Source organism: Mustela erminea, chromosome 7 (genome assembly GCF_009829155.1).
Source record: "Mustela erminea isolate mMusErm1 chromosome 7, mMusErm1.Pri, whole genome shotgun sequence".
NCBI classification, from domain to species: domain Eukaryota; kingdom Metazoa; phylum Chordata; class Mammalia; order Carnivora; family Mustelidae; genus Mustela; species Mustela erminea.
The window spans coordinates 22829991-22932070 of NC_045620.1; the positions used below are offsets into that span (position 1 = coordinate 22829991).

The 102080-nt window shown below is 40.5% G+C and overlaps 4 protein-coding genes across 22 annotated transcripts; 3 read left to right on the forward strand and 1 right to left on the reverse strand.

Annotated features, from left to right (window-relative positions):
• Positions 1–662: 662 nt before the first annotated feature.
• Positions 663–33037, forward strand: RBM39 (RNA binding motif protein 39). 6 transcript variants are annotated; one of them, XM_032350805.1, is made up of 19 exons: positions 663–987; positions 1624–1687; positions 1912–1984; positions 2502–2560; positions 3449–3498; positions 7930–8124; positions 10430–10495; positions 10592–10645; positions 13113–13230; positions 13702–13854; positions 17329–17466; positions 20081–20146; positions 22030–22234; positions 22840–22917; positions 26784–26834; positions 28869–28950; positions 31270–31375; positions 31888–31966; positions 32056–33037. In XM_032350805.1, the coding sequence occupies exons 4-19, from the start codon at positions 2522–2524 to the stop codon at positions 32154–32156; spliced, it is 1581 nt and encodes a 526-aa protein (XP_032206696.1). In that variant the 5' UTR covers positions 663–987; positions 1624–1687; positions 1912–1984; positions 2502–2521; the 3' UTR covers positions 32157–33037. The 6 variants fall into 6 exon arrangements, with proteins under 6 accessions (XP_032206696.1, XP_032206695.1, XP_032206694.1 ...); XM_032350804.1 differs by having other exon boundaries at positions 1912–2560; XM_032350803.1 differs by lacking the exons at positions 1912–1984; positions 2502–2560.
• A 2134-nt stretch (positions 33038–35171) lies between these two features.
• Positions 35172–36813, reverse strand: ROMO1 (reactive oxygen species modulator 1). The gene is made up of 3 exons (XM_032350810.1): positions 36727–36813; positions 36407–36537; positions 35172–35364 (listed from the first exon to the last, which is right to left on the reverse strand). Exons 2-3 carry the CDS (start codon positions 36535–36537, stop codon positions 35256–35258), a joined length of 240 nt encoding a protein of 79 aa, XP_032206701.1. The 5' UTR covers positions 36727–36813; the 3' UTR covers positions 35172–35255.
• A 52-nt stretch (positions 36814–36865) lies between these two features.
• NFS1 (NFS1 cysteine desulfurase) lies at positions 36866–60744 on the forward strand. Its single transcript, XM_032350809.1, has 13 exons — positions 36866–36986; positions 37612–37721; positions 38435–38551; positions 40694–40777; positions 47241–47393; positions 50735–50828; positions 51553–51687; positions 54449–54606; positions 55032–55137; positions 55216–55297; positions 55948–56031; positions 56648–56737; positions 60071–60744. The coding sequence occupies exons 1-13, from the start codon at positions 36890–36892 to the stop codon at positions 60132–60134; spliced, it is 1374 nt and encodes a 457-aa protein (XP_032206700.1). The 5' UTR covers positions 36866–36889; the 3' UTR covers positions 60135–60744.
• Positions 60745–64341: 3597 nt separating this feature from the next.
• LOC116595020 (RNA-binding protein 12) lies at positions 64342–99296 on the forward strand. 14 transcript variants are annotated; one of them, XM_032350820.1, is made up of 17 exons: positions 64382–64544; positions 70428–70512; positions 93612–93740; positions 93839–94018; positions 94166–94240; positions 94322–94393; positions 94550–94630; positions 94800–94889; positions 94985–95071; positions 95213–95299; positions 95393–95452; positions 95532–95665; positions 95751–95805; positions 96055–96106; positions 98243–98376; positions 98526–98762; positions 98962–99296. In XM_032350820.1, exons 3-17 carry the CDS (start codon positions 93612–93614, stop codon positions 99100–99102), a joined length of 1614 nt encoding a protein of 537 aa, XP_032206711.1. In that variant the 5' UTR covers positions 64382–64544; positions 70428–70512; the 3' UTR covers positions 99103–99296. The 14 variants fall into 14 exon arrangements, with proteins under 14 accessions (XP_032206717.1, XP_032206704.1, XP_032206706.1 ...); XM_032350821.1 differs by having other exon boundaries at positions 70460–70512; XM_032350827.1 differs by having other exon boundaries at positions 64392–64426.
• Positions 99297–102080: the final 2784 nt, after the last annotated feature.

Sequence of the window (102080 nt, forward strand, 5' to 3'; positions counted from 1 at the left end):
CCATTGCCGAGGGAAGCAGTTTGTTTTTTCACCTTCTCTTTGCCTTTCTTCACCATTTCCAAGGGTGTTTAGTTAGCGGTGTCTAGCCCACTGGCTCAAGAGGCCGGAATATCTAATTTTTATTCGACAGCACAGCCCCCTATGGTCTCTTCTTGCCTTCTCTTTTGCATGCTTTTTCACTTCCTCACTCGTGGTAGATAATCTCTACATACATGACGGTTTTCACTGTCGTCTATCGCCATATGGACTAGGTTGCCTTATGGCGACCTTGACAGACACCAGGGTGGGAGGCCCGGGGGAGGGGAGAGGCGGTCAGCTCTGTAAGAGAAACCTTCAGACCGCTGTGAGGAGGCGCTACAAGGAGGAGGAGACCACCAAGGTCCACTCAGCGTTCAGTTTTTAAAAAGATTGACGGGATGTGTACCAACTGTCTTAGCTCTAGCTTCTTGCGCGGTCTCGCGAGATACGAACGTCTATGTGGAGGGGGGTGTCAAAGGCTCCTCTCTGAGTGGGGGATGGGAATATCTGTGGCGCAATCATTGCGCGAGATTGGGCCATGGTCGCCGGGGCTATGCTTATATCTCGCGATATTTCAGTTGCTCTGGTTTAGAACTGGAGGCAGATTCTCGCGAGAGCCCGTGCTGAGAGCTCCGTGAGGCCCCGTGTGTTTGTGTGTGTGTATGTGTGTTGGTGGATGTGAGTACGGGGAAGCAGCGGCCGCCATTTCAGAGAGCTTGCCGAAGCTGTCGCAGGGGTGGATCCTGAGCTGCCGAAGCCGCCATCCTGAACTTCCGCGCGGGCTCCTCTAATCCCATTGTTTCTTTTAGATTCGCTCGGGCCTATCCGCCCTCGGAGCCCGAAATTCGGGCTGGGCGGTACCGCGGCCTGGGCCTAGCGGCTTAACAGTAGCAACAGCGGCAGCAGCAGCAGCAGCCCCCCCCCCCCTTTCCGAATACGAGCACCCTAGGGGCCCGAAAGCCCGCACAGGTAAGGAGATGTCGCGGGCCTGTGTATTGTCAGAGCTTTTCAGAGGTTTGGGTTTTGTCTGGTTTGACGGGCACTCTTTCGGCGGTCTTTAAACACTGCGGGGGGGGGGTTGGCTCGAGAAGAGAAATCGGCTGCATTTCGGCGACCGCGCCCTTATTTTCCGGTCGCTTCGATTTTGGGGTTTTTGGGTGGCAGGGACCCCAGAGAGGCTTCGGGCGGATGGCGACCGGTCCCTTCGAGGCCTGGCCGGCCGCGACCTCCCAACATGGCGCCAGCCGAACGCTACCACGGCATACAACCCCTCCCAACCGAGGGAGTTTCCCTTTGCCCCTAAAATGGCAGCGCGGGTTTTGCGCGGAAAGAGGCGGTCTGAACTCGCTGCGCGCGGGTTCTGTTTTTAGAGTTAATTGTGGGCCTTTTTTTTTTTTTTTTAATCGTACATTTAATGTATTTCCGTGTGTTTAGTCTTGGAGACATTTCAGATTTAATTATCAAGCCTGGCTAAATGCATCGTGCCACTTGACTCATTCGAGGGCTTTTTGAAGGTTTTTCTGAAGTTTTGGAGTTTGTCGGGTAAGGAGATTGAGCGCCGTTGAAAAATGTTTACTCACCTGAATTACCTTTCTTATTTTTTAGACGATTAGAGAAAATGGCAGACGATATTGATATTGAAGCAATGCTTGAGGCTCCTTACAAGAAGGTGAGAAAAACATGTCGGTGAGGTTTATATATTTCTTAATTTAGCATTATCACGAAACTACTGCTGAAATGTAAACTAACATCCCCGGAGCCCTCTTGATTTATCTTATCAGAGATGCATTACGTGTAACTTACAAAAGTAAATATATGCTATTGATGTAATAATATTGTGCAGTAGTTTCACTTCAGCGTGATGAATAAATGCCCATCTATCTCTCTTTGTAGACTTGCCTAACGATATCTCACCTCTACTCCCATGAATTCACCTTTGATTCCAGTGTGAACTGTCAATCATAAGGTAGTAATTGAGTGACTTATCGCTGTACCGTGGTCCCCTAGGTAAAATGACTCAACTAAGAATTACCAGCTCCAGTTTGGTATAGCAAAAAGGTGAATGTAGTGGTTTGGGAAAATAGCAGGGGTCCAAGAATAACAAAGCATAACCAGTCTATGGCAAGCAAATCTTTAAGTTTTACAAGAAGAAATGGGTGAGATTTAAATTTTTTTTCTATATATATATGACTGGTGATAGTAAATACCGAAACAGGCAGGTGATGATCTGCTCAGTTAAAAATTACTGAAATTCTTGGATCCCTGAATAGAAAAAAAATTTTTCTAAAGCAAAGGAGGCAGTATCACAACTTAAGAGTCACTTGATGACTGTTTTACTGTGCTCCGAATTGTTTTATTTTTACTTAGTCCCTGCCATAATATTTCACACTAAAAGCTACAAAGGAATTATTTTGGCTAGTAGTATAGTCTGACCCATTTCAGTATCACAGTAAAAGTAAAGTGTCTTTTCATTCTTTCACCAGTTGGTGGTGAATATAGCAGTATGCATGCATTATCACTGGTGTCGCAAACTGTAAGCTTTGTAAGTTAGCACTTATACTTCTATAACTGATGTGATCAAACTTTAAAAAACAAACATTGCGCTAAACCTTTTAAAATAATACATCTGTTTTGGAGTGTATAGCACGACCATGTGGTACCAGTTTGGATGAATTCTTTTTAGCTTTAAATACTGTATGTAGTTTTGTAATGCTTAGACTCTTGAAGAACTACTTCTGTTTTAATGTTAAGATTCTTGTGTCTTAGTTTAACATGGATGTAATTCCATGTAAACAGGTATGGAAGTAGGAAATGTTTAGGTTGGACTGGTGGATTATTAATTGACTTTCTTGGGTTCTTGGGAGTCAACATTACTAAAGCAGTGTGAATCCCTGTTTGCTTCAGGGCGAGATGTGTGACAGAGGTGGCATCAAGCTCTTACAGTCCCAACCCTCCAACGGAAATGGGCGAAGATCTCAGGAATGGCATCGGTCACAGGAAATCGATAGTGGCTGGCTGCTAGCATGGCCACTTGGGGCTTAGGCAGAAATAGAGCCATGGTACTGACCAAAGGGACCATAGCACATGGAATAAAACTCAAAACAGGACTTCATTCATGTTTTTAGAAATTCTATTTAACCACTTCAACAACTGTAAATGTGGATAACTTAATATCTAACTATATAAGAAAGTAAAATTTAACATGTTAATATGCATTTTTATTTTTGTATCTTGATGACTTAATTGTAAGCAACAAAGTGGTTAAACACGTTCCCATCTAAATTTTTTTATAGCCTTCCATGTTAAACTATAAACAAGTAATTAGTTTTAAAATTGTTTTGTATTTTCTTATTCCTATTCCCTTTACCCTTTGACAACTTGAAATGTTACCACTTCGTCCTCATGATGTTCTTCTATCAACCCTGCTTAGGATGAGAACAAGTTGAGCAGTGCTAACGGCCATGAAGAACGTAGCAAAAAGTAAGTTATAAGAAGGGACCTGGGGTGGGGGGACCTTTATATGATTGAGATCTTAAGTTGTGCTCCTGTGGCTGTAGCATCAAAGTTTTCTTCAGAAGCTTTTTCTTGTCTCTCTTAGAGAAGTCGTTCTTTACCTTCTGAAGGGATGAGAAACTATTTGAGGACATGAAACTATGAATTCTTTCCCTAGATCTCAGGATAGAGTTTCAGGGATCTTTTGGACACCTTCCCCTCCAAGTCTGTCCACGACAATCTGGATAAGAGTTCCTGTATTAGAGTTTGTCTTTGTCTTAAATTTATAAACTGGGCTTAATATTTTGGTGGTGTATCCATAAAACTTCCATATCCACTGCAGATGGGTTAGGAAGAAGAAAAGGTAACAACAGGCCTGTGGAAAACATTGTTTTAAAGGAGTCAGAGCTGTGAATTATTTATGCATCTTGCTGCTTAAAGGACCTTTTTTGTAGCAACATTATAGCATACTTAAAGTACTTTTTAGGTGCCCTTTACATGGCTTTTGTTACTTAAACTTTTAAAACTTTATTACTTGAAGAGTGGAAATGGAGTTTTTAAAAAAAAAATTGTGCATATTAATGCAATTTACTATGTTAAATGAGTAATCTGTAATAGTAACTAAGTGCTATCGACTAGAATACAGTATTTGATGTTTCAATGACAGCATAAACCAGAATCACTTTATAAAGTTGGATCCTATTTTTAGAGTATTCTTCCTGCTCTAAAAATTAGTGACTCTTAACATCACGTGATCATGTTATAAGCTTCAAGTTGTTTCAGTAGCCTATTTTGTGATGTCATTAATTTGTAATGTACGTGACTCCATCTAATGGAAAACGAAAACAAAATGATAACATAGTCCCTTATTTGATTTTCTGGCTCTTTTCCTAATAAGAGCTCAAAATGCTTCATAATACACTACCTTAAATTTCTCACAACTTTTATTAGGTAGGTGGATAGAATTTCACAAAAGAGATGAGAAAATTCTTAAATTGGATTATGTGGGCTTTGTTATGCTGATTATTTTATTCTTAACAATTCCCATAAAAAAGGTAATGGATTTAAAATGATGCAGTTTGCAGAAAATGTCGGGTTTTGTTTTGTTTTTTTTTGTTTTTGGTTCAAAGTTGGGTAGAGGGTCTGTTACAGTCACAACAGATTGTGGGAATTAATCACATAGGGTTTAGTCTTGAATTGTTACGATTTAAGGCAGTCAGCCAATTATTGCATTGTTTAATGTTACCTGGTTTTAGACGTTTTCCCAAAGTAAGAGTTTCCTAATTAGTAGTTTTAATTCCCAGTTTGTAATGAAAACTTAGAGAGGACTATCCACATAAATTGAAATTATCCAGTCTAGGTATCAGGGTATTGGGTAGGTAAAGATCTTACCCTAAGTGCCAAAAGGATGAGGACATGCACTTTGGTCACAGAGTTTTCTTTGTTTGACCACTCTCAGATGTCACTCCTTGCTACTAACTTGATCTCGGGCTTGTATTTGTTTTCATTGTGCATCTAAGCTCATTAAGGCTACCAAGCTTTTACAGGAAATTCAGCATCAAGGTCTCCATGACTGATGCTTTGTGGCCTTTATTTAATGTAGAGTCTTGTGATAATGAATAGAAGAATGGATAATTTTCTTTGATTGGCTGTAGGGTAGCCAATATAAGGGAATGTCCTTTTGAAATATCCCAACTACCACCTAGTATCGTTTTAAATGTACAAATTGTTTGTCATATTTCTCACTCTCTTTTAAAGCTGCTTAAATAAATGGCTTTTTAGTTCAATCAGGAACTTCTCACCCATTTCTCTAAAGGGATTTGAGCTTTCAAATTTATTTTAAAGTTATGTAGAAATTTTCATATTTAAGTTTAGGTAAAATGTAAAATGACAGTGTTCTGCATGAATTCTCCAAAAGGAAAGTGCCATGTTGCATTTTTCATCCTAAAACTTCATTGTCTTAAAAACAATTGAGCGTTGGGATATAGTTCTAAGAAAAAATGTACAACCTGAGGAATTTAAAGTTGACCAACTAGTAAATGTTTCCTTTGAAAAAAATAGTTCTGATTTTCAGTACCTACACTCAGTTGTATTCTGGTAGTAGTAGAAGGAACTAAGTTTAAATTGGTTATCAGTTAGCCTGCTTTCTGAGAGCTATACCCCTGAGTTTGGCAAGAACTCAGAGTATATCTTTTAAGTATCTGAGCTTGCCTTCATGGGAATATTATTTGTTAGTGTAACCATTTTCAGAAAGTCTAAAGTAGCATCCATTCAGTTAAGCTCTTTAGGAATTACTCAAAAGGATAACAATAAAATGACACAGTTGAAATATATTGGCTACTGTGTGTGGATTATCTATAAATTTTGGAATAAATGACTTTTCTATTTTTTTTCTTATTTTCCAGAGTACTTTGCATTTAAATTTTAGATCTTCTTACATGGAAGAGGTCAAATCCAGTTATAGCAAAACACCTTTACAGCAGAGGCCATATAACCAAAAAGTCCAAAGGCCCAGCCCAGTGGACCATTTACTTCAATGATGTTCAGTACAAAATTCCACTGCCACTAAAGACTTTGGAAAGTCCCTTTTAAGTTGTAACAGGATTTGACTATTAGTGTGGATTTTGATAACCCTTCTTTAGTTAACTTAATGTTCTTTCAAGCTGCAATTTGTTAATAGAGAAGTATATTGCTTTCTTAATTTTTTGTCTGGGCTTTTATGAAGAGGATCATGCTTCTGAATGTCTTAGTATGTTGCTGTCTTTTTACCTGTCTGGGGTTGCCTTCAGATGTGGGTGGGGACTCACTTGTAAAAAGTTCAGGAAGACTTTTAGTTGAAGTTAGCTCCAATTTTCTAGTCCTTTCCTTTGGCAGAATAAGTTTTGGGCCTAAAAAGACATAGATTGGGAGGTTGGCTGCCTCTCTGCTGTGGACCGTCTATGAGCAGAGCAATACTTGACTTGTCTGTCCTTTTTGTGGGGGATGGAGTTACTTTTTACTTTGTCCCCTGATTGATTATATGTAGGACTTTTGATGATAGCTATCTCACAGAATTCTTAGGCTAAGACAGTGTCAGGTTTTGCAGGCAACAAAGTTGGAATGTAATCTGTTGCCCTTTTGGGCATTGCTTTGATGACTTCTATATAAATAATGAGTGTAGCCTAATTTTCTGTCATGTGCTACCTAGCATATACATTTCTGACAGTCAGGTGGATTATCTTGAAATTTTAGACAAAGTTTCTGCCTCCTTGGAAAGCTCTACATCTCCTTGTGATTGGAGTGTGGGTTTCAAGATTCCAGAAGGTGGGTGTCTTCATTTTCTATTTTCAATGCACTCTAAGATGACCTGCTTACAGGTTCTCTGAGGCAGACTTCAATTGCTCTTATGCTAACTTTGCTTTGATAAGGACTAAACAGTTTAATTAAATTTTCCAAATGATGTAGAGTTGTCAAAATGTTTAATTATCTTTTTAGCCACTACAAATTGACATTTTAGCAGAATAAGTTTATTTTTAAATGTCTTTGAATTTATACTGAAATATCTGAAGGCACCTCTGAAATTTGGGTGATGACAAAGAGGTACAGATGGTAAGATTTAATTACAAAATGAACGGGTGGTATACTATGAAGAATACAGAAATGAACAGAAAGATATGACTGACTGGCTTTTTTACCTTTCAGAGTTTGAGATTTTATAAAGATTGATTAAAGGTGCTGATCCTTGTTTTTGATTGTACCCCACAGGCTTGTATAAACTGGCATGCTCCATTTTCTGGTGTATTCATTATAGCTTTAAATAGAACACATCCAAAAAGGTCACAAAAGTCTAGGTGTGTCAGAATGCATTTTATTGCATTAGTTGCATTGTTCTTTGTCAATACTTCTAAGTTTGCCCATGAAAACCAAAGTATTGATGCTTGTATGGCCCTTTCAAGTAGAAAATACTCCTATGTGTAAGTAGGGTCAAAATTGGCTCACGTAAAGGAAGTTAAAGTGTTTTCAGTAATTTTTATGTATGACCCATTGTTACTTAATACTTACTGTAACTTTGATTTTATTACTGTATCTAGTGGATTACAGTAATACTCATTGGCCAGTTACATGTTGGTCAAAGTTTATTTAAAAGTTCAGGTTTCAACAAATGATTTCCTTGTTAAAGCTGTACCTGACTCTCAGGAGCAATCATTAGAGTTCCTGCTCTCAACTGATTGTCAACTGACTTCTGATTTTCAGTAGTAGAAGACAAATTTTGCATTACCTAGGAATTATTTTTTCCATAAGTATGATTATGTATCATTGTATAATAGTAAAAATAGCAAGATAAATTTACAGAAAGATTAAGATTTCTGACCATAAGAGGAAGTATATTTGGGCACTTTTTCAAACCAGCAAGATAATGGTAATTTTTTTTCTTCTCAGGAGGAAAAAAAGCAAGAGCAGAAGTCGTAGTCATGAACGGAAAAGAAGCAAAAGTAAGGAACGGAAACGAAGTAGAGATAGAGAAAGGAAAAAGAGCAAAAGCCGTGAAAGGAAGCGAAGTAGGAGCAAAGAAAGGAGGCGGAGCCGCTCAAGAAGTCGAGATCGCAGATTCAGAGGCCGCTACAGAAGTCCTTAGTATGTAACTATAATTTGATGATTTTGATTTGAGAGTCATTCTCTAGGTATCCAGAAAAGAGTAATGTACATTATAAAATTTTTGGTTTTCAATATGTCTAGTTAAGAAGCATTAAATAAGGATATTGGCGTTGAAAAGACCTAGAAAAACAGCACATGGACCAATACGTAACTTCTGTTTTACTAGGCATACAGATTATTTTCTGTTATTCAAAATATTTTAACTGTATGCCAATCCAAACTAGACCAAAGCACTAGAATGCTTAAAAGACTTGATACTGTAGTGCCAGAATTTGAAAGCTTAAAGGTATGTGAGCTATTTCAAATACTCTTTGCTGAACATAAATTTATTTAAGATTTTAAAGCTCAAATAGATAAATTACTAATACATATGATCAGTCAAATATGTAATTTATGAATCTTTTCTGGCTGTTAACAGCTGAAATGACAGATCCTTTGTGAATCTGGTGCATGCTCCTTGATAATGATGAATTTGGGGGCTCATCACATTGTATTTGAGGTTTTTAAAATGAGTAAAACACTCAAAGTGCTTTGAAATCCCTGTGGAAATTTGATTGTAGTTTAACAAGTTGGAAACATGGTTTATTATAGTCATTTAAAAAACTATGTTAATAAGTTTGGAAGGAATCTACCTACAACTCTTAACACAAGGATTGAATCTAGCAGTCCTTAACCCTTTACCTTTATTCTTTTGTCTTAATGAATATACTACTGTAAACTGGGAGGGGTGGTGTATTAAAATAAGCACTCCTAAGTTGAATGGGTGGAGATGGAATTGAAAGACAAAGACGTGCATAAGAGTTTGACTCTCTGACTTGGACAAGTTAACGCTCTAAGCATTAGTTTTCTCATTCTTAAGAAAGGTAACAACTGACAGGTGAACTTCAATGAGTATTGAATTGACAAGAGAATGAAAATAAAGGATGCACAATACTTAACTGCTATTCATGAAATGTTTGGGTATTATTTGAAGCCATTAAAGTTAGTAACATTTTGGGTTCTGATTCTGGCTCTTTAACCTTTAAAATAAAAAGGATTGAACTCCTTGTTCTCGAGTTCTTCCTAGCTGTTAATTTCACAAACATTTAAGAGCTGAAAGAGTACCACAATGTTTTAATTCCGAATGATTATTTCTCGGTTGAATTTATTGAGATTTACCATATTTGTTTTTATCAGAATTAAATAGGGGGGAAAGGGACTACCTTAATAAATTCTGTGTATTATGTATCTATTTTAGTAATGAATATTTGAAGTCGGCCTATAATCCTGGTCTGACTCAAAAAATGATTTAGTTCTTATGTCTGGTTTCATGTGATCTTTAATTTAGTCAGTAAATTTATATTCATAACTGTGATTGTTAGTTTGAATTGTGAAGGACCCATTTAATATAAAATTTTATTTGGAGCTGCTTGGGTGTTTCAGGTATGCCTAGAGTCCATGAAAACAAGTCCAAATGTGGATAACATACCACTAGGTACTTTGATTTTGCTACCCTTCTTGAAAAGGAGAGTAGGATGAGCACTAAGGGACATATGACTTGTCCCATTAAGTTAATTTGGTCTTTCAAAATTAAAAAAGGCCCTAAAACTGTAAGGCCTTTTTAGGATTCAGAATAAAACTGGATCTTAGAATAATTATATGATCTCTTTTGAAAACATTCCTTTATTATGTCAAGTTCACAAAATTTTTTTTGAAATCCTAATGAACTTTACATCTTTACTATGGAATATTTTGTCACAAAGAAGTGAAGTATGACACAGACTGCTTTCATGCAGTCTCAGATTTATTGTTAAATGGAAAAGTTGGAGTTTAGTCCCTCTCTTATAATTTCTCAAGAAACATTTATGAATTTTGTGTGTATATACATATAAATACATAAATTCCTGGGAATGGATCTGCAAAGATTCATACAAAATTGTTAACTATAGTTACTCCTTGTAAATAAGATTTATTTTCATTTAAAATAAACCAAACCTCAGGAATGTATTCATAAATGTGTAATTAAGAAAAAACGGTAGACTGAAAATGATAGAATTTTCAGAATCTGAAAAATACTGAGGCTGTAACCTTTGGTCTTGGCACCTCTCAGTGGTCCAGGATGGATAACTATAAGAGCAGTTGCCTGGGATAAAGTTAAGAAAAAAAAGTCTCTTATTTCCTCTTCATAATTGAGGTGGAAAAAAAAATCAGCCTAAACAATGTTAAACTTGCTGGAGAGCGCATGAACGCGATCTTAGCAAGACCCTAACCCTGTAACTAGTGTAATTTTGTGTTTCCTTTTTAGCTCCGGACCAAAATTTAACAGTGCCATCCGAGGAAAGATTGGGTTGCCTCATAGCATCAAATTAAGGTTTTTAAACATACTTCTGAATTGTTTAAATTGTTTTTCAAGGAACTAATGTGGTGTACCTGTTTGGGTAATTTCTGAAACTTTTTAACTTTGCAGCAGACGACGTTCCCGAAGCAAAAGTCCATTCAGAAAAGACAAGAGCCCTGTGAGGTAGCTGTTGTCCCTATTTTTTTTTTCTTTTGGCACTTTCAGCTTTTATAAAGCTTCTGCAACTTATGCTGCTATTAAATTTATTAACATTTAATAATTTGGACTGTGTTAAATCAGTGTGGTTGTGTAAGTTTTCATTTTAGTTTTCTTTAAGAATGGAGTAGTAACTACAGTGTTAAGATACAAGGTGATATTACATGTGCTCTTAAATCCCTTTTAAATAAAAGTTAATGGTAACTATAGAAACTTGAAATAGACTTGCCTCTGCTTATCTTTCAAATTAATAAATTTTGAGTTACTAAAATTGCATCATGGGAAATTGATTGTAACAGACATGAGTTTCACTAATCTGACTCTATTAATTTCCAAAGTCTTAACCAAGTTGACTTGTTTCTGAGTAGTAGTAATCTTATGTTTGTGAGTTATTTTCTTCTTAAATGAAATGAGACTGACTTGTTAAGTCTATCATTTATGTTCATTCAAGGAAAGTTTTGATAAATGGCAGCACTGAACTCTTTCTGGCTTCCCTTAAAGGGCACCTTTTAACTTAGAGTTCATTATCTGTTATATTTGTTACTTGGTATATTCTAATTCTAGGATTTGATGAAAACCTTAATGATTTTAAAAGCTCTTTTTGTACCTACTGAGCTTTTTTTTTTTTTTTTTTTTTTTTTTAAACTCTTTAATACTTACTCTTATAAGAAAATCCCCTTTTGGGGCGCCTGGGTGGCTCAGTGGGTTAAAGCCTCTGCCTTAGGCTCAGCATGATCTCACGGTCCTGGGATGGAGCCCCGCATTGGGCTCTCTGCTCAGCAGGGAGCCTGCTGCTTCCTCTCTCTCTGCCTGCTTCTCTGTCTAATTGTGATCTCTCTCTGCCAAATAAATAAATAAAATCGTAAAAGAAAATCCCCTTTCCTCGTTTTCTGGATGTAGTCTAGCTTTGTAGCTCCGTTTTATAGTTTAAAATTACTTGTTAATTTACCAAAGAAATGCACCAGAATTTTGTAGGTGGAAAAAGCACCTTCTTGAAAATGTCCAGAATGTGGATAAGAGCATGTTTGTGCTTTTATCTTTAGCTATTCACTTAGAACCTTAACCTTTAGTGATGTTTTATAAGAAGTAACGTTAATAGGCACTTCATACAATTTGATCTCTTGTGCTCTTTTACTTGGGCACTTTAATTTCCTCCATATAGTCAGAAGTGCTCTTGATTGTCAAGGCTATCTAAAAATGAATAATTGAATTCCACTACTTGTATTTATTTAATTTCCTGCTTTTCATACTTGATTTGTAGATAGGTATGGTTTCTGTATTTTACAACCATCAAGAAACATTGCTTTGACTGTGCCTGGGTGGTTCAGTGGGTTCAGCCTCTGCCTTTGGCTCAGGTCATGATCTCAGGGTTCTGGGATCAAGCCCCGCATCTGGCTCTCTGCTCATCAGGGAACCTGCTTCCCCTTCTTTCTCTGCTTGCTTCTCTGCCTGCTTGTGATCTGTCAAATAAATAAAATCTTTAAAAAAAAAGAAAAAGAAACATTCGTTTGTATACTGGGCTTATAGAGTCTTAGAAGACTGATTCGAATAGGGGCACCTGGGTGACTCAGTTGTTAAGCTTCTGCCTTCGGCTCAGGTCATGATCCCAGGGTGCTGGGATCAAGCCCCTCCTTGGGCTCCCTGCTCTGAGGGAAGCCTGCTTCTCCCTCTCCCAGTACCTCTGCTTGTGTTCTCTTGCAGTGTCTCTCTCTCTCTCAAATAAATTAATAAAATCTTAAAAAAAAAAAAAAAAGACTGATAGAATAAGCAACCAGGTCATGATTCTATATATCTGTCTCAATTTGTTAAAAATTCAGGGGAAAAATGAGAATAAAATAGTTCTTATCATCTCAGGTTAGTCGTTTATGAGTGTCAAACTTTATTTCACTTCATGCTTTTATGGTTTTGGGCCATTCTGACATTGTAGCTAGTAAGTGGTTAAAGACTATTCTTAAACTCTAAGGCTCCAGATTGGTCTTTTACTAATCTGGAGAAATTACCATTTGTAAGACTTGAGATGCCAATGGACTTTTGTTCTGATGTCATGTAAGATGCTAGCGGAAGAAACAGTAGTAGTTATCTTGTTGAAGGAATTGAGTCACATTGAATAATTTTATGGATATTTTGTATAAATATTAGTGAAAATGGGTTTGCAAGGGACACCTGGGTGCCTCAGGCAGTTGTTTCTCCCTCTCAGGTAGTGATCTCACCTCCTCAGCAGGTGGTGGGGAGTCTGTTCCCTCCCTCTGCCTCTTAACTTGCTTGTGCATGCTCTCTCTCTCTTCCTCACTCTCAAATAAATAAAATCTTGAAAGAAGAAAATGGGTTTGGGAATAATGATAAACTACTTGCAAAGTTTATTCTGTTCTCTGAAAATCATAAGGTTATTTTTAGAATAATTTATAAAAGTGCATTGTTTTGTACTTCCTGTTAGGGAACCTATTGATAATCTAACTCCTGAAGAAAGAGATGCAAGGACAGTTTTCTGCATGCAGCTGGCAGCAAGAATTAGGCCAAGGGATTTGGAAGAGTTTTTCTCTACAGTAGGAAAGGTAAGTTTTTTAGTCTGTTTAGGGAGGTTGAATGAATGGGAATTGTGAACAAAATGTAATTGTCAGTGTGTTAGGTTAAATTAGAGAATATTTAAACACTGAATCTTTTAATTTAGTAGAATTGAGTTAGGGAAACTTTTGGGGAACATTTCTATTTTGCTGTTTTGCCTCCATTGGAATTTAATAGTGTTGGAATTAATAACTGTTAACCACACATTGATCAAAAGTAGAAAAAAAAAGAAGTGGACTGACATGTTCCCTTAGTTAAAACATTGAGGGGCACCTGGCTAGTTCATTTGGAACATGGAACTCTTAACTCTGGTCACAAGTTCATGCCCCACTATGGGTGTAGAGATTACTTAAAAGTAAATTTAAACCATGTGATCTGTTAAAAAAAATTTTTTTTTTAATGGTTTACAGTGGATGGTTGCATAAACAGAAGCTTATGTTACGTGTGTGTTTTGTTTTTAGGTTCGAGATGTGAGAATGATTTCTGATAGAAATTCAAGACGTTCCAAAGGAATTGCATATGTGGAGTTTGTTGATGTTAGCTCAGTGCCTCTAGCAATAGGATTAACTGGCCAACGTGTTTTAGGAGTGCCAATCATAGTACAAGCATCACAGGTAATCATTTGCTTGGTTAGGAATTTGATTAACAATTGTGTTAAGAAACCTGTTGCTTAGTATTACGTTATAGTGTCTTGCATAATCATTAATTATTTGAGTTAGATGTTTTCAGAACAGCTTTTTTTTCCTTAAACTTTCTTTTGGTTACTTTGATAATCGTATATTCTCAACAATATCCTGTTTTAATACAAGGTTTAAATACCTGTTTCATGAAAAAGATATGAGAACATGGTGTAGATATTTTTTTGATTTGTGATAATTTATTAATTGGGGATAGAAAAACATTTAAAAACACATTTACTCTTTCAAATGGAATGATTTTGACATTTTTAATAAATTTAGTATTTTCAGTGTTTTTTAATACACCTGTGTAGGATTTTGTAAAGCGTTAAGAGTAGTTTGAGCAGCTTTTATTTCTACCATTTTTTAAAGGTAAAATGTTTTGAACTAATTTTGTGAATGTTTTCTGTTTAAAATTTCTTCTGTTTAATTCCTCTTTGCTGGTACTTTATAGTAATCCTATACTGCCTTTGGGAAATGAAATTAGCGTTAGTAACATTAGTGTGTTTAAATGTGGAAAAACTGAGATGTATTGTTTTATTACAAGAAAGCTTTTTTTTTTTTTTTTTTTTAAAGATTTTATTTATTTATTTGACAGAGAGAGATCACAAGTAGGCAGAGAGAGAAGGAAGCAGGCTCCCTGCCGAGCAGAGAGCCGGATGCGGGACTCGATCCCAGGACCCTGAGATCATGCCCTGAGTTGAAGGTAGCGGCTCAACGCACTGAGCCACCCAGGCACCCTACAAGAAAGCTTTTTTAGGATACCATTATTGATAATTTGTCACTGCTTGCTAGCTCAGGTGTTTTTTAAATGGTGATTATAGGATTTAAAGAATATTTTCGAGCAACACATAATAAAATAGTCACTTTGATAGCTTTACAAACCACTGAAATAAGTAACTAACTCTTAAAATAATCTGGTTACTTCATCAAATTTTTTATATTCTAAAGTTATGTGCAAGCCTTGGAACCAGATCTGACTTAAATTCCAGTTTTACTCACTGTTAATGAGCTGTATGTAACATTGGTCAAGTTTGTAGCTTTTGCCATATCTAAAAGATAATAGGTTGTTTAGTGTTTTCTAAAACACTTAATATTATTTATTATAACAGTGGGAAAATAATTGTTAGGAAATGGGAAAAATTACTTCCTTGAATCCTTGAGTCATTTCCTGCAAAGGAGGACAAATTTATTTCTATTTATTTATTTATTTATTTTAAATTTTTTTATTTATCTATTTGACACAGAGAGACGCAGGGGGTGGGGCACAAGCAGGAGGCGTGGGAGAGGGAGAAGAGACTTCCCTCTGAGCAGGGAGCCTGATATGCAGCTTGATCCCAGGACCCTGAGATCATGACCTGAGCCAAAGGCAGATGTTTAACAACTGAGCCACCCAGGTGCCCTGGAGAATGAATTAAATGGTGCATAGATTGTCATGAAGAGGGCTAGAGTCTTCAGATGAAAATGAGGGTTTTTGTTTTTTTTTTTTTAAAGATTTTATTTATTTGACAGAGGTCACAAGTAGGCAGAGAGGAGGAAGCAGGCTCCCTGCTGAGGGGAGATACCCCCCCCCCCAATGTGGGGCTTGATCCCAGGACCCCGGGATCATGACCTGATCCAAAGAGAGAGGCTTGAACCCGCTGAGCCACCCAGGTGCCCCTAAAATGAGGTGTTTTTTTTTTTTAAGATTTTATTTATTTATTTGTCAGAGAGAGAGAGAGAACGCGAGCACAGGCAGAGTGGAAGGCAGAGGCAGAGGGAGAAGCAGGCTCCCTGCGGAGCAAGGAGCCCAATGTAGGACTCGATCCCAGGACGCTGGGATCATGACCTGAGCCGAAGGCAGCTGCTTAACCAGCTGAGCCACCCAGGCGTCCCTAAAATGAGGTTTTGAGTTGATTTAACTTTAACCTCTTTTGGACATTGATACTCAAAATTCCTCAATCTGTTAATATGAAAAGGAACTTTTGGTAGAATATGAATTGATAACCATTACCTTTGAGAAAGACTTCCTTTCGAAAAAAATGACGGCTAAATTGAATGCTTTGCTTGATGTGATTTTATATTGACAAAAAAAGCCCCTTTATGGCAGCCAGCCAGTTGGTGTGTACTGTACTTTGAGTAACCGTGATTTTGAGCATACGTTAATTTTGAATGAACAACGAATTCTGTGAGACAGTCTTATTTTCCGCATTTAGTATGTCTGATATCAGGATGCATCTCATTTAGATGGCATAGTGTACTTTCAGGATTGATTTCATTTTACATATGAAATGGAGTGTATGATTGCTTTATATATGATTTAACGCTTGTAAAACTTCAAAGTTTTTTATTGTGGCAAAATATTTTTTTTTTTTTTTAAAGATTTTATTTATTTATTTGACAGAGAGAAATCACAAGTAGTCGGAGAGGCAGGCAGAGAGAGAGAGAGGGAAGCAGGCTCCTCGCTGAGCAGAGAGCCGGATGCGGGACTCAATCCCAGGACCCGGAGATCATGACCTGAGCCGAAGGCAGCGGCTTAACCCACTGAGCCACCCAGGCGCCCCGCAAAATATCTATCTTAAGCTGGATAAGATACTGAAGTTTTTTTTTTAGAAAATTGGCATTTGAACCATTTTCTTAAAATTTTAATTTAGTGCCCTTAATCAATCACATGTAAATGGGAGTATTTGTCCTGTTATGACTTAGTAAATTTAGTAATTTCATTACTAGCCTTTGATATTACTTGTCATTAAGCAAACCTAAAATGAATAGGATTTTACTATGATTAGAATGATTTGGATTAGGGGGCCTGGGTGGTTCAGTCGTTAAGCATCTGCCTTCAGCTTGGGTCATGATCCCAGGGCCCTGGGATCAGGCCCTGCATCCAGGTTCCCTGATCCCTGGGAAGCCTGCTTCTCCCTCTCCCGCTCCCTCTGCTTGTGTCCCCTCTTGCTGTGTTTCTCTTGGTCAAATAAACAAAATCTTCAAAAAAAAAAGGGGGGGGTGCCTGGGTGGCTCAGTGGGTTAAGCCTCTGCTTTCAGCTTAGGTCATGCTCCCAGGGCCCTGGGATTGAGCCCCAAATCCTGCTCTCTGCTCAGCAGGGGGCCTGCTTCCCCCTCACCCTCTGCCTGCTTCTCTGTCTACTTGTGATCTGTCAAAAAAATAAATAAAATCTTAAAAAAAAAAAAAAAAAGATTTGAGGGGTGCCTGGGTGGCTCAGTTGTTAAGCATCTGCCTTGGGCTCAGGTCATTATCCCAGCATCCTGGGATTAAGCCCCTCATCGGGCTCCCGGCTCAGTGGGAAGCCTGCTTCTCCCTCTCCCTTTCCCTGCTTGTATTCCCTCTTTTTCTGTCAAATAAATAAATAAAATCTCTAAAAAAATGATTTGAATTAGTGCTCTGTGATGTGCATTTTTTCTTAAAACTTGCAGGCAGAAAAAAACAGAGCTGCAGCAATGGCGAACAATCTACAGAAGGGAAGTGCTGGACCTATGAGGCTTTATGTGGGCTCGTTACACTTTAACATAACTGAAGATATGCTTCGGGGAATCTTTGAGCCTTTTGGAAGGGTAAGTCCCATTATTTTCAATGATCCTTGATAGGTTCTTCTTACAATATAACTGCATAATAATTCTGTGTTTCTACTTTGTCATGTTTCAATGAGGTTTAATAGTAAGATGGGAAAGAGTGGTTCTGAGAGGGTTTTGTGGCATCTTAGATTAAGGTAGTATCTCTGAAAGAAGGATAACATTTGAAGATAAGAATCTTAGTGTTGTCATTCATAATGCTGCAGTGAAACGCATAGAGTATTAGAAGCAATCACTTTTTTCCAAGTCAATATGAATGATGAGAGTTTCCGGTGCATTTGGAATGATGAGAGTTTCCGGTGCATTTGGAATGAGAGATTTTGTTTTCCTTGGTTGGGTCTTTGGGGGAAGGGGGGTTATTTATCTATCTATCTATCTATCTATTTATTTATTTATTTTTAAAGATTTATTTGTTTATTTATTTATTTGACAGAGATCTCAAGTAGGCAGAGAAGCAGGCAGAGAGAGGAAGGGAAGCAGGCTCCCTGCTGAGCAGAGAGCCCCATGTGGAGCTCGTGGAGCTCGATCCCAGGACCTTGGGATCACAACTTGAGCTGAAGGCAGAGGCTTTAACCTACTGAGCCACCCAGGCACCCGGGTTTTTTTTTTTTTTAAAGTGTAATCTATCTCAACAATGTGGGTGCCCAAACTCATGGCCCCAAGATCAAGAGTTGCTTGATGTTCTGACTGAGCAAGCTAGGCCCCCCCTGTTGATGTTCTTTGGATGCTTGTTTTTGGCCTTTCGGAACATTAAGGTATATGTACAGAACCTTTTCTCTATCTACTCAGTTAAGTAGTTAGACTTCGTGTTCACTTGGTCCTCATTTTATCATGACATTTTATTTTAGAATAAATGTTAATAATAGTGGGTTGTACTGTAGTTTAAAATATTCATTATGTGGCTGTGGATAAAAATGTTGGTAACTGTTAATACTGCATCTACTACTAATTTTCATTTCCCTTGGATATACTTTTTCACTATTTCCATTCAGCCCCTTTGTTGAACTGTTTAAAGAGTGCATAATGGTAAAAGTTGGGTGTTGACTGTGGGCTTTTTATTAAATTAAATTAGAAATGAGCACACACTTCGCATACAAATCTTTTTGTTTTTGGTCAGTGACTACAAAGTTAGTGCATTCCTGAAATTACCGGACATGAAGAAATAGAGTACATCCATGCTGTATTTTAATTTTTTATGCTCTGTGTATTAACAGCTGTATTGAAATACTGGGGTGTAGTACACAAACCATAAAGTTCACCTGCTTCAAGTGAACAATTCATTGCCTTTGAAATATCTATCCAGAGTTGTGCAGTGATCATCTGCATTCAGGGTTGATTTTATTCTTAAGATTTTTTAGAAGATTGATTTATTTGGGAGAAGCAGGGTTGGGGACAGAGGAGATAGTTTCAAGCAGATTGAGTGTGGAGTATGACGGAGGGCTTGATCTCTATCTAAATCATGAAATCATGAGCTGAGCTGAAACCAGGAGTCAGGCACGTAACTGCTACCCAGGTGTCCCTGTTTGTAAGATTTTTATTTATTTTTTATTTTGTCTCTCTTGAATTTTTTTTTTTTTTAAAGATTTTATTTTATTTATTTGACAGAGATCACAAGTAGGCAGAGATGCAGAGAGAGAGAGAGAGAGAGAGGAGGAAGCAGGCTCCCTGCTGAGCAGAGAGCCCGATGCGGGACTCGATCCCAGGACCCCGAGATCATGACCTGAGCCGAAGGCAGTGGCTTAACCCACTGAGCCACCCAGGCAAATTTTTTTTTGTCAGAGAGTATGCATGCACACAAGCTGGGGGAATACAGTCTGAGGGAGAATCATGCTCCCCCTGAGCAAGGATTCTGTGGGACTCCATCCCAGGACTTCGGGGTGGGATCATGACCTGAGCCAAAGGCAGATGCTTAACAGATTGAGTCACCCATGTGTCCCAAGATTTTTAAATAATGTTTACACCCACTATTTGACTTGAACTCAAAACCATGAGACCACGAATTGCATGGGCTATTGACTGAGCCAGCCAGGTGCCCTTGTTTTTAGTTATTCCAGCATCTTGGACAATTTGTCATGTCTGATATAATTGGGAATTTTGTGTTTTTAGCATAATGGAAAGAAAACAAAATGTTAATTTCTAGCACCTGATTGTAGTTTACAAAGGATCTCTGGTTTTTAGTGTTGTGGGTTTTTTTGTTTTGTTTTGTTTTTCTTTTTATTTTTTATTTTTGATTTAACAGATAGGTATCACAAGTAGGCAGAAAGGTAGGCAGAGAGAGAGAGAGGAGGAAGCGGGTTCCCTGCTGAGCACAGAGCCCCATGTGGGGCTCCGTCCTCAGCTGAAGGCAGAGGCTTTAACCCACTGAGCCACCAGGCGCCCCTAGTGGTTTGTTTTTGAGGCAGAAAATTGTACTTTTTATTCTACAGTGCATAACTTCTTGTTTGAGAAGCATCTAGGCTTTCAGAAGTACTTTTGGAGATGGGTTGAGATGATTTGTTTTTGTTTTTAGGTGGGGAGACTTTAAATCATGTTTCAAGGAATAAAATGCTTTTGCTTCCTCCTTTGCAGTTACATAATAATTGTTTTTATTTTTTAGATTGAAAGTATCCAGCTCATGATGGATAGTGAAACAGGTCGATCTAAGGGATATGGATTTATTACGGTAAGCAGTTACTATTGTTAACATTATGATATAAATTTTGATTGATTGAATGACTTAAGGTTTTAGACCAAAGTAATATAGTAATACTTTAGTTATTGATAGTGGGAAAAGGTGCTTGGTTCTTTTTTCAAATGGTTTAAAAGTTTGTCTTCAGTAGGCATTTATACCAAATGTTGGTGCTTGCTTAGCCAGTTTTCTCTTACCGTGAATATAGTTAATTTATATAGCTAGTATCCACAAGATTGAAATTTATGACCCCATTATGAGGTTTTTTTGGTCTGTAATACTTTTTGTGATGTTTCTGGCAGTTGAATGCAAGTGTCTTGATACTCTTTTTTTTTTTTTCATAAATGGGTTTTATTTTATTTTTAAAGATTTTATTTATTTATTTGACAGAGAGATCACAAGTAGACAGAGAGGCAGGCAGAGAGAGAGGAGGAAGCAGGCTCCCTGCTGAGCAGAGAGCCGGATGTGGGGCTCAATCCCAGGACCCTGAGACCATGACCTGAGCGGAAAGCAGAGGCTTTAACCCACTGAGCCACCCAGGCGCCCCTGCTAGTAACTTTTTTTAAAAAAAAGATCTTTTTTGAGAGACAGAGAAGAGGAGCAGGGGGAAGGAAGGGGGAGGGAAAAGGCGACTCCCTTATTAAGCAGGGAGCTCAATTTGGGACTCATTCATTCCCAAGAGTCCAGGATCATGACCTGCCCCTATTAAAAATATCTTTAATAAATGATACAAGGTGGGATAGGGAGGGAGACAAACCATAAGAGACTCTTATTCTCACAAAACAAACTGAGGGTTGTTGGGGAGAGGCGGGTAGGGAGAGGGTGGTTGGGTTTTGGACTTTGGGGAGGGTATGTGCTGTGGTGAGTGCTGTGAAGTGTGTAAACCTGGGGATTCACAGACCTGTACCCCTGGGGCTAATAATTCATTATATGTTAATAAGAAAAAACAAATCTCTTTAATACCAACTATGTGTGAACTGTTTGCTATGATTTAGTTATCTATGTACAAAGCTTAGATTATTTTAATTTACATGGTTCTGCTGTGTGTTCATAAATGTTTTGTTAAGTGTCTAATCTTTTTTTTCTCAGTAGAAAATGTTTTGAGTCATACTGATGAGATACTAAGCTGTGGGATTGCTGGGAGGTTGTTGTCATCATTGTGTCGTGTGTGTGTATGTGTGTGTGTGTGTGTGTCCCCCGTTAAAAATGAGAATTAATGTGCAACTAAGTTTGTGTTTGCATCCTGGGCATTAAGAATTTCCATGATTTAAAGAAAAAATATTTTTATGATTTTATTGGCAATAAAATGACCCACAATTTTGTATTAATAACAGCTGAGTGAACTTTTAATTTTTCTGTTTAAAGATTTTGTTTAGTTATTTGACAGCAGAAGCAAAGGAAGCAGCCAGTAGAGGGAGAGGCAGGCTCCCCGCTGAGCATGGAGTCTGTTGTGGGACTCGATCCTAGGAATCTGGGATCATGACCTGAGGCTGAAGGCAGTGTACTTAATTAACTGAACCACCCAAGCACACCAATAGCTCTTTTTTTATGATAGGAAATAAAGCACCGTTTTAGTTTATCTGAGCACATTAAAAAGTTTTGATTTTGGGAAAATTACTTCATTCATATGCTCTCTTACTAAGATTCCTTATTTCTGAATTTTGGTGTCATTTCGTAATACCTTGCTGTTTAAACCATCATATTAACAAAACGAATTTGAATGAGTTTGTGATCTGGTTATATTACTTAAAGCTAGAAATTCTACTTTGCCATCCACCCACTTGTATAATTATTGAATAGACTAGACTTAATAAGTAAGCTTACCTCAGTGTATACATGAACTCACATACTGGACTTCACCTTTACCTCAATTACAGTTTTCTGATTCAGAATGTGCCAAGAAGGCTTTGGAACAGCTTAATGGATTTGAGTTAGCAGGAAGACCAATGAAAGTTGGTCATGTTACTGAACGTACTGATGCTTCCAGTGCTAGCTCATTCTTGGACAGTGATGAACTGGAAAGGACTGGAATTGACTTGGGAACAACTGGTCGTCTCCAATTAATGGCAAGACTTGCAGAAGGTAAGTTTTCACATGTGTTGTGAATGATTTATTGTGGATATGGTAATGAGTAAGGTAACTGACACAGACTCAAAAAATATTTTTTTTTACTTTGTGGTTGACCTTATTATTCTTTTTTTTTTTTTTTAAGATTTTATTTATTTACTTATTTGACAGAGAGACAGATTACAAGTATGCAGAGAGGCAGGCAGAGAGAGAGAGAGGAGGAAGCAGGCTCCCTGCTGAGCAGAGAGCCGGACGTGGGGCTGGATCCCAGGACCCTGGGATCATGATCCGAGCCGAAGGCAGAGGCTTTAAACCACTGAGCCACCCAGGCGCCCCGACCTTATTATTCTTGGGTGGTAAATGCAATTTCATAGATGAGGCTACTTTTAAAAAGTTCTAATGGAATCTACTTTGTGGTGGTGCCTTTTAAGTGCCATAGCATACATTACAGGATTCCTTTTGCTTTCTTAATGATATTTATATCCTCAGTTGCCCAGATTACAAGTCTTGCTTGTAAATACTTATAGTGAAGTAACTTTGGTAGTAGTAAGCACCCAGAAAATTGGGGTTTTCTACTCTTAACATAGTAAGGACTGTAAAATCTGTTTTCTTTTACACAGGTACAGGTTTGCAGATTCCACCAGCAGCACAGCAGGCTCTACAAATGAGTGGCTCTTTGGCATTTGGTGCTGTGGCAGGTAGGAATTGAATCTTTTCTAATTTGAAATCGTTGTTTTTCACCTAATTCGAAAATTTGCCAAATTTTTGCATTTAAAAGGACTTACTGAGAATTCAATTCATCAAGTACTTTCTAGCTTGTAAATTTAAAGGAAATGGAAATACAGAATAGAATTATTCACTAATAATAATAGGCTATCAGGGCATTTTCTTGAACCCTACGTACCATTTTTAGTTGGAATTACCTGTTAGACCTTTGTAAATCCATAACTTTCCTTAAATACTAAAATGTATATTGTTTTCAAGAAATGTTTCTTTGTAATGTTTGAGTTGAGAAAACTATTAGGGACCTTTAAATCAAGCTTTATGTAAAATAATTACAATACCAAGAGTGCTTTCATCTAAACAGTACATGGTATTTTGAGATTTTCAGTTAGGGGAATGGGAACTCATGAACAGGGCCGGAAAATAGAGAAGCAATGGTCTATTGTAGTTGTGTAACAGGGGCTTTGGTTTATGATAAACACTGTTTTCGTTTGGCTTAAGTTCCTCAAATTTCCTTTTATAAACCTTGATGCTAATCAAAACCTGTCAGCCAGCATAGCATTTAATTTTGAAATGTTGAAGAATTTGCTTTTAGAACATGTAAGAAGAACCATTTGTATTTTGGACCTTGGAAAACAGAAAATCTATATCCCATGAAAGTATGGCACTTTGTATTATGAATACTATCTACAAAGTGAGACTCTGTAAATGACAGTTTGTAAGTTTAAGACCACAGTACTGCATCTGAATATACATAAATGTCCATGATTGATTCATGGACCTCTTTATGTAGTTAAGTGATTTATAATTTCCATTTAAATCAAAAGCTTATTAATTAAAGGACAGAATCATTTATGATTGATTCATGATTTCCATTTAAATCAAAAGCTTATTAATTAAAGGAGAGAATCTTTCTGCTTTTTATTTTGTTATTAAGAGAGAAGGGCCTTTTCATTGTTTCCTTTTTAGTGGATGTCCCCACGTTTGTAACTTGAGAAAATCTGCCTTTTCTGTTTTTGTGTTTCTCCTGTCAGATTCTATTATTTATTTTGAAATCTGATAGGTATTTATAAAACTTTTGACAGAACCAGGGTGCCTGGGTGGCTAGTGGGTTAAGCATTGGTCTCTTGATTTCAGTCAGGTCATGATCTCAGGGTCGTGACATCATCCCCACATCATAGATTCTGCATAGGGCAATGGAGTCTGCTTGAGATGCTTTCCCCTTCTCCCTCTGCTGGTAGCACTTACACTGTCTCTCCCTCTCTTTCTCTCAAATAAGTGAATCTTTTTTTTGATAAAACCATACTTGCTTGTCTTTATGGGGAAAAATCATAACCATTAATGGACTTCTGTGTTTTGAGTCGCTGGAAAACTCCCCCAATTATCACTGAATTGTTTTGACTCTATAAACAAGTATTAGACATTTAATTGCTTGAGTCACCAAATAGCCAAAGAATGTCAGTTGGTTTAATCAAGGACATTAAGGAACCCATCCCTTCCAGAAATGTAACTCAGTCTATGCTTTTAAACTTGCTATTCAGGGGCACCTGGGTGGCTTACTTGTTAAGCATCTGTCTTTGGCTCAGGTCCTAATCTGGGCATCCAGGGATGGAGCCCCATAATGGACATCCTGCTCAGCAGGGAGCCTGCTTCTGCCTCTCCAGCTGCCCCATGCTTGTGTTCTCCTTTGCTTTCTCTGTCTATAATAAATAAAGTCTTTACGTCAATAAATAGACTTGCTGTTTAATCTGAAAACTAACCTTATATTGCTTCCCATTGTTCAGATCATTCCTTTAATAATTTTAGAAAATGCTGACTTTATCATATTCTAGTTATTTCACTAGAGGGTAGTGAATATTTGCTGTCTTTGGGGATTTGGTATAGTAACATAGGATTTGTTTCTCAACAATCTTATGTTATATCCTGGGTGCGGTATCAAATATGTTGATTTGATGTTCTTCATAAACAGTATCTTCACCTAATTGAAGATTTTTGAAAATTAGACATTATAACTATCCTTAGCCATTATTTCTCAATGCATAATGTATGGCTACACCTTCTTGGGCACATTTACTGTGCAGTTCGTAGTTAAGGTGGGCTGATTGTGATCAACTAGAATTCTGTAAAGGTGCATGTGGATTGGCTGAGTAGCCAGTTATCTGTGTTTGTTATATTCACCCTTACTAGTGTTTATTGAGATGATTATAAAGTTTGATTCTTTCTTCTTACGATTTCCATAGATTGTTATCGCTACTGAATTAATAATCTCTCAATTTTTAGGTAAATATTTACATTAACCTTGGTATCTTTCTCCCGATAGTCATCATTTAAAATCTTACCTCTTGTTGAAATGCTATAAATTGCTTTTCAGTGTGTCCAAAGCCCTTTCTCCTAAGTTCTTTAAAGCTGTTTTTTTAAAACCAAGGGTGAGTCTTTACTCTATCCACTTTATTTTAGAAATTTAAGAAGTTGTTCCTAAAGTAGAGTCCTTATCTTTATGAATCCTGTACTTTGTTTCCTAACTTGTTACAAATGACCTTTAAAATCATTTTTGGAATCTTGATAGGGATTTACATACCCTTAAAATAGTGTGGGTTTTTTGTTTTTTTTTTTTAAGTTTTCATTTATTCAAGTAAATTCTACATCCAGTGTGGGGCTTGAACTCAAAACCCTGAGATCAAGAGTCCTGTGCTCTTCTGACTGAGGCAGCCAGGCATCCCTTATGGTAGATTTTTTTCCCTATTATATGGAAAGAAAAGACAAATTGTGTTATAAAGTTTGACAGTGTTTCTATGGTCATATCTTCACGTTCCTTCAGTATATACCAGTTACATTTCTTGAACTCCCTCAGATACCAGTTTTGAGCCCCTAGGACCCAAGTATATTTTATCTCAGCATAACTTGGGGTGCTGATTCCTTTCCGTTATTGCCCCACCTTTTGAGATTTCTATTTTTAAGCAATGTCTGCGTCCATTGAGGGGATTGAACTCATAACCCTGAGTTGGAGTTGCACTGTCCACTGTGCAAGCAGGTGTCATTTTTGCCCATTTAAATTTTTTTTTTTCTGTACTCAGGAAGACACCTAGATGATGATGATGATAACGTGTTACAGTTAAATCACATGTTAATAAAAATTAGTTACTGGATCTAAATAATTTTTATGTTATGTATTTTCATAGTTTTTAACTTCAAGATAGCACAGTGACTTTTTTTTTTTTTTTAACATTTGCTGCGGTTTTCAGTGCTAAGCAGCTTTCTGTTAACTTCACTTCCCCTGGAGAATTTAATGATTATATGGGGAAATACACTGGTAAACATCCCCCTTATTCTTATTTTTGATAGTGACTAGATGATTGAATTCTTCTTGTATTTCATAGATTATAGTAATCTTGGTTAAAATTTATTTCTGCTTCATTAAATTTCCATACTATGCCAGGAAACCAGATCTGATTAAACTGTCATCTTCTCGCTAGAGTTGAATATCCCAAGTACTTGGAATTGAATTCTCAAGATCAGGGTTTTCATGGATTTTCTGACCGGTGTGCTTCCCTTTCCCCATTTCCCATTATTCCCATGTGAAGAGTAGTATGTGGAATACATAGGAGATGTGGTAGAGTACTAGGAGTAGGAGGACAGAGGCATAAGAAGTTTTCTAGGATAGGAGGAAAGACACAAAGGCCCCAAAGCCTTGTCAATGAGGAATGGGGAAGGAGGTTTGGCTGCCAGGTTTTACTAGAAGTTTATTTTGATAAACCCTGCTATGTAGTCCTCTTTTATTAATGCTTTCCTGACATTTACCCTGTTAGTTGAGGCTCTTCATTGTTCCTGCACTGAGCTGTAGAATTCTCTTTTGTTATAGATTTGCAAACAAGACTTTCTCAACAGACTGAAGGTGAGTTGAGCTTTTTATTTGTCTTTGAAATAGATGTCAATGTAGCAAGACATAGTTATTATATCACTTGTTACATTTTGGATTTTTTTAAAGAATGACATATGGTGTATATACATTAAGCCATCAATTAATGTACATTTCAGTTGGCTTAATCCAAACCATAACAGTTCCAAGGAACAAAATTAAAATGTCTGTGCATGTGCATTTGTTGCTTAGTTTGGCATTATCTTTAGTTTTGTATGTTTATCTTTGTGTTCTGATTGTTTTGTGTAGAAGTCAGAAAATGGAATTTGTTGTTTCAGCACATAAATCTTTCAGGAGTCTGAACTTAATTAACGTAAGGTTAAGGACTCTAACTTCAGTGACTGTATTAACACTACCAAGCAATGAGGCAGTTAGCCAGAACTAAATTGCATGCATATTTCAAAGATTGAAATAATTATTTCTAAAGTAGGCTATTTTATCTTGTTTTGATTGCCAAATCTCTGCCATTTGTTTATAGTATTTTGCTGTTGAGCTAATTCAGTATCCCATCTTTCATAGGTTGTACTTAAAAGTTGTTTAGGAGAATGATTCTATATGAAAATGTCTACCATGTTCCGTGATAGGAATTAATTGTGTATTTTAATTTTTTTCCAGTAAGTGAGACAGTTAACAATTCTTTTTGCAATAGATTGTAAAAAGTTTAAGTAGTGGATTTTTCTATTCGCTATATTTCTGTGCTGAATTCATTGTGTTCTGCATTCATCTAGGTGGAGCTGGAATGTTCCTATCACATATTTTCTAAATTTTTGTCCTATTCATTTAAGAAAATGAAAAAAAAATAAAGTAGTTCTCAGTTTTATAATAAGCTAGTGTTTATTTTCAAGAATATTTCCATTTGTTTATGATAAAGTACACGATGGGTCTCATTTTTATATTCATTATAACATAAGCATGGTTACATCTTCACCCTTTCTGAATGGAATAGGACATGTTAGCTTTATTAAGCATTTATATTTTCATGCAAAGCTTCATGCAAGAATAAACTTGTTTATTGAAGTAATAAAGTAATAAAGGGGCAAAAAGCACTTTTGTAATTATAACAAGTAATCATTTTTTATGATGCATTTCATGCATGGCCCTAATTTTTATTCAGTGGAATAATATCTGATATTTCCTCAGGTGATTGTTAATTTTAATTACCATAATTTCTAATGCACTGTTTTATCCTTAGCTTTGTTTGTTGTTATATATTGGAATGAAATTTGGTCAAATATATTGATTACGGTGAGTTCTGTAACAGCTACTGGTAATGTTTTGTGAATCCCATACAAAAGCAATGGGGCAGCTGTTTTGGACAGTGCTCTCATTTCAATCCTAAAACCAGTATGGGTTTTAAATGTTCCTCCTGGATATTAGTGTCTTAGTAGTATAATAACATATATGGTATTTTTAGTGTTTCTTGTGCTGTGACCTAGTCATTTAAAAAATACTCATTTGATTTTGAAATAGGGTTTATATTCCTGGATATTAAATTTTAAATGGATGGTTTTCTGCATCTTCTCTGTTAAACAGTCCTTTTATAATGTTTATTTAAAAGAAAATATGTAACTATATTCATGGGCAAAAACAGAAGACGGTATTTTCATCGTTCCCTGCTTCTTAGGGTATAAACTCAAGCAGTTCTATAAAATCAATCTTCTATTTTATCCTTTGCCTTTCTGGATTGATTTTTAAATTTGTCTAATTGAAAGAGTTTTGATTACACCTAAAGGTTAATTTTCCATTTAAAAATAAAATTTCCAACTGAAGATTGGCTATTTCAAATGTTCGGTTGTTTCAGTTTTCTGGCAACTCCAGTTGGGTACCATTAGACACTTTGATAGCATTATTACGCAAATTAGGGAAGTGACCTGACTATCCTAGTTTCCCAGTTGGGATTTAGAGGGGTTTTTGGTTTTATTACATTCATCAGGGCTATTCTGATGCATTTTCCATGAAGCTAATTTCTCTCTCTCTCTCTCTTTTTTTTTTTTTTTTCTGTTTTTTTAGCTTCAGCTTTAGCTGCAGCTGCCTCTGTTCAGCCTCTTGCAACACAGTGTTTCCAACTTTCTAACATGTTTAACCCTCAAACGTAAGTAATATACTTTGGTCAAGTTGAAAATGGGGTATATAGGGGTGCCTGGGTGGCTCATTGGGTTAAATCTTCTGCCTTTGGCTCAGATCATGATCCCAGCGTCCGGAGATTGAGCCCTGCATCGGGCTCTCTGCTCAGCAGGGAGCCTGCTTCCCACTCTCTCTCTGCTTGCCTCTTTGCCTTCTTATGATCTCTATCTGATAAATAAATAAAAACTTCAAAAGATAAAGAAAAGGGGGTATATGTACCATTGACACTTGAACAGTGTGAAGATTACAGGTGCAGATCCCTGCTTGCACAGTCAAAAATCTGTGTAAATTTTTACTTCCTCTAAAAGTTAACTGCTGGCAGCCTACTGTTGACTGAAATCCTTATAGTAACATAAACAGTTGATAAACATATATCTTATATGTTAAATATCTTCTGTACTGCATTCTTACATTAAGCTAAAGAATAGAAAATCTTAAAAAAAAAAAAAGAATAGAAAACCTTAAAGAGTAACTACATTTATAGTACTGTATAGGTGGACTTTTGCAATTGAAAGCCATGTTGTACTGTGAAAGTATTAATATTCAGCTTTTCTAAGTTAACATTCCAGAGGCTTCAATGTATTTTACATTTCAAATAGTAAGCAACAGTTTTCATCCTTTCTTAGGGTATTTTAACAACCTTATTGCTAAATTTGGGTGTGTTTGTAAGATTGGAATCGATGTAAAAGGTATACAGATGTTGTTTACCAGTTATATCTAAGTATTTTTCTCAGAAGTTTTCTATCAGTGTTTATCACTTGTAATTTTACATACAATGTGTTGTATTAGTATCAGGCTCATAATAGTTGTTAAACACTACACCTTATGCTATGCTCACTGTAGCTTACCATTACTGTATTGATATTCCCTATCCTGTACTCTTCATCATTGTGGACGTACTGTGTTCATAACTGAAAGCTTGTATGTCCCATTCCGCTTCACCTATTTTACCCATCCCTACAACCTCCTCCCCTCCGGCAGTTACCGTTTTGTTCTCTATGGGTGTGCTTTTGCTTGTTTCGTTTGTTCATTTGTATTTGTGTTTATTTCTATTGCCACTTTATTCTGCTAGCAGTTCTTGGCTTGGAGATTTTCATATTATTTTAATTTTATATAGCAGAAGAGGACCTTTGGAAAATATTCCTAGATTAATGCAGTCCAGGAATTAGAAATTTCTTTTTCCTAATGCTTAGGCACAGTGATTAGAATGCCATTTATTTATCAGTCCAAACTCTTCTCTTTTGTTTAATGAATCGTATTTGTAATACATTCTGAGGTAAATGAAGATAACCTCTTCAGTTGATTTGATAAATGAACCATTACATGTTATGAAACGTTGTTTTATATACAGTAGTTTGTCACATGCTCTTCGCATTGTTTATAGTCATGGTTTACCATAGAGAGCGAGCTTTGGATTCTTGTGTTCTTTTGGTAACACCAGATTCTTTTTTTTTTTTTTTTTTTAAGGATTTTATTTATTGTCAGAGAGGGAGAGTGGGAGAGTATGAGCACAAGCAGGGGGGAGTGGCAGGCAAGAAGCAGATTCCACTTAGCAGTGAGTCTGCTTCTCCCTTCCCCTCTGTAATCTCTCTCACTTTTAGTCTCTCTCAAATAAAATCTTAAAAAAAAAAAAAAAAAATCAAAGAAGGAAGCAGTCTCCTCAACTGAGCAAGGAGCCAGCCTGATGTTGAACTCGATCCTAGGACCCTGGGATGGTGACCTGAGCTGAAGGCAGACGCTTAACTGATAAAGCCTCCCAGGTGTCCAGATAATATCAAAATCTTTTTTTTTTTTTTTTTTTTTTTTAAAGCTTTGTCTGGCTAATGTTAAACTGTTGGTGTACATACATATTATTTGCTGTATGTCCATAACTACTTTAAATGTTAATTTAGAGTTAAGAAATTCATAATCTAGGATGTTTGGGTGGCTCAGTTGGTAATTATCTGACTTGGCTAAGGTCATGGTCTCAGGTTCCTGGGATCAAGCCTGGTATGTTGGACTCCTGGGATAAGTGGGAAGTCTGCTTCTCTTTCTCCCTCTGCCCCTCCCTATGCTTGTGTGCACACCTGGGCACCAGCTCTCTCAAAGTCTTTTTAAAAAATTCATTAAGCTTTGTTCTAAACAGTGCCTTAAACCCCGTTTATTTTCTCCAATGCACTACACTGCTAACATCAATTTTTAAATTAGTTAAGTGAATTCATACTTGACCTATTTTTATACAGATGAATATGTAACTTTTAAAAGTTTGAATGGTGTCTAATAGACCTTAATACTTGTCTCTTAACAGAGAAGAAGAAGTTGGATGGGATACAGAGATTAAGGATGATGTGATTGAAGAATGTAATAAACATGGAGGAGTTATTCATATTTATGTTGACAAAAATTCAGCTCAGGTATTTTTTTTCCCCTCTAAAGCCAGAAAAGTTTAATCTGCCCTTTATGCACCTCATCTCAGGTGGTCGATATTAATAAAGATAGGATGTTTTACTCTTATGACTTAGCCTTCATACATGTACTTGGGACATACCACCGCTGTCCCAGGAAGTTTTTGTTTTGTTTTTTAATTCTGATAAATTTTAACATAGTGACTAAATATATATTCCCCAACATAAGGACACTCCTCTAATAATAAGATTAGATCAGACCATAGTGTGGCAATGTTGTTGGTAGTGTTGAAAGTTTGCCATGAAATTCTGGCATCTTCATTCTTTAGCTGCTTTCAAGTCATAGAAAAAAAAGAACACAAGTTCAGGGAGGGTAAATTAATTTCATTAAATTTCTAGGTGTACATACTAGCTAATGCGAAAGTATTTGATTATAGAGCTCTGAGGTGTTTTTTTTTTTATTTACAGGAAATTTGGAAAAATTGTATACATCCCTTATCTTTTTATTAATTGTATTTCAGGGCAACGTGTATGTGAAGTGCCCATCAATTGCTGCAGCCATTGCTGCTGTCAATGCATTGCATGGCAGGTGGTTTGCTGGTGAGTTTCATCTGTTTTTCTGCGTGATTATTATGAAGGATGTAATTTAAGTGAAAATGCTAAACCCTCGTATCTGCTTCTTTCAACAGGTAAAATGATAACAGCAGCATATGTACCTCTTCCAACTTACCACAACCTCTTCCCTGATTCTATGACAGCAACACAACTACTGGTTCCAAGTAGACGATGAAGGAAGATATAGTCCCTTATGTACATAGCTTTTTTTCTTTCTTGAGAATTCATCTTGAGTTATCTTTTATTTAGATAAAAATAAAGAGGCAAGGGTCTACTGTCATTTGTATACAATTCCTGTTACCTTGAAAAAATAAAAATGTTAACAGGAATGCAGTGTGCTCATTATCCCTAACTAGCAAATCCCACTGTATACAAAGCTGTTCTCTTGTTCTGCCTTTTAAATGTACATGTAGAAATTTACATTAAGGATCTATAGGAATAGCTCTAGGGGGGGAACAGATGTGCTTAATGTAAAAAGGCAGACAGGGATGTAATTATGTTTTTAATGTTTCAGAAGCCTAACTTTTTACACAGCAGTTACATAACACGTTTCACTAATGTTGATACTTGGCTAATGGTTTAGCAGAGGTTTCTGGAGTACACATTTAGTGTATGGAAATTCAAGACAGCTAAAGGGCTGTTTGATTAACATCTCATCTTGCATCGTGATCAATTGGCAAGAAAAGGAGTTTTCAAGATTACATTTCTGGATGCTATCTTTTCAATTAATGTATCTGTAAAAGTTTCTTTGTAAATATTATGTGTTCTGATGTGTCTAAGATTCCAAACAAAATGATCCCTGCATTTCCTCAAGATGTTTAGTGACAGTCTGGTAAGCAGAGCAGTCTGAGCAAGAAATAGGAAATGCAGAAATAGGTTTTGTCTGGTTGCATATAATCTTTGCTCTTTTTAAGCTCTGTGAGCTCTGAAATATATTTTTGGGTTACTTAGTGTGTTTGACAAGACAGCTTGATATTTCTATCAAACAAATGACTTTCATATTGCAACAACCTTTGTAAGAACCACTCAAATAAAATTCTCTTAAAAAGGCCACAAGAAATCTTCATTTTTGAAATGTTTTGAAGTCATAGAAACTTGAAAGTAGAATATTAGTTTCTTTGACTTTTAGTAGTTATTCAAGACTTCCTTCTTGGGGAAAATGCGTAGTGTGCAGAGAGTTTGGGAAGATTGTTGCCCAAACAAAAAAGTTGTTTTGTACATTTCTCCATTTCACCATATTTTAGCACTGTACTATTTAGGGTAATGAATCAAAACCTTAGGGATTTTCCAACAAGAAAATGAAATTTATTTAGCCCTTAAACCTGGGTATTCTTAAGTCTCTACTATGTTAGGTCATCTCTGTGAAAAAATGTTTCACTATTTAAATACCAAAATGGTTAAAAGTTGAAACATTTAACTGATTTTCCCAAACTGATTGAGCTGCATGTTATTTTATTAAGGAATTGAGCTTTAAGTGTATTAGGCAACAAGCCATTTATATTCTGAACTCTGCTTCGAGGTTTTGTATCTACCTTGAACCTTTGAATAGGCCATGTTGCTCCTGATGGAATGATTAACTTCCAGTATTGATTTCCTCACCTGCTGCTTTCTACTCTATTGATTTATTAGTGGTAAGGCACAAATTTTATAGGTTTATTCATTTGTGAAAATAATCAGTTGAATCTGGAGGCATCACGATTTTATACCAACCAATCCTTTCTGATGGATACTGAAAATTACATAATTGCTTCAGTTACTGAACCTAAAGGAAATTTTCAAGATGCAAGTTTATTTTTCAACAATAGGCAGCAGTGTTTTGGGGGGCAGACTTACTACTTTAACAGTTTTTTCTTTCCCAAAGTATCTTCATAATTAAATTTTTTATTCTTGATTGATACTCTATCTGCTTTGTTCTGTCATTACTTCCCGGGGAGCTGGGGCAGCAAACTTAATTATAATCTCATGTTAAAAAGAGGTGGTGTTAAAACATTTCCCTACTGCCACAGAATGAAATTTGGGTTGTAAATGATACTAAAGCAAATGTGGTACAAGTAATCTGAGTAGTGTGACAAAGTAATTTATGTGAATTCGAAGTGAATGTTAGAAGTAATCATTCCTGAGACAGCATCCCACACTGGAAAAGCTAGCTGCTGTAGCTATTTTGGTAGTGTCCTTATGACCCCCCAAATAATGCCAGTGTAGTTTTTTGGTTTTTTTTTTTTTTTTTTTTTAAAGAATTTGACAGACACACAGAGGGAACAAAAGCAGTGGGAGAGGGTGAAGCCGGCTTCCTGCTGAGCAGGAGCCTCATGTGGGGATAGTGGGGCTATATCCCCGGACCCTGGGATCATAACCCAAGCTGAAGGCAGAGGCTTTAACCCACTGAGCCACCCAGGCGCCCCTGCCAGTGTAGTTTCTTATGTCCATCATCATGTTACCATTTTCCTTGAGGGGCAATTCAGTTCAAAGCAGTCTGTCAAGGGCTGTGTGGCTGGAGTAGGGGAGAGGTGCTTGGCCTTATTACAAAGAACCGATTTTATGAGCCCAATTAACTGAATGTGTGTATATAGAAGTGGGTCATTTTATAAAATAGACCTACTCCTGTATAGTTGGTTAGAAAATTGGGAGGTTTATGACATTAAGTTACATTGTGTCAGTTTGTTGAATTTGATTTCCAGTGGATTATTTGTTTTTCTGAAGTCTGCACAAAATCTGAAGGATAATTTTTGGATGAGCATAACTTTGGAAATTAGACTTGGGTTAACACTACCTTGTGCAGTGCAACCTTGAGGAAATCTAGACTTAGTTTTTCACCTTCAAAATTGTGAGAACAGGGGCACCTGGATGGCTTAGTGGGTTAAAGCCTCTGCCTTCGGCTCAGGTCCTGATCCCAGGGTCTTGGGATAGAACCCCACATTGCTCTCTGCTCATCGGGGAGCCTGTCCCCCCATCCCTGCCTGCCTCTCTACCTCCTTGTGATCGGTCAAATAAATAAATCTTTAAAATGGTGAGAACAGCATCAACCTTATGGGGTTGAAGAGTAGTTTATTAGAATCCACAGTAAGTTCCAGGCATGGATTTTGGATTAACAGGATTTAAGAAACAGACCACAAACCTACTCATTGGCCTGCCTTTCTCTAAGATGGGTTATAGGTGGAAAGTGAAGAAAAAAATGCCTTTAACACACTCCGACTACTCAAAGACTTGTTTTATTATAGTACATGAGCTGGGACTGATGAGAAGGGGTAGCTGTACTGGGCAACCATTGCTCTGATTAGCATCGGATGCCCATCCCGATGGCCATGAATGTGCCAAATGTGCCGCCACTCTGCATCATGGTTTTCCCGATTCCGCCCATCAGCTCCCGACCCCGCATTCCGATCCTAAAAGAGGAGGAAACGAAGATGGGGCCAACTGGGAACAAAAATACAAGAAATGGCATTAACTGCCCCTTTCCAATTTGTTTTCCTAGTAAATTACTCTTGAAGCCTAGACATTATCTTCCCACCTGAGGTGGGTAATAACTAAGAAAACAATGCATCAGGGTCTCTAAGGGTATTCTGATGAATATCCTATGACCTGCCTTCAGTTTGTGGGAGGCAACTGATGCAAAGTAGATTGAGACACTAGTTTTTTGTTTTGCTTTTACCTCCAGGATATAATCTATGTATAAAACATCCATACGCTCCAATAAAGACATTTGTCTTTCTGATGGTTTCCCGGTTTATAGCAATGATTGTGACGATCTGTGTTCATGCCTCAGCTCTGCAATTTACAGGCTGTGCTAACTCTGAAATGGGGATCATAACCACGGGATTGTTGTGAGAACACATGCAGCATTTAGACCAGTGATTCACACTGGGTAAGTGCTCAGTAAATGGTAACTTACACTGTGGAAAAGGAATAATTACTACACGTGAAAATGACATTTAGGGTGTAGATTTAGAGTTTATCTGCTTCGTATCTATATCTTGTTTGCCGGACAGTAAAATCGCTCAACTTAGTTTCACGATGCGCAATTAGAAATAAAAATAGCACGACAGTAGCAACAACCATTTATTGAGCACTTAATATATGCCACATTCTTTGGTACGTGTGCTCTGATTAGATCCTTACAACTCTATGAGGTAGATGTTACTGACCTCTTTCCACACTTAAGGAAACCCAGACTCCAACGTGCTTAAGGTTACAGAAGGAGTAGAGTCAGAATTTCTGACTTTCAGTTTGAGTCAGAACTCGTATTCTCAAGCGCCGAGGCTTCCAACCTTTCCTTGCAGACTGAAGGTGAGTAGGAAATCTGTCTCGCTCGTTAAAGGACAGCAAGGTAACTGAAACGAAGTAGGCTCTATCCAGGCTGCCGGCCAAGAGGCGCGGGACGGGCAGGTCCGGTAGTCCCGCCCAGAGATCACCGCCCGCGCCCCTCACCTGAGACAGGAAAACGTGCCGAAGAGCGCCCCGGCCGCCATGCCCACTGCGCAGCCCATCACAAAGCCCATCTTCACGCGGTCGAAGCAGCTCGGCTGGGACTGCCCGTAGGGCCCCACGGCCACCGGCATCTGCGGGGTTCGAAGGTTAGGGGAGTGTGGGCCTAGCCGCCGGCCCCGAATAGGGCGGGGGCCGGAGGAGGAGGGGTGGGGAGCGGATCCAAGGGTTCGGGGACGTCCAGGGAGGAAAATAAGCGTGTAACCCGACTCCATCACCCTCTTAGTGTTCGGGTCCCCGCGCCGCGGTGTCCCCCACCTCACCTCGTTCGCGGGTTCGGTCGCTCAGCTCTACGTCTCACACAGAACGCGAGGCGGAGCGCGCCCGCGACCGGAGGAACTGTTTCCGGGGCGCGGAGCAGAACTTCCGGGAGCCCGTAGCAGAGGACTGTCGCCGCCTCGGGCGGGGGGCTCTTCCTGCGGGACCATGCTGCTGCGAACCGCTTGGAGGCGAGCGGCCGCGGCTGTGCCGGTCGCTCCGGGGCCCAACTCCACGGCGCCCACTCGGGGGCTGCGCCTGCGCGGTACGCTCCGGGCCCTGCTCGCCGCCACCGTCCTTGCAGGCGCGGACCTTCCCCCTTGGCGTGGCGACGCACCTGAATATTACACAGCCTCGCTCTTCCGTCAGTTACCCAGACCCCTGACCCTGCCTTCTGGCTGCACCCCTCAGACTTCCTCAGGCTCGCCCTCAGATGGGTTGACTTCGCCGTGTCGCCCTTCAGATCCTACCCCACAGGCCCTCGGATCCTTGGAAGCTTGATCGGTCTTCAGACCTCTCCTGGCCAACTTTAAGAGATGCTAGTTGTCCAGCCAGTAATTTTTGAGGGAGATCTTAACCTACTCTGTCTCCTCGGTCCTTGTAAATGGCTTTGCCTTTTCGGATCCCTCCCTGCTCCCAACGAAGCAATTCGAATATTGTCCCCCCCCCCCCCCACCAAGACCACGGTCTCCCTCTTCCTTTTAAAGTTCGCTTAAGTTCTCTGATGTTTTGTTTTCTTTTCCATTAAGCTTCAACCCCAGCATCCTTTCAACTTATCTCACCTCCATCCAGCTTTCACCATCTGCTATCTTGGATACCTTGTGTCCATAGGTTTTCTCAGCTTGGCCACTCCATACCTCTTTTTTTTTTTTTTTTTTCCCCTTGGTCAGTTGTAGACCATGCTACCCAGTCTGATGTTCCCTCAGCTACAGCCACTCCTCCACAGGCCGATTCAGAGCTGCGACCTCTGTATATGGATGTGCAAGCTACAACTCCTCTGGTAAGGATGGAGGGACAGCTCTCCCCAAGGCTGTTAATAACAATTATATTGCAGAAGTGACAATGCACAGAAATGACTGGATCCTCCAGAAGTGATAGCCATTGTGAAGTATGTGTTGGGAAAAGCAATGAGCCAGAAGTCAGGAGGTTTAAGCTGTAATAAACTAGAAATGGCTCTACTAATTGTTAGCTATTGACCTTGGTCAAATCACTTCAGTATAGGCACTATAGTAGGAATAAAAGCATCAGCTTTGGAATTAACTGGATTGCTACTTACTGTGTGAATTTGGGCAAATATTAAATGGGTTAAAAGACATAAAGCAGCCCTTTAAACAGAACCTGGCACATGATAAGCACTTCGATATTAGTAGATTTCATCAACATGTGGTCTCTTGTCATATGCTGGCCCTTGTAGATCACATCACCTGGCAGGATGCAGAAACAGCTGCAAGGACAAGGCAATGATTGTAGATTACCTGAGGAGATGGTAGAATAATCATCTGGTAGAATGATTTAAGGTGGGTTGAGAGTGGGCATATATTAGGCTGATATTTGTTTAGTACCTAAGGGGATGGAAGAATGTTTGAGGTTCAATCTAGGTAGTGTCTGAAGGGCTCGGAGTGTGTTGAGGCAGGTTGGACAGTTCTGAGGGGATGGAGTGGGGCCTGAGTGATCTATGGACTCAAGGGGACTGATCTGTTCTGTTGTGCTCAGGATCCTCGGGTGCTTGATGCCATGATCCCTTACCTAGTCAACTACTATGGGAACCCACACTCCCGGACACATGCTTATGGCTGGGAGAGTGAGGCAGCCATGGAACATGCTCGCCAGGTGAGTATAGAAGACCTAGGAGGTTCTGATGTCAGAGGTTTAGTGGACTGTGGGAGGCATTTACTTGATAGCACTGGATGGAGGTGGAAATGTTTTGGGGCTCTTTCAGGAAGAGATTTAAAGAGCAGGCCTTGGAGTCTCTCTGATGGGATTTTATTAGGTTTTACATTTCCTAGCTAAATGACCTCTGGAATGTTACCTAATTTCTCTAAGTCTCAATTTCCATACATTGAAAATGGAGATTGTAATAGTTCCTATTCTTTAGAGTTTTTGTGTGGATTCAGTGAGAAACTGCTGATGATGTATTTATTAACACAATGCTTATACATACTAAGCTCAGTAAGTGCCTTTTATTTTATTCTTTTATTTTTTAAACTAGATTAAGTAGATTTCATGCCCAATGTGGAGCCTGATGCAGGCTTGAACTCATGACCCTGAGATCAAGACCTGAGCTGAGATCAGGACTCAGTTCCTTGGGTAGCTCAGTTGGTTAACTGTCTGCCTTCAGCTCAGGTCATGATCCCAGGCTCCTGGGATCAAGACCCTCATCGGGTTCTCTGCTCTGTGGGAGCCTGCTTCTTCCTCTCCCTGCCGCTCCCCCTGCTTGCACTCTCTCTCTGTCATATAAATTAAAAAAAAACTTTAAAAATTATTTTTATTTATTTATTTATTTATTTATTTTCATTTATTCATTTGACAGACCGAGATCACAAGTAGGCAGAGAAGCAGGCAGAGAGAGGAGGAAGCAGGCTCCCTGCTGAGCGGAGAGCCCTATGTGGGGCTCGATCCCAGGACCCTGGGATCATGACCTGAGCCAAAGGCAGAGGCTTTAACCCACTGAGCCACCCAGGCGCCCCTAAAAATTTTTTTTAAAAAAGCCAGTATTTTGGGATGCCTGAGTGTCTCGGTTGAACATCTGATTCATGATTCCAACTCTGGTCAGGATCTCAGGGTCTTGAAATGGAGACCCATGTTGGGTTCCACACTCAGCCACACTCAGTGAAGAGTCCCCTTGAGATTTTCTCTCCCTCTTCCTCTGCCCCTCCTCCCTGCTGGGCTCACTTGCTTGCACATGCTCTCTCTCAAATAAATAAATAGATCATAAATAAATAAATACATAAATAATTAAAAAGCCAATATAGGGGCACCTGACTGGCTTAGTCAGTAGAGCATGTGACTCTTGATGTGAGGGTTGTGAGTCCTGCATGGGTGTAGAGATTACTTAAAAATAAAATCTTTGGGGAGCCTGGGTGGTTTCAGTTAGTGAAGCTTCTGCCTTCGGCTCAGGTCATGATCCCAGTGTCCTCCTTAGTGGGGATTCTGCTCCTCCCTCTCCCTCTGCCCCTATCCCTGCTCATTTTCTTTCTCTCTCTCTCTCTCTCTCAAATAAATAAAATCTGTAAAAAAAAGAAATAAATAAAATCTTTTAAAAATTTACAAATAGATTGGGAGGGAGACAAAACATAAGAGACTCTTAATCTCACAAAACAGACTGAGGGGGGTGCCTGGGTGGCTCAGTGGGTTAAAGCCTCTGCCTTCAGCTCAGGTCATGATCCCAGAGTCCTGGGATGGAGCCCCACATAGGGCTCTCTGCTCAGCAGGGAGCCTGCTTCTTCCCTTCTCTCTCTCTACCTGCCTCTCTGCCTACTTGTGATCTGTCAAATAAATAAATAAAATCTTAAAAAAAAAAATTAAGAAAAAATGCAAAAACAGACTGAGGGTTGTTGGGGGCGGGGGGAAGGGAGAGGGTGGTTGGGTTATGGACATTGGGGAGGGTATGTGATATGGTGAGTGCTGTGAAATGTGTAAGCCTGACGATTCACAGACCTATACCCCTGAGGCAAATAATACATTATATGTTAATAAAAATAATTAATAAAAATTTTTAAAAATTAAAAAAAATAAGAATTATTATTATTATTGTTATTGTTATTGTTATTTTATATGAGGCAGGAAAGAGCCTCAAATCTGGGATGGAATTGAATCTACTCACTGTCTGACTGTGGTGGGTCCAGAGCTTCTTGGGTAGTTGATAGGATGCAGTGGAGCTCCTCTTGAACCAGAGCTCTGTCCTAGCTATGTCTGCAGTTACACTCCTGCCTGGGAAACTGATGTTACTTACCTCTGTTTCTTGGTTTTCAGCAAGTAGCATCTCTGATTGGGGCTGATCCTCGTGAGATTATTTTCACTAGTGGCGCTACTGAATCTAACAACATAGCAATTAAGGTAAGAGAACCAGAGGGCATATCTGGGCTTTCCTGACATGGGAGATGGTGTCCCTCCATCATTTGCCCTCATACATGTATTTCCCAGCTACTTACTCCTACCCCGTTTAAAAATAAAGACACAGGGGCGCCTGGGTGGCTCAGTGGGTTAAAGCCTCTGCCTTCGGCTCAGGTCATAATCCCAGGGTCCTGGGATTGAGCCCTGCATGGCATCGGGCTCTCTGCTCAGTGGGGAGCCTGCTTCCTCCTCTCTCTCTGCCTGCCTCTCTGTCTACTTGTGATCTCTCTATCAAATCAATAGATAAAATCTTTAAAAATAAATAAATAAATAAATAAAAGACATACATTCTTTCTGATCTGTTGCTTCCTTCAACCCTCTGTGATCTACTCTATCTTAAATCTTTGTTCTTGTTGAACTAAGTTCAGTGAGGTAGTTGGACATGAAAAAGGGTGGCTTTTTAACCATCAACCATTTGTGTTTGGGGACACCTAGGTAGCATTTGCCTTCCACGCAGGTGGTGATCCCAGGGTCCTGGGAATCCAGCCCTGCACTGAGCCCCACATCGGGCTCCCTGCTCAGCAGGAAGCCTGCTTCTCCCTCTCCCACTCTCCCTGCTCATGTTCCCTCTCTTGCTGTCTCTGTGTCAGGTAAATAACTAAAATCTTAAACAAACAAACAAAAAACCACTGGTGTTTTGGATGGCAGCTACTTCAGGGAGTGAAGTAGCTTTTTTTTTTCTTTTAAGTGAAGTGCTTTTTTTTCTTTTAAGATTTTGTTTTTTTGAGTAATTTCTACTTCCATTGTGGGGCTCCAACTCACAAACCCGAGATCAAGAGTTACACGCTGTACCGACTGAGCCAGCTAGGTGCCTCTTCACCATCCTTTTGATCTAATTACAGTGAAGCCCAAAATCCACTTGTAGTTGAGCATGTTCCTCTGCTTCTGGTTACCAGCTTCACTCTTATATATGTGATTTCAGGGCTAACCCTCCTCTCAGTTTTCCTTTTTCTTTCTGATGAGATCTATTTGCAACAAGTTTTTCAATTTCTTTATTTTTAAAGGTTTATTTAAAAAAAAAAAAAGATTTACTTATTTTGTTGAGGGAGGGGCAGAGGGAGAGAAAGTCCCAAACAGACTCCATGCTGAGCACAGAGCCCAGCATGGGGCTTGATCCCATAACTCAGAGATCATGATCTGAGCAGAAACCAAGAGTCCAACCAAGAATACGTTTAACTGACTGTGTCACCCAGGTACCCCTTTTAAAAATTTTAAATTTGTTAAGGATTTTGTGCATTTGGTGGCACCTGGGTGGCTCAGTGGGTTAGAGCCTCTGCCTTTGGCTCAGGTCATGATCTCAGGGTCCTGGGATTGAGCCCCGCATCAGGCTCTCTGCTTGGCTGGGAGCCTGCTTTCTCCCTCTTTCTCTGCTTCTCTGCCTACTTGTGATCTCTGTCAAATAAATAAATAAAAATCTTTTTTTAAAAATAGGATTTTGTGCATATAAATATATATATTATTTAATGATTTTATTTATTTGACAGAGAGAGACAGCGAGAGAGGAAACACAAGCAGGGGGAGTGGGAGACGGAGAAGCAGACTCTCTGCTGAGCAGGGACCCCTATGTGCGGCTCAAACCCAGGACCCTGGGACCATGATCTGAGCCAAAGTCAGAGGCAGATGCTTAACGACTGAGCCACGCAGGTGGCTCCCCTGCTTTTTTTTTTGAAAGAGAGAAAACACACACGAGTGGGGGTTGGTGAGGAGGAAGGGCAGAGGAAGAGAGAGAGACTCTCAAATAGGCTCCATGCCCAGAATGAAACCTGACACAGGGCTCAGTCTCACAACCCTGAAATAATGACCTGAGCCAAATCAAGAGTTGTTGCTTAACCAAGGAGTGCCTGGGTGGGTCATTTAGTTAAACGGTTGATTCTTGTTTTCGGCTCAGGTCATGATCTCAGAGTCCTAGGATCAAACCTCATGTTAGGTTCCCCACTCAGCAGGGAGTCTGCTTGAGGATTCTCTCTCTCCCTCTCTCTCTGCCCCTCCCCCACTTGATTGTGTGCTCTCTCCCTAAATTAAATTAATAAATCTTTAAAAAAAAAAAAAAGTCAAATACTTAAGCGATTGAGCCACCCAGGCACCCCAGGATTTTATATTTTAAGGTAATTTCTACACCCACCATAGGGCTTGAATTTATAACCCCAAGACCAAAAGTTGCATGTTCTACGACTGAGCCAGGCAGGTGCCCCTCCTGTTTCTTTAGATGTTCCCATTTTGAGGTATTGTTTGCTGTACTTCTGCAGGCATTCACTGCATTGTGGTGTCTCTCTCAATCAGATGGGGGCCCCCAAAATATGGGGTGAACTGATTGGGTCGAAGCTGGTTTCACAGGTGGTGAAAGGATTCACCTGAGGTAGAACAAAGGCAATAGAAGTTTATTGAATACACACCAAGAAAGTGGCGGGCAAGAGAGCAAAGGAGAGATGGTCTGCAAGAAGGCAGTGGGTGGAGGCTACTTGTTAAAGGGGAAGGTGAGGAGGTATGGGGATGGATTGGCAACTGCGCCTGGTTGTAAGTAGCCCGTTGTTTACTCCGGGCCTATGGATATATTGAGGTGAGTCTCATGATGTCTGTTTTTAGCCAGGGAGTTGTCGTGGGCCCTTTCACCTTGATCAGGTCTCTATTGCTCAAGCCTGTTGTCTAAAAGCAACCTCTACATTCACCACCTACTCTGAGATCAGTCAGTCTATCTTTGGGTCTTTGGTGCTAACAAAAGTACAGCTCCGTTCTCAGTAGTCATGCTGGTATTTCATGCAACTTAATCACATTGTACTGGGCCTGCTTGCCAGTATCACTTGGGTAAATACCGAGGCTCTGAGAAAGGGTGTACTGCTCTAGGTTCAACTGGCTCCACCCCGTCTCACCTTTGTGTCTCAACTGTGCTGCCAGTTTTGGTTTTTATGAGCTTAGAGTGGGTGTAGGGGAGCTCCAGAGTCATCTGTCTGTTTCTGTTAGCTGGAAGGTGTCCATCCTTTGGAATGCAGAAACTACAGAACCAGGGTGGAGATCCCTCCAGAAATGGGGATGATTTCTGGAATGAGGAGCATTTTTAAAACTTTGAAACTCTCTACTGTTCCTACTCAAACCTAGAGGCCCAGGATTGCTAAAAATAGTTGTAACAGTTTTCCCCTTGGGTGCCTGCGTGGCTCAGTTGGTTAAGTGACTGCCAGCGGCTCAGATCATGATCCCAGGATCCTGGGATCAAGCCCCGAATCGGGCTCCCTGCTCAGCGGGGAGCCTGCTTCTCCCTCTCCCTTTGCTACTCTGCCTGCTTGTGCTCTCTCATTCTTCTGTCAAATAAATACATAAAATCTTAAAAAACAAAACAAAAAACCAGTTTTCCCCTTAGTCTCCTAAATGGGTAAATCTGTTGTTAGAGGATTCAACACTGTGGGTAACTGAGATAGGAGAGAGTAGAAAGGGGTGGGAAACTTTTTCTGTTTTTTTATTTTGTTAAGTGATGTGAAAATTTATTAAGTGAAGGTGAGAACAGAAAGCAAAGAAAGAAAGCTCTCTAGAGTGAGAGGGGTCCTGAATGGGTTGTCCAGGAGTGGGGAACTTTTAAATGTTTTCCTTGTTATGATCCTTATCCTCCAGAACATATAAATTTTATGTAGTTAAAATTCTGGCCTAATTAGTTTTATATTCTGCTTTTTTATTTAAATTTTTTTTAAAAACAGTTTTATTTATTTCGGGGCACTGGGTGGCTCAGTTAAGAGTGGTTAAGAGTCTGCCTTCGGCTCAAGGTCATGATCCCAGGGTCCTGCTGCTTCCTCTCCCTCTGCCTGCCTGCTGCTCTCCCTGCTTGTGCACTCTTTCTCTCTCTCTCCCAAATAGATGAAATCTTAAAAAAAAAAAAAAAAAAAAAGAATTTATTTATTTACTCAAGAGAGAGAGAGCAAGCACAAGTCAGGGGCAGAGGCAGAGACAGAGGGAGAAGCAAACTCCCTGCTGAACAGTGAGCCTGACATAGGGCTAGATCCCAGGATCCCAGGACCCCAGGACCATGACCTGAGCTTAACCGACTGAGCCACCCAGGTGCCCCTATATTCTGCCTTTTTTTTTTTTTTGAGATTTTATTTATTTATTAGAAAGAGAGAATGAGCAGTGGGGAGGGACAGTGGGAGAGAGAGAGAAGCAGACTCCCTGCTGAGCAGGAAGCCTGTTGCAGGGCTCTGTCCTAGGACCTAGAGATCATGATTGAGGTGAAGGCAGATGCTAAACCATCTGAGCCACCCAGGCACCCCTATACTCTGCGTTTTAAAGATTTTGTTTATTTGAGAGAGAGAGTGTGAGGGCAGCGAGGGTGCAGGTAGGGAGCAGAGGGGGAGGGAGAGTGAGGGGAAAGAATGTCCAGCAGATTGCACACTGAGCATTTGGAGCCCAGGGAGGGACTTTATCCCAGAACCCTGAGCTCATGACCTGTGCCGAAACCAAGAATTAGACATTTATCTGACTGATCCATCCAGGCACCCCACATTCTGCTTTCTTTCTTTCTTTCTTTTTTTTTTTTAAAGATTTTATTTATTTATTTGGCAGAGACACAGCAAGAGAGTGAACACAAGCAGGGGAGCAGCAGAGGGAGAGGGAGAAGCAGGCTTTCTGCCAAGCAAGGAGCCCGAGGCGGGACTCGATTCCAGGACCCTGGGATCATGACCTGAGCCAAAGGCAGACGCTTAGTGATTGAGCCACCCAGGCGCCCCCCATATTCTGCTTTTAAAGTAGTACTCTATTATAAGCTTGGGGGAATAGGGTTGCATGGCTTTTGTTTGTTATTTTTTTAAATAGTCTCCATGCTGGGTTTGGAAGCCAGTGTGGGGCTTAAACTCATGACCCCAAGATTGAGATCCACCACATTTTATTTTTCTTATTACTTTAAAAAAAATTTTTTTAAAGATTTTATTTATTTATTTGAGATGGGGAGAGAGAACAAGGCGGGAGAAGGGGCAGGGGTTGGGGAGACGCCAACTCCCCGCTGAGCAGGGAGCTCCACATGGGGCTCAATCTCAGGACCCTGAGATTATGACTTGAGTCGAAGTCAGATGCTTAAGTGACTGAGCCACGCAGGCATCCCTCAAACTTCATAATTTTTCATATAACTACCTTTTTCATGGAGTTGTGTTAACATATTTTACTCTTTATTTCTCTGTTGTTAGATGTGTTTAATTTTTCCTTTTTTAAAAAATTTAAATTCAGTTAGCAATAATTTTTCCATTTTTTTTAAAGATCATAAATACTGCAAAAACATATTTAATCTCTGTAGCTTGACCTGTCTTTTGAAATATTTCCCTAAGGTAAACCCCAAATGAAGAATCACAGCTAAAGAGTATGCATACAGCTTTTTTTTTTTTTTTTTAAGATTTTATTTATTTGAGGTGCACCTGGGTGACTCAGTGGGTTAAAGCCTCTGCCTTCGGCTTAGGTCATGATCCCAGGGTCCTGGGATTGAGCCCCACATAGGGCTCTCTGCTCAATAGGGAGCCTGCTTCCTTCTCCTTCTCTGCCTGGTTCTCCGCCTACTTGTGATCTCTGTTTGTCAAATAAATAAATAATTTTTAAAAAAGATTAAAAAAAAAATCTTTTAAATTATTTAAAAATCTTTTAAAATCTTTTTTAAAAAAGCCCCATATAACAAACCCCTCATATCTGAGTTTATGGTAATGAAGTGACTCACGGTGGACTCTTGGTTGCAAGGGACTGGCTGCCCTCTCCAGAAGAATAAAACATGTGTTCAGAGGGCTGGAACTTTCGACTCTACTTCCCTCAGAGTAGGAGAGGGAAACTGAAGATTGAGCTCAAGCCTGTGGCTAGTGATTTAATCAGTCATGTCTTGGTAATGAAACCTCCATAAAAACTCCAGACTGTAAGGCTCAGAGGATCTTCCAGGTTGGTGTTTGCCATGGATGTGCTGGGCAGGTGGCATGCCTAGATTCACAAAGACAGGGCATGGAAACTTTGTACCCATCCCCTCCTCAGCCTCGCCCTATGCATCTCTTCCATTTGGCTCTTCCTGAATTATATCCTCTATAATAAAACTGTAATAGTGTAGTGCTTTCAGCCACTTCAGAGAGTTATTCGGGTGAATTATTGGGGGGCTGTGGAAGTCCTGAATTTGTAGCCAGCTGGGCGAAAGTATTGGAAGCTGGATTGTGACACCTGGACCTTGTGACTAATATCTGAAGTGGAGTTAGTCTCATGGGACTGAGCCCCTTAAGCTGTGGGATTTGTACTAACTCATGGTAGTTAGTGTCAGAATTCAGTTGAATTGTAGGACATGCACTTGGTGTCACAGAATTGATGTTGGAGCATACAGCTCTTTCCCACATTTTCTTTCAAGTGGGATTGAAGTCCTTGCTGTTTATCTGAGTATACCTTCCTTCCTTCCACCACCACCAATTTCTAGGGGGTGGCCAGGTTCTATAGGTCACGGAAAAAGCACTTGATCACCACTCAGACAGAGCACAAATGTGTTTTGGATTCCTGCCGTTCACTGGAAGCTGAGGGCTTTCAGGTCACATACCTCCCGGTGAAGAAGAGTGGGATCATCGACCTGAAGGTAGGAGTGACTACTGGCAGGAGGGGCAAAATAGGAGCAGCTTGGCTTCAGCCTGTAACTGTCTTCAGCTTCAGCTGGATCTTCAAGGACTAGATCTAATGGTGAGGGGAAGCTTAGAGAAATAGGCTCGGGAGAGAAACTGAGCATATGAACATATGTTCCCCTTGAGTGTGTACCATCTTCTTTTTCTCTGGAGGAGTTGTTTCTCAGCTTTGTCAATGCTTCCTGGTGTGTCTGAGGGCCACTGGGTGTGTGTGCGGGATGCCAGGGAATCAACACTCACCATGGAAAAGCTCTGGCCTCTTCCTCCCCTGTGCTGATGTTTCTTATCCCTCTAAAGTGGAGGTATAGTTTTTGTGAAGAATATTTCCCTATATGGCCCATATCTTTATATGTACATTTTGCGTAGTGAGTTCACACGTCTTGTTCACCACATTTTTTTTTTAAGATATATTTATTTGACAGACAAAGATCACCCGCTGAGTAGAGAGCCTGATGGAGGGCTCAATCCCAAAACCCTGGGATTATGACCTGAGCCGGAGGCAGAGGCTTTAATCCACTGAGCCACCCAGGCACCCGTTGTTTACCACATTTTGAGTATCAGCATCCCTAGTCAAATCCTGAGATTCAGTTTGTGGATAGAACCCTTTCTTTTGCAAGTAGAGATTGTTTTACTTTGCTTCCAACCTGGATGCCTTTTTTTTGTTTTTCCCCTTGCCCAGTTGCTTGGCAAGAACTTCTATCTAGTACAAAGCAGAATAGAAGTGGTGAAAGCAGACACTCTTGTTTTGTTCCTGATCTTGGGCGAAAGCTTTCCTCATTAAGTATGATCTTAACTGTCGATTTTTCAGAGCCATTCTTGCATGAATGTCCTTTATTAGATCGAAGAGGTTCTCCAAGGCTGTTGGTTTTTTTTTTTTTTTTTTTTTTGGTTATCATGAATGCATTTTGGTTTCATCAGTTTTTTCGTGTTTATTGAGGGGGTTTTGTTTTCTCTTAATATGGTGTATATATTGTTTGATAGGTTGCTGGATTTGGTTTGCTATTGTTTTTGTTTTGTTTGTCTTTTAAAGATTTTATTTACTTGAGAGAGAGTAAGAGCAGGTGGGAGAGGGAGAAGCAGGGTCCCCACTGAACAGGGAGCCTGATGTAGGGCTCGATCCCAGGACTCTGGGATCATGACCCGAGTTGTGGGCAGACACTGAAATGACTGAGCCATCCAGGTGCCCCAGTTTGCTAGTGTTTCTTTTTTTTCTTTTAAGATTTTATTTATTTATTTGACAGAGAGAGACAGTGAGAGAGGGAACAGAAGGAGGGAGAGTGGAAAAGGGGGAAGCAGGCTTCCGGCCGAGCAGGGAGACTGATGTGGGGCTCGATTCCAGGACCTTAGGATCATGACCTCAAAAGGCAGATGTGTAACTACTGAGCCATCTAGTTTGCTAGTGTTTTGTTAAGGATTTTTGTTTCTATAGTCATCTGGGATCCTGATCTGTAGTTTTCTTGTGGTATCTTTGTCTGGTTTGGATACGAGGGTAATAATGGTCTCAGAATAGGCATGGTGGTTGTCACCTAGTGTTTCAGTATTGTTGACCACTGTGCCCCTTCTTAAAACCCTCCACTTCAGCCACACTGCCTTCATATCTCCCTGATCGGCCCTGGCCAGTCCTGCTGTGGGCCTGTTCTCACATAGCCCCTCACCTTTGAGCTCTTCTTCTTTTCTTTGCACTTTCCTTAATTCTCTCCTTCTTCTAACCACTTAGCTCAAGTTCTGCTCTTTTGCTGAAATCTTTTTGGCTGCTCCAACCCCTACTAATATTTTATATTTATATAAATAAATACTTTATATTTAATAATTTAAAGAACTAAATTTCTTAAATTCCTTAATGGCTTTGGTTTTCTTTCACCTTATAATATTTATTATGTCATAGTGCTTGGCACTAGGGATAGTGGGATGAACAAGACAAGCTTAGTTCCTGTCTTCAGGGAGCTTACATTCTAGTGAAGGGGACAGTTAACATATAAACAAACATATAAATGAAGTAGTTAGAAATTGGGATAAATGCTATGAAGGAAGCAAACAAGAAGCTGAAAGAAACATGACATTGAGCCCCTCTAATAGACCAGTGTCTGGGAAAGCAAGATGTTGGGAGGCTGATTAATAATTCCACTAAGAAGAACATTTTAGTCTAATGAGGTCCCTTCCTCAGTGTTGTCACCAATAACTTTGTTTTTTGTTACTTTGTTGTTTGCAGCTTACTCTAACAACCTTACATAGGAAAGGTTCTCTCCCTCTCTCTTTTTAATTAAACTTTGAATTTTTAAATAATTGTAGATTCACATGTGGTTGTGAGAAATAGTATAGAGAGATCTCATGTACCCTTTACCCAGTTTCCCCTATGATAATATCTTACAGAAGTATAGTACAATACCACAACCAGGGTATTGACATTGACACAGTCTGCCAGTCTTCTTCTCCTTTCCCCAGTTTAACTTGGACTCACTCATCACGTGTAGGTGTGTGTAACTACTGCCACCACTAAATTAGTGTCATCATCACAGTGATGTGTCATGCTGTTCTTTTAAAACCACTAATATGATCTCCATTTCTTTAATTTTTTCATTTCAAAAATGTTATATAAATGAAATCCTAAAGTATGTAACCTTTTGGGACTAGCCTTCTTTACTTACCACAAGTCTTTGGCAAGTCATTTAAGTTGTTATATGACTCAGTAGTTTGTTCTTTCTGTTGCTGAGTCGGGGGCGCCTGGGTGGCTCAGTGGGTTGAGCCTCAGGTCATGATCCCAGGGTCCAGAGCCCTGCATCTCGATCCTTGCTCGGCAGGGAGCCTGCTTCTCCCCCCACCCCATCCCCAACATTGCTGAGTCATAGTCCATGTGGTGGAAGTACCACAGTTTAACCATGCACCTGTTGAGTGACTTCTGGATTGTTTCTAGGTTTGGGCTTTTTTGACAATTGCTGCTATGAACATTTATGTGTAGGTTTTTTGTGTGAATCTGTTTTCATTTCCCTGAGATAAATGCCCAGCAGTGCAATTACTGGGCCATATGGTAATTTCATGTTTAGTAGAAGACAAAAACTGCCGAACTGTTTTCCAGCATGGCTATGCCATCTTGCGTTCTTACTAATAGTAATAACCAAGTGTGTGAATGATGTGGTTTCTCTGAATCCTTGCCAGCATTTTGGGTTGTCACCATTTTTATTTTAACCATTCTGGTAAGTGGGTGGCAAAAGGCCCCTTTCCAAGACTAAGCTTGCCTACATTCTGAGTTCGGGAGGATTTTGTTGGATCTGTATAGTCTCCTTGCTCCTGATAATCTTAGGAACTAGAGTCTGCCATCCAGCCAGATACCAGCCTGGTCTCAGTCATGACTGTGAACAATGAGATTGGAGTGAAGCAGCCCATTGCGGAAATAGGTGAGTACTGTGGGTAGACCTTGATGCTTGCCCACCACTGGGATCCATATGATCTGGGAGGGAGATTAAGGGAAAAGGAGGTTCAGAGATATCCTGTGTATGGCATAGCAGTGGAGGGAGATTAAGGGAAAGGGAGTTTCAGATCCTTGTTCAAAGACCTCCCGTGTATGGCATAGCAGTATTTGAATCTGGGTCTAGTATTCTTCCTGTTCTTTTCATTTAACTGCAGTTGCTGCCCAAAACACAACACCACCCTTTCTTCTCTTCCTCTTTCACCTTTGTCACTTCAGTACATCTCTTTGTTATGCTCACTTACAGCTGGAGACTCACTCTGTAACTCCTAAGGCACATTAGCCAATAGATCTGCTAATCTTTGCTTCCTTTAAATTAAGAGGGATATAAAAGCTAATCTGGTATATCAAAAGGCTGTGTTAACAAGGTAAGAAGAGTCTTAGGCATCAGAATGTCAGGGATGTTTTGATTTGGTGATGTGTACTTGCCCTTATTTTTTCTAGTAAAGGAAGCTAGCTGAGAATGACAGAGAGAGTGGGAGGGAGAGAGGGAAAGAAAGGAAGAGACAGAGAGAACGAGAAGTTTTTTACTTTATGGCTAGAGGCTAGTGCCAGATGCAATTTTGCCTTAGAACTCAAGGTACGTTGCCAGGTCACTGCCAGGTGACTTCCCAACATTGTGCTATGATTCTTCCCTTCTATTGTTTCCTTAGGGCGGATTTGCAGTTCCAGAAAGGTATATTTCCATACCGATGCAGCCCAGGCTGTTGGAAAAATCCCACTTGACGTCAATGACATGAAAATTGATCTCATGAGCATCAGTGGTCATAAAATCTATGGTCCCAAAGGTACCAGCCTCTCCTAGATTTCCTTCTCTCAGACCTCCCAGTAAACTCCTTGACAGAAGTTCCTTGAACTCATTTGGAACTACGGTTGCTCTCAGAGGAAGTTTACATTCATAGTGTCTTGCAGAATGCAAGTGTCTTTTAGCAATAACCAGGAACACTTGTTTGTAGGCTCTTGAAGTTAACTGTATATATTTGATGAGGAAATGAAATATTTCTTTTCTTTTAATTGTATTTATTTATTTTTTTTAAAGATTTTATTTATTTGACAGAGAGAGAGAGAGATCACAAGTAGGCAGAGAGGCAGGCGGGTGGTGGTGGGGGAAGCAGGCTCCCTGCTAAGCAGAGAGCCTGATGCAGGGCTTGATCCCAGGGCCCTGGGATCATGACTTGAGCCCAAGGCAGAGGCTTTACCCCACTGAGCCACCCAGGCGCCCCCAAAATATTTCTTAATTAAGTGTAGTTTGTTACATAAATTATTTCAAAACTGGGGTCCTTTGTCATAAATTTGGGAGTACTGCCTTAGTTTTGGTAGTAACTACCATCTTTGCCTAAGAAGTTGTTCTGTGTAGAAGAAGATGAAGTGGCCACTCTGTTTAAAACCTGTGACTATTTTGTGAATATCTTTGTACATTGATGCTCATATTTTGGCATGAAATTTCTGTAAGTTAGTTTGCAAGTCTTAAGTTATATGTGTATATATATATATATGTATATACATATATATACACATATATATATGTTTTAAAGATTTTATTTATATTTATTTGAAAGAGAGTGAGAGAGAGTGCACAACCAGGGGGAGGAACAGAGGAAGGGAGAGATAATCTCCAGCAGACTCCTTGCTGAGTGTAGAGCCTGGGGCTCAATCCCACAACCCCAAGTGCATAACCCAAGCTTAAACCAAGAGTCAAGACACTCATCCGACTGAGCCACCTAACTGCCCCTTAAGTTATATACATTTTTAAGCTTTGATACACTTTGGGAGATTGTGGTAATTTTTAAATCCACTCTGATCTTTCTCTGTTTTTTCCCCAAAGTTTTTTGTTTTCTGGTTTCTGGTTTTTGTTTTTGTTTTTAAAGATTTTATTTATTTCTTTGACAGAGAGATCACAAGTAAGCAGAGAGTCAGGCAGTGGGTGGGGGAAGCCGACTCCCTGCTGAGCAGAGAGCCCAGTGTGGGGCTCGATCCCAGGATCCTGAGACCATAACCTAAGCTAAAGGCAGAGGCTTAACCCACTGAGCCACCCAGGTGGACCTGTTTTCTTTTCTTCTTTTTTTCTTTTTTTTTTGGATTTTATTTTTATGTAGTCTCTACACCCAATACGTGGCTTGAAAAGCCCAAGATTGAGAGTCATATGTTCCACTGACTGAACCAGCCAGGGACCTGCCCCCCACCGTTTTTTTTTTTTTAATTTTTTTTTTAATGCTTGCTTGCTTTCTTTAAGATTTTATTTATTTGTTTGACAGATAGAAATCACAAGTAGGCAGAGAGGCAGGCAGGGTTGGGGGAAGCAGGCTCGCCGCTGAGCAGAGAGCCCGATGTGGGGCTCAATCCAAGGACCCTGGGATCATGACCTGAGCTGAAGGCAGAGGCTTTAACCCACTGAGCCACTCAGGTGCCTGTCTTTCTTTCTTTTTTAAGATTTGTTTTTTATTTATTTGACAGAGAGAGAGAGAGAGAGAGGGAACATAAGCAGAGGGAGAAGCAGGCTTCCCAAATTGGGCTCTATCCCAGAATCCTGGGAATCATAACCTAAGCCAAAGGCAGACGCTTAACATTTGAGCCTCCCAGGTTCCCCTACCTGCCCCTTTTTAAAAAATTTTATTCTGGGGGCTCCTGGGTGGCTTAGTCAGTTAAGCACCTGCCTTCAGCGCAGGTCATGATCCGAGGGTCCTAGGATCAAGCCCCAGGTCAGGCTCCCTGCTCACCAGGGAGTCCACTTCTCCCTCTCACTCTTCCCTCTGCTCTATCAAATGAATAAATCAATGTTAAAATTTTTTTTATTCTCTTTAGACAAGGTAATATATTTGCATGGTTCCAAATTGAAAAGCTATAAAAAAGTACAATGCCAGAAAGTCTGTCACCTCTTTTTGCCATTAATGTAGTTCTCCTCTGGGGAGGCTGTTTTTTGAATATTTTTCTAGAATTATTCTATGCTTTTGCAAGTACATATATATATTAACCCCTCCTCCTTCTCTGTTTTTACTCAAAAAATAGCATAGTATACTCATTGTTCTGCATCTTCCTTTTTTCACTTAATAATGTATTTTTTTTTAATGTAAAGTACAGACTTTATTTAGATTTCACCTGTTTGTTTTCTAACAATGCACCTTGGCAATTTTAGAGTAGCAGTACACAAGGTGCTTCCTCTTTCTTGTATACACCAACTTTGTATTTCTCTGTGTTGACTGTATCATAATTTATTTGCCCATTCCCTTGATGATGAATATCTGAGTTGTTTCTGGTTATTTCGCTCTTAAGAATAATGATGAGTTGTATGATCTCATTTCAGATGTGCATAGGGAGCTACTTTAAACCATGTGGTCATTACTCTTAGTATTTACCTTCGTGATGGTAAATAATTTTTATAAATATTATGCTTTTACTGTTGTTTCTCCCTTTCCTCCACTTTTTTTTTACTTTGAAAAGTTTCAAGCTTACAGAAAAGTTGAAAGAATATTTTGACCCCTTTTAAAAGTGATAGTTTGTTTCACTCGCGTTTTTCTTTTATTCTCTTTTGTAACAAACTTTGTTTCCCAGGGGTTGGTGCCATCTACATTCGCCGCCGGCCCCGTGTGCGTGTGGAGGCCCTGCAGAGTGGAGGGGGGCAGGAGCGGGGTATGCGGTCTGGGACAGTGCCCACACCCTTGGTGGTGGGGCTGGGGGCCGCATGTGAGGTGGCACAGCAAGAGATGGAGGTATGGGGAGAGCAGTTCCCTTCCTGAACTTCTTGCCCTGTGCTGGGTCTCCCATTAGAGGCTTCTCAGCACAACTGAGTCAGACCTCTGCCGGAAGAGGAGATTTAGAAAATCCGTCCTTGTCCCAGGGCTGCTGGCATCTTGCTCTGAGGGAGGTGTTATGGGCTCCAAAATATAGGTCCTTTTAGTAGTTATCAGCTCATTTATTTCTGGCTTATTGGAACCATGAGTCCAGTTATGGGGCAGCTTTGCATGCCAGGTACTGTGCTCTGTGCTGAGGATACAGTGGTCTCCATGGGTAATATGGGATGATAGGTGGGTCTGATGCCCAATCACTTCTGAGCACAGGGAAAGGACTCCTCATCTTGTGTGTTTCTGAGCTGTTATTGGTCACTATGCTTAGTCTTCCATTACCTGCTCCTCAGTACGACCATAAGCGGATCTCCAAGTTAGCAGAGCGGCTCACACAGAAGATAATGAAGAGCCTTCCAGATGTGGTGATGAATGGGGACCCTGAGCACCATTACCCAGGTATGGACATGCCCTTTCTATCCCGTTCTGGAAGAGTCTGAGTCTTTGAACCTCTTTTCATAGTAATTCTCTCTCCAGGCTGTATCAACCTCTCCTTTGCATATGTGGAGGGGGAGAGTCTGCTGATGGCACTCAAGGATGTCGCCTTATCCTCAGGGAGGTGAGTTGGACTGGATAGACCAGAACCATGACAGGGCTCATTAGCCTAGCCTCTAAGTGGTATAACAGATTATTAAGCTTCCTAGTGTGGAGATGACACGCACAAGAGCTCTTGGTTAAGTAGAGGTATTTTATAAGTGCTGATTTTTTAGCTGGCTTGCCACTTGCTGAAGTTTGCCACCATAAGAGGGCTTCCTGGGGTAGAATTTTGTGCCTTTTGTGGCCCCAGGAGATGCATGCATCTGTTCTGTGTTACACTGGCAGTTCTGTTACAGACCTCCAGAACTGAATGATGCTCGAAAGACCACCTAGGGTTTAGCTGCCTTCTAGGCTGGTACTGATGGTGTGTTCAATCCTAGGGGAGTGAGCACTTGGTTCTCCGCTGCTTCTGCTGGTCAGACCCAGCTCACGTGGTGTCGTGTTCTGTTGTGCTTTGGTAATGTCCTTGCTCAAGGAGGATATCCTCCACAAGGGCCAGAGGAGGTAGGTCACATTCCAGAAAATGGAGGCAGCATCAGGCCCTTTAGCTCTACCAGATGAGAATGTCTCTTGATCCCACCCCTCAGGAACCTGGGGGTGGGATCAAGAGGTTTGTGGCTAAAAGCAGACATTGATGATGAACTGAGCAAGCCTCCTTGTTTTTCTCCTCAGTGCCTGCACCTCTGCATCCCTGGAGCCCTCTTATGTCCTCCGAGCGATTGGCACTGATGAGGATTTAGCTCACTCTTCTATCAGGTCAGTCAGTTGAGAGGCAACATTTATGAAAAGCATCCTCTTTCATGTTATGCATCCCCTATTATAGTCTCCTCAGACTTGTTTTCCTTATCCCTTCCTGATTCTTCTTGAAAGTTGCTAGAGAAGCGGCTCTCAGACTTCATTGAGTATCACTTGGGAAATTTGTGAAGTTTTCTGAGTCCCACACTCAGAGATTCTGATTCACTAGGACTGGTGGGCGCCTGGGTGGCTCAGTTGGTTAAGCGACTGCCTTCAGCTCAGATCATGACCATTGAGTCCAGGGATTGAGTCCTACTTCGGGCTCACTGCTCAGCGGGGAGTCTGCTTCTCTGACATCCCCCACCCTTCATGTTCTCTCTCTCATGTTATCTCTCTCAAATAATTGAAAGAAAGAAAGAAAGAAAGAAAGAAAGAAAGAAAGAAAGAAAGAAAGAAAAGAAAGAAAGAAAACTGTGGTGATACTAATGTGGGTGATCCACAGACCCACGCTCTGAGATGCTCTGGCTTTGTTCTTTCATGTCTTTTGTGGAATAGATCCTCATTGAGTATCTGCTGAATGAATTTACCCTGGTGCCAGAGTTCAGATGTGGAGCTCTTCTCTTATGCCTTTTTTCAGGTTTGGCATTGGCCGTTTCACTACAGAGGAGGAAGTGGACTACACAGTGGAGAAGTGCATTCACCATGTGAAGCGTCTTCGAGAAATGAGGTATGCACTATGTAGCAGAGAGCCTTTGAAAGAGATTGTAACGCTGGCTCCTCTCTTGTCCTCAGGCTGTGTGTTCACCCTGCCACAAACCAGCCTTTGAGAATACTTGGATTTTAGGACTTAGAAGTTCCATAGAGTTGGGGACCCTGGCTGGCTTAGTTGGTAGACCATGTGATTCGTGATATTGAGGCAGTGAGTTCAAGCCCCACATTCGGTATGGAGCTTACTAAATAAATAAATAAATAAATAAAAGTTCCACAAAACCTGGTAGTGGATGATCTTGGCTACTTGTTTTCAGAATAGGACAAAGAGTTTTTAAAAACTAAAGAACTACATAAATTCAGATGTTTTTCATTATTATAGTATTATTATCAATACAAAATTAGTGATTTGTAGACTAAGTAGAGATAAATTCCCTTCAAGATAGGGATTTTTGGGGCGCCTGGGTGGCTCAGTGGATTAAGCCTCTGCCTTCGGCTCAGGTCATGAACTCAGGGTCCTGGGATCGAGCCCCGCATTGGGCTCTGTGCTCAGCAGGGATCCTGTTTCCCCCTCTCTCTCTCTGCCTGACTCTCTGCCTACTTGTGATCTCTCTCACTGTCAAATAAATAAATAAAATCTGAAAAAAAAAATTCAGAATCCCTATAGGGGAAGGGATTCTGAATTTTTTTTTTCAGATTTTATTTATTTATTTGACAGCTCTTAAAAAAATAGGGATTCTTAATTTGTTTTTTTAAGATTTTATTTATTTATTTGACAGAGAGAGACACAGTGAGAAAGGGAACAGAAGCAGGGGGAGTGGGAGAGGGAGAAGCAGGCCTCCTGCTGAGCAGGGAGCCAGATGTGGGACTTGATCCCAGAGCCCTGGGATCATGACCTGAGCCAAAGGCAGACACTTAACTGAACCACCCAGGCGCCCTGGGATCTTTTGTTTGTTTGTTTGTTTGTTTTTTAAAGATTTTATTTATTTATTTGACAGAGAGAGATCACAAGTAGGCAGAGAGACAGACAGAGAGAGAGGAGGAAGCGGGTTACCCATGGAGCAGAGAGCCCAATGCAGGGCTCGATCACAGGACCCTGGGATCATGACCTGAGCTAAAGGCAGAGGCTTTAACCACTGAGCCACCCAGGGGCCCCATCGCCCTAGGATTCTTAATTTGGATTCTGTGGCTCAACTTTAGGAGGCACATGATAGCCCTGAAATTGTATTCTAAATAATATTGTGTTGTTTTGCTTTTTTTTTTTTGAAAGCAAGTTCATAGTTTTCATCAAATTCTCAAAAGGTTGGGAACTACTAAGAGTGCTCTTTGTAAAGATGCTTTATAAACAAGGTCAAGAGATGCTTTGTCAGCTGCTGCCACCAGGGCTTCCCATAGTAGCTGTAGAGCTCCACTTCCTCCAACATTGAGAGGACTTTGAGGCCTCTGGAGTTTTTCAGAGTCTGACTCTATTCTGCTTAAATTCAACTTTCAGGATTCTCTTGGTCTAGTTATTGAGTGAGGAAGTTCGGGTATACTCCCTTCTTCCCTTTATGACTTTACTAGGCCTTTCTGGGCTCTGGATTTTCCTTCCCAATGTCTAGTTGTATTGCTTAAATATCTACAGGTTGCTTAGTTTTCTTAGGCTTAAGATTCCTCCTTGGTTGGGGTGCCTAGGTGGCTCAGAGGGTTAAAGCCTCTGCCTTCAGCTCAGGTTATGATCCCAGTGTCCTGGGATGGAGCCCGGCATCGGGCTCTCTGCTCAGTGGGGAGCCTGCTTCCTCCTCTCTCTCTGCCTACTTGTGATTTCTGTCAAATAAATAAATAAAATCTTAAAAAAGAAAAAAAGATTCCTCCTTGGCTTGGCTTTTGGTACTCTCTGGCACACTGAAGGGGCATTTCCACAGACCATACTGCAAAGCCTTTTTCTTCGTATCTCTGGCTTCAGTGTCTCCACCCTATTTCTTCTGACCTTTACAAACTAAATTCAGCCTGGTCTTAATTAGCGCTCAGCTAAAGCTTTATAATGTACATCTATGACAGTAAGTGATCTCTTAAGAGAAAGGACAGAAAGGAGATGGCTAACTTTAGAAGCCATGGAAAATGTCATAAATAGAAAGGCATGCTGGTGGGTGCCTGGGTGGCTCAGTCGCTTAAGTGGCTGCCTTCGGCTCAGGCCATGATCCCAGGGTCCTGGGTTCTAGTTCCACATCGGGCTCCCCTCTCAGGGGAGAGCCTGCTTCTCCCTCTCCCTCTGCCTGCTGTTCTACCTACTTGTGCTCTCTGTCTGTCAAATAAATAAATAAATAAATAAAATCTTAAAAAAAAAAAAAGGCATGCTGGGAATGCATGACATAAAGGAAAGAGATAAGGCAAGAACAGAATGAAATTGGGTAGAAGAAGATTAACTGGGAAAATCCAAACCAGAATCTCATAGTCATAACACATTAAGGTAATATCTGTTCTGGGAATATCATCTAAGGCATTGAAGCTGAAGGGAATCGGAGCTTAGTAGATTTATCAGCAGTAGTTCTTGTGTGAGATGGGATGTTCAGGTCTAATATCCTGGTACTTTTGAATTGGAACCAGGTCTAATATCCTGGTACTTTTGAATTGGAACCAGGGATGTTGGAAACACAGTCCAACTCTGGGGAGATGAGGCTGATAGGAATTGGTTACGATTGCTATATACCTAGGCAATTTAGGACTAAGGTCTAGAACTAACTGAGAAGTAGAGCAAAAACCAGAGAGAAGTGTTGAAAGTAGTTCTTGTGTGATGGGGATGAGTAGAGGCTGAAACTTGCTGCTTACACAGTTCCAGTGGTCTTGGTTCCACCAGGGAAAATGTGTCCATAGTCTCTCACGAATGGGATGAGAGCTTCTCGAATATAACCACAACCTTATGCCACTGGCTTGGCCCCACTGGAGCTGAGCCTGGGGTACTCAGTTATTGTTTGTTGGCAGCTATGGATCTGCTAGAGCTGACAAGGGTTCACAGAGAGCTGGGAGGGCACCTGGGTGGCTCAGTTGGTTAAGCATTTGACTTTAGCTCAGGTCACAATCCTAGGGTCCTGGGATTGAGTCTCACATCAAGCTTCCTGCTCAGCAGGAAGTCTGCTTCTCCCTCTCCCTCTCACCCTCCCCCCTGCTTGTGCTCTCTTTCTCTCTCTCAAATAAATAAATAAAATCTTTAAAGAGAGAGAGAGTTGGGAAAGACTTGCTAACCACCATGTTGGGTCTTTCAGGGCAAGAAAATGGAGTGAGAAGAATAGATGGAGGACTGAAGGGTCAGAGAGCAATGTTATTTTTTTCCTATCTAAGCCCTTACTCACCCAATGTCTCTTTTCCTTGGCAGCCCTCTCTGGGAGATGGTGCAGGATGGCATTGATCTCAAGAGCATCAAGTGGACCCAACACTAGAAGAATGGGCTGGGCCTCTAACTTTGTGCCAACCTTGCTTCCTCCTGCCTCACCAAGCCATGAACATCTGGGTACCTTGTTATACCCAGTGGGTGTTTCATGTTCAAACCAGAATTGTTGTAGCCCAGTTGACTTCAGCATCAGGCCACCATCAACCCAAAATAGAAAAATATCTTTCCTGAGCCTCAGCTCCTTTGGTGGGGAACACTCACCATTTCTCTCCAGGAGTCCTCTTGTCTTACAGTGAATGGATGTTCTTGGTGTGGAGAGCCAGAGCAACTGGAAGAAGGTTCTTTGTTCAGAGACCTCAGTGCTTTGTGTGGACATTTTGAATTATTACTACTGCTCAGCAAGACTGATTCCTTCAGGAACAAGCATAATCTACTATTTAATTTCTTTTTTGTCTCCACAGTCCACCTCTTCATGTTGATTATAGACTGAAGCAAGTTTCTTAGAAGGCTTATCTCCTGTTCTTGTCCCTCTTCATTTTTTTTGACCGAATGGAGCTAGAAATATCTATGACTCCACCCACTATTCTAATAATTTATGTTTCTTTTTAAAAATTGTTAATTTGCAGATTAGAGAAATAAAATCACCTTCCTCTATTTAATTTGTGACTTTATGAAAATCTCAGAGAAAATTTCAACCTGTCCTTGGGAACCGGGAGCAAACTACCACACCACTTTATTCCTGTAGATGACTTTTTAAATTTTTATTTACTTTTATTTTTTAAAAAGATTTTATTTATTCATTTGAGAGTGAGAGAGAACATGAGAGCTGAGAAGGTCGGAGGGAGAAGCGGACTCCCCATGGAGCTGGGAGCCCGATGCGGGACTCGATCCCGGGACTCCGAGATCATGACCTGAGCTGAAGGCAGTCGCTTAACCAACTGAGCCACCCAGGCACCTTGTAGGTAACTTTTGAAGGAGATATTACATAAGCAAAAACGTGATTTTCAGGGGCACCTGGGTGGCTCATTCGTTTAAGCGTCTGCCTTCGGCTTGGGTCATGGTCCCGGGGTCCTGGGATCAAGCCCCTCATCGGGCTCCTTGCTCCACTGGGAGTCTGCTGCTTCTTCTGCCTGCCACTCCCCCTGCTTATACTAACACACATTCTCTCTTTCCCTCTATCTCTCTGTGTCAAATAAATAAATAAAAATTTTAAAAAATGTGATTTCCAGCCATGGAAAGAGCTAGAGATGAATGAGAAATTAAAAGGAGCTGGAAGAATAAAGGGCCTGAGTTTTAAAAAAAGCATGATATGTTTGAGAAACCAATAGGCTAATATAGCTAGAGTAATTTTTCCATTTGTGGGTATGACACTGTAGGTGAATAGTTACCAGAACAAAAAAAAAAGCAAGAGAAAGAATACATTAGAGTATATCACACATATTTTAAGTATTTTATTTTATTTTGTTTTGTTTTTAAAGATTTTATTTATTTATTTATTTATTTATTTATGAGTAGGCTGTACACCCATTGTGGAGCTCAATGTGGGGCCTGAATCCCTGACCTTGAGATCAAGACCTGCTGAGATCAAGAGTCAGATGCTTAACCCACTGAGCCACCCAGGCACCCCTTATTTAATTATTTTTAAGTTATCTCTACATCCATGTGGGGTTCCAACCTACAACTCTGAGATTAAGAGTCGTGTTTTCCATCCACTGAACCAGCCAGGCACCCCTTAACCATTTTATTTTGATTATATATTTAAATGTGTATACCTGGTTGCAAATGTATTATGTGAGTGATGGTAAAAAATTTTGAAAGCTACTAGCTAGCAGTATGTAAATGCAGATGGATAGGAGGAGGAGGTTTTTATTTTATTTTAAGATTTTATTTATTTGAGAGAGTCAGCGAGAGAGGGAACACAAGTAGGGGGGAGTGTGAGAGGGAGAAGCAGGCTTCCTGCTGAGCAGGGAGCTGGCCACTGGCTGCATCCCAGGACCCCTGGACTATGACCTGAGCCTGAGCTGAAAGCAGATGCTTGATGACTGAGACACCCAGGTGCCCAGGAAGAAGGTTTTTTAAAAAGAATTTTTATTTTGAATAATTTTAGATTTAGAGAAGTTTGCAAAAATAGTTCAGAGTTAGATGTCCATCACCCAATTTCCTCTAATTTTAACATCTAATATAAAACTTCTATGGTATATTTGTCAAAATTAAGAGAGTAACATCTGTACATTAGTATTAACTAAACTTCAGATTTTATTCAGATTTCACCAGTTTTCTCACTAATGCCCCTTTTCTATTCCAGGAGGCAATCCCAATACAACATTGCTAGTAGGTTTTGTTTTCAATGCACTCTACTATACCTGCAAAGAGTATATATAACAAAGTATAGGTTCTGTTTAAAAAGGTGGCCTAGGGGACGTCTGGGTGGCTCAGTTGGTTATGGCTGCCTTCAGCTCAGGTTGTGGTCCCAAGGCTCTGGGATTGAGTCTTGCATTAGGCTCCTTGCTTGGCGGGGAGCCTGTTTCTATCTCTCTCTCTGCTTGCCCCTCTGCCGGCTTAAGCACTCTCTCTCTCTGTCAAACAAATATGTAAAGTCTTAATAAATAAATAAGTAAATAAATCTTAAAAAAAATAATAAAATAAAAAAATTAAAAGGTGGCCTAGTTTTCTAGTTTGCTGTTTTTGGTATACTGGGCTAGTACCAGGCAAGTCTGCCACACAAATCTTCCCCAAAAGTTGTTGGAATCGTGGGACCTTAGTCCCAGATTTTTCTTGCTCAGTAGACTCCTCACTTTCTGATTTGGAAGATTAGTTCAGTATTGGTGATAGTCATGCTGTTGAAAACTGGGCTCAGTGCTCCAGAGCTGAAATGTAACACAAAGATAGTGCTTTGGGGTAAAGAGGAAAGACAGTTTTATTACTTACAGGCAAAAGAGGCTGCAGCAGGCTAATGCCTTCAAAACCGCAGACCCGCTCTGGGTAAAAGGCTGAGTGGTTTTAAGGAAAACACAGGGTCTGGGCGGTTTGGATAGGAATCTGTTAGTACTGCCAGTCCTATTGGTTATGTCTTCAAAGTGGTTTGATGATTAGCCCTGGCAATGGCCATCTGCGTCTCATTCCTAAGTATACTTTGAGGTAAGCAAGATGTCAACATCGACGCAGAGTTCCCGGAACAAAGGATTCGACAGAAAAACAAGTGAAGGGAAAAGAAAAGCTTTAAGAATCAGTAAGAGAGGGGGAAAATTGTTTAGTTTAAAGTCAGTCTTGGGAGCGCCTGGGTGGCTTGGTGGTTTGAGCCTCTGCCTTTGGCTGGGATTGTGATCTCAGGGGCCTGGGATCCAGCCCCGCATCAGGCTCTCTGCTCAGCGCGGGGCCAGCGTCCCCCCCCCCCACCCCCCGCCTGCCTCTCTGCCTACTTGTGATCTCTTTCTCTCTGTCAAACAGATAAATAAAATCTTAAAAAAAAAAAAAAAAGTCTTGCTGAAGCATTAGTGTGTCTATCTTAATTTCTTTTTTTTTTTTTTTAAGATTTTATTTATTTATTTATTTGACAGAGATCACAAGTAGGCAGAGAGGCAGGCAGAGAGAGAGGAAGGGAAGCAGGCTCCCCGCCGAGCAGAGAGCCCGATGCGGGACTCGATTCCAGGACCCTGAGATCATGACCCGAGCCGAAGGCAGCGGCTTAACCCACCGAACCACCCAGGCGCCCCTCCATCTTAATTTCTACCCATCTTTATGTTTCTATAGCGGCTTCAATCACGGTAACAGTTTAGGCAGGGGCAGTGGAATTTGGGAGGCTAGGACCAACGCAGGATGAGTGATTTTTTCTCTAATAAAATAACACTAAAGGGCAACCGTGGATGGAGTTAACGAGGACTGGCCGGTAAGGCTCCCTGGACTGATATTTTTAAATGGGAAAAAAACAAACAAACAGGTTTGGGTTCTTCTGCCAGGGCATCATCAACAGTACCAGGTAATACTTTGTGGTCCATTTCATCCTTAAAGCAATCACGTGAGGAAAGCACTATTCTTCCCCTTCTCAGAGGATCAGAGAAGACAAGTAATTTGCACAAAGTCCCGCAGGGAGGGGCAGAGCCAAGCACTCTTAACCCAACCCACCACAGCGTCACTCCCCTTAGGCCGGGTTAGTGCGCAAATCTTCGCACTCACAGACTCAAAGTTCCTCTCGCCACAAACAACCGCAACTTCCGGGAGATTGCCCAGAACCGTAGCGCGCTTGCGCCGCCCCGCCCCCTGACGTCTCCATTCCGTCCCTCCCCTTCTGGAACACGGAGCTGCTGAGCGGGCTGGCGGCCATTTTGTGAAGCGGCGAAAGAGGTGGTGGCTGCAGTGGGCTCCGGGAAGCCGTTCGGGCTGGGGCTGTCGGCCGCGGGGCGGAGGCACTCGCGCGGGGGGTAACTCGGGTCTGGGTTCGGGTGCCGCGCAGCTCTCCCCGGTAAGACTCCTGCAGCCCGGAACGGGCGGGGCTGTGCGGGGCTCGAGCCGCCCCTTGGTGGCCCGGGGCGGGGCCTTCGGAGGCCTCCGAGCCCGCCGCAGCGAGCGCCCCACACAAAAGGGTAGCGGCTTGGCTGCCGGGGTGGGGAAGGGCCTGGGGAGCCGCTTGCGCCTTTGAAGCCTGAGAGGATGCAGGAAGGACGCAGGAGAGGATGAGCCTGCATACCGAAGTGGGGACGAGGCCATAGGGAGGACGCCCCCGTGGTCTGAGAGGGAGGAGGCCACAGTTGGGTGGCCCAGCGGCCTGCGAATTAACGGGGATTGCAGTAAAAGCACACCTACATCCCGAATGAGCGAGATTTTCTTTGCTTCCCAAAAGGGACAGGGATTCAAACTGCATCTCTGTGCCCAGTAGTGAGGAGATTAAAGGTAGTGAGGACACTCCCTCGATCTGAGGTGGAAGGAAGGCTCCCGTGGCCTAACAGGAAAAGGGAACTCGAGTCTAGACACACCTGTGGGGAAGAAGCTGCAGTCGGTACACTCCTCTGAGTCTAGCAAGGAAATCTTAGAGCTGGTCGCCGTCGTGGCCTGGACGGGGTTGCAGGGAAATGCTCCCAGGGCTCAGCGTTGGGCAGGGCTTACCCTCGAGGGTGTCGGCGATTTAAGAAGGCCGGCCTCTGTAGCGAGAAAGTGGGGGTGAGTACGCCTCCCAGACCTCTAAGAATTGTAGTAAGATGCCAGGCCCTTGAACCCCAAGCAGGGAAGGGCCTGCAAAGAGCACCACCTTTAACATATCCCTTGGGAGAGAGCCTCCAGCACTGGAAGACGAGCAGGCCCAATAGGAGGTGGAGGAGGGTGCTTTCGATGAGTGAATTGAGTTTCTTTAGTGGAGGCTGGAGGTTTTAGCTGGCAGCCACGTGAAATAGGTGGGTGGGGCTTTGAGAATCTACAGGTTAGTGTCGGGGATGGACACCAGTGTAGGACGCTTAGCTGCCAGGTTGTAAATGCATGGATTTCATGTTTGCCAGTAATGTGTACTCTATAGTGAAACATCTCAACGGCTTCGGTGAAGGTAACTTTGCGTTATTCAGAACAAAACATGCTGGGAGTTTTGTACCCTGACTTGCAGGCTTCGTAGGAGAGGTTTCTGGACTCTGAAACTGTCCTTGACTTCTCAATTTCCAGAGATGATTTAATGTAAATTGTGACAGTTGTCAGGAACTGTTCTGTATTATCCAGCCAGTATAATCTGAGAAGAAAATGTAATTGCAACTGAGAGATTGTTGAAAGAGGAACTTACAGCTGGAGTATTCTTCAGGCTTCTTGCTTGAATGGTTTAAAATCGAGTAGTTTTTGTTAAATGCAGTATTAGTAAAATGAATTGCATTGGACTTTGTTACATAGTTTATATTGTTATTGTATTTCAGAGCATTTACAGTTCAGAAATGTCCTACAAGTGTGGACATACGGGCTGATTTTGTTTGTTTTGTTTTATAGAAATGTAAAGTAAGACTGGTTGTAATAATTTTTGAGCTTTGGTGGTTTTGGCCAGATAGTGGGAAGTAATTGTGTTCAGGCATTTTCCAAGAATATTAAAAAGTTGGGAAGAACTGTTACAGGTGGTTAAAATAATTTTATGGTAATTTTTTAAGGAAATGAAATGTTTGGCGTGTTTATATAAAGGTTGAGGATGTGCTCAGTATTATTCCTGGAAGATTTTTTGACGAAACAGGGAATGCATTTTATATCATCTTTATATGCTCAATTAAATATTTTGTTTATGGGTTGTAATGCATAATTTGTGTTTTTCTTAAGTTCATATCTGTTAGGTGAAAATGTGAAGCTTTAGAAACCATTTTGGTTGTTCCTTGGAACCTATTGTTATGTGCTAATATCAGCTTATTTCTGGCTTCTTTCACTTTCTTGTGACATGCCAAATGTTTTTATGATTGCATATTGAGAGTTTGGGGGTTGTTGGTACAATTTTTAGATGTGAAACTTGATTTTGTGGACCAGTGTGTTACAGGTGCTGGAATCCAGTGACCATGTTCATAACGTGTTTATTCCATTTTGTAGAGAGCTACTCCATCTTTTGGTTTAGATGAATATTTTCTTATGCAGATATTGTAGAAAGAATTTCTAAGTGTCAGTAATTGCAGAAAAGATGCTCTTAGATACCTCTCCCTAAAATCTAGGGACTGTTTTCCATTCTTACATCTCCTGTCCCTGCCACAAGTGCTTAATAAATGTTCGTGGTATAAATGAATGTTGTTAAATGTTTAGAATTAAGCAGAAAAATAACCTCATCTGATTTATAGTTTATCAGATTTTACTACCACCACTCATAAGCCTTCTGGTTTGCAACGAGTTTATTTCATTAAGTTTCTGGCCACCTTTTAAGTTTTAAGACCAACAGTGAGGGTGAATGTGCTTGGCTAGGTTAGAAGTGATACTGTTGCTTTTAAGTCAAGACAGTGAACATATTTGTTGGCATTTGTGGGGAGGGTTTGAAAAATAACTTAATATTATAGTCTTTTTGGCAGGAGGAATATATATATCTTATTTAGCAATGTCTTTCGGCTTGCTACTTTTGAGAACTTTCTGGAGCTTAATGGGGAAGTGGAATAACAAGCTGTCTAAAGGATTCATGTCCCTCTGTGTCAGAAGCATTGTTTCATTAAGAATGATCCCAGAATCTGAAATGTGATTCATTTGGGGATGGGGACAAAACCATGTGGATGAAGCTGTGGTTTTTTTCCATAATGTGATTATGCGGCTTATAGCTTTGTGCCCATTATAATTGGTTCTCTGTTGCTCATCTCTGAGGGTGAACATTTGAGGGGTGCTGGTTTTCTATTTTGAATCTAAAGAACTTAGCTCTGCTGTACCCTGGTTACTTTTGATTAAAGACTGACGACTGAACAGAGTTAAAATTCACTTTTTGATGTTTATCACCAGATGAAGAGTGAAACAGTTAAGTTCAACTGGTTTGTGCTTTGGCTTTCTGATAAAAGGATTGTTGTCGGACATTTTACTCTGAAATTCCAAGTGATTGAAATGACTAGTAAATAAGAATATATGTCGTGTCATGATAATATGCAAAATGTTCATAGCAGATATTTGTAATTTGTTCATGTATGTGGTATTTCTAAAGCTGAAGCAAAGCCATTATGTTAGGACTAATTCCTAACGAAGTGGAAAAGTATACTAGAGCAATCTTCTTTTAGATCTTCTGATATGGGGTGGGGAGGGAGACAAGATGGCGGAGAACTAGGAGGAGGCGCCTTTTCAACCCGTACCCTAAAGTGAGCTAGATCTTCTGATATATATCAGCGAATTCAGTGGCAAATCAGGCCCATTTTCTCCTTTGTACCTTTATACTTTATAAATAGGTAAAACGTGTGTTAGATGTTTTGTTGCATACAATTGGTTGTCTTATCCTTCTAACTAAAATTCACCAAGTCTTAGGTGGTTGGAGTGGAATTTTCATTTTGGGATCCTGCATTCTGTTGCTAGCTGACACTTAGAACACAGGAATGAGTAGTTCCTGGAGAACAGTGGTGCCTCTATTAAATATTGTGCTCTTTACAAAGGGGGGGGGGTGAGAACAAAAGTACTTCTTCAGTCTCGGTTTCTATTTACGTTGTCCATATCAAGGAAGAAGCGTAACACCAAGAGTTGTGAAGTTTTAGCTTCAAGCCTGAAGTTTCTGGGTACTTTTCTTTGGTATGGGTTGATGTGGGCCTTCCCCTTTTCTTAAATAGATAAGATTCATGAATTTACTTCTAGATTGATTTTTTTTTTTAAGATTTTATTTATTTGACAGAGATCACAAGTAGGCAGAGAGGCAGGCAGAGAGAGAGAGGAGGAAGCAGGCTCCCTGCTGAGTAGAGAGCCCGATGCGGGACTCGATCCCAGAACCCTGAGATCATGACCCGAGCCAAAGGCAGCAGCTTAACCCACTGAGCCACCCAGGCGCCCTAGATTGATTTTTTTTTTAAAGATATTATTTATTTGACAGAGAAAGATCACAAGCAGGCGTGGAAGCGGGGTAGCAGGCTCACCGTCAAGCAGAGAACCAGATGAGGGGCTCGATCCCAGGATCCTGGGATGACAACCTGAGCCAAAGGCAGAGGCTTAACCCACCCAGGCGCCCATGGATTGATTGTTTTACTTTAAATTGAACAACGTAAAATTTGAGTGAGCCATTTGCCGAATTAAGCTGGAACTTAAACTTTTTCTTGTGACATGAGAATTCCATCTTGTTACAGTAACTTCTGGGAACCCTTTAGAAATTTTTGATAATAGGTCTAATATTGTTCCCTTTGGGCATAACTAGCTGACTCTAAACTTGTTGCTATCCAGATGGACATTTGGAGTCTTCTTGGGTGTGGAAGGGAAGAGGCTGAGGAACCTGTTTGTTTCCCTTCAGGGCACTTATCCTGGCCCCATACCAGGCCCTTTGAATTGGAATCTCCAGTGGGGGATCATATGTTAATCTTAAATGCTTAACTCGGAAACTACTGTGGTTCTGTTGGCTATAGAGTCAAACTTGAATGTTTAGAGAATAATATTGCAGAATTCATGCTCTTCCTCACTGAGCATAGCCTTTACCTAAAAGCATGCTTTTTTTGGTATTTCAAGTTTCCCTTTGTGACCTGTTAGATGAACTTCTAGGTGTGTCTTTTAAGGAGTTTTAAAACTCTTTAGACCTAATTAGAACTGATTTGTACAACATAAAAAAAATTAATACAGTGCTTTGGGCTTTTGAAAGGCTTGTTTATGACATACGTACGTAGCTTTTGTGGCAAAACAATCTTCAGTAATTTGAGTAGCTGTCTAGATGTTTAGCTTGTCCTTTAGAAAAAATTTGGAGTAACACTAGAATTTTTTAATACGTTTTACTTTTTGATGATGAATATGAAGCTCACAGGTGATATCTCGAACTTGAAAGATAGTTAAAAAATGAGCATCATTCTAAGTAGTGTTCTGTTGGTATCTTTATACTTAACAGTGACGATTTCTTCTTTCTCTGAATTCAAAAATGATCTTTTGCATATAGTTGTCTAATTATTTGGTCTTATATATTGCTTGTGAATTGTTCACAATTTCACTGATTTGGGAGAAATTTCAGTAAGAGATAAGTGACTCATTTTTACTTTGGGAATTCTTCTTAATATGCCATTTTTAGGGTTTTTTTTTTTTTTTTTACAAGTTTCTTGGAACAGTTTTGGTGTTAGAAGAAAAAGCACTTTTCCTTAAGATTTTGAACCCCAGTGGTTTTAAGTAGGAATTAATCATTATAGCCTGAACTGTCCCTTCATTTATGTTTCTTGATGCTTGATGCTATTTTGGTACAAAGGAAAATATTTTGAAAGAGCAACTGCAAGAATTTCCATAAGTACCCTTGAATTGATGATTTTGTCATTTGTCTTGGAACTGTTTATGTGTGAACTTGTGCTTTTTCATCAAGTGTTTGGTGGGACCTGAGGAAATAGGTGGTAGTCGGACTTGTATTAAGGAATTTTCTGGACTGGTTTAATCATCAAATGATAAAAGTAATTACCAGCTGTGAAGCTGAGGTTTATGACTGTTTTAGTTTTTAATTGATTCATTCTTGGACTTATTTATGGCACATTCTTGATATATGTAAATATATATGTTTTGAGAGATACCAAATTTGAAAGCAATACCAAGTAACGCATGTGTGGGATTTTGGTACACGTGTTTCTTTCTTTTCTCTGTCGTTTTTTAAAATATGCATTCTAATGAAGTACTCTGGTGGTTTCAGACTCGCCTTCATAATGTACAGTTCAGTGTGGCCTGTGCGTGTTGTTTTGTGTTTCCTGCATTGATTTTTGCCTCCATTTATTCTCTATTGCAGTCTAAAAGTTGGTTTTAATTGGTTGCCCACAGGATTGACTTGGCCTCTACTTCTTGTTAAGAAAATACATCTCTTGTTTTATCAGGTAAGAGATTTTGAATAGAAGGTTTGTTTTTATTCAAAATAAAATGAGACAGCTTATTTAGTAACATGAAAATATGTGTAGTAACTGAATTGTGGGGGATTTTCTTTCTTTCTTTTTTTATAGTCTTTTCTAAGGGATGGGGATGGGGTGGACTGGGTGCCTTGAACAGTTGTTGCTTTCTTCGGGGTTCAGTTTTTTATGGATGCATTTCTTTTGCTGAATTGCTGATTATTAGGCAGTAGGCTGTTTTTTTTTTTCCCCCTCAGTGTAGCATTCCAGGCTAATTGCAAATGTAGGTGCTTGTTATTGGTATGGTTTTTTAATATTCCTTAGAGGTAATGGGTTCTATGTTCTAGAGTACCTATTTTGACTTTAGATGGAATTAAGTGATTGGACTCTAACCCTCTTGTTAAGTAACAAAGGTAGGCTCCAGATAGTTGAAATGACTTACCAGTCAAATAGGCACTTAGAAGAATAGCAGATCTTACTTCATATTCTTTCAGAACCTAAAAACTGATTTTCTCTTTAGATGACTTTATGAATAATTCATGTGTTCTTTGGTTTAATTCTCAGCCCTTTTCTAACTGGTAATCTGGGCAGATTTTTCAATATCATGTTTTCAAATGTACCTTGTGCAGACTTCAACTAAAGCCCTTTTCTTAGTAGCAGATGGTTTTTGAAGAATTCTTGTGTATGTCACTTTAGCCCTGTGTTTAATTTTTGTGTTCTTGGGACTGTATCAAATTCCCATTTTAGTGTCCCAGTGCAAACTAACATCTATCTCTCAAGTTGTTTTGGGTGCCTAGATTACTTCCCCAACATTTTTTGAAGTTGAACAGGAATGCTGTCTTAATTTTGCATAGTCAATATGCTACAGACAGTAGGGAATGAGAATTTGATTTAATATCTTGAAATTATTTTGATGAGCTTCTCTATAGACTGCTAAATAGTAGTAAATACAAAGAAAAGAGTTTGTTGGTGTGATTTATGTTTTTAGTATTTATTTTTTTTGTTGACTCTTGCAAACCAAAAATGAAAAGCTTCCCTTCTCCCCCAAATTTCTAGTGTTTTATAATGGTCCCTCAAAGAGCATTTTCTGTTTGTCAGTCCCATCTTTCTGGATTAAATTTGAAAGTGGCTTTTATTTTTGTGTCTGAGTGTGAGAAAACTGTCGAAGCCAAACAACATATTTCTGTTTTGTGTACAGCAGTCATAATAGTTGAGATAGAATTACAGGTATTGTTGTATCAAATTAATAGCCCACAGTATTTGACATGGAAAAACTGCTTTCATGGAGTTAGAGGATTCTTAGAGCTTTCAGCAGGAAACTTTGCTCTTTTCTTATTCCTGTTTGAGAAGCGATAAAACCAAAGCTCAAATCATATAAATTTTCTGAAGTCACAGAACTAGTTTAATAGGTTTATATTTAAATATTGATTTATAAGATGGCTTGGAAAACACCCTATGTTGTTGATCACATAAATTTCAAATTAATATTTTCCAGTCCCAAGAATTCATTTTATACCGCTTTACAAAGGGCTTCCCTTGAATTTGCTCTTGGAAGCCATAAGAACTGAAATACTGAAATTTTACTTAAATCTGGGAGAAACGTCTCTAAAAGGAAAAGTTCAGAATGGGACATTATTTAAGGACAGCAGTGAGCTCCCAGAATTTCCACAGGAGTTATGTTGAGTAGAGACTGTAACAGCCTCTGAATAAAAGTTCATACCCTAGTTCTTTTTAAAACAAAAGCAAAACGTGATAATACCCTTTTTTCGTTATCGTCCTTCTTTGGGGAAAACAAGACTTTTGCGGGGGGAGAGAGAGTGTGTGTGTGTGTGTGTGTGTGTATTATTATTATTTTTATGGTGAGTTTGGAAATGAGTCATTGGATCTGAGTTTAAATTAAAACAGCTGTGGTGAATGGCACTGCAACCAGGTTCTACTTTTTGGAGTGATGAATATAGATAACTAAGATTTTGGCTATTTTATTCAGTATTTACTTTGGATTCTTCGTGTGTGTTAACTTTGTAATAAAGAATTCCATATATAGTTTTCCTTAATAAATGGAGCTGTAATGCAGTTTGAAGAATTTTAGGTTGAAATATGGTTTTTTTTTCTTTTTTTTTTTGAGACTTGAGCCTAGTTTATTGTTAAGTATTACTTGTAATATCATTAGTATTGCAGTTTTCTGTTTCTGTTTGCCTTCTGAGACTGAGTGTTATAAAATGACCCTGATAATTCTGCAGTTGTCATTTTTATAAGGAAAATGCTAAGCCACTTTTAAATATTAACTTTGATACATCCTTTGCATGTTTTTCCCCTGCAGATTGTTCAACTTTGTGTCCTGATTTGACTTACACATTTCTTTTAAATCTTACTGAATAATTAGTGGTCTGAATGATGTTATTGGTGATTCTACTTCTTATGGTGGTTTTTTCCCCTGAAACTTTGAGTCATGGCACTGAACTTGTAATTGTTCACAGAATTAATGCCTTTGGAAGTTGAAATTGTCTAGGTTTTACATTGTAAATGGCCTATAATGTTCAGTTTTTAGAATATTCAAATAAAAAAAATCTACATTGCTTGTGATAGTTTGAGGGTATATTTGAGGGCCTAGTATGGTAGCTGGTCATTCTTTTAGTTAAAAACTTGGTGTGATAAACAGGAGTCTGACCTGGCCGTTGCCTTTTCTCATCTGCAGGTGTGTGTGGTTTCAGCGCAGCATGGCTGTGGTCATCCGTTTGCAAGGTCTCCCAATTGTGGCGGGGACCATGGACATTCGCCACTTCTTCTCTGGATTGACCATCCCTGATGGGGGCGTGCATATTGTAGGGGGTGAACTGGGTGAGGCTTTCATCGTTTTTGCCACTGATGAAGATGCAAGGCTTGGTATGATGCGCACAGGTGGTACAATTAAAGGGTCAAAAGTAACACTTTTGTTGAGTAGTAAAACGGAAATGCAGAATATGATTGAACTGAGTCGTAGGCGTTTTGAAACTGCCAACTTAGATATACCACCAGCAAATGCTAGTAGATCAGGACCGCCGCCTAGCTCAGGAATGAGTGGCAGGGTAAACTTGCCTACAACAGTACCTAACTTTAATAATCCTTCACCCAGTGTAGTTACTGCCGCCACGTCTGTTCATGAAAGCAACAAAAATATACAGACATTTTCCACAGCCAGCATAGGATCGGCTCCTCCAAATATGGGGGCTTCTTTTGGGAGCCCAACGTTTAGCTCAACCATTCCGAGCACAGCGTCTCCAATGAACACAGTCCCACCACCACCAATTCCTCCAATCCCAGCGATGCCATCTTTGCCACCAATGCCGTCCATTCCCCCAATACCAGTTCCTCCTCCAGTACCTACATTGCCTCCAGTGCCTCCTGTGCCCCCAATTCCCCCAGTCCCTTCTGTGCCACCCATGACCCCACTGCCACCCATGTCTGGCATGCCACCCTTGAACCCGCCACCTGTGGCACCTCTGCCTGCTGGAATGAATGGCTCTGGAGCACCTATGAATCTGAACAATAACCTGAACCCTGTGTTTCTGGGTCCACTGAATCCTGTTAACCCTATCCAGATGAACTCTCAAAGCAGTGTGAAACCACTTCCCATCAACCCCGATGATCTATATGTCAGTGTGCATGGAATGCCCTTTTCTGCAATGGAAAATGATGTCAGAGATTTTTTCCATGGGCTCCGTGTTGATGCAGTGCATTTGTTGAAAGATCATGTAGGTCGAAATAATGGGAATGGATTGGTTAAGTTTCTCTCCCCTCAAGATACATTTGAAGCTTTGAAACGAAACAGAATGCTGATGATTCAACGCTATGTGGAAGTTAGTCCTGCCACAGAGAGACAGTGGGTAGCTGCTGGAGGCCATATCACTTTTAAGCAAAGTATAGGACCTTCTGGACAAACCCATCCCCCTCCTCAGACACTTCCCAGGTCAAAATCGCCCAGTGGGCAGAAAAGGTCAAGGTCAAGATCACCACATGAGGCTGGTTTTTGTGTTTACTTGAAAGGGCTGCCATTTGAAGCGGAAAACAAACATGTCATTGATTTTTTTAAGAAGTTGGATATTGTGGAAGATAGTATTTATATTGCTTATGGACCCAATGGGAAAGCAACTGGTGAAGGCTTTGTAGAATTCAGGAATGAGGCTGACTATAAGGCTGCTCTGTGTCGTCATAAACAATACATGGGCAATCGCTTTATTCAAGTTCATCCAATTACTAAGAAAGGTATGCTAGAAAAGATAGATATGATTCGTAAAAGACTGCAGAACTTCAGCTATGACCAGAGGGAAATGATGTTAAATCCGGAGGGGGATGTCAGCTCTGCCAAAGTCTGTGCTCACATAACAAATATTCCATTCAGCATTACCAAGATGGATGTTCTTCAGTTCCTAGAAGGAATCCCAGTGGATGAAAATGCTGTACATGTTCTTGTTGATAACAATGGGCAAGGTCTAGGACAGGCATTGGTTCAGTTTAAAAATGAAGATGATGCACGTAAGTCTGAACGCTTACACCGTAAAAAACTTAATGGGAGAGAAGCTTTTGTTCATGTAGTTACTCTAGAAGATATGAGAGAGATTGAAAAAAATCCCCCTGCCCAAGGAAAAAAAGGGTTAAAGATGCCTGTGCCAGGTAATCCTACAGTTCCAGGAATGCCCAGTGTGGGAATGCCCAGTACGGGAGTGCCCAGTGCGGGAATGCCCAGTGCAGGAATGCCCGGTGCGGGCATCCCCAGTGCGGGAATGCCTGGTGCGGGAATGCCTGGTGCAGGAATGCCCGGTGCAGGAATGCCTGGCGCAGGCGTGCCCAGCGCAGGCGTGCCCGGCGCCGGCGTGCCCAGTGCAGGAGTGCCCGGTGCAGGAGTGCCTGGTGCAGGAATGCCTGGTGCAGGAGGTGAAGAGCATGCCTTCCTGACTGTAGGATCTAAGGAGGCCAACAATGGGCCTCCATTTAACTTCCCTGGTAATTTTGGTGGGTCCAATGCCTTTGGGCCACCACTCCCTCCTCCAGGATTAGGAGGAGCCTTTGGTGATGCTAGGCCTGCTATGCCTTCAGTTGGAAATAGTGGTTTGCCTGGTCTAGGACTGGATGTTCCAGGGTTTGGAGGTGGACCAAATAATTTAAGTGGGCCAGGATTTGGAGGAGGCCCTCAGAATTTTGGAAATGGTCCTGGTAGTTTAGGTGGCCCCCCGGGCTTTGGAAGTGGCCCTCCTGGTCTTGGAAGTGCCCCTGGGCATTTGAGTGGGCCACCAGCCTTTGGGCCTGGGCCTGGCCCTGGCCCTGGCCCAATTCACATTGGTGGTCCCCCTGGCTTTGGATCTAGTTCTGGAAAACCAGGACCAACAGTAATTAAAGTTCAGAATATGCCCTTCACTGTGTCTATTGATGAGATTTTAGATTTCTTTTATGGCTATCAAGTGATCCCAGGCTCAGTGTGTTTAAAATACAATGAAAAAGGTATGCCCACAGGCGAAGCCATGGTGGCCTTCGAATCTCGGGATGAAGCCACAGCTGCTGTCATTGACTTAAATGACAGACCTATAGGTTCAAGGAAAGTAAAACTTGTCTTAGGGTAGCTGTTCACATAAATTCTTTATAGGGTAGATCTTCATAGTGCTGTGATTAATGCATCCAGATTGTTTTCCTAGTATTTCCAGGTTAGAACCTGTGGATTGTTTCAATTGCATATAGATTGGTTTCTGTAACATAGAGCATTGGTTGACTGTTTACAGAAGACTCACTACCAGGATAAATATTGCTGTATGTTACAGTAAAGCTGTCTGGAGAGAACACAAAATGATTTTGGCGTACCATTAGAGAAACCGTTTGTAAAATACAAATGACCACATAAAGCTTATCAAGGAGTTTAGATTGGTTTTGTTTTATACCATATGGGATGAAGAAAATAGAAATGTCAATAGAGCTCATTAAGGGTGCTCTTGCCAGCTGCTGAAAAATAGAAGTTGGCTACTCTTGGAATTTGGTTTAAAGCTGGACAGATTTGCTTTGTTATAGGGTCAAAGCTTTGTCTAAAGTCCTCATTTTCTTTTAAAATTGAATAAAATCTCTGTATACAGATTCACTGTATGTACCTTTATTGCTTCTTGAGGGTTCTTGCTGTATAGACAGTCCTGCTTCTGAAGTTGCTGCTTTTTTGTTTGCCTAATTGACTTATTTGTAAATGAGCAGAACTGTTTTGTTGTTGTTGTTTTAATATAAAACTCCACACTTGGTTTGTGCTATAACCTTGAACTTTGATTTCTAATGTCACACTTAAAACTGTGTGAAATAAGAACTTCTGCCACAAAAATAAAATACAGAGTCCTCTACCTACCAGAGCCTTTTTGGTTTGACCGCCATGTTTTAGTTTAGTCAGTTTAAAAATTGTTCATGTTTGGATGGCTTTGAAAACCAGAAACCACTTCTAATGATCATTGTTTAAAATGCCAGATTTGAAGTCCTGTCCATGGTGGACTAATGTTCTGGCAGTTTCCTTCTGTCCCAAATTTATGTGAAATTTTGGCCTGTAACTAAACAAAGAGAGTCCATTTATAAGAAAGAGCATTATATCTATGTTTTTTTAAAAACTGAAGTTGAAATTGTTAGCTTTGTTAGCAGTAGTGTTACAGAATAAAAGATTCATAAGCTGTTCCATAGATGTGCATTTTAATCCTGTTATTTGGAGGCTTTTTGGTCTAGTTGTTTGATCAGGAGCCTGTTCATAAAAATTCTTCATACCGACTACAAGTGCAGCTGCCAGAGGGGAGAGAATTGAGACTCTTTGCCCTTTAATACTCTTCTTTGGCATTCAGGACACTAAGGCAGGAGGACCAAGTGGGTTCTGGTTGGTAAGTGTCCTTGTCATAAAAACATTTGCCTTACAAGATCCTGCCCACTGCTACAAAAGGCTCTATTTATGGTTACTTTCCTTCTTAGTTACAATGCTCTAAAGAAAGATGTGTCACATTATATTATAAACATACATGAAATAGGAGATTGGTGAGATATCATGAAAAACAAATTTTGTCTTTAACATGGGCCTCTGTCTTGGTTTGAAACATCCCCAACATTTCCTGCAAATCAATGTACTTACAAAGGGGTCAGCCTTTTAAAAGAGTTATTTCCTATTAAAAAAAAAAAAATAGTGCCTTTTTGGTGTTGCAAGTCAGTGGAACACTGAAATACAGCGTCTCGTGTAACTTGGAGTTAAGAGTGGCAGCAGTTTCATTTGCGTGATAAGATTTGGAAAGCCTTTTTTCATCACTACAATCTTAGAGGTTTGACAGTACAGGATTTTTTTGTCTAGGGAAAGGATTGTTTAGACTTTCAAAGAAGACATGGCTGTGTTGTGGGTCTTTTGACAATTTATGAATACAAATTTGCTTTGACAGATCGCTAGATATTGCCTCCTCAACTAAAAAAAGCAATATGATGTTTATATATGCTGTTCAATTTAGGTTTTCTGTTAAGTAATCATTTCTCATTCCAAAGACCGAGTGCAGAAAACTTCAGCGCTGCTTGGGAGTCTTATTTCAACTGCAGATTATTTTCCCCATTGGAGAGCTGACTGTTTTCATTTTAGAAAAATGGGTTGTTTGAAGATGAAAGCCTTTTATCTTTTTTCACAGTTTATTTTGGTTATATGTTCGTACAATCTTATTAAATATTTCATATACTTTATTGCAACTACTTTGTTATTTCTACATCTTAGATAAATGCTGAAAAGGAAAACTTGATTTCATTGTTCATCAAATTAAATAAATTAAGAAAATAGTGGTTTGTGTAGAATTTGGAGAGAACTATGTTCTATATTTGGTTGAGTCACAACAGTGCTTCTCTTGTTGTGAAATGTAATTAAATGCTTTGCCCTCTGGAACTTGATATTTGTGTATCTGAGACTTATTAATATAGTGCTAACTGCTAAGCGTACTGTTCATCTTGTTCTGGGCACTGGAGTTTGAGTTTTAAAAAAATTCTTGAAAATATGTTCTGTGCAATCACTCATACCTCTCTTCCTGCAAATTTTCTCAGAAGAACTAGGTTTGGGGTGAAAATGAATTTATTTTCTCATTTGCTTTGTATGGTATGAAGGATTTGTAAAGCTTTGCTCAAAGTTGTGTGCATTTGTAAACACTATCATGATATTTTCAATTTTATGTGTAAATCTTGTCTTTGGTGACTGACATGAATGGAAGAGAATCTTTTCCATTAGGTTTAATTCCTCCCACCCCCTTGCCTGGGCGTTTTTGTTTTGGGTTTTGTTTTTTTTTTTTTTTTTTTTTTAGTTTAAAGGATTAGAGATACTACAAAATGTATTTTATAAATAAGCAAATTTGTAAACTTTTTCTGAACTTTAGTGAAACATTTAGTCCACAAGCAAAATTTGGAGGTGTATTTTGTGTTTAATACTGTAGTTTGGATGTACAGTTAATTATTAGTGGCTTAAAAAAAATGCAACACTGTTGAGTGAAACATAGTTCCTAGCTTTGTGCTCCAAGTTGTCAAAGCATCAACCATGAAAATTTCATTAGGGAAATTGTTATTCAGAATTTCAGAGAATAATGTCCAGTGTAATTAGTTAGTCTTAACCCACTGGATGAAAATCTAGGGGTGTGTATGGACATAAACAAGCATACCTTGGATGAAATAAGGATCCATGAAAGCCTTAATCAAACTCAAAGTCCTTTTTATTGGATTCTGTCATTGTGTACAGGTGTGGGTCAAATGTTTAAAAATAAATCCACTCTTCAATTTCAAGAATACTTTAAAAATGAGTAAAGAAGCCGTAAAGTTACTGCTAGTTAAATCTGTAAAGAATTTCTAGCAGTGATCACTTTTAAAACTTCCCACTCTTGCAAAATTAACCACATTTAGTTTTACTGGCAGTTCTGTAGTAGTCCAAGCAGTCCAAACACAATAAAATGATTCATTGCCAATATGGCCACAACATTGCCAGCAAATACTGCCTTGGCATCATTCAGCAGAGGTTTTTGTTTATAAAGATGAAGTCTTGAATACTGTTCAATAAACTTGTCACAAAATAAAAGAGGCTGATGCTTTTAATGCTTTACACAAAAGTACTCCACTGAGCTATACCATCAGGTTTTTGTTGTTGTCTTTGTTATTTTTTTAAAAATCCTACAAATATTTTGTGCCTTTGGAAAGGTGGATTTGGTGATCTCAGAGGTAACCATTGTTGTTTATCCTTGTCTGCTAATGCTGAAGTGTGGAAAGAAGATAACCTGGAACGGCAGGGAGGAAACTTGATTCTAGGTCAAATCTGTGGTATCCACCTTTTCAGACTTTTATCTTGTATGGTTTGATAGCAAGCCACTTCGTTTTGTGGACTCAGAAAGAAACAGAAACCAGGTGCTCCTTTTTACAGAGGTGTCTTAAAGGGGGCTGTGATGGTCTTCTTAAAAAACTGATTAAGAAATGGGAAAAGAAATCTTCAGAATACATTGTCAATTGCACATATTTCTAATTAGAGGTTTCTCTTTTTTGTTTACTTACTCTTGAATTAGTATGTGAGGTATTTTGAGGTGGGGAAGGGGGAGAGGAATCAAAAATATTGGTGCTTTCTGACATTGATGCTCTGGTTTTGTCCCTTCCACATTTGTTCAGCTGCTAAAAGACAAACATTAGCAAATGAGAAGTTTCCATAAACTCTGGAGTCCTTTAAGAAAAATTCTGGATTGGAGTTGCAGAGAAATTAGTGTGCTATTCCTTTTAACCAATGCTCTTGAAAAATATATATAACTTTTTCCTTTATCACAAAAGAGTTTTTAGCCTGTTTTTGAGTTTCAATACCCAGGTTGTTTTAAAGGGGTTTAGACTTAAACATACTTAATTCTAGGTGGTTGCTGAATTGTTCTAAAATTATGAAGGTTTGACTAAGTATTTGAAAAATCACAGAGTGAAATCAGCTGCCTACAGATACCCAGAATGGTCTTTACCATCTTAAAAAGGATAGACTGATGCTAATAATATGTTTTGTTTTCTTGCTCAGGAGAAAACTCACTTTAATTCATTGTTGTCTGCTTTCCAGTGTTTTACAGCAGGAAATGGTTTATCAGTTACGTGCATCGCCACCATTCTCCTTACCCCCCCCCCCCACATTAGAGCTTTTATGGGATATGGTAGAGTCCAAACTTATGACTATCTTTTTAATTAAAAAATTGCTTGATTTCAGTTTTGTCTTTTTAGTATAAAATCTGATAGATCACTTAGATTTACTCTGAAATTTCTGGAAAGAGTGTATTCTGGTAGTGGCATAGTTCTCTGATGCTGTAGTGACTTTTCTGGAAAAACACTTCTTGACAGTAAGAGCAAGTTCATCTCTTAATGGTGCCTGTCCTGTAAATGTTAATTCTTTATTGTGCTGTTCCTGGATTTATTCTTGTTGCCTTTTACTACTTTGTGCCAGAGGATCTCTCAAGCATCTTAGAATTTGGCTCCTTTTCTGGATCATAATAATTAACAATGAACAACTAAGGTGGCAGTGCTTTTCTACATATTGCTCTACTACTGAAGAGTCCAGAAGGGGCAAAAAATCCACTTGATGAAAGAAAACATTCTAGCCCCAGGGGCAGAAGGGCAGCACTCTAAAAATCTGGGGGCAGCAAATAGTGCTGGGGAAAACCTCATTAACCATCATCTTTTAATTCTCAGAGGCCCAGAGACCTTCCCCTGGTGAAAAGGTTGATAGTTAAGTCCTAGAACCTAAGGAAACACAAGTTGTGGGTTAAATGACACAGCAGACATTGGAATTGGCATCCCAGCTGTACCAGACATCTGGATTCTGATTTTAGTAGCTTAATAATTCAAATCATTTTTCCTAGTCAGCAGGTGGCTTGCTATTTCATGTTGAGAGGAGGAGGAAGTGACTACTGGAGAAAAACAGCCATGACCAGCAAGAGAACATAATTCAATATGGACAGTCAGATGTTGAAGAAGCATAAGACACTCCCAGGAATGTGCTGTATTCAAACAGTCTGCCCCTTAGTGTTTCATCCCCTCTCCATTCTGATGCTGCCAGTTTTTCCCTTTTACCTGCTTTCATTAGTAAGTCGGCTGGTAACCAGGGCTATGAGTTTCTCACTGCTGTCTATCTCTGTAGCCTAGCTGCCTAACTTTGGGGGGTAGGGGGGAATGTGAGCTCATTCATAGTTCTCAATTAGTGAATAAGATTTGTCACTTAAGCATTTGTGTTACATGCCAGATGTAACCAACCACGTTGTGATACTACTGTAAGTCACCTGTTAGTCCTTACAGAGTGAAGAATGTTTAAGGGTAGAGATACTCAGCTGCTTAAGGGATCTTAAATCATACTAATAGGTGCTGTTGCATTTTTTTTTTTCCACTTCTGAGTGAATGCCATCCTCCACTGTACTCTCCCACATACTGTGTTGCTATACAGAGATGGTTATGTCCTTTATACATAATTCTCTTTTGTGGTGTGGTCCTGTGGGACCAGTAGGGTCCCTCTGCTGTAAATCTGGCTATAATGGAAAGACTAATGCAGCTTTTAACTTTCTGAAGTAGATCCTGCCAATTATCTTTGCTTCTATGACCATTGAATTGACGGGTTAGAATTGGAAATGTCTGTTGCCTCCAAGCTTTTAAGACAGTTTCACATGGATAATACCTTAGCCATAGCAGTAACCCATGTTAAGTATATTTTTTGAGCAGTGCTGTGCACCCAACACTTCCACACTGATAGAAAAGGAAGCAAAATAAGATGCTTGTTCTTAAAAACCTAAGGTTTTAAATAATACAAGTAAGTGCTCAGTTGTACTTGCGCATGTACAAGGACCATTCATGTCCTACAGGAACTGGATGGAGAGGGGTTTCCTGGCGAGTTGCTGAACAAGTGTAATGGAAGTATAATGGAAGCCTTGGGTGTAAGCTGAGTATGTTAATTTAGTAAAATGAAATGTTTAGTAGTGTGAGAGAATACTGGCACTCCCTAAAATGGTGTTTGTCCTGGAAGCTCTTAAAGTTGTGTTTAACAGTGTATCCTGAGTGGCGTGACTGAGCTGAATGGTGACTAAGGCAGGCAGGTGAGGGCTGTACTAGGGGTGTCCTGACCCCACAGAGGGATAGAACATTTTATCTTTTTAATAACCCTTTGACTAGCTGCCATGTACCAGTTCTTATAAACAAATGGCCTAATAAGACATTCATAAATGCTGGAGTTAAGTAAATTTTCCGATCAGTTTCACTACTTACACAGTTGACTATATGAAATTGATTCTTTTCCAGTTTTGCATTGATTTGATAGTTTTAGTTTTTTTGTATAAAATGTTTACCTCTTTGTTCTTTTTCTTCTAGAGCAGTGCTGTTCTAAGAATTTTGTCCAACAGAAATGTTCTCATTAGCACTCATGTTACTTAGCCACTGTAGCTACTTTTTTTTTTCTTTTTTTAAGGATTTTATTTGTTCTGTGAGAGAGAGTGCATGTGAGCAGGCAGAGGGGGGATGCAGAGGGCCAGAGAAAGAATCTCAAGTAGACTCCATGCTGAGTATGGAGCCCAAAGCAGGGCTTAGTCTCACAACCTTGAGATCGTGACCTGAGCCAAAACCAAGAGTTGGATGCTTAATTGATTGAGCCATCCAGGGGCCCTGCTACTGTAGCTACTATTAAATTTAAAAAGCAAGCTAGTGGCAACTATTGAACAGCACAATCCTAGATTCACAGAACAACAGAAAATTTCCTCTTCATATCTGATCTTTGGAGATCGCCATGTTAGGTAACACTGACCAATAGAAATAAGAGTCATTTATGTTATCTAAATTTTTCTAGTAGCCATGAAAAAGGTAAAAAGAAACAAGTGAAATTAATAATAAATTTTAGACCAGTATATCTGAAATGTTACTATTTCAGTGTATACTCTATAAAATTATTAAGATTTTTGGGGGATACTGTTTTCAATTTATACTTTACAGCACATTGTCTTTTGAACTAAGCATATTTCAAGTGCTCAGTATCTGCTTGTGGGTAGGAGGCCATCCTGGACAGTACAGATTTAGTTTATGAGAAAGGTTATCCTCTGTCATTTCTCTCTAAGCTGTGTTGCCTTTTTCAGCTGTTTCTTTACTTTTCAGTATTTGAGTTTTGTTGCGTTCCTCTTAACCTTTCCCATTCTGGTTATGTTGGCAGTTTTTTTGAAGGGGTTAACATGCCTCAGTTACCCGTTTTCATGGGCTACAATGAACTTTTTCACTGGCTAACTGGGTCTTCTATTGTGAAATTAATCCACCAGAGTTCAGCAACAGAACCAGAATCTTCCCTATCTCCTGCTGACCCCCACCCCCTGCACCCCACCTACAGTGGGAAGTGAGCAAGTCATTGTGTGTGTGTAATGCAGTTTCCTTATTGTTCAGACCCTCTCTTTTCTCAACTTGCCTAACACAAAATTTGAAGAACAACCCATTTTAAGATCTCCTATGTATCCCAAGTGGATTTATTTTTTTCCAGTAAGAGGAACTTGCACTATGAACATTAGGTTGGTTTCTTTTCCCAGGGCTCTGGTCTTCTGCTTTTTACTTGGCTTCTTTATTCCATAGATCACATTGCACACTGGAAATGCACAAGCTCTTGTTGATGTCCTTGCCCTGGAGATGCTTAGGAAGGTGGTCCAGTACTATTGTCTTCTACACTCTGCAGATGATAGGCAGTGGTCTTGTTAAAATAAGGTAGATCAACTGAGTGTAGGTTCCAGCAGAGCTGACTAGGGGCAGAATTGGGTGCCTAATAGGTAGTCTCTGAAAATTTTGATAAAAATCACATTTTCCTGAACTGAGTTCTACTTTATTTGCAGAGTGGGCGCTTGTTATTTAAGGTTTATTCCTTTGAATAAACTTAAATTCTAGTCCTATACATGCAGAATCTAGCAGTTCCTCTTTTCCTGCTTGACGGACAAATAGAGGAAACGTGGTGGATGCAGAATTCTTTTCCATCTTAGTATAAGGCTAGTTGGTATAGGTCATGGGAAGAGGCCACGTGAGCCTCAGTCCTCATGTGGAGTGTCCAGGTGGATTTCAGATTGGACTGGATTACAAGGTGTGACCTGTTGCTAAAATGGATGGAATAGAAATCATATTCTCAGAGTTGTGGTTCATTTGTTACTATATCTCCCAGGATCAGTCATTTCCTTTCTCTGGCCTAAGTGTTTTAAGCAATATGATTAAATGAGAGGATCTCATTATGCCCAGTTTCAAGCTTCTGTGATTTTACGAACCCAGCCATTCTGTTTCTTTATGGAAGTTTGTAGGTAATTTGAACCTTAAACTACAGAAAAGCCCGTGGAACTCAGTATTTTGGTCTGGTACTGCTTTGATGCATTTCTGAGTTTGACAGCAGTCACACTGCAGCTTCACAATTTCATTAGAAGAGAAAAGTAGGGAGGTTCTTCATTCCCACCAGCTAGGTCCTCTGGGGCAGGTGGACCCAGAGGCATTTTTCTTGGTTATCCATGAACCAGCTAGTTAGATAATAGTACAAAGAATCCATTTATGAGCACTGAGAAGAGGAGCAGTTAACGATTATTCGGCACTTACTCTGTTAGTGTCAGGCAGGGGATACTTTGCATGGTTGTCCTCATTTTATCCTCACAAAAACCCTGTAAGGTTGATATTCTTATTTTCCCTACCTTACAAGTGGGGAAATCAGGGGAAGAGAAGCAAAATAACTTGCTCGAAGTCTAATTAATAGTAAGGGTAAGCAGAGATGATTCAGTCATAGGCTGTCTGCATGACTCCAGAAGCAGAGCCCTCCTTCAACCATTGCCTGTCCCTAACTTTTGGGAGAAGACATGGGAGGCCGCTGGCAGCACTCTTCTGTCAGGGGTCTTGAGCCTGCTGGGAAAGGATTCTGGACCAATGTTTATTTTGAAGTAGGCAGGTAGAGGCTTCATGTAAACACATTCAGAGTTCTAGGGCAGAGAAAAACTCTGGTTCCAGTACTGTCCTATCTTGCTTGAAGGCCATATGTTCTTCCTCAGTTTACCTCTTTACTCATACCCAATTTGCAGCTCAAGCTAGGTTCTCTTTGAAGAGTTGAACACAGGTTGTAGTTCAACTTGGGATAAGTCTTCTTGGGATGTTGTAGTTTGACTTCCAAACTTTTTTGACCTTCGCAGAATATAGCAGGATGGGATACCCTGTTACCATTTACTGTACCATATTTTCTGCGCTTCACTTTTTGTGTGACGTTCACATTTTTAAGCTTTATAGATTGCCAAATACAGTGGCAGCCAGACTACTTAGTATTATAAGGATCTAAACCAAATTATTTTTTAAACTTTTAGTTTTAAATACAATTTTTGTAGCCTGTAGTCATATGTGTGAATAAAGAACATACAGTTTTATGGTAGGGATTAACATAATTGGTTCCGTTTGTGACTGTCTTCGGGGGCTGTTAAATTTGGGGCATCTCTGAGCTAATAAAGGGAGAAGCAGGGGTAAAGAAAAACTTGTCAACCTTATTCATGTCCCTTGAGGAGGCAGAGAAGGAAAGGAACAATGGTGATGGGCGTAGTTCATCCTTTTAATCTGAAGGGAAAAGAATATATTCCATGGGTGGTGCTCTGCCGTTTGGGAGCCTGTGGAGAATTTCCTGATTGGCTTTCAAGACTTGATTGAGCATCTCAGCTGCTCCAGCATGCCAAGGTAGGCAACAGGAGTGTGAGCATGGCTTTGGTTTGTTGGAGTGATCCTGCCACCCAGACATTTTGGTGCTCTCTTCTTCCTTTTCAAAGCCTGGAAATGGAAATGGAATTGGAAGCTGGTTCCTTTCTTTGTTAGGCTTTTGGGAAGGGAAGATGGTAGCGTAATACCTGAGCATGAAAGGCCAATGAATTTCAGCTTGACTGGCATGAACTGGATCTAAGAGGAGTGATGTGTTCATGGATTTATGAAGAGCAGAGTTAGAATCTCCAAGACCGCGGAGGGGATGCCCTAGAAAATGGACACATCACTCCCTTTTTGCCAGAGTGGGTTTCCCTATGAACGATGGTAAACCAGCTAGCTGTGGGAAGGGAAGCTCTGGTTTTTAGCATTTGTCCAGTTTCTGTGGCTTAAAATACGGATAGACATACTGTGAAACCATACAAGCCTGCTCCAGCGCATTGCTGTAACCTTTCCTTGAGGTGCTTTGAATTGCTATCATATGGTTAGGTCTGTGCTGTGTGAAATAGGAGATGCATAGCAATGTTCTAAAGATGTTATTTTACAGACAGTTGAGCTAGAAACATTGACATTACAGTTGTGGTGTGGATGAGTATAGTAGCCAGAGTAATAAATTTTTGAGTGATGGGAGATACTGTGAAAAAGAGCATATGAGAGCTGAGCTTGAAGGAGGATGATAATAGCTAACACTGGTAATAATAGTTCAGACTGTGCTAAGCACTTTGCATACATTATATGAATCTTCCAAAAAAGATCATATCCCCCGCTTTACTCTTAAGGAACCTTAAGGCTTAGTATTTTGCCTAAGTTTCATAGGTAGAACAATTGTTCTGGTGGGTGTGTAGTGATATCTCATTGTGGCTAGGGAGAGAAGTAAGGCCAGTATTTGGGGCCTGATCACTTCATCAACAGAACCCATGCTCTTGCCCACTACGTCACACTGCTGTTGGATATAAGAAGGAAAGTTCTTCAGGAGAGGACGGTATGACTGTACTCCAAAGTTCTAGACACGAGGTAGGAGAATATTTGAGTTTTGGTCCTCATTTTGTTTAGCCGTGTATGTGGCTTTAGCTAAATCACATTTTACCTCTCTGTCTTGAATTGAAGGACTTGATTTAAATGATCACTCAATTCCTTTTTATTTCTGACAATGGAGAAAAGCAGAGGAAAACAGCCTACAAGGCAGAAAAGATCGGTCCTATATACTTGGTTGTTTCTGTTTGCAGTTCCTGACTAGCACCAAATAGAAAGGTTGGGAGTGTTGGGAGCACATAGAAATAATAAGCTGGTCTCTTGTGTTGAGTGTTCCTAAAAAGCTCATTTCTCTCTTGATGGTTTTGGCAGCAGGCTAGGTCTATATTTGGGTCATTTCAAGGATCCTTGGATTATCACTCCTTTCCTAGCAGTAATTCAACAAATATTTACAAAGTGCCTGCTATGTGTGAGTCACTAGAATGGGAGCAAGACAGATCTAGATCTGGTCCCTTCTTTTGTTGCATTTATAGTCTATTAGATGTAACAGATAAACAAGTTGCACATTTTGATAGGTCTTTGAGAAGCTGGGCTTTGTTGGGTTGGAGTCAGGGAGGGTCTTCGACTTGGTTGAACTGAGAATGGAAATGAAGAGACTAGTTAGAAGACTGTTAGAGACATCCAGGCAAGATATGTCGGTTCAAAAGAGACTGGACACAAAGACCTGGCAAATATTAGCTAGACCTGTCTTACAAAAATAAATAAAATTTCTGAGATATTTATTGACTCACTTAAATGTCATATTTAATATGGTTTTATAAAATTTGAGTCCTATAAAGGAGGCTGAAAGTCCCATGAGATTCATTGTAATGGCACTAGATGAAAAGTAAGTGAGTCTGGCTTAAGGATGTAGCTGTTCAAAGGATATAGGACGGAAAAGTGACATGAACTAGGAATTTTAATTCTTTAAGATTTCTAAACAGAGGTAGGCTTGGAAATAGATCTTAAAGGAGATTAGGATTTGGGAGAGATTAATAATCCCAAGCATTAGATAATTTAAAGGGAATATGACAAAGGATAGAAGAGTGTACATTGTAAAGATTTGCTTATAAAGGATTGCTAATTCCAATGAGAAGAAAAGCGGGGAGATTGAGGAGAAAACAACTGGTAGCACAGCAAGCTCTGGTCTCTTAGAAATTGATTCCAGTCCCATATGCACATGTGGGCCCACATCATTCTGTTTGGGATTTTAGTTTGATCCCAGAAGAAACTGAAAAAGTATAGAACAGAACCAATTGTAGTGAAAGGGTAAACATGCTAATAGACTAGGAAAGAATGCTCTTGTCTACCACAAATTGAGGCCTCACCAGAAGCAGCACCTGACCCACTGCTAATGGGTGTTCCCCAGATGAAAAGCGCTCTTTCTGGGATCTTTTGAGAAGTCAAGAGTGGTGGAAAAGGCAGCAGTTCCCGTTGTTGCCTGTAACCTCACCACTACAGATAATTCCTGGCAATACTTCTGTACTTAACAACAAAGTGTCAGGAATAAACACCGAGTTCTCCACTTGGAGTCCTCCACTTAAATTTTTCCCCAGCATTTTATTGTGAAAACTTAAAACGTACAGAAAAGTTTAAAAAAATTATATAGGAAATAACCATATATCTGCCATTTAGATCCTACAATTTAAATGCTCCTATATGTGTTTTACCACGTATCCATTCAACATACCATTTTACTTTTTTGGTGCGTTTCAAAGAAATTGTGAACATCACACCTCACCCATAAATATTTCATCATGTCTTGCGTTCATTATTTCATGTAGGTTTGTTGGGTAGGGGGAGGTGGTAACCTTTACATATAATAACATATATACACCTTAAGTGTACCATTAGATGAAAATGAAAAATGCGTTCATGACTCACATTCCTGTCAAGATAAGGAATTTTTCTGTCTGCCGCTCCCCCTTATCTCCTGCTGCTTCTCAGTTGATACCTGCCCTCAGGGTACATGGGAGGAACCACCAGTATTCTGAATTTTTTTCACTGTAGGTTAGTTTTGTCTGTCTTAAAAACTCCATAAGTGGAATATATGTATTTTACACTTCAGATTCCTCCTTGTTGCAGATATTAATAGTTTGTTTTTTTGTTACCAGAGCCGTTTTCTATTACATGTATTAACATTATGGTTTATTCATTCTCATATTCATGGACACTTGAGCTGTTTCATATTTTTGGCTATTATGAATAAAGCTGCTATGAACATTCCTATACAAATCTTTTTGTGGACATAATGTTTTCTTTTGGATAAAAATCTAGGAGTGAAATTGGTCTTGGACTAGATGTGTGTTTGGTTTTCTAATAAGCTGCCAGACAGTTTCCAAAGTGGTATATTTAATGCTTTCACTAACAATGTATGAGATTTCCATGTCCTTGCCAACATTTGGCATTGTCAGTTTTTCTACTTTTAGCCCTTGTGGTGGGTATGTGATAATATCTTGTGGTTTTAATTTGCATTTTCCTGATGACTAGTGCTTTTGATCACTCTTCCTTTGCATATTTCCAATTCTGTTTTCTTTCATGAAGTAACTGATCAGATTTTTTGCCCATTTTAAATTGTCATTGAGTTGGAGGAGTCCTGCATTTAAATTTTAAAGCTCAGTTGTACAAGATAAGGATAGAGAAGACTTACTGCTGGGACAGTAATTCAAATGAAAAAGGCCTCAAAATTTGAGTTGAGCAAAAACACATGTTACCATTTATTCAGCAAATGGTTATGAGTACTAACTATGTTCTAAGCACTGGTATTAGGGATACAGAAGTCATACCCAGCCCTAGTTCCAAGGAGGCCATAGATAATGAGAATAGACAGACAAAAGTCAAATTTTTGATATGGCAGTTTCAGTGTTATATCACTAATATTTACTGAGTACCTGCTATAGGATAGGTACTGTTAAAAATTCTGGAGATAGATTAGGCAAACTACACGTGGTTCCTACTCTAATCCAGCTTATTTTCTTGGGTGTTTGTGGATAAAGACACCACAGAAGCCCTGATAAGGAGAATGAGATTGAAGTTGTGTGTATGAGGGTCAGAAATGAAACATGGCTGAAACATACCTATGTGGCTAGGTGATTAGTTAAGTGTCAGGTCTTTGAGGGAAGGCCTTGTAGACCAGGGAAAGAACTTTGGGCTTTGAGTATTTGGGGATGCCATTCCAGAGTTTTAAATGAAGAAATGGTATGGTCTAGTTTCTGTTTGGCTAATAAGCACAGTAATGTGTCTGTGTGTGTTTGCAGGAATGTGATGAGGAGACCATGTAATCATCCAGAGGAGAGATGATAAATTTTACTTGGGGAATTTGGGTGAGGCTTCATAAAGGAATAACGTCCTAGCAAAACTTTGGATGACAAGGCATATGTTAGACAGGAAAGTCAGAGGTATCAGCATGTGTATGTTCCAGGAGCCAGAAATAGCTTTGGATGACTAGTTGGTTGGGTGGTAGAATAACAGGAGGTAAAGCAGACTGAGAAGGGCTTTGAAGGTTCACTTAGGGATGCAGGGTCACCATATTACACACCTACTGAATTCTGTATAGATGTACTGTCTGGAGTTATGCCACAAGGTGGCCTTGCTAGGGAGCTTGGCTCTGAACCTAAGGGCCATGGGCATCTATGCAGGACTTCTAGTTAAGGTAGAGACTCTGGAAGCTGACACAAGGAAGACTAGCTGAGGCATTGTTAAGGAGCCTTGAGAAGCCAGTGAAGAGGCAAGAGACATTGAGCCCTGAAGTTAGGGATTGTTAAACCAGACGTAGAGGCTTTGGATTTTGAATAGTTAAGAGGACTTGAGTTGTGGATTGGGGGGAAAAAAGCTAATGGTGTCCTTTAAAAATACAAAATAAATTAAAATATTGAAATAATACATAAGTGTTTATAGATTATAAAATCCTCACCTTCATTCCACTTCCCTGAGGTGTACCTAAAAGTTGCAATTTTTGGTGTGCCTTCCATTTTTCTGTGTATTTATTTTGTGTACCTATTCAAATCTATTGTACATACACTTAAAGTTTAAAATGGAGTCCTACTTACCATTTTTTGTGACTTTATTTTTTCATAGAATACCAATATAATATAGTTCTGGCTTGTATTTTACCTGCTGCTCAACATCTCATTGTTTTAATGTACTGTAATTTACTTGGTGCCCAATAGATAGACCTTTGGCAGTCTCGGGTGTTTTACTCTTCTCAGCAATAGTGAAATGAATGTTCTTCGTTTGTTTCTGTTGTGTGCAAACACTGCTTCAGAAGAACATGTGATGTGAGGAGCCTGGAGTCAGATTGTGACTTTGGGAAGTTGTGGTCCCACTCCTTTGGGAGTATGTGTTCTTCTTTGGATCTGTTCTTAGGGACCTTCCAAAGGGAGAATGATAAGGCTGGTCAAAGTCTAAAAGCCACATACTAGGGGCAACATTCAAAAAGAACGGGGGCTCTTTTTCTAGATTTTTAGCTGGGGATTTCACTGCTTCCAAGTATCAGATGGTTTCTCGGAGGCTTTCCTTGTGAAAGTTTAGACTGGGGAGAAATAGGACAAATACATAGAAATGAGAATTTAACAGACTTGAGTTGGTTTGGTAGGACTTTTTGAAGCAGGACTATCTAATGGATTAGAAGAGTGGTGGATTTTCCATCATTGGATGCTTTCAAGCACAGACTGAGGTGCTATGAACAGGCAATATGTGAAGCAAGCCAAAGTGTAAGAGTCATTCTAACGTTGGTAGATAATAGCACTCCAGATGGAGACCGTGAGACCCCAAGATGGGAACAGCACAAACTGTGGACTGGGTTGAGGTAAGGATTGATTGAGGATCAGTTTAGGGGAGGCTAAGGCTAGAGGCATCCTGGGGTATAGTGCTGGGAAGTCTGGAGTGCTGAGTGAAGCTGGATGAGAGATCTGACGTCAAGTGCAGTTTTGGTACAGTCAGCGGGTGTATGAGTCAGCGGGGACACAGGGATAGTAAGGAGTCTGAGGGTAATTATTAATGGGGACTGTAGGAGGAGGGGTTACGTGGGAGTCAAGGAGATCCATGCAAGAAGATAGTGTTTCAGCCAAGGAGATGGGTAAATTGGAAAAATTCGTGTTCCTTGATTGCCAGTCAGTTTGGCAGTGACTGAGCTGGGAGCTGAGACTGAAGATGGCCTTTTGGATTTCATTCAGCAAATATTATCTAGGTGCTTGGGATAGAGCAATAAACAAGACAAAATATCCCTTCCCCCACATTTACATTCCCTCAGTTTACATTCTAGTGGGCAAGAGAGGTTATATATTAGACAATAAGTGATAAATGCTAAAGAGAAAAAGCAGGAAAGGGGTATGTGATGCATCAGTAGTAGTAGGGTTGAAATGTTAAGTACCTAGAAAAGGAGAACCTTTTTCTTCACAATAAGATGATTCTGAATAAAGATCTAGAAGGAGTGAAGAAACACTAAGCAATGTGGATAATATGAAGGAAGAATCAAGTTTGTTTGAGGAATGGCAGGCAAGCAGACCTGTGTGTTCAGAATGGAGTGAGCAAGAGAGGTGTTAGGAAATCAGGTTAGAGAGATCTAGATCTTTCAAGACCTTGGAGACCATGGTAGAGTTTGTATTTTTTCCTAAGTAATGGGCAATAATGATTAGAGGGTTTGGGCAGACGTGTAACATAACCTGACTTACGTTTTAACAGGATCCCCTTGGTTGCTGTATTGAGAGTAGTCTGTTGGTGTGAGGAGGGAGGTGGAGGTGGGGATGGCAGATAAGGGAGACCAGGTAAAGAGGCTAATGAGATAAGCCCAGTGGCTTGGACTGGGTGGTGGCAGTGATACTAGTGAGGAGCTGGCCGTGAGCAGCTGATTGCCTGCTCAGAGAATCAATTGGGGGAATCCCAACACCACCTCAAGATGCAGGGCCTGAGAGTTAGTGAGAAATCATTGGAGGAAGAAACATTTTGGGGAGTTGTATCTGGATCATGGTCATGTTGGGATTAGGGTCTGATCTGGGCTCAGTAAAGGGTCAGAGTGAGATTCATTGGTCTCAGAAGATCAGGGTTGGATTCTGGGTCTTGAGAACATTATAGGGATTTTAGGCTGAGGACCAATTTGGGCTCAAAGTTGTCAATCAAGGCCAGTGTACTTTTTCCACGTCTTCCCGTCATACCAGGGTTGGTTGTACTCACTGTGTCTTGTCCCATTGAGCTCACCTGAGGGAAATAGAGGAGTATGGAAGCTCTTAAGATCTTCTCTTGGGTGTCTTGGAGCTGGATACAGGCTCAGCCCTGCCTGCAGGGAAGCCTACTGGGCTTCCCAAGCTGGGACATATAGTCAGGGAAGGGTAGAGAAGGGTCCTCAGTGCTTGACTTGGGTCCTTTTTTCCCAGATGGCCCACTGCGTGACTTTGGTTCAGCTCTCCATTTCCTGTGACCACCTCATTGACAAGGACATCGGCTCCAAGTCTGACCCACTCTGCGTCCTTTTACAGGATGTGGGAGGGGGCAGCTGGGCTGAGGTGAGAAGGGTCTTGGGGGTTAATGTTGTGGAGGAAGATTAGAACTCTTTTGGGGGTGGAGGGTGTGTGACTCTGATACTGCTGGCCTCTGCCCACAGCTTGGCCGAACTGAGCGAGTACGGAATTGCTCGAGCCCTGAGTTCTCCAAGACTCTGCAGCTTGAGTACCACTTTGAAACAGTCCAGAAGCTCCGATTTGGCATTTACGACATAGACAACAAGACACCTGCGCTGGGGGATGATGATTTCCTAGGAGGGGCTGAGTGTTCCCTAGGACAGGTATGTGGGGCTAGGGATTAAAATACTTTAGACACATGTTCAGTAAGAGCCCTAACAGCCTAGACTGTCTGGAACGTGAAGGTGGGGGTAAGCAAGACCTAACCCTGCCTGAGATTTTACTCCCCCATCCACTCTACTCTGCCCCAGATTGTGTCCAGCCAGACAGTAACTCTGCCGTTGATGCTGAAGCCTGGAAGACCTGCTGGGCGGGGGACCATCACGGTAAGAAAGAACTCTGAGGGGAGGAGGGTTACATCAGTGAGGAATTCATGAAGGATACAGTCTCCTGCCTCCCCTTCCTAGGTATCTGCTCTGGAGATGAAGGATAGTCGTATAGTGACCATGGAGGTGGAGGCCAGAAACCTAGATAAGAAGGTGTGTCTGGAAAGAAGCCCTGGAGGGTTAAGAATTAAGGGGCAGGAATGGTGTTGGGGGGGGGGTTAAGAATTACGGGGGTGGGACTGGGTGGGGACTGGCAAAATGGTTGTCTCTCCCTGAGTCTTAACACTGGGGTCTCTGTGTCATTGACAGGACTTCCTGGGGAAATCGGATCCGTTCTTGGAGTTCTTCCGTCAGGGTGATGGGAAATGGCACCTGGCATACAGATCTGAGGTGTGATACCCCTGGGATTGGGTGAAGAGGGATAGGAGAGACTCTCCTGGGGCTTGTGATTACCAAGGTTTGGAACAGGGAGAAATAGACCTCGTGTGGATAGAGAAGAGTGACAGCTCCCCATATTGCCAGCCCAGAGCTCACTAGAGGCCTTACCCTCCATCTTCAGGTAATCAAGAACAACTTGAACCCTACATGGAAGCGCTTTTCTGTTCCCCTTCAGCATTTCTGTGGGGGAGATCCCAACACACCCATCCAGGTGAGTTTGCCTCCTGAATGTACCTGGGGAGGGATTTATTCTCACCTGCCCCCATCCCTGGTCTCTGTATACACATACACCTTCCTCACGCACAGGTGCGATGCTCAGACTATGACAGTGATGGTTCGCATGATCTTATTGGTACCTTCTACACCAGCTTGGCCCAGCTGCAAGCAGTCCCGGTGAGTGCCAGCCCTGCTCAGGAGTGCGGAGGTGGGCTCTAAAGGACTGCAGCCCCAGGGAGAGAGGGAGAGAGTGGAGGGAGACCAGTTCCAGCTGATGCTCTGGGAGTTTCCTGCCCTAATTTTTTCTTTCCTCATCAGGCTGAGTTTGAATGTATCCACCCTGAGAAACAGCAGAAAAAGAAAAGCTACAAGAACTCTGGGACTGTTTGTGTCAAGATTTGCCAGGTGAGGCAATAGCCCATGGGACCCAGGCTCTGACCCCTGTGCTCCATGGCCCCAACCCCTTCACCCCAGCCATGATCCTGGTTTCATCTGCAGGTAGAAACACAGTATTCATTCCTGGATTATGTGATGGGAGGCTGTCAAATCAACTTCACTGTAAGTTGCTTTATCAGGAATAAGAGAACAGATCTGGGTCTCGGAGTGGCCTTCAGCTCCCCTCCTCTCCTCCTCCTAGGTGGGCATTGATTTCACGGGCTCCAATGGAGATCCTTCCTCCCCAGACTCCCTGCACTACCTGAGCCCAACAGGGGTCAACGAGTACCTGACAGCACTGTGGAGTGTGGGCAGCGTGATTCAGGACTATGACTCGTGAGTAACTTTCTTTTGCCCATCCCTCAGCCTCTGGACTCACAGTCCCCTCTCTGTCTCTTCTCAACTCACTGTCTTCCCACAGGGACAAGCTATTCCCAGCGTTTGGATTTGGGGCCCAGGTACCCCCTGATTGGCAGGTGAGTACTCTTTCCTTCCCCAACTCCTATTTTCAGTGTCAGGGTCCTGATTTGGGGGGATGTGGTTGACTTGCTGTGTGGCACCCAGCTTTATGTGGAGATGCAGGGATGTATCCCTACAGACACATGTACAACGAATGTTCAGGACTACATAGCTCCCCCACAATGCTTGCTGTATACCACAGTGTCATTTTTCTTTGCACATTGATGGTCATCGGAAAAGAACCTCCTTTTGATTCTTGCCCTCAGGTCTCCCATGAATTTGCCTTGAACTTCAACCCCAGTAACCCCTACTGCAGAGGTAAGTTCCTTCAAACTGCATTGTGAGGCAGATCTGTCTACACCAAGAAGGCCCAGCCCATGCAGACAAGGGGTTGTGGGGGTAATGGGGTAGATACCTGATTCTGTTGTCCAGAGAAGTAGATTTTATTTTATTTTTTCAAAGATAGATTCATTCATTCATTCATTCATTCATTTGACAGCATAAGTAGGCAAAAGTGGCAGGCAGACGCAGTAGAAGGAAGTAGGCTCCCTGCTCAGCAGGGCTTGATCACGGGGCCCCAAGATCATGACCTGAGCTGAAGGCAGCCACTTAACCTACTGAGCCACCCAGGCGTCCCCAGAGGAGGGGATTTTGGAGCTAGGTCTTTAGACTCAAATCTACGTCTCAGGTCTTTTATCTTGCCTCTTTCTAAAACCATGTGAGTTGGGGCCAATTTACTTTGGCTTCATAAAAGTGATACATATTAAAGGATGTTGAATATTTAAGGAGAGGATATGTATAAGCTCTCTCTAAGCAGTGGTAGCTGTTACCACTTTACCTTTGCCTGGAAGCTCACTGGTACCTGTCCGGGCGTTCAGGGCGCCCTTTGCCCACACTCTTGTCTAGAGAGAGCCAAACCTTGTAGCACCCCAGTACCCCCAAGTGGGCAACAAACTAAATGGGAAAATTTGACCTGACCTAATCTGGGTTTTTGACATGAGTTCAGACTTAGATAAAAATTGTGAGAGTAGTTATAGGGGCTTTAGGTCTTTGGAGCTCAGCACAGGCCCTAGGTCACAGATTCCCCAACCATAAATACATTTGCTTCATGATTCTCTGTGTCACTCAGATTCTTTATCTCCCTTCCTCTTCCTCCCTGTCCCCTGTGCTATGTATATAAATAGCTATATATTTACATCTTTAGGTGCATGTACATATGTGTGTGTGTGTGTACACATTTTTTTCCTGAAATGTTTGAGAGTTACAGTGAATAAGCCCTCCGCAAAGTGTGCCTCTATGGCCGTACCAACTTTGCACCCTTCATTGTTTATCAGTGGATGTTTCCTAAAATCAAAGACATTCTCTTATGTAACTACAGTACAATTCTCAAAATCAGGAGATTAACATCAATACCATTATCCAGTCTAGAATTTATTCAAGTTTTGCCAGTTGTCTTTTACAGTTAAAGAAAATCTCAGATTACATAATCCATTTGTCTGTCTTTCAGAGTTCTTATCTTTCATGATGCTGACATATTTTAATATTACAGCCTAGATAAGTAGAATGTCCTGCAGTTTGGGTTTATCTGATATTTATTTATGATTAGATTGAGATTATGTACTTCTGGTGGGCATATTATAGAAGCGATGCTATGTGTTCTCTCAGTATACCATGTCAGGAGGCCCTGATGTTGATTTATCCTATTACTAGTCATGTTAACTTTGATCATTTGGTTAAGGCAGAGTCTGCCAGATTTGTCCGCTGTTTGTAATTAATAAGTGTCTTTGGGGAAGATGCCTTGAGACTATATCAATATCCAGTTACTCATTAACTAGTACCCTGTAGTTTTAGTATCCTATAGTATTAGCACCCATTGATGATCTTTGCAGTGTTTGTCAGATGATTTTGTAATTCCTCCTCCTGCGTTTATTAAGAGTTTCCTCTTGGGGCGTGTGGGTGGCTCAGTGGGTTAAAGCCTCTGCCTTCTGCTCAGGTCATGATCCTAGGGTCCTAGGATTGAGCCCCCATCTGGCTCTCTGCTCGGCAGGGAGCCTGCTCCCCCACCCCCCCTGCCTGCCTCTCTGCCTACTTGTGATCTCTGTCTGTGAAATAAATAAATATCTTTAAAAAAAGTTTTCTCTTCTTTCCCATTAATTACTTATCTAGGGGTTCTTGTTAAATGGATTATAATTAATTTTATTATGCAGGTTATAATCTGATGCTTAACCATCTTAGATTTTTCAGGGGACCCCCCTAATCAGATTTAAGTCAAGTTGTGATTTAGGGGAAGTGCCCTTCTCTTTGGTCTTAATTCTTTTATCATTAGGATAAAGTATAGTACCTTGGGTTTATAGTGGTGACTGAATGAAATGCACCCTAGTTCCCAGATTTGCTTTGCCAGGATGGTGATGTCAGGATTGGTATTTTACAGTGTTTTTTGCCCTCCTTTTCTAGGCATCCAGGGCATTGTGGATGCTTACCGCCAAGCCCTGCCCCAAGTTCGCCTCTATGGCCCCACCAACTTTGCACCCATCATCAACCATGTGGCTAGGTTGGCAACCCAGGCTGCACATCAAAGGACTGCCTCGGTGAGGATCATTGGAGGTAGTGGTGGTGGGCAGTCTTGGTCAAGGGTTCCCTTCAGGGATATGTAACAATAGTCTTCTTACCAGTCTGGGAATGTGTGGCTGGGGTGTTTAGAAGGTCTGCCTCAGTTTGTGAATGGACTTATCCCCAGCAATACTTCGTGCTGTTGCTGCTGACTGACGGTGCTGTGACAGATGTGGAGGCTACACGTGAGGCTGTGGTGCATGCCTCCCACCTGCCCATGTCAGTGATCATCGTGGGTGTGGGTGGTGCTGACTTCGATGCCATGGAGCAGCTGGATGCTGATGGTGGACCCCTGCGTGCACGCTCTGGGGAAGCAGCTGCCCGTGACATAGTGCAGTTTGTGCCCTACCGCCGCTTCCAGAATGTAAGTGGGGCAAGCCTGGAGGCAGACCGGATCTGGGAGTTTATCCTTCCTCCTCTCTGAGTGGGGATTCTCACCTTTCCATTGGGGCAGGGTTGGGTGTTGGGGTTTATATTCTTTGTATCCTTTTTTTGGGTATGAAATGTAGACTTCGGGAAGCTGTCAGGGGTCATCACTGACCTTGCCCTTTTTCTCCTGGCAGGCCCCTCGGGAGACACTGGCACAGACTGTGCTTGCAGAGGTACCCATGCAACTCGTCTCCTACTTCAAGGCCCAAGGTTGGGCCCCATTCAAGCCACTTCCACCCCCAGCCAAGAGCCCTGCACATGCTCCTCAGGCTTAGATTCCCTCAGAGGGTGGGCTATGGCTGGTCCTCAGCCTTGTGTCCCCAAGGTCTCTGTGGGCATGGTTCAGCCCTACACACATTCCCCAGTGCTGCACTTTACATTTTATACTTTTATATTTGCTCCTGCTGTTGCTCTTGATCCCTCCTGCTTGCACCTGGAGTCCTTCATTTAATAAAGATCAATGAAGACCTACTGATTTGCCACCACTCTCTTTTTGAGTGGGACTGAAAAAGTCCCACTTTTGACTTTTAGCCATATTTATTTTTCCTGAGCCTTGGTTTATCCCGTTAGAGTCGTTGAGTGAAGGATACCTCTGATAGGCCTAGGCAAAGAAATTCGGTATTCCAGGCCAGAAGTTTAGAAACGCTTCTGTTTTTAAAATACAAGGATCAAATGTGAGCGAAACAGCCAGCCTGCCCTGCCTTAGGACAGGGCTGAGCTGGGAACACAGATAAGGTGGAACATGCTAGGCGAGGGATGAGTTTAAGGACTATGCTAGTCTTCTGGAGGAGGGAGCAGTGGTGGTTTTTTTTTTTTTTTTAAAGATTTTAATTATTTATTTGACAGAGAGAGATCACAAGTAGGCAGAGAGAGGGGGGAAGCAGGCTCCCTGCTGAGCAGAGAGCCAGATGCGGGGCTCGATCCCAGGACCCTGAGCCCATGACCTGAGCTGAAGGCAGGCTTAACCCACTGCGCCCTAAGAATCCAAGCGCCCCTAGAATCCTGAATTTTTTTTTTTTTAAGATTTTATTTATTTATTTGTCAGAGAGAGAGGGAGAGAGCGAGCACAGGCGGACAGAATGATAGGCAGAGGCAGAGGGAGAAGCAGGCTCCCCGCCGACAAGGAGCCCGATGCAGGACTCGATCCCAGGACGCTGGGATCATGACCCGAGCCGAAGGCAGCTGCTTAACCAACTGAGCCACCCAGGCGTCCCGAATCCTGAATCTTTTTAACAGCTAATTTTTTTACTAGAAAATTGATAACGTATTTTTATTATAAAAGAAAGAATACAGAAAAAAATAATATGCAGACTCCCATATGCCAAAAAAATATTTGGGGATATTTTTTAATCTGTCTTGCAAAACTCTAATCTATACATGTTTTTTATTTTACAAAAATGGGGTCATATTATACATACTATTTTAACGTGCTTTAAAATGCATGTTAGTACAAAATTATTTCAAATATAAATATTTTATAAAATAGGTAATTGAGCAGGTGAGGGTTCCTATCTTTCCTAGGTCTGACAATTTTTAATTAGGATATATTATTTTAATTTGATTATTAAATTAAATTAATTTAATTAGGATATTATATTACTCATACTCTTTGTACCTTGTTTTTATTATATTTTGGGTGCCTTACCTATTAGAACTTATTGGTGACCTTATTCTTTTTAATGCATAAATTACTCTGTGTATGAGTATCTTACAGCTTATTTAGCCAGTCATTTATTTATTTATTTATTTATTTTAAAGATTTTATTTATTTATTTGGCAGAGATCACAAGTAGTCAGCCAGGCAGAGAGAGCGGGGAAAGCAGGTTCCCTGCTGAGTAGAGAACCCGATGCGGGGCTCCATCCCAGGAGCGTAGGATCATGACTAGAACTGAAGGCAGAGGCTTTAACCCACTGAGCCACCCAAGCGCCCCCAGTCTTTTACTTACTGAGATTTGGGTCTCCTCCAATTTTACAATATTACAAAGTGTTGTAATGAATATTTCTGTACATTTATCTGTGCATTTGCCACAATATTTCTGAAGGCAGTTCCTAGAAGTAGAATGCTAGATCAAAGGATGTGAATATTTAAAATTTTAATAGATAACTGTAAATTGCCCTCTATAACAACATTTTTTTGTATCCCTTTTTCTGTTAATCTGACAAGCAGAAAACATTTTCATCTTTAGCTTGAATTTAATTTTGAAGGTGTGGTACCATTTCATGTATTTGTGAGTTACATTTCTTCTGAATAGTCTATTTATAGGTTTTTTGTTGTTTCAGCCTTTATTCTTTTTTTTTTTTAAGATTTTTTAAATTTATTTGACAGAGATCACAAGTAGGCAGAGAGGCAGCCAGAGAGAGAGAGAGAGAGGGAAGCAGGCTCCCTGCTGAGCAGAGAGCCCGACGCGGGGCTCGATCTCAGGACCCTGAGATCATGACCTGAGCCGAAGGCAGCAGCTTAACCCACTGAGCCACCCAGGCGCCCCTCAGCCTTTATTCTTACACGTGGAAAATATTTCCTTCCAAGTTATTGCCTTTTCATTTATAGTATCTTCTAATCCATAGAATTCTTTGGAAGTTTATGTATACTAGTCTAGCTTGCTTTTTAAGAAATTATCCATATATCATGAATTGTTTTCCATGACATTAAACATTCCCTTAAATATTACCATTTCTTTTGGTCACATTATTTTGGTAGCATAATTTACCATCTTATATGGGATTGCTGGGTGGCTCAGTCAGTTAAGCGTCTGTCTTCAGCTCAGGTCATGATCCCAGGGTCCTGGAATCAAGTCCCACGATGGGCTCCCTGCTCGGCAGGGAGTCTGCTTCTCCCTCTCCCTTCAACTCTCTCCCTGCTCTTGTTCTGTCTCTGTCTCTCTCTCTCTCTCAAATAAATTAATTAAAAGTTGGTTTATTATCTACTATTTCCGTATTCTCTTTATAGTGTAATGAATATCCTTTAAAGTATTATCTCTGATTACATTGATATATCCTTTGTTTCCATTCTTAGAAATGAAATTACTATGATTAGAGAATAATAAAAAGTTTGGGTTTTTTTTTTTTTTTAAGATTTTATTTATTTGACAGAGAGAGATCACAAGTAGGCAGAGAGAGAGGAGGAAGCAGTCTCCCTGCCAGGCAGAGAGCCCGAAGCAGGGCTTGATCCCAGAACCCTGAGATCATGACCTGGGCCGAAGGCAGAGGCTTAACCCACTGAGCCACCCAGGCACCCCAAGTTTGGTTTTTTTTA

Coding starts and splice junctions, on each gene's coding strand:
- LOC116595020 (XM_032350813.1), top strand. CDS start 73,239: ATGGCTGTGGTCATCCGTTTGCAAGGTCTCCCAATTGTGGCGGGGACC.
- ROMO1 (XM_032350810.1), bottom strand. CDS start 36,537: ATGCCGGTGGCCGTGGGGCCCTACGGGCAGTCCCAGCCGAGCTGCTTC. Junction 35,365..36,406: donor GGCACGTTTTCCTGTCTCAG/GTGAGGGGCGCG, acceptor CTCCTCTTTTAG/GATCGGAATGCGGGGTCGGG.
- NFS1 (XM_032350809.1), top strand. CDS start 36,890: ATGCTGCTGCGAACCGCTTGGAGGCGAGCGGCCGCGGCTGTGCCGGTC. Junction 50,829..51,552: donor GCAGCCCATTGCGGAAATAG/GTGAGTACTGTG, acceptor TTGTTTCCTTAG/GGCGGATTTGCAGTTCCAGA. Junction 56,032..56,647: donor TTAGCTCACTCTTCTATCAG/GTCAGTCAGTTG, acceptor GCCTTTTTTCAG/GTTTGGCATTGGCCGTTTCA.
- RBM39 (XM_032350803.1), top strand. CDS start 1,637: ATGGCAGACGATATTGATATTGAAGCAATGCTTGAGGCTCCTTACAAG. Junction 13,855..17,328: donor TCATAGTACAAGCATCACAG/GTAATCATTTGC, acceptor TAAAACTTGCAG/GCAGAAAAAAACAGAGCTGC. Junction 26,835..28,868: donor ACTTTCTCAACAGACTGAAG/GTGAGTTGAGCT, acceptor CTGTTTTTTTAG/CTTCAGCTTTAGCTGCAGCT.